The following is a 141743-nucleotide window of genomic DNA, read 5'->3' on the forward strand; positions in this document are numbered from 1 at the left end:
AAACAATCAAGAAACCAAAACAAAAACAAGCAAACAAAATCCCAACACAAAATAAAACCCCCACAAACAGGAGGATGACTGCAACCCAGCCTGCTTACCTTGCCTGTGTACACCACCGTGCCATGCCCCTATTTTCCCACTCCTGGCTGCCACCCTCCCTAGAGCCTTCTTGAAAAGAGGAAGCCCTTTCCTGAGCCTGAGTGGCCAAGGAGAGGGAAAGGGGACCACCTGGTCAGGTCCTTTTTGAAAGCATCTCAGATGGCATGGTTTGGGATGAAATGAGGTGCAGAGAAAGGATAGAACCTTGTAATAATTTTACTCATTGAAATCTCGAAATCAGGGAATGAAGTGAATGAAGTGACAGGGGAAATTGATGAAATGAAATTGTGTTAATGCACCTCTCTGATTGCCAGGGATACATTATACTTACATTAAATCAGGTGACAGATCTGGCCTAGGCCTAGAACTGAAATAGTCCTAGGCCACAGAAAATGGGACCTCAAAGACAAGTAGTTTTGCTAAATTTGGAATAGTGTGTTTAAACAAAACACAGGGAATTTAAGAAAGCTAAATATAGGGAAAGGACAGATCTTTGACGACACATGGGATATTAGAGAAGTATCTGGAAGCAAATTGTTTTGTGCAAATTTGCAGTGTGAGGAAACGGTTGTGATACTTATATCACCGAAGGGGTATTGGGGACAGCCACAGGTGATACAGAGACTCCATCTTCAGAAAGCATGAAAAGACACTTTATTATTAGAAATCTATACTTCTTATAAAAACAATGGTGGACCTAAGACCTGATTGGCCTTTAGGAATCTTCTCTCACACTATTGGTGACCTATGAATAACACATCCTGGAGAACCATATCTATAAACAATGGTTACAGAAAGAGAGATAATAATTGTTTGAATTCTTTTTCTCTAAGTTTCCCACAGCTTCTACACAGCTTCCCAGGATTTTCCTGGGAGAACCATGTCTCTCTCTGTTCAGAGGATATGTAATTACTACATCTCACCCTGTATACTGTTAAAAAAAAAAGAGAAAAACGAAGGGCTGTGTTTCCCAATCTTCTGCAGGGCTCTTTGCAGAAGGAAGAACAAACACAGCTCAAAAGGTTTATCAGTTATCAATCAAAACCTCATTCAGAAGCTGATTTAGAATGGCCAAAGAGACTTTCAACATACACTGTTGAATTCTCTGCAATCTCTCATGCAAGAGGTAATTATTAATTCTAAGAAATCAGTTACTAATTCTAATATAGTAACAAAGCATTGTCAGTCTGATAAAGGACTGGCAGTCCAACTTGTCAAAACCCATTTCCCAGTGTGAGTAGATGCCCACATGGCAGAAAAGAAGGTATTAATAAACACGTGCATGTATTCAAGTCAGCCAAATTTGGCAAGATGAGTAACATCTGTTTGCCACAGCTGCAAAGCCTTTAGGCCTCTGGTATTTATCCCAGACAGTAAGGTGCAGTTGTTCAAGGCTTGGTTGGTGTTATGAATGACCAAACAAAAGCCAAATTATGAAAAATGTGAAAAGATTTCTTTATCTTTTTGTGTGACCAAAATACAGTCCTCAAAACCACCACAGCCAAAGAGACAGTGTCAAGCCCAGGATCAGCGCTGGGTGAACCTGGATCCGACCTCTATCGCATCAAATCCCCCCCCCCCACACCGTTCATGTTCACGCAAGCTGCTGCTAGTGACGAGGTTTTATACAGTTTATTGTGCCCAAGGTGAAAGAGTCCCAATTTCTTTTGTAACTCTTCAAATTCATAGCTGTTTCTTTCAGTGTGCAGAGCTGGACAAAGGCAGTCTCCTGGCTGATAGCCATTGTTGATTGAATTCAGGGAAGCCATGTATTCACATGTATGATCCTGGCATCCCTGGCTATCTTGATTGATGTTATCCGCAGGACGATGAGCACTCTTAGGTGGTTTCCAATGACTCGAGATACCGGTGATCATTGTGGTGGGAGCGTCCGTTCTTACACTAAAGTGTCAATCGTTATCTAGCTGTGTCCGGGAATCTCACAATCTAAAATAGACATCCACTTTTGGGCCGCGTGTGGTCAGATACATGTTCGGATTTCGCAATCTTTGTAAAACACATTCTTTGGTAGCATGAATTATTTCTAACATATATTACAATCCCTCCCCTTTACTTTCAACACATTAATTCATGCTCCCTCTATATCCCAAATTACTAATATCTATTTATTTTCCACTTCTACCCTCCACCTTTAAGGGTCTCCTACAAAGAGAAAAACTTTATTAGATCCTTATTCCATGTTCTCCTTGTGGGCTTCCCTGATAACCAGTATTATTGTCCATATTCGTTTTGACCCATTTTTCAAATTTTGCCAATAATTCGGCAGCATTGCTTGCATACTTTCTCTCTCCCAAAGTCATGATCTTGGATGTGTTGTTTCCGGAAGCCAACTCCGGGTCCATGGGTACTATAGCTATCTGCATACCCTGTACCACAGAATGAATCAGTCTAATAAAACAAGGAATTAGACACGGGAGAAATAGGATTCCTGCTATTGAACACAGCACAAAGAATATTATTTTGTTCCACCAGGACCCATCAAATAATCTGTCCCACTAAGATTTTGTTCCCTCAGTTGGTACAGAGTGACTCAGCACCTGTTGGAGTGCTTGCCTGAAAAGTTTTGGGGAATCAACGAAGCCCTGAGGCAATGATGTCCATCTGAGCTGCTGCTTTCTCTTCCTCTCTGGGTCTTCCCACTGAAACGCAAAGTAATCTCTGCTGTCCTCCGCTAAAGGACACGTCCAGAAAGCATCCTTCAAATCAATCACGCTGTACCACGTGTCCTCAGGAGAGATGGTATTCAGCAGGGTGAAAGGATTCGAGACCGCAGGGAACAGTGTCTTAGTTCTTTGATTCACAGCCCTTAAATCTTGCACTAGCCTGTAGCTACCATCCGTCTTTTTCACTGCCAAAATTGGGGCGTTGTGCCGGGACATGCATAGTTCCAACGTTCCTTTCTTTATTAATTCATCGATCACTGGTTTCAGTCCCTTCCTCCCTTCCATGGGGATGGGGTACTGTTTGACCCAAATGGGGTCCCCTGGCCTTTCAATTTCAACGTGGATTGCCTCTATGTCCAGCCTCCTTGCCTCCCCTTGGACATACCAAACCTTTGGATCAATTTTCTTCTCATCCTGGGTGGTGAGTTTATACAACCTCACCTTGAGCTGGGAATTCTCCACTGCTAAACTGATTTCCAAAGCCACCATCAAGTCCCGTCCCAGCAAGTTAAATTCTGCACCTTTTATTAATAACATATTCCCTATACACTTTTTTTTTTCTGTCTCTATTTCGACACCCTTTATGATTGGAACCTTGAAAGGTTCCCTCTTTGCCCCAATTACCATCATTGTATCATCGCTCAAAGAGCACCCTTGTGGTAACTGTTGCACCGTGGTTCGTTCTGCCCTGGAATCTATGAAAAACCAAATTTCTTGTCTATGGGGCCCCACTCTTAATTTTATCAAGAGCGCTCCCTCAGTGTTCCAGACCGCAAACTGAAAAGTCCCTGACACCCCTAATCCTTCTGGAACATCACTTTATCCTTGACTTTGTTGGGACAACTCCTTTGGATGTGCCCCTTTTGCTTGCAGTAGTAGCACTCGATGTCCTTTTTCTGTTTGTTCAAACCTTTTCCTTGGGAAGGATTTTGCTTCTTTGCCGTTTTTGCCAAGTCTCTGACCTGTTCCTGTTTCTGTGCTTCCCCCACTGCAGCCACCAGTACCTTTGCTTGAATCTTCTGCTTTTTTTCATCTCTCCTCATGTAGACCTTCTGAGCTTCCCGGAGCAAATCCTGCAGGTCCTTGTCCTGCCATCCATCTATCTTTTCTAATTTTTCCTTATGTCTTCCCATGATTTTGCCACAAACTGAGTTTTCAGCAAAACCTCCCCAGCCAGAGAATCGTTGTCCATCCCAGAATACTTCCTCAGGCTCTTTCGGAGGAGCCTTTCCAGCCATTCTGTGGCGGTTTTGTCCTTTCTCTGATATTCCCTGAGTACCTTACTCATATTCTGCCCCTTCGGCACCACCTCTTTGATACCTTGGATTATCACGTTTCTCAAATTTATCATTTTCTGCCTCCCTTCCTCTGTCTGCGCGCTCCAAGACGGCTTTTGGTTTGGCCACCTCTGGTGTCCCCTCTCCCCCTGGGGATTCCTGTTCTCCCAATCCCTGATTGCAGCTTGTCTGATCATTTCTCTCTCCTCATTGTTGAACAGTGACCTCAGGATTGCATTGAGACCCTTGTAAGTGTAGGTGCTGGTTCCTAGAAATTCATCTAGTCTTTCTGCCACCCCCAAAGGATCGTCCATAAACTTCCCCATTTCCTTCTTGAAAGCCCTCAGATCTCCGGTGTCAATCGGTGCATGTACAAAGCCATTAATTCCCGGAGCCGTCGGCACTTCCTGTAAAGGAAAGATACCGGGCTTTTCCTCCTCATCATCACTGTCTCCAGTGGACACCCTCCTCGTTCGCCACGTCGTTTGATGGGCCAGGGGAGAGCTAACTTTCTTGGGGAAAATTAGCTGTTTCTTTTTGGTCTTGGGGAGGGTTGGTGGCTGGGACTGCTTGAATGGAAGCGGGGGCGCCATTGCCTGCCCACATGGGAGAGAAGGCGCTGCAGCCAGCTCCGGTGGGAGCAGCGGTGCTGAGACCTGTCCCTGCGGGATCCATGCCTCGGGAGGCAACGCGGGTACTGGAGGTACCTGGGCTGGCACGGGCTGGGGTGGAGGGACAAGGTAGGGAGGTGGAAGGTTGTCCAGTGGCTCCCACTCCTTGCCCCAGTTTGCCACATGTATGAGAGCTCGGATCGGGTATAAACCTGTACAAGTGTATCTCCACATCTCAGCATATTCAATTTCCTCAAAATCCTGTGCGTGGCAATCGACTACGTGGTGATACAGGGGCTCGCACATCCATGTTTTGAAGGTGCCGAACACTGGCCAAACCACATATTTTGCGATCTCCTTCCCTCCCCACTTTTCCATGCAAAACTGTATCATCTTTTCCTTGGATTTTCCCATTCTCCTGGGGCTGTCATCCCAATGTTCTAACATCCATCCCAATGGGCTCTCCCTTGGGATTTTGGGCGGAACCTTCTCAGGACCTTGGGGAGATTTCTCTTGGGGCTTATTCTGGAAACTACTTTTTCCCAACCCCATTCTTTCAAAACTCCCGCTTGCAAATTTTCTCACCTTGTCTCCTTCGGTTGGGATGCCTGATACAAGTCCCAGGTCTCTGTCTGATGTCAATTTCCTGAGTTTGTGAAACGCTGCCAGTCTTACTCAGCCACACAGAGAACCATTCCGCGGGTCTTTTGACTGGTGTCAAGTTTTCTTACTTGTTTCTCCAGATCAGAAGGCAGACTGGCTCCCAAAATATTCCGGGAACGTCTTTTCCCCTTCCTGACCCAACCGTGACCAATTCCCCGAACTACCTACAAGTCCCGGGTTCCATGTGTGTTAAGAAAAAGCGCTCACTTCCCCTTTGACCGACCACGTCCCTCGCAGGAGAGTGGAAATGCGATTGTGGGGTCCACACTTGTTTCGTGATAGAATCACGTCTCACACACATGCTCGATCACACCCCACTCAACCACGCGATATTTATGGTTCCTTTCCCACGTGGATTCTTCGTGCACATTGATTTCCAAGTGGAAAAAGCACCTTGGTCTTGAGGATCCTTCTTTGGATTGTACCGAGTTTCCGAGAGGTGGGCCCGTTTTTATCCCTCTTTGGCTGTGGTTCTGGTTTAGGTTCGATGTTTTGATTGGTTTCGTGAACTCCCAATCCCATCAGACCACTGAAATCCGCAGGGTGCCTCCTGACTAGGAAGGGGTCCCCGAACCCCAAATTCAAATCACGTTGGGATGTCACCAGAATTGTTATAAATGATCAGTCAAAAGCCAAATTATCAAAAATGCGAAAAGATTTCTTTATCTTTTTGTGCGACCAAAATACGGTCCTCAAAACCACCACAGCCAAAGAGACAGTGTCAAGCCTGGGATCGGCGCTGGGTGAACCTGGATCCAACCTCTATCGCATCAAATCCCCCCCTCCCCCCCCCCCCGTTCATGCAAGCTGCTTCTAGTGACGAGGTTTTATACAGTTTATTGTGCCCAAAGGAGTCCCAATTTCTTTTGTAACTCTTCACATTCATATCTGTTTCTTTCAGTGTGCAGAGCTGTCTCTCAAAGGCAGTCTCCTGGTTGATAGCCAGCGTTGATCGAGTTCGAGTTGTTGATCGAGTTCGAGTTTGGGGAAGTTATGTATTCACATGTATGATCCTGGCGTCCCTGGCTATCTTGATTGATGTTATCCGCAGGATGAGGATCGCTCTTAGGCGATTTCCAACGACTTGAGATACCGGTGATCATTGTGCTGGGAGCATCCGTTCTTACGCTAAAGTGTCAATCATTATCTAGCTGTGTCCGGGAATCTCAGAATCTAAATAGAATCCGCTCTTGGGCTGTGTGTGGTCAGATACATGTTCGGATTTCACAATCTTTACAAAATATATTCTTTGGTAGCATGAATTATTTCTAACATATATTACAATTGGCATTGAAATTGCTTCTCGCAGAGTATGTGCACTTTGATAAAAGAATCATGGAAGGCTTTTTGGCCTATGCAGTCATGTCCTGAATGAACAACTCGAATGATATAAATGAACTCATGTGTGAATTACTTCCCCAAAGTTTTCAAAACAATTGAGTGTGTCTGCTGCATAAGCAGAATTGACCAAATTCAGACACTTAAGAAAAGTGCTGGAAAGCCATGGCAACAGCCTTTAATATGACCAGACCGAGCCTAACTTGTGGTGTTCCAGTGCTCCGAGCCATCTATGAAGACGATGCCTTTTTTTTCTTTCCAGAAAGGCCAGCAGCAGTAGCAGCGGATCTTACGACCCAGCGGAGGTGAGCAGGGAAGTGGATCCGGTCCCAGTGGGCGGGCAAAGGCACCCAAACACAGCTGGCGGGGCAGGGTCTTTTTTCTCACTGCCCGCCCCAACCATGCTGCCGGTGTCTCGTCCAACTCCTCCAGCATTTCGCCCTACCATCACCCCCCACCCCCTGCCGCCAAAATGGGAGGAAGGATTGCAGGAGTGGCTGAACGCCTCCTCCTCCTCCTCCCCCCACTCTCTCCAGGACCATTGGTCCGTGTTGACAAATATGAAGGAAAGGTTTTTCCAGGAATATGAAATTCCATCCTGAATTCGGGATTCTTGGCACCACCCATGTACTGCCCAGGACAAGCAGGTGATCCGCGCTCCCCCCTGTGCCTCTCTCCCCCATGATACAAGTGATTGTTGCCCAGCTCCCTGATTCGACGTCCCACCCCCATTCCCCCCAGGCATGAGACCAGTGGCAGCATTCTCAGAGACCGCCCCTCCCACCCCCGCAGACGCGAGCGGGAGGAGTGAGGCGTCCCGAGCCCTGGTGAGAACCCCACGGAGCAAGGGCACGCCCCCGTCGAAAAGAGAGTTGGTCCGAGAAAAATGTTGAAATGGATAAAGGGCAGGAAGACTTGCTTCTTTTGAATGCCTTTATTGAGTGATCAGCTCTGGGTGGGGGCCCGAGGAGTCGCGCACACCACTGATGCTCCCTTTGGGGATGCAGGGGAGGACAGTTTTGCTCCACAGCAGAACTGGAGCCGACATTCTTAGGGGCATGCCTAGGAAGACAGTTTTTGGCTCGTCGTCTAGAGTCCTCATTCTGACCCATTTCTAGTCAGGTCACGGTGACATCTAAAACCTTGCTGGTGGAGTAGGAGAATTTTTTGCTAGTAGGATCCATCGCTTAGTTCCTCAAATCTTCGACCGGCTCGTTGTTTTTAGGGACTTTCGCTGGATTTTCTTGACTGTCTCTTAGCTTGCATATTTTCCCGGGGACGACGCCATGTTGGGGAGCAGCAGAGGCAGTACCTGACAGATGCAACAAAGTTACTGGTAGGGTACGGGGGATTGACAGTGGGGGTAACTTAAAGGTTCACAATTAACTTGTTAAAATTTCAGATTAACATTAACAGTGGGGGTGACTTAAAGCTTTAACATTTAACAAGAATTTAAATAACACAACTCGTTACCGTTTCAGATTAACACTAACAACCCTAATTGTATTAACTGGTGAACTTGTTCATAATAATGTTGTTCTCCAGAAAATCATTGAGTTTCAAAGTTCTCAGCCTGGCGGCACCAGCAGTCAATTGTCGAGCGGTGCCTCTGCTGCGGAACAGGCTGGTGTCTCCTTTCGCTGTCCAAGACCTCGCCTCAGGGAAGCACGGCTCGGGACAGTCCAAAGAAGGCGGAGGGGAGTCTGGGCTGGTTGCAGGCTCCGAAGCAGGTTGCAAAGCAGAGGACGTAGGCTCTGAAGGCGGTGGGGGGCAGAGCAAAGCAACTGCAAGGGCAGGTTGTGAAGCGGAGGTTGTAGCGTCCACCAGCACAGCGGCAGCAGAAGCCGCAGATTGCAGGAGGTCTTCCCTGGTGGTGTGGTGCACCACCAGTCTCTGCGAAGCGTGTGGCGGCGCAGGGGGGGGCTGGCCCCCGGTGCTGCCATGGCCGGGGCCCAGCTGTGGATTGCAGCTGGAGAGGTAGGGGGGGTCGATCAGCGCGACGGCCACAAGTGCGCGAGAAAGTGCCGCCGCAGTTTCTTTTGGTGCCGGCGGGGGTGGCGCTGGCAGCATCTCTGCCGCTACCGAAGCGGGTCGCGGAGCTGGCAGTGGCAGTCGGCTTGGGGCTGGTCGAAACAAAGAAACACCGGCTGCTCCATCCGGAGCGGAGGTGGGTGCTGTCGGCGGCCTGCAGCGGGGGCAAGCCCACCAGTCCCTGCGGGGCAGGGAATGCCGGAAATGCCAGTGAGTGCAACTGCACACAGCCACCGCCCTCGGTGCGGGGAGAGTTGGAGCCGGTGAAAAGGGAGAAGGACGTTCCGCTGCAGCCGATCGGGACACGGTTCCCGGAGCCATCGCAGGCGAAAAATCCGTTTGCTTTGTCACTTTCCTGTTCCCCGGGGTCTGCGCTGAAGGGCTTTAGAAATGCATCTCTAGGGAATGACCAGTGCAGATGCGGTGGCATCCCCTGCGGTGACGGCAGTTAGCAAACAATCACCAAGGGATTCCCAAGTCTCTGAATTGAATGCAGCGCCCACATCTGCTGTGAACCCATGATCTCTGGCCCAGGCCAGCAGATCGCAGAGGGCTTCCTCAGAGACAGCGAGTCTCAGAGGAATTATCACATTCCTCCATGCAGAGACAATAATTTGTTCATCTCTGGAAATTTGGTTACCCACTTTTAAGGAAAACCCATCCCTCAGCAGGCATCCACTTCAAGAGACAGTCCGCTGTGCTGGAAAAAGCCATCCCCCACTCAGTTCTTGCCCTCGGGATCAGTCCTCTCAGGAAGACATGGGGCAGATCACAGCTATCTCTCTAGGACAGCAGAAGGTGTCTAATCTATTTTGCAGGGAACGCTGGAGGTCAGCCTGAGTTCCTCTGATGAAGAGATCCAGATGGTCTCCAGTTTGTGCCAGACACATGGCTTGGGTCAGTAACAGTCACCCCAGTCTGCCTGTACCCTCAGAGGGGTCAGCAATGTCAGGCTGATGTTCAGACACACTTCAGAGGAGTCATCAAAAAATCTAGGCAGAGTGTTCACCCACATGAGGGGTCAGCAATGTCAGGCTGATGTTCAGACACACTTCAGAGGAGTCATCAAAAAATCTAGGCAGAGTGTTCACCCACATGAGGGGTCACCAATTATCATGCGATCTCCCCCGGGTGTACCCAACATTGGAGGTCACCAATTCTCATGTGACTCCAAAAAGGGGTGATCAATGCAATGCATTTGGGGTCACCAATTATAACTGAAGGGGGACAGCCACAGGTGATACAGAGACTCCATCTTCAGAAGGCATGAAAAGACACTTTATTATTAGAAATCTACAGTTCTTATAAAAACAATGGTGGACCAAAGACCTGATTGGCCTTTAGGAATCTTCTCTCACACTATTGGTGACCTATGAATAACACACCCTGGAGAACCATATCTATAAACAATGTTTACAGAAAGAGAGATAATAATTGTCTGAAGTCTTTTCCTCTAAGTTTCCCACAGCTTCTACACAGCTTCCCAGGATTTTCCTGGGAGAACCATGTCTCTCTCTGTTCGGAGAATATGTAATTACTACAACACTTACGCTCAAAAATAAAACTTATTTTCTTTTTGGTCCTGTTTCTCCCTTTTATAACTGAATAGAAGACACTGGATATTTTAAGTTCTGAATGTTTTCAGGTTTACCCTTAGCTATAAATCATAGGAAAAGACAGTAAGCCTGTAGTAAATCATTTTTCTACGGAGTCTACCACCACAGCACCTCTTTTTATGTCATGACATTAAGAACCAGCATCATGATTTAACCATGCTTACCCCCAGTTCACAGGCCACAAACATCTGTCTGATGTAGACATTTCATTTATAATTCTATTGTTGCAGGTGGGAAGCATCTCAGGTTTTGTAGATCCTGTCAGCTTGGGCCTCCAACTGTTTGCCCATATACCTAAAAGGCTGACATATTTTATACTGACATTACTAAAACAAGGTCTGAAATGATGTGAGAGTTTTGGTGCCAGCTAAGCCAGTCTCAGTTTGTGTAAACTTCAGAAGTGGCTGAAGGAGCAGGTAAGCAGGATTATTATCCTTTCATGGTGTCTTGGTTTGGAAAGACAGGAGTCTGCTAAGGAAGGCAGGAGCCTCCCCTGAAATGGAGAATGTAAACCCTCCCCACCCCTCCAAATTGCTATAAATTTTAAATTAAGGGGCTATCAGGCAAAAATATGGGAGCAGGAAATAACAGTTCTTTAATAGGGAAAAGAAAAAAAAAGAATAAAATAAAACAATGCAGTACACCAGAACAACACTGACAGAGTCAGAACCCAACCTGACACCCAGTGGGGTGTTGGTAGCAGTCCAATTGGAAATGTGGCTGCAGTCCTCCTGAAGTATCAGGTGTGGTTCTGTTGGAGCGAGGGGGATCTGTAGAGAAGGATGTATTCTTCCTCTGAAGATCCCGTGGAAGAAGAAGACAGCTGCTATTTCTCTGGGGAGTCCCATGGAGACAGTCGTGCTGGTGTTCCAGAATCTCAGATTATATCTGGGTAGCAATGCTTGGCTCCTCCCTCTGGGTGCAGCATCTCACAATGGGATGTTATATTTTTTATCAGTCATGCACTGACATTCAATAGTCTGTTATCAGCAGAGGTCCCCTCCTGAGGGAGGTGTGAATGTGGTCACTCAAAAAGAGAGATAAAGCAAACTGCCCACTTGACAAAGGTAATCTGCCATACAGATGGTAACAGAAAACATCTTGCGTGCAATCTTCAATACATGGCTATAATTTTTAAGAACTTTTTTGTTTAATACACAATGTACATTTCAGCATGGAAGCAATGTATTCGCTGCTGCTTGTTGTACAGTCACCTGCTGCTAACAAATGGTCATGAATTTACACAACTGTTTCTTTGCAAAAGTATTTACTAAGTTATAGTTGAAAATCCAACCTATAACTTTTTTTGGGTTGGTGCATTGGCTGATTTGCCACTGAACAATGCTTATACACCATTATTATGACTGTAGACTTGCTTCTGGATTAAATCCTTTTGATCCAGTTTTTAAAAACCTCCAGGCTTCATGTGTATAAATCACAGGACTCTACAATAAAGATGCCAAAACATTCAGCTACTGTGGTTGTTCTCTCTCTCAGAGAGAAAAAAAAACAGGCAAGTTGCTTGTTAATGCAGCTGTATTTTCTGTAGCAGTGTGCTGACACCTTTCAGTGCCTTCTAGCTCACAGGAAGTAATTCAATTCCAAATGATGCAGATGAGCATGTCCTGCATGTTATATTTTGATGAAAAAAGGCACACCTACACAGTCCTCTCATGCTGTTCTGTCACTTGAAAGAAATGATGGAAACAAAGCCAAAAGTTGTCTTCCTGCAAAGGTGCCTCTGTTAAGCACCTTGTCTTATGCAAGTCACGTACAGACAGTGAGCTTGACACCTAGCAGGCACCAGAAGGGATTAGGATGGAGGCGGTAAAGATTTCCTCTCCAATATGCACAGGAAAAAAACCCAAAAATTAGGAACAATTGCTTACAGGATTTTATTGTCTCCTAGATTTATTAGCTTCTTGAAATTAAGCACAGAGAGACCTAATTTTAAGCATGTTACTAATTTCAAGAAAATATTATACTTCATTTATAAAAGATCAGTAAATGCTGTAACAGGTTTTAAAGTTATCTCACATTTTGATAAAGACTGCAAGAGGTTAATAGGCTTTTTATTGCCAGGGTTTATCACCAAATACTGATATGCTCATAACATTTCCAGTGTATCCCACCCCATTTTAAACATGTTAATAAAATACATGAATAGCATGCAATCTTTATAAAGCCCCTTAAAATGCAGCCAGGATATAGTCTTTATTGAAATAAGACCCAAACAGGTGCTCTCTCTTGTATTTAATGGGGTAGATTTAATACAGGGGAAAAAAAGTGCTTTCAGCTAAAACCAGCCCCTTGTGTGTGTTGGTTGTGCAAATGACATTTGCTAGTTGTAATGTACTCAGCCTATGAAATTCTAATAGCCACAGAAGGTTATCTGTGGCGAGTGACTAATACTTTCTAAATTAAGGCCTGTAATTGCATTCCAGTGATTAATGCATTATATTACCCATTTTTTTTGCATGTAGGACACTTAAAAATGTGTATCTTACTGCACCTCTGAGCTCATCTGTAATGTACAACAGGCAGGTGAAATACATGAGCATTTCCTCCAGGCTCCTTTTATACCAGGCTTCCACGCACACAAGATTAACGCTATAATAAGGTCATTATTTCTGGAGATGCACATTCTCAGATCTTGCATAGGTAATGTCATGAAGTTCCTTCACCTTATGAGTCCCAGTTAAAATTATCATAATAAATGCCAAGAATGATTTGATTTTTTCCCATATGGATTTCACAACTAACATTGGAAAAATCTATTATCTCTGTAATAAATCTCTAACTAAAAAAAAAAAAAAGGGACAGGGAAAACACCAGTATTTTGAGAATAATTAAAGTGTTCTAGAAATATTTTTATCAAAGCAGTGAATTCAACAGTTTGTCCACATAATGGAGAGAATAAGAAAAGATGAAATTCTACATGTACAAACCTAATTATTCTCGCTTTATGTATATAAAAGAATCTAAGATGAACTGCAAATTAATTTTTTCCTGGGCTAGGTAGCATTGATTTTGATCTCAGTCTCCTTCTGTGAGCTTTTTTTCTTAGTGAGACTAAAGACACTGGAGAGGCAGATTTTTGCATTTATCTGCCTTAAGAGCCTTGGCTACCACTGACTTCAGCTACAAATATGACTATGTTAATTTCAGCAAAGATAAAAGCAAGTTCAGTAAAGGCTAACTGAGCAAAGCTTGATCAATTGAATAAAGTGCTCTGTTCATCTCACCATAAGGATAATTCAATGTATTACATTTTAGCTTGAAAATGATGGTATTTTCATTCTAGCACACACTGAAACCAAAGTTTCTCTGTTGAAATTAACATGGTCAGGTCTTATCAAAAAGAAACCCTCAGAGTATCAATGCAGGATGACCCCCAGACAGAGAATAACATGCAGTGACTCCATGATTCAGGCTGAACAATTGCTTTGTTAAGCTATATTATATTACACCATACTATACTACTACTATACTATACTAAAGGAAAACCCATGACTCTTTCAGACAGTCACAACACAGCTTTTTCCTAATTGGTCAATCAATCCAAACAACCATCACCAGAGTCCAATAACAAATCCCTTTCAGTAAACAATCTCCATAACACATTCCACATGTGCCAAACAACAGGCGCAGCAAATAGGGATAAGAATTGTTTTCTCTTTTTTCTCTGAGCTTTCTCATGGCCTTCCTCAGGAAAAATCCTGGGAGAGAGAATTATTTCTCTCTCTCCATTCAAAGAATACGTGAATACCACATCAGAGCTGTGCTTACCCTGCTTTAGATTCTTAAACCCAAGTAGAAATATGCAAAAGGATAGTGATGGAGGAACTGGTTCAGCTTGCTCTGTTTCTCTCCTGGATCTGAGTAGGTTGTAGGAGAAAAATGTACTCCTACAGTTTATTATGGATAAAATACGGCCCTGGAGTGTCTGACTTCCACAGCTGTACAGGATAAATCCTTGTTTTGGGTCCTACTATCAGGCCAGCCAGACAGCCAGAGCAGCAGCAGCAGCAGCAGCAGCAGCAGCAGCAGTAGTTGCCCCTCAAGGCCACTTGGAGTAGGAGACTTGTTTGGGCAACATCCACCAGCCAGCTGTTCCCTGTATCCTGCAAAAAAAAGGCTGACTGGAGCTGAAATCTGGTTTTACTCTAACCTAAATACCTTTCAAACACTGGGACTGTAGCAAAATGACTTGTGACAGCTTTCACGTTATTCAGCGGTCTGGCCTTGCGATGTGAGTGTACACGTGAAGTATGTGAGCAAGCTCAGGTTCTGCCATGGAATCACACAGTGCACATGGGGTTGAGAAAGACAGGACAGAGCCTCAAGACATGAGTTTCTGCAGTGTTAACAGAAAGAGGAGATGAAGGTAAAACAAAATCCCCTGGTAACACCAGAAGAAATGTCCCACGAAACTGAAAACTGTACATGCTGACAATATGCCAGGGTTGTGCATGCAGCTGGGATTTAAAAGTCAGCACCTCCACAACAGCCTTGTATACTTGTGGCTCCTGTGGCACTCGAGATGTGTCAGTCAACAACAGCATACTCAGCCAGGATGGCTGGATTGGTCCATGCTGGCCTCTTCTCCAAGTGTAAAAATGACACATGAATTGTGACATGTCATGTTGTGCCACTCAAAAACACAGTGGATGAGGAGAGCGTAAAACAGGCATATCACTCCTTGCACTCCCAGAATGTTATTCTTTTAAAGATCTCCAGAGTGGTTTAGTAGCAGAGCATGTGACATCCTAGAGAAAAAAATCCTTAACTTTTTTTTTTTTCACATGGAAAGATTCCTGCAGGCATTAAAAAAAGAACCTGAAGTCTCAGTACTAGAATACTCAATACCAAGAAGCAGGTAGAAGTAATCTTCTGTTCTAGAGGGAGGACTGCTGGGTGACCACATGAACTCCCAAGCTGGGTGGCAGCCTTTCTGCTGCTGCTGCCTCTGGCTCCTATGTCCAGGGCAGGAGGGGCCCCAGAGTGGTGCAGGCAAGCAGGACCCACCCACCAGAGAGCTGTGCTGGAGGCCGTGCTTCCCAACGGCCACCACAGCCCACTCTGGAGAGATGCCTTTCCACTCCAGCTCGTGCCCCACAGCAGGGAATCACACTGATGGGGTGAATACAGAATAGAATAATACAGCAGTTGTTCTGCAGTTTCTTCCACCTCACCCAGTGTTCGGTTTAGCCAAACTCAGCACTAAGTGGTGCTTTGCACTCCTGATCTTTATGCCAGCCAGGAGTAACTGCAGAAAATGCTTGGAGCGGCATGCCACATCACTTCTGGCTTCATCCACACTTGAAAGTCCAACCTTTCAGGCATGAAATGTATTTCATTTTTGTTTGGCCTCTTCTTGTATTTTTTTCTGCCTGTTTTGACGTGGCAGCAGTTTCTGCTCATTTTGTGCTATCAGCGCAAGCCCAGAAACACTGCTCTTATCTACACCCGTTCCTGCCATGAAATGTTACTGCCTAAAGAAAAGACAGATGCTGCAGATGCCAAGAAGAAGCTCCTGTGACTCACTGCCTGCAAAGCAACCTTCACTTCACAAATCCTATTTTCCTGAAAAGACCATGCTTGCAATTTTCAGTAACACCACCCATTGCTGATATTGTTTTCTTTGTACATTTGAGAGAATTTGGTGCCTGGTCACCTTTGCTCCTGGCTTTTGTGGCCAGTGCACCAGTACTGATTGAGCTGAAATAGCCTTCAGCAGTGAACAGCTGTTGTTTTTAAGAGAGCAGAATCAATTCTCTATGACCATGCCAAGGGGTAAAGCAGTTCCTCAAGTAGAACATTTGCCACTTATCACAAATGTGTGCTTTTGAAGGTTTCTTGCATTTCCTACCTTTTTTAAGTTATATAGAAACAGTTGTGTTTCACATGTGCACATGCAAGTCTATCTACATCTGGAATTTAAAACACATCACAACCTGCTTGGCAGCAGTTTCCCTGTAAGTTTTCAGCATATACTTATGGCTCTCCACAATCATTCTTCATTTCTTTTACTGTGGCTCTTCTAATCAAAGCCTCAGCTCACTTTCTTTTTGAGGTCCAAACTCTCTTCACTCAGTAAAAGAGAAAAATGCTCATCAAATGTCAAAGGTCCTTGAACTGTTGTATTGGTATAATCCCGATGACTGCATAGGACTCTTTCTGACCAGCGGCCTGGGATTTGTGCCTTTCTCATTCAGTAAACAAATCTTTTCCACAGCGCTTAAACATGTAATTGCAGGGCAGAGGCTATTGCTTCCTAGAAAAAGTGCTTATGAACACATCTTGCACTAAGTGTTGAGGTTTCAGTGTAATCATGGGCTAATATTTCTCTGGTTTACAGGCTGTATTTCTTTTCAGGGTCCAAATTATGAACATGAGATTTGGCTTCCCTATTATGAACTTCCCATTCAAGTACATGACTAATCTGGAGAGAAAAATTAATGCCTGAGGATAACATAACAACAAGGCTACTTCTAAGCTAGATTTATTAATTTATTTTTAAAATAATTTGTTTAGTTTTCAATGGTACTCACTCTGGAGCTGATGGGAGTTGAAAATATTCACTGCCTCACAGAGCCAGACCTGACAGACATCCTGATAGAAAGATCTGACAGTGCTGAATACTGCTGAGGCAAAAACCTAAGAGGACTTGCAACCATATCTAATTGGGCCAGCCTTGAGCATGCCATGTCCATCTTTGGAGTCAACAGGAACTAGGTCTGCTAAACATGGAAGAAGCTTCAAGCTTCAAGTTCTCACAGAAGCCACTCCGGTAGTCCTACCAGCTACCAAAACCAGGCAATGCTAAACCAATACACTCCATTCCATTCCATTCCATTCCATTCCATTCCATTCCATTATTTGGAATTTCTTTCAGAATTTTGTATTTTATCAATTAAATTAAATTATGTATTTTATCAATTAAATTAAATTTCCTTCCCTTTCTATCCATTGCGCTTCATTTGTTGATTTCTCATTTCATTTCCTTTAGTGAAAATTCTTCATTTCATGCAAGGAAATGAAATCTCAAGATTTCAATGAGTATCATTTCAGTAAGGTTTGGTTCATTTCACTGCACTTCATTCCATTCCATTTCATTGTTTTCATGTAATTTCACAATTTTTTTTTCAAATTAATTTCAGTCTATTTCCTCTTCTGTCTTTTCATTTCACTTCATTCCTTGGTTTCTCATTTCATTTTCTTTCATGAAATAAAAATTCTTAATTTCCTTTCATGAAATAAAATCTCAATATTTGAATGAGTATAATTTTGTTTCAATTCATTTCACTACACTTCAGTTCATTCCATTCCATTATTTCCCCTCCAGTTCAGTATTTTGTTTTCTATATATATATTCAATTCCACTTTATTCTGTTTCCTTTCCTGCCTTTTCATTTCACGTCATTCCTTGAATTTTCATTTAATTTCTTCTCTTTTTATATATTTCAGAGGAGGCGTATTTGATTTACATCTGCTGTCACCTAATGACATAAAATACTGGTGACACAGCCTCAATGAAGAGACTGAAGGTCAGGGGACAATTAATCATATTGTTGCCCATAATTTAATATGAAGATATGTAGGTGTATTTAGGACACTTAAGATCCAAAGGTGAAGAGAGTGGTATTCTGGATTTCCAAGTATCCAAAGAGGGAAACTGTCTTTTAGTTCACTTGCTTGTCTTTGCCTAGAGCAGCCAAAGGCTGTTGATGATCTGTTGCACAGGCCTCATGTGTTGTAAAGACTCAAATGAATCCACAGTACCACAATGCACCCAGTCTGCCTCGAGTCACTGCAAATGCTGTAATGCAGGTAAAATCAGAAGTCTGGGTAGATTTTCCAGAGTCCAGTTTTACTCTAAAGAAGTGTAATGATAAACCCCACCTTCCCTTGGAAGGCAGCACATGGCCTTTCTTCTCCTTCTGGGAATCAGATGGGGACTCCTGACTGCATGGTCAGAAAGAGTTCGTTGCTGAAAGGGGCCTCAGTTCTCATTCATTTCATTGGAAACTGAGATCAGTGTGTATATCCAGAGCCTTCTGTCTGTAACAGCTCCTAGATTCAGAAATTCAGGGAACAGGAGCCTACCAGACCAGAGAAAACTGATTGAAAAGGCATCATTATCTTTAATGATGCTTCTTCTTGGCAATTTTTCCTCCCACTTTTTCCATAAACCAAAGAGAACACTATCATCTAAGCCTTGTTGTAGGTATGCCTATCCCCAGTAAAATGTATTTGTGATAGAATCAGCCCAGCACCCTAATTGAGAAGCTGGACACTTCACAGCTGTCATGATGTCTTTTTTAATGCCAGGCTTCAGCACTTCTGTAGCTCTGTCTACACTGCACACTGGTGCAATGTCAATGGATATGTAAGAAAACCTGCTAAATTATTGCTAAATTAACCCGCACTTCTCTTCCCAAGTGGTTGCCCAAAATCTAATGAAAACCAAGCAGGAAGTATACAAGCAGATAGTTGGACTAATCCTCATTTTTGCTGCAGCAAAAATAGAGCCAGTAATGGCTCTATCAGTGATAGAGTGCAGACATTTATAGTCTTCATCTACGAACAGGCTAAGTGAAGTTAAAACGTTCTGCTAAACTTTTTAGTAAGTAATTAATCCTGAATTATTAACAACAGGAAGCCCTGGTAATGGTTATGAGAGAAATAACAACTGGTTGCATGGTTATTAGCATGAGAGCAGTGAACAAGGCAGGCGAGCAGCATGTGCTGCCATGGAATTAATAGAAGGGACAAGGGTGGCAAATGTGATCCCCTGCAGGGCAGTGCAGTTCCAGGGGCTCACAGAGCTACTCGAAGACACTTGTTTGGCAAGAGCAGCATGTACTCAGCAGTAGATGGATGGAAGTCAGAAGTGGATGGTAATAAGGAACATTAAAAATAAATCCAGCCTTATTAGATTAAAAAGAAAAAAGAAAATATGTCAACTTGACAGCTCAGAAACTGGCAACTCTTTAGTTCAAGCAGTTATCCAGGGGACAAGAAATTCATACTGGAGCACCAGGAAGCAGGCAGATGAAGTGACCTGCTGTGCACCCTGTGCTCCCTAACTGGACCATATCAGTGCAAATTTCCTGAAGATGTGAGCTCACCAGTTTCAGAAAGGAGGGGGTCTTTTAAAAGGTCTTACCTTAACAACACCCTAAAACATCAGCAAATCCTTAAAACCTTTGGCTATTGCTGTTTTCATAGGAGCATTCACAGGCACCTGTGAATATTGGATGATGAAAGCTGGTGAGCTGACAATCCTGGAACCAAGGCATAGACACAGCACTCATGAAGCAATGTGAGCTCCCCTCAGTGCCCCTCTCAAATCATTTTCATGGACCATTTGCCAGCAGAGTGAGGAGCTCCATGTCCCTTCTTGTCCTGTCTGCGGAGAACTTAAATGAGCAAGGCAAATAAGAGCGACCTCATATATGGGAGGGAAAGTGTCCTGCTGGGTACTGCTCTGCAGGTAAGCAACTTGTTTTGCTTCCCAGCATGACTGGGGTGGCAGAATGAAACTGGAACAACAGTATTAGTTACCAAAAAAAGCTGAGTGAATAGAAGGATAAGCAAAGGAGAAATGAAGGCAAACACAGTAAAATGGAAAAAGTGAATCCAAACCAAAACCAAGGAAAAAGTGAATCCAAACCAAAACCAAGGCCCTTATTGTAAGCAGAACCAGTCTTATGGCAGAAATGCAGAGGTGAAAGAAAAGAGATACTGAAGCCCCAAAAACTTGGAAGTTTGTGCTTACCTCTTGACTTTCTTTTGAAGCAGTTGTATTAAACAAACAGCTCCCTCTGTTCTTACTGGAGAACATGGGGAATTTATCCATGTCCCCTTGACCTAATTAAAATTTAGATGTTGTTCTAGTCTAGGGCAAATTTGGGAGAAAACTTCCAAAAGGGGGCCCCTCCAGTAAGCAAACCCACATGGCCCCTCCCCCCAACCGGTTCGGGAAGGATTCCTCGGAGAGAAGTGGAAAGAACCTGTTTATTTAACAGGCACAGCACCCCCCAGCACACAAAATTAACAATACCAGATGACACCACTCTTTCACCGCTCTGTAAAAAGATGACAAATTCAGAAAGTCTCTCTTGGGGGGTGGTCACTCTGTTCTCAGTCCCTCTGGTGCTGGGGCAGCTGCTGCAGCCACAAGGTGCAAACTCTTGGTGTTTCCCAGGTCCCATCAGGAGCAGGTTCAAGTAGGTCCAAAAAAATGGAAAGGAGAAACAGTCCAGGGAAAAATTTGGACTGCTTAGCTAAACTACCTAATGAGGAGAAGGAAAAAGCAAGAGCAAAGCAGAAGCAAGAGCAAGAGCAAAGAGAAAAAGCCAAGCAAAAAGCAAAAGCGGCACTATGTCCTGCTCCGTCTGTGTATCCCGCCAGCCGTGGGGCAGCGGCTGATAGCAAAACCAAAATAAAACTTTCACTCTTCAGAGCCAGACTTGAAGGCACAGAACATAATATCCAGCATAAACAGAACACACAAATGGGGATACAAGCATCATAACGCCACCCTAGGACAGATGTCTTTTCTTTCTTCTCCTTTCTTCCTTCTTCCTTTCTTTCTTCTCCTTTCTTCCTTCTCTCAGTTTCTGCTTAATATATTTTAGCAGAATGTAATTTTCCTGGGTTTTAAAATGTCCTCACATAGCAGCTGCCCCTGCCCTGCAGGGCAGCCCCTTTGCCTCGCCAAGGAAGGGTGCCTTGCATCCCAGTCAGCCTCATCCATCCAATTTCTTTATGGGGTCTTTGTGAATTATTAAAAGTCTGCTCTTACACCTGGACAGAAGATAATTCAATCTCAGCCCTTTCTGTTGCTCTTAAATAACCTGTCTTCCTATCCTGGAAAAGGTAGTGGCTGTGTGCCACTATATAATAAAAGTGAGGAGAGAAATCTGGATGCATGAAGTAAGTTATGTACATTATATAGGGAGAGAAGGATTTGTCTGCCTATTCTGCCTGCACACCTTGGCCTGGGAGAGTGATAGGCAAAGCAGGGCCCATCTCCCCTCTGCCACGGGGCTTTCCCTCCAGTATAGTACAATTTCTTTGGGAACCATGTTGAAGGGACTGGATGTGTCTTTGACTGGGTTTGGGACAGATGCTTACTTGCTTTGTAATTCTTTCTGCCCCCTAGTCATGCCTGGACATCCACAGGAGAACGAGAACAGGAACTTGAGATGTGCTTCTCTTATCTGTGCTACTCTCCTTCTGACAGCTGACATGCTAAGCTGTGCTGCTATCCACAGCACAGAGCAGGGAGGAACAAACAGCTTTTGGGCATGGGAAACAAGTTTTGCATAAGCATGACAATAGGGTCTGTGCTCCAGTTGCCTGAGCTGCTACTTCTCATTGAGCTCAAAAGGTGTCTTCAGATAATTGCCAAGAGAGGATTTACTTCACCTAATGCCCAGGGAGTATTAGCAGGGCTGCATTCATTTAGCTGCCTAAGATAGACATGAAGACCAGAAAATCCCAAGTTTGGATTTGTCACTATCCTAGGGTGACGTTATGATGCTTGTATCCCCAGTCATCTGTTCCGTTTATGACAAGAAGAAGTACAGAGTTTCGTTATCAGCTGCACTCTCCCCCACAGTCTGCTGGAACACAGAACTCCACTGTTGTTGTCTGGGGACGGATAGGGCAGAACACCACGCTCCTTTTGCTTTTTAGTTAGTTCAGCTAGCTGAGGCGGTCTGAGTTTTCCCTGGACTGTTTTTCTTTCCCTTTTTCTTGGAAGCACTCGAGCCTGCTCCGGAGTGGGACCTGGGGAGCACTGAGAGCTTGCACTTTGTGACCTACGGGGGCCTACTCTGGGCAGCAGCCTTTGCCAGTGCCGAAGGGATTGATAACAGAGCGAGCACCCACAGGAGAGACTTTCTGAATTTGTCATCTCTTCAGAGCGGTGAATGAGTTTTGTCATCTGGTACTGTTCATTTCTTGTGCTGAGGAGCGCCTTCCTGTTAAATAAACAGGTTCTTTCCACTTCTCTCCAAGGAAATTTTTCTGAACCAGTTGGGGAGGAGGAGCTGTGTGGGGCCCCTTTTGGCGGTTTTCTCCCAGATTTGCCCTAAACCAGGATAGTTACAGAACAAAATTCTGAAATCAATGTCACTTCAATGGAACAGGTTTAATTAACAGGATTTTATTGGAGTTCAGCCCATGCTACATGAAAGCTTCAGTTGGTGGAACAGAGAGTATTTCTAGCTGTGGTTTTGATGAGCACTGACTAGTGTGCCCAGTACCATCAGTTTGGAATTAGTCTATGGACAAAACTGGGCATCATCCAAGTTTAGTTCTCACAAGCTGGGAATCATGTAGAGACAGAATGAGAAGGGGCCCAAAACTCACATTGTGCATCTTCCCCAATGTTTTCCTGGCCTCTACTTATTTAAAACAGTCTTAAAAAGTCTCTCAGAGGTTTTTACAGCTTCTTCAGACCATCTCTCTCTCCTAGTAACTATTCCTATGACTAGAATGTTTTTCCTAATATATAACTTAATTCTCTCAAGCCTCAATTAAGTCTATTATTCTTGTCCTACTTATACGGATAAATTCCATCTTCTTTGAAAATATGTTTCTTACAGAAAACTTAATTTCTGTGTTCTCTTTGGTCTTCTGTGGTTCACACTGAATACTATATAATCTGTGAGGACGGGGCAGGTTCTTCCAATTCTCTCTGCTTGATTCTCTCTGCTTGGCTGCTGTCTAGCTGCACCACATTTCCCTTGAAGAGGAAAAAAATTGCTCAACATTTGACACACTGCTCTATTAGAGGCCTTACTAGTGCTGAGTGCAGATGAATGATTGCTTCATGCATTTTTTAAGTTACAGTTCTGTGTAAACACTGTGTTGACATTTAACATTTTCACAACAGCCAGGTTCTGTTGACTCATGCTCAGGTTGTGATTCACTACCTGCAAGGCTCCTGTGAGACCTTGGATCCCCACCATTCACCTAGCACTCTGCAGGTCAAGTCCCTGTTTGTAAGTCCCTGTTTAAGGCTGACATATTGCTCACTTCTGCTCTTCTTTTCTTGTATTTAGAAATATTGGCAGGGTGAAGCCAGTTCTTGTTTTTCTTTCCTGGAGTTCTCAGTACACTACCATTTTCTCTCTGCTGAAGGCACATGGGTTCCATCTTCACTAACCCCTCACCAATAAGAGTTTTCCTGGATCTGTTTTAATTCACATCCAGTTAGCTCAAGGGAAAACAGCTTACGATCTGCATAAGATATGCTCATCCTCCCATCTGGTCTCATTTACACAGTGAACATCCTGCCGTGGTCATAGCAGCCCTCTTGTCTCTTGAGGTCCTGAAAACATCCTGAGGTCTTTGGCCAGGGAGCTGTGGAGTTCTCCAGGGCGTCCAGGTTGCTGGGCAAGCTGGGGGTACCCCCCAGCCCAGGGTGTCACCTTATGGGTGGGGACACAGGTGTGGATCCAGAGGCAGGCAGTCCTCTCATGAGAACTCAAGCCCTATGTGGAAAAAAAATAGCATAAGAAAAAAATCCTCTCTTTCCCCCCAGATATTCAAGCATGCAAAACCCCCAAACTCAACCACACAAATAATCCCCCCCCAAAACAGTCTTTCATGAAGTTTTATCCAACATAAGCAAAACATGGTAAAACTTTCTTTCCTTTAAAAATTGTATTTGGCACAGTCCTATCAAAAGGCTATCAAGCAAAATTAATACATTCATGTTTTTTGGTGTATTTGCAGTTCTGCACTTCTTAAAATAAAAATGTTCTAATAAGTTATAAATTTACATTTCTTCAGTTACCCTGTCTGGCTCCTTTAATAAAATGACTGCAATACAATACACAGAGCAGTGTGACTCTGTAAAACCTCAGAGCTCCAAATATTAATGAAGAAGCTTTCATAGAAATTAATAAATGGAAGCAAAAAAATTTAATAAGGGATGAAAATTTATGAGCTGCTAAAAGACCATCAAAAATGGATTTCCTACTAAGGCATTTAAAGTAAATCCAATACTTTTCAATGGCATTATGAAGCTGAAATCACGTAACTGACTGGAGGCTTGGGGTGTGCTTCAGTTCAGGGTTGGTTTTAGAGCGCTCTTGTCTTGTTTGCTGGAGTGGTAATTCTGAGTGGTCGTGCAAACACCTCTGGAAAGCTTGAGATCATAAAAGAAAGGGGTAGCAAAGAAAGTACAAACATCTGATAGATACATCTGTGGGATAAACCTGAGCATGCAGCTGCAACTGAGACAATTCAGGAGAAGAAAAATGGAAATATTGTATAAGCAAGGATGGAAGATAAAATGGAATATGTCTCATTTTTCAGTACCAATCACTGTGTTTTCATCAATCTTACTGTAGGATAATTGACAGAATTACTTCTGCTCGCCACAGCTTTTGGTCTGCCTTTGCTTCTTGCTGTCATGAACAGTTGCTGACAGGACGCTAATAAACACTTTTCTTGAATGGTTGCAGCACATCTATTATTCCACTAGCCTGGCTCATGAGTTGGGCCACTAAATGCTACCACAATACAAATAAATCATTAAACAATCATGAAAAAATAACAGATCAGCTTGTAGTGATCCTCTATTTATGGCAATAGAGATATTATTAATTTACTTTGTACATAAAATCAGAATTCAGTCATATTTTCCCCTTTGGTCTGGATTAGCCCACATGGTGGCAATCTCTGTCATTAACATACAGTGTTAATTCCTTCAAACACTGCCAGTTTAAGGTGTTTCATCTGCACAATACCAAAAATAAGACAAGAAAATCAGCTTGGATTTCAGTGAGTACATGAAACAGACAGGAATTTTCCTGACAAAGTACAAGTAGCCTGTAACACCACAGAGTGAACCCCTCATACAGGCTTTAGCACAATGCTCTGGCACAGCCTGCAGAGCAGAGAAAATCCTCAATGAAACCCACATTGCATCTGCAGAAGCTGTGCCCCTGCTGCACCCATTCTGTGTGCTCTGTTTAACCAAAACCACTCTCTCAATTTCCAGCCGGATAATGGATGTAAAGCTGAAAATGCCACAGGACAGGTGTTCTGCTACCTCCTACCTTCAGGTACGAGCTGGTGAAAGAAGTGAGGAAGGAAAAAAAAAAAAAGCCAACTACACAATAGTCAGATAAGTCAAAAGAACTGAAACTCAGCTTTATTTTTTTTTTTTTAAGTATTCTACAATAATGGCTCAGAATACTACCACAATGTAAAGGGACAAGGCAGTGCTCTGGGCTATGACTGTAGATTACTCTCATATATATATATATATATATATATATATATATATATATATATATATATTTAAGAGCTTAAGAAAGGTTGAAGCAGAGCAGTTCGACATTTCCTAAGCATGTATTTCATAATTTTAACATCTTTTAGATCTCTCATATTACAGCAGGATTTATCAAATGCAATGTAGTCACAGAAGTCTTGCATAAATACAAATATTGATACTTTACTTTGAATATTGTCTGTGATATAAATTCTGGCCCACCTTTAAAAAAAAAAATCTAGATCATTATGTGACCTGGGAGTCTTTCCTTTTCTCTCTCTTTAAGAGTTTTAAAATATACATATATATATATATATATTCATATATTTCGTATTGTACATCAAAGTATATATGAATCCCATAAGTTCTGTTATATTTTCTGCAGACATGGTCTGAAGCAAAATCACCAACAACTAAATCAAAAACTTCCTGGTTATCATAGGAAAGCCAAAGAGGATCTTTCCTCTTTTTTGTGTGTGTTTCAGTACTGATATTTTTTAAACTTGAAAGGATTCTTCATAAACTAGAGGTCCATAGATCATTTAAAGTAGTCTTTATAAGCAAATTTACATATTTTAACATGCTTTTGTGAGGCAGTTAGTATCAAAATCCAATAGCATTTCTTACAGAGCCATATGACTTTCTGCGATGCAGATATACATTTCACTTCTAAAAAGCCACAGTTATTTTTCTACATCTGCTCTCATCAAATCCCCAGGATTCATTCATAAAACTGCTGCTGTTCGGAATGCTGATGCTGTTATCCCCACATACACCCAACCCGGTGACATCATTGCGTGGAAGATTGGTAAGTAGGAAAACACCCTCCCCAAATTCACAGAGTCTTTTCTATCTCTGAATCCTCATGATTCATGTCACCCAACAGTACAATGTGATGAGGACACGACTCAGTGCAGGCTAAGGGTCTTCTTCCATCAAAGGAATCTCTAGGAGAAACAAAGAAACAGCATTGACTGCTGATTGCAATTTCCCTTTTTGCTTTTGCAAAGTATAATTGTTACCAATTCTACAAAACCAGAAATGGACATTGCAAATATCTGAACAAGACATGGGATATTGCCAATTCTAGACCCACTCAGACCCTAACACCTCTATGAAAATTAGATAACTAAAACTACACAGATTTTATCCAATAAGTTAGGACCACAAAAAACCTAAATGCAAACATCCTTGCTACTACATTAATCACTGAAGCAGCATTTAGAGGTGGAAGGGACTTTAACTGGCAGCCCTGTAATTTCTTCCTCTCCTCCTGGGTCTCCTATTCCCCTTGCAGTACCACTAAAACTATCCCAACTCCTCTGAAGCAGAAGACTTCCTCCACCTAGACCTTCACCCACACTGAATTTAGGACACTGGGCTTCAGCTCAATGACAATGGAGAGTGGGATTTGAGCCTCTCCCTCAAAATGTCTCCAAGGAAAGCCATCCAGTTTCCTTAACATGCTGAGCAGCACCAACCAGAACTCCATGAAATCGTACATGCTCATGCTTGATTTAAAGGTGGGCAATAATACATGGCAAGCTCCCTCCTGGCACATGGACCTGTGGCACGTTCTCCTTATGCTCTGATTTTTGTGTCCATGGCTTCAGGGTCACGTGCCTCAGATGGAAGGAACATTTTGCTGGATGCATAGACATGATGAGTTTGCTAATAAAGGCTGCTAATTTTGGCCCAGTATGAAAATACGATTTATTTCCTTTTTGAGGAGAAAATCCTGTTATTTGCTGTGAAAGCCATGGGAGCTGTGAACATAGGAGTTGAAGAGCAGATGAACAGATCAGCACAGCTAAGATGAGGCTTGGCTTTGCTGCTGTACACAGGTGTTCGCTGACATCCCTGTTGATGGGACTAGGGTCTGGACAGGACCCTTCTGGCCTGGCATTCAAATCACATGCACCACAGTTAGCAAGGACATATCACAGACATGAAATTCTATAACCATGGAGTTTTATGATTTTAAAAAAAGTTTCAAATTAAGGTAGACAAAACCATGGAGAAAGTAGGAGTGAGTCAGCTGGGTGAATTCCTAGAATTGTAGAATTCCTACAAAAAAATTATGTCCCCTGTCCATGGACTCACCTATTGCACCTATGCAAGACTCACCATCTGTGATATCGATCCGGGGGCTTGTGGATACAGCGTCCCCGTCAGTGCTGTGGGATACGTCAGTTCGATCTGAGCTGGGAAGTGCTGCTGTTTGGCATGTCAGGGATGGGTACAAACTTTGGAGCAGTTCAGAGGAACCCGACCTACTGTCACAGGTCTCAAATTCACTGGGCTGCGTGTCTGGAATCCTGGGACCGGGGTAAGCAGGGGGATTCTGATTTTCTGTCTGCAAAATATGCCCCTGGTCTGCAGCAGCTGAGTATCCAGGTGCCAGGGCATTCCAGCCACTGCTGACAGCTTCATCGTAGGAAGGCAGCATGACAGGAACACCATCCACCACCACAAAGTCGGGGTCGCCCATGGAGCCCTCCTGGTTGCCTCTACGTCAAACACAGAAAGGTTATCGCAGAGAGCAGGAGCATGTCAGCAGCACTTCGGAGCAACTGCTGAACTCCAGTAAGCACAGTACTTTCTATTCATGCCAAATGAAGCTACAGGGTCATTAACATTCACAAAAATGTTTGCCAGACTATGCTTGGGTTGACAGGTGGAATCTGTTATAATTGGAAAAAATGAAACTGGTAATGGGAAGAACAGTTCCAAGAAGGGAAGGTAAACAGGTATGTGGAAGAGATAAGGAGCACCATTCGCTGTGCTGTGCACAGTAGGTGTCATGGATATAAGATCACAGATGTAGTTCACCAGGCAAAAGTGTCTGAACCCCTGGCAAAATGTATGCTAGAGCACAAAAGTGTTTACAGCACAAGTAAATGAGTGCTGAGATCACCACTGCTGGATGACAAGGGTTTGGTGGCAAGACTTGTGGCCTCTTTCAGGTCTTGCTTTCAAAGGATGAAGGCTTTTTTAACCAGTATTAAGATGATTTCTTTTTTAAGCAAAGCAATTCTATTAATTGGGAAGGTCCATTAAACCCTAAAGTTTCTGCTTAATAGCCTATTAAACACAGTATAGTCCAGGCAGGAGGTCCTAGGTACCTTTAACACATGAAAACATCTGAAAAGGAGAGGACTAAAAACCATTTTAGTAAGCAAGACAAGTCCAGGCTATAGGCTTTCCTCATGGAGAACACTATGTCAATCAATGACAAATGCTCCCATCTCCAGGATATTTTATAGAAATAAAGGAAGATGCAGGAGATGTTTATGAATCATGATGAAAATAACACTAAAGAAGTTAAAGCAAACCTTTAATATAAATTTGTCCATAGAGAAGAAAAAATTCATTCTTAAAACTTACATTACTAAGTAATGTCTACATAGTTAAAAAATTAATCCCCCCAGCACCTGAAAATGAGTACTCAAAACTATTGTCAGCTATTTTTACAGGCAGAGGCAGCAGCTCTCAATAGAAGACTGATAATTACTCCCAGAGTGAATCTGGCAATTTTTATCTTAGCAGTGTGAAGGACTACTGCAGGTTTTTGGGGGTGCCCTTCCACAGTAGTGGTTCAGGGACTTCTTCTCGGAGCAGAACAAAGTATCTGCAAGGCTCATGAGCTGCTCCATTTCTCCAGAAAGGAGTGCTGAGTGTGAAAACGGAATCAAGGCCCTCAGCCTTCAAAATAAGAAAGAAACCGGTACAAACCGTGGAAGGAAATGCGTCTTAAATTTGGTCTGGAACATCCTGGCTAAAATAACCAGTAGCAGTACTAATAAAACACTGGTAGCAGTAAACGCCACTATTTTCCATGTAGTCAGGAGGGTCTCCTGTGTATTTGGCCAGGTTTGTTCTGTAACAGAAAGACAATACAAGAGTTGTGCTTGTATATTCCCATTGTTATTTTATATTCAACACTACTCAGAAGTGCACATTTTTTATATGTAACTTGTAAAAACACAAATAAGCCCTTTGCCATGTACCAAAAGCAGTCTTAACATAAAGCTGTCACAGAGACTGGATCTTGCTTTTTCCCCTTTACTGGTCTTTTATACATGCAATCGTGACCTTAGCTTGCATACATATAAAATATCCAAATGTTAAAAAACACATTTGAAGAGGTAATGATCAAAATGATTTAGAACCATTCAGAATCTTGGGAATGCATTATATTTACCCTTTTTGAAAATCTTGCAAAATAGTTCGAAAATAGCAGCATCTTAAAATCAGTGTTCATCACTTAACCATGAAACAAAGTTCATCAGGCATTGCCAACCTACAAATTTGCTCTGAAATGAGGAGCTGTAGGAAGACAGGGCTGTTAGGATAGGATAGTCCTTTACCTGTTTTGACACAGTACACTTGGTAGGAGGGGAACCACTCTCCGTACTGGCAAGTGATGTACTTGTAGTCATTGGCGAGGGTGTAACCAGGGTCACAGTAGAACTCCACCACCGTCCCGTGGTTGTAGCGCTCACAAGGCCGTGGGTGGCAGATGTAGTCTCCGTGACTCACCATTGGAGGTAGTGGACAAACTTGGGCAAACAAACAAAGGGAAAAGGAGAAAGACATTAATGCCAGCAGTCCACCACTGGGCAGCTTCAGAGTGTCAAAATGCAGCAGGCACACTTTGGGCTCCCTCTTAGCTCCCTGTGGTTCTGGGTATGTCTCAGTGGCACCAGGCCACTGCCCTGGCAGGCCAGGTGGCCATCCACACCAGTGGAGGGATGCACAGGCCAGGGGTCACTGACGTGGGATCTGGAAAGCTTCCTCCCCGCGGTGGGAAGAGGAGGGTGAGAGGAAGACAACAGGGGACACATTCCCATCAGGTGGCTGCATGAGGATGGAGCAGGGCAGTCAAAATAAGGAGAATCATGCTCTTCACGAAGCATTTATAATTCAGCTGTAACATGCTATTTTTTGTTTCATTAACATAATTAAATGGTTATATGCCTTAAATTCCTTTTAAAAATAAGTTTGCCATCAGCAGTGCTGTAAGAGATGCAAAGAACCTAGTGTTGCTTAAGCATGTGCAGACTGTATCACTGTAATTTTATTAAGTTGAGCTTAAAGTCTGCCGGTGGTATCTGTGTTTTGTTATTTCTGAACAGCCCAACTGATCTCAGTGGGACCACTGGTGGAGTGAGGTCTTAAATATAGCAGAGGCTGAGCCTGTGTTAATTAAGTAGACTGGTTTACTTAGGGTTAGGTAAATAAGAGAGAATTGTAATATAAACCTGTGGGACTTTTCCTGTAGGCCCTGGAATCACAGCCCAGACAGATGAACTCCATGGAGAACTGAGGAAGCACTCTGGAAAACAGCACTGGGGAAAGCAGTTCACAAGCAGTATTTTTACAAGAGAGAAAAATTTTCCACGGTGTAAGTGTTGGTTGATTACTGCTTTCTTAAGTGCTTCTAGCACCAGGCAAAAAAATCCGACAAAGTGTAATGATGTTTCAAATGACTGCATACTGACCCAAAAGGGCTTCAGTTACTGGATGACTACTTTTATTTCTCTTCAGAGGCAGTTCCTGGCTGGCTCAGTGCCCCATCTACACACCCTTCACTTCATGCCTCTCCCATGCAGGCAAGACCTTCTGCATTGATTTGAATAATGAAAATGACATCTCTTGAAAGAAGAATCTTCTCAGAAATTACAATTCAGCTGCTTCTCCCTGTGAATCTTGTTACATGAATAATGCATTTCACAAAAAAATACACAAGATATTAAATGAATCTTCAAGAGAGGCTGATTACAATGTGCAGCTATGTCTATTCCCCATCCTCGAGAGACACGGTTTTGTTTGCATTTTCACTGGCAAGGCTTAATGATAACTTGAAATCAGAGTAAGTCATTCATATAAAAATTCACATCCTCAATGCTCTGCACACTTTCCAAAGTCTCTGGGCCCACAAGAAAGAGGAATACTTTACTGGGAAGTCAACTCAAGATTGAAAACAATTTTCTTAAGATTAGGGTGAAGTTGTCAGACTGAAATAGCAGGAAAGCACCTATTAATAATTCTTGTATATAAAAAGAAAATGACCGGTGAAAGCCATGATCCTGGCCTACCAAGAAACCTGGTATATTTTTATTACCTATGTTTAGAGCATGAGAACAAAGGAAGAGAACAATTTAAACTCCTCTGCAACTGAATTTTGCCAAGCTCTGGCAGTGTGCAAGAGATGTGTAGATGCCCACAACCTTTCTAGCAATGAGCAAGTAGGAAACACCTTATCACAAAGAGCAACACTCAGAAAAACTAATTTTCCCCTCCAGCAATGTAGCTGCTGCATCATCCCTAACCTCTTCATGTCATTGAGAGCCAAAGCAGCCTGCTGAATAGAAAAATCCCTCAAAGCTTGCATCCCAGCAATGTGGGTCAGCTCAGGATTGACACATTTCCAGGCAGATTTAAAGCTATGCACTGTGGAAACAACCCAGATATGGAGCTGTCAGTCTGTTTACAAACAGAGGTCTATTTTATAACACCCAAAAACGAGAATCACTCTTTGTGTAGGACATGTCCCCAGTACTAAAAAGGGTGCCACTCCTTCCAGGGACATATCCATCTTTCAAGGGAAATGCTTGTGTATTGGTGCTGCCTGGAAACTCCTACAAACAATTTTTTATTGTCCTGCCAAGTATTAGTCATGAATTAGTTGAGGTTTACGGAGTCATACCTGCCAACAGCTCCTGCATGAAACACTGGGAACCAAAACATGAAATGCAACAGGTTTGAAACTGAGGGCTTTTAGCTCCGCTGAAAAAGTGCTTCATTCTTATGTCAGCTGGACGGCAGGAGTCAGGGATTCTAACTCACCTGGAGTGTCACTCACCACCTCCGATGAACTTTATGTTCAACCGGTTTCAGGATCCCTTTAACACTTCCACGGGCAAACTGGCCCCCATGTACAGTCTGTAGCACTCAGGTTCAAAGCCTCTTTTCACAAATCAAGTCAAAGGTACGTTGTGGTAATCATATACCCTCTGAACAGAGACAGACATAGCTCTCCCAGGATTTTCCTGGGAAGCTGTGAGAAAGCTCACAGAAAGAATTAAAACAATTATTATCTCAATCCCTGCACCTGGCAGGCAATCTCTGTTTGTCAAAGATGTTTACAAGAAGGAGTTGTCCCTTCTTGACCAGTAGGTGAGAGAAGATTCCTAAAGGCCAATCAGGTCTTAGGTCCACCATTGTTTCTATAAGAACTGTGAATTTCTAATAATAAAGTGCTTTTCATACCTCTGATGATAGAGTCTCTGTATCACTTTTGTATGGTCCCGATACCCGTTTGGTGATAGTACATCACAAACAACCCTCAATGAACTCACTTTGAGCTCTGGGTAGTTAGTAGTACACTCAGTCCTTTTCTCCACTCACTTCATTCCCATGGTCATCCTGATCCAAGATCCTTTAAAGCCAGTGGAAAGACAGCCAGCAAGTAGCCTTGGTTTTGATCATAGAAAAGAAATATTAGGAAAGGCTAGAGGGCTGCTGAACTCTCTTGGCTCTCTTGGACAGAAAATTTTTACTGCAGAGCCGGTTACATTACAGGGTCTGAACACTTATTTATTCCAGATGCCAGTAAATGATAGTGGTTACATGGATTAAAGGAATGTGTCAGATAAAATATGGAGGGAAACTCCAGTGACAAACCTAAGGCCACTGAAGTTTTTTAGGAAAGTTAAAATTCTAGTATTCCCAGTGATGAGCCCTAAAAGTGTTTGGAAATTACAGGCCATGGATTTCAGACAACTGTATCAAACTCACAGAAGTAAAATAGCCATAAACTGATTACAATAAAAGCATATCTGACAAGTACATTTTCACTGCCAAAGCCAATGGCAGTATGCACAATAATCATAGAAACAAGGGAATTCTCCCTCAGAAAGTTCTCACAGATCAAAAAAAGCCCTAAGTGCTGCTCTTAAATACGATACTAACTCTTTACTACCAGTAACTTTCAGCATCTTCACTTTATAAGGCTTTGGAGACTTTAATGCTCTAATTACAGCATCCAGCATGGATAATCTAGTACTATTATCTGGTGACCAGCATTAAAAGACCACATGCCTGTGTCCTTAACTTTGGAGCTTGCAGGTGATCAGCAGGTGATCTCGAGTCTCTGGATCTGTCTTTGTACAGCAGGTGATCTCCAGTCTCTGGATCTGTCTTTGTACAGCAGTTGGCCACACACTGTAAGGGGATTTACCAGAACTTTATAGCTCAGCATTCACAGCTGAAAAGTTGAATCATTCATCAAAAAGAAAGAACAATTGTATTTATATGGTAAACAAATCTCTTGCTGGATATTCAAGAGTCCTGTTACTCAAGGAAGTTGAAGGGAAGAATTCCGGATTTGATTTGGTGGAGTTCCCTGCCTGTTCCTAAGAGCAGCTGGAGCTGAGAGCTCTCCTCTAAGATCAGCTTTCTGCTCTGGCTGATTTTAATGAAGGACTAGCACTACCGAGAAAAGCTTAAAACCTGGGGAGCTGAGTCTTGCGTTACCAGCAGTGTGGCACTGTGGCCTGGAGCAAAGGCAAGGGCTGGTCTGCCCCACAGTGTCCTCTCCATCACAGCCTCCACAGAGCCACATCCCTTGGAGCAGGGCCAGGGGAGGGTGGCACAGGCTCCATTCTTCATTAATTGAAAAATTAATGAGGTTCACCCAGTGATTTTTTCCTACCCATTATGGTCAAGAAGCTTTTTAAACTCTGCCCGGAGGATGCTGCAGTAATTCTGCAATGTTGACACTGGAACTGGAGGACGGAGGGAAGACTTTTTGACATTAGCACATTCTCAGTTAACACCAATGGCACAGAACAAATACATTGCACGACTTTTTAAAAGCCACTGGTAGAGAGATAACAGTGGACTTACAGATATTTATACGGTTCAAAACTCGTTTTTTAGTCAATGTTCAAAGGCTAGTGGTTTTAGTCTGTGGTACAAGTAGACAGGTGGTAATCACTCAAGTTTTGCCCAGCATTTTTTATATGAGCCAAAAATTTAAAACAAAAATGTTTTGAAGTACAGGACACTTATTAAAAAAAGAAGGGGTAGGAACAAGCAAGCTTATTTTCCACCTGTGATAATTTGTCTCAAGCTACTAGTTCACTTTTTATGTAGGACATTAATTTCTTGGTTAGCTGGGTTAGCAGAAAGCCCCAGTGCAAGGCCAACCATTTCTGTTTGACACAGAGATGGAAAGGATTAGAGACATTTGCACCTTGTAGAGAATAACACTTCTTCCAAATACATTGTGAATGCCTGCTCATTATGCAAAGAATGAGAACAGATTAAGATGAAACTTCCAGATGAGAAGACACAGATAAAAACCTTCCAGTTCCACTGTGTAGGAAAATGCCGGTGTATCTCACTCAGAGAATCATCTGGGAGGGGGAGACACTCTCTGCTTTGCTCACAAACTGGAAGAGAACAAGAATTTCTCCTGACCCTCACTTGACATTTTTGTACACATCAGGACACTAATTATCACCAGGAATCTGGACACCTGTCACCTGGCTACAGCACCCCAACCAACGTTTAATTCAAGCTGTTACTTACTCCATGAGAGCACAGCATGGTCTGACCCTTCCCATCAAGGGTGGCCAGGTCCCCACCTGAAACTTTACTGGCTGCTTCTGGGGCCTAAGGAGGGATCCTTTTCCATATATTGCCATCATATAAACACACGCTTAGGGATGTGAGATCTGAAAATTGTATTTTTTACAGGAACATAGATGATGAAGATTATGTTTGTTCCTTTTCCTGCTTCTTTATGAACACTGTGCTAATAAACTTGGTTTCTTGGTTCCCTCAGTGTCATCACCCTTCATAGCTTCAGAATAAAACAAATTATCAACCAAGAAGTTTTTCTTTCATATTCAGAAGGATTCCTGTCCATCTGACAAACCTGTCCATATCCACAGGTATTACTAGCAAATGAATACACCTGCACTGCAAAGTACAGAGCCTGAGGAAATTAATTCTGCACTTTGAATACTAAAAAAGGGATTTTTCTATTCTAAACTTAAAATTCAATTTATAGAAATGTACAAAACCCAATGTATTTTAATTCTAAAAGAGCAAACCAAAAATTTCCATTAAAATGTCCACTATTCTAATTAAGATGGAAGAAAAAACTGCTGGACTTAACCACTCATATCCAATCAAAAGCTTGAAGAAGGAATTTAGAGATTTGTAAAAAGAAGGAAATAGCAAATCCAGTTGCTTTAAAATAAGCCCTGTCAAAACATCTCCTTCTAGGAACAGCTGCTTAATGAGACTTTTTTAAAATTACACTATTCAGGAATGTAAGCAGAACAGGAAGCATTACTGGTGTACATTTTCATTGATTGTGAACATCAGCTTAACAATATCCTAATGAAGCATTCCTACAACAAATTCTGCTGGCTTTGTGAAGAGCGACTTCCAGCTGTACTGGAACAAACTTGGAGGCGATTGAATTTGTGTTCTGAAAGTGATGCCATGCTTTCAAGAACATTTCTGATTACTTGTTCCCACAGCAAAAAAAAACCAGCACCAAGAGTAATAACAGAATAGAAAGTTCAGTGGAAACAACTGAGCACTCATATATAAAGTAAAACCTATTTAAACCTGACTGAAGATGTAAAGTAATGAAGATGCAAGATGCTAACTTTAAACACTCAAGTTGCCAGAGAATTTATTTATTGAAAACCTAGAGCAAGAATTATTAATAATACTGGATTCTCAGCCAATAGTATCCAAATTCTTCTCAATCTTAACCTTTCTTGATTACTTAACCTTCACAATGCGACTTAGATGTTGTCTACTGAAAAGACACCTAACAGGTAAGCAATTTCTTCTCAACCACTCAGCAAGTCAATGTTCAAGCAGCCAGGAACATACCCCAGGCCTCCTGGCTCCAGACTGCTGGCTGTACCCCTAGAAAGTCACCCTGGGGTAATTCTGAAGCAACTTTGACAGTGAGGTAAGCCTTTCAATGTGCACACAGTGAGAAGAACTTCTCACCTTCTACAAGAGTGTGAAATGAATTGAATAATCAAGTTTTTTAAAGAAAAGCTGCTTCTCTGGACTAGCTTTGACAAACACCATCTTAATGAGAATTTCATGAAACAATATAAAACTAATTTCAAACATATTTTAATAATAATTTAATGTTAGCTGATTCCAAAATGGAAACAGACGGTATTTTACAAACACTTATCATACACACTTCCTTCCTGGAACTGCAATTTACACTGCAGGTTTTGCAGTACCAGTCAGTTGAGCTCCTACAGGAGCATTATGCCAAATTCACACTCAACCTCAACAACTCTGCCCTTCCCAGCACTGTGCCCCGTGAAACATTGACATCAATGCTGAAGTCTTTAGTTTCAAATGCATTTCACAACAAATACACAATGAAGCACACCCTAAGTGATATTTTCCTATAAATTATAAACAGAGAACGTTTCATTTAAACCACAAAAAATTGATGACAAGTTTGCAGCTAGAGCAATAGGACTTCTTTTAGTAAATGGCCCGCAATTATATTTAAGGAAATATTTATATTCATTATTAACATGTGAGTGCTTGAAGCACTGTGGTCTCATTTACAGCAGATAATTTTTTTCCAATTTTGTTTCTTCCTTTCCTCATGACTGGATGGCTTTATGATCAGCAATGGTCTTTTCAGGACATTGAGAAGCAGATGCTGGGGACTACACAGACACTTCACAGGAAGGACTTAACTCAAAAATAAATCAAGGCTTGGGTATTTGACAGGCATCCCAGGATAACCTGAGGACTAGAAGAGGTCAAAGTGTTTAGAAGTATAGTGGTGGTAGAGAGGAAAGAGAGAGCAGTCAGGAAGCTTGCTAAGAAAACCAGGCAGCCAAAGGCTACTGTCAGGAATGTCTGAAAAAGCCGGTGCTCACTGAAAGCTGGATGTGTCAGAAAGTTTTTATGTTACTTTAATCCCTCTTTTTTGAACAGCTTTCTCTTCTCTGTTATAAGCAAGAATCCCTTGACTTTGTGTGGGGTTACCTACACCTGTCATCAGGGACTGATGGAGACAAGGAATGATGGAATAGACAAGCTGTAATCCAGGGCTTGGCTGAAGGCTGAGGAAATCAAACTATACCACATAAGGAAGGAAAAAGAACAAGGTCTCATTCCCAATGGAGAGCTACAAGGAAAAAAAAAGAGGGGCAAGGAAAACCAGCAGATGATCTTAGCACTGTAATTTCACAAATCATCTTACAAGACCAGGAAGGCATGGAGGAGTGTTGGTTTCTGTTATGTTCAGTTCCCAAGTGCCTGCCTACACTGATTGGTGAAAGTGCCACCCTTTAAATACTGAGTTTTATCTCTGGAAATGAACAAGTGAGTAGACTTCCTGCTGCACAGAGTCCGTAGCTACAGCTCCCTCCATTTGCGGAAGATGTTCTGTGAGTGCACCATGCGGCCAAATTTAATGAACATGTCCATAAAGCGCAGAGATGTTTGATTTCAAGGTAGGCAATGTGTTATTTTCCCTTCCAAGCAGCCTTGTCAGTTAAAGATGAATATCATAAAGCAACCCTCAGGAAGAATTTTTGTCTGCTTTCCCCCACCTAATCCACAGTATATTCAAAGCACTATGGATAAAACACTACATGCATCTGGCAGCTAATATGGAACTTCAGGGCAGAAATTATGGCTCCATGAACAAATTGGGATGTCTGGCTGATTCTGGAAATGCTAAGAAGTTTCTGAAAGGTACAGCGGTGATAGAGCAGGTGTGAAACAATGATTTACTGTGGAAGTCCTTTGCAACAAGCAATACCAAAGACATGAAAGAAACAGATTACATGTTATTCTGTTGCTTTCTTGAAAAACTATGAACAGTGGAGAAAGCCCAGCCCAAGAAATCAAAGAAGAGCTCTGCAATGCAATAAAGGAGCAGTCACTTAGAAATGTAATGCTATTTGTGTTCTTCAATGTCTTCGACCTGGAGCCTGTTCTCTGAGCCCTCCATCCCTCACAACAAGAGCTGCAAAAAGCCCATTCTGTTATGTACCCTTTCTGTCTTGGGTTTGGACTATTTTTCTTCATGTCTCACTCTGCAATATAGCTGCTGGAGTTACAAAATTGGATGACTATTTAGCAGAATAACTTCTGCTAGATTTCTCTATCTAGCATTTCATGTCTCTGTGCTCCTTTTGAATTCAATTCTTTTTCACACCTCTTCAGCTGGGTAAGTTGAAGAGTAACAGATGAAGTTCAGCATTTTCCAACAGCACAAAAATCCAGATACTCCAGGTTAAAGTGTTCGTCTTCCACACTCATACATGAATGCATATAATTTCTGCACTCCTGGGTGATGAATGAATCAACTGTCTACAGTGCAGAAACAAGCAGAATTATTGAATGACTTTTTCTAAAGAAAAAAATACTCTAACTTCTTCATCACACTTGCTTTCCACAACAAGCACCCCCAGGATAAGACACTGTCAGCCTATTTAGTCCTTTGGGTATCAGGCTAGAGGTGTCACTGACATAAAGGTGTTGCCCTAGTAAAGGTCCTTAGATATACGATTGTCTGCCGCTATTTGAGCATTTACTGCTGGTTGTAGTTTCTGAGTCACACATTTTGCTGTAGGCAGTGAAATACCACTGTAGTCAGAGCTATTAAAAACCAGGCTATCAATGTATCTGTCCTAAGTTAACATTAACTCAGTTAACCTGGATGACCTCTTTGGCAGTTGAGCACTATTTAATTTATTCTCCCTCCTGCCTGCCAGATGAGTGGTTGCAAACCTAAAACAGAATCCTGGTATCTACCTCACTTAATTGCTCAATACCACAGTGTTTCATAACTTGCTTGTATTGCTGCCCTCTGCTCCCTCTACAGGACTTCTGTCTGTTGGAGATGTGCTGCATCAACATTATCATCCCCGAGGATACATGTCAGTCTGTCATGTTGGAATTCATCTAAAGCCTTCTCAAAGTCAGCAGAGAAACACAGAGAGAAATCCATTTGTACCAATGTGTAATGTCTGAGGCTTAGGATTGCTTACTTCCTCCTGTCTCCAGAACATAATTGATAACAGGCTGACTGCTATCCCTTTTTCTCAGACTGTTGCTCTATGTTCCTTCAAGAATTTAAAAGATTTTAAGTGCCTAGTTTATCAGATAGATAGCTCAGCGTCAATCACTGTTCATAGCATTAGGAATTGTTATGGAAGAATGTAGATCTGTGAAGCTTTCCTTCAAACTGTCCTGCACATAGCTGGTAACAAAGTTTCAACTATTTTGTTTTGAACTATTACAAGGCTATGGCACTTCATCTCTAATACCACCCTCTTCTCTTATACCCTTTACTTTCTAGGTTCTAAGTTAGAATTATCAGCCCCTCTCTATGAGTGTCTATCCCCAGGCTTATAAGAAGAAAAATTTTAAAGCTCTGTTCTGTATTCTTACCTGTCTTTCCAGAGTATTTTTTTCCTCTGCGGCATATTTTTTGGTTTGGATTTTCATCTGGCTAACCCTTTTTTATTCTCCAGAAATCTCCTGGTGCCCAAGTAAGGGGGTTGGGTTCCCTTGCACTTCTGGCTTTGTCATAAAATTTCTTAATTCCTTCCTTCTCCTACCTTTATTCCACAGTTTCCATAATTTTCATAACCCTGTCAGTATCTTTATGGTTGCTTAGCTTTGTATCTTTTCATTTACCCTCACAATGAGGTGGTTTTACATTCCAAAATTCAGAAATACCTTCAGGTTTTTTCTGTGTTTTTACTCTCTTCTGTTTAATGAATCTCCCCTTTGAAGTCTATTACTCATGTTTGTTTCATTTTAATTTCAAATCTACCTACAAAAATTGAAATTTTCTGTTTTACATTCTTTCAAATTTAACCTCCGCTAGAGAATCTGGTGGTCCCACAAAGAGAATGAAGTTTTGATATTGCAATATATTTGATTTCTTGCAAGACCAGCTTTTCTGTTCAGCTGGGATGATGCTGAAACAAGACATTCTAGATAACAGGAACATGTTTATTATTTGCAAATTGAATAAACCTGTTTTCCCTTTTACTCTTAAATACAAAGCTGGGAATTGCCAATGACACTATCCATACAGCTGCTTAACTTTCTGGCACTGCAATCAAATTCTCCCAGCCCTTCCTCTCTTTCTCTGCTTGCCACTCCAACACCCAGTTCTTTATAACAACTCTTCTGGAAGATTTCCAGAGGGCATAAAAAATTAAAATACAGACTCCAGATGGCAAGGAATTTAATCATAGGCAGATCATGTTCCCAAAGTACTTATGGCCAAGGGGGGTTTTTTCGGTTCGGTTTGGGGTTTCTTGGGTTTGGGTTTTTTTTGGTTTTTTGGGGTTTTTTTTTGTTTTGTTTTGTTTATGTTTTTGTTTTTTGTTTGGTTGGGGTTTTTTGTTTGTTTGGTTTTGGTTTTTTTTTGTTTTCTTTTTCTTTTTGTGGGTTTTTTGGTTTTTTCTTTTTTTTTTTTCTTTTTTTTCCCCCCTCAAAATACTGTGTAGTATCTTAATTCACTTAAAAGCATCATATCATAAAGATTTCCTGGTTTTAAATGTTTCATTTCTCAGAGTTTCATACAGGTATGTTTTCAATGTTTGTTCTCCTCTGATGTTTTTGGAAGCTGTTTGATTTATTTTACAATTAATATTTATACCCCATGTGGTATTCTTCACTCATTAATTCTGTACCCATATTTTGCAAACCAGATTTAGAGAAGGGAATCACTAACCAGTTTCTACAGATGGATAATTAACCCCAAACTAGTAATTTAAAAATCATATTAAAAAACCCAAAGCCCATTTTCCTTCAGTTTTCTTGGAAGTGTCTCTTGAGTTTCAGTACAGAAGAAGGTTTAAAAAGTTTCTGCATAATTGTGGAATTCCACTAGAAAAAAAGGAAATTAAGAAAGTTAAAGAATAAGAAAATTCAGTGTGAAGATGATTCATTTGATCCTCTAAATGACTGCAAAATTTTCTAGAACTGCTAAAATAACACTGTTTTCTTCACTGACCTTCTCTGATATCGCTCAACCATTTCAGCTGAAGCCGCCCAAATGATTCAGCTTGAGGCTGACACTCAAAAGTCAATCCAAATGTTTTAAATCTGGCAAAGGTACCAGCATTTAAGAAAAGGATCTCATATCAGTAGACACTTGGCAATCTGAGCTAGAGGCATCCTTTTTTGCCAGAGCCATAACCAGTGCCTCGGCCAGATGCAAACAGCTGTTTCTGAGCAGTGGCTGCTCAGCTCTGCACTGTTAGCTGCACTTCAGTGCCAGGTGACACAGTCTCATGCTCTGCTCTGACTAGAGCAGCACTGATTACACTTATCAGAAAAAAAAACTTCCTTCACTAACAGCAAAGTTAATGTCTCACCCAAGCTGGTGGGAGCTCTGTGCTCACCAAAATTGAGGGTAAAGCTAAGAATCATTAGAAAGCCTGATGTGCAATAGGAGCTGCATGGTCTCTGGTGTGATCCTCTGTTTAAATAGAGCTACAAACCCTTCTTTCAGAATTTATTTGCCCTAACAAAGAAGAAAAAATTCACCAGATTGATGCATAGTATTTTTGTGACTACACACCAATTTAGGAAATCCCTTCTGTGGAGGCTTCAATAAGAACATACCTCTAAATGAGGAAGCTGTAAGCAGCATTGTTTATAGGAAAATAAAAGTTCTCAAATGGTTTGCTGTAGCTTCCTAGCAGTCATCTGTTTTTAATCATTACCATATTAAAATACTGAGCAGGAAATGTCATTACAATACATTTTAAATTGAATATGGAAAGAAATAAATTGAATTAATTCTTATTTGCAGATTTCCTCAGTGAAAAATACTGCTCGGTGAGATTACACTGCACACATAAAAGGAACACTGAAAAATTAGCTTGACCCTGGAATGCAAGGTGGAGAATAAAAAAATATCCAGGAAAGGAATTTTGTTCACTAACTAAGAGTAGTGGGTTGTAACAAGATTCCTGGAGACTGGCACTCCTTGCATAAATCTCTTGAACAAGCACTTTCAAACAAGGGCATCTCGAGTTGATTTACCCTGTCTGGATTCATTTTGGATCACTGCACACCTGCTGAAGCAGCCCTACAGCAGAGTTCACAAGGGGAGCTGTCAGGAGTGACCTTTCAGTGCTGCTGGAAGCTCTCTTCTCCCCCAAAGCTGAGCAGAACCAGCTCTTGCAAGTGTTTTGCTCCCGATTTGGTCTCCTGTGGTTCACTGAATGAATGCACTGATGGGATGCCCACATGAAACCACCATGGCAAGTTTTGGCATTTAAAGAGTGCAGTAAGAAAGTGATTCCAAGGGAGGCTGAATCGAAATCAGAACTCAGGAGGCCTCCCCAATGACCTTGGCACACACCGATCCCTCCATCACAGATCATTGTAGCGGAGAGGGGATTATAATTTTTGACACGTAACTTAAAATATAGAACTGTCAGGGCAGGAGTTCCTGCCTCATGTTTTAAATTATCAAGAAAAAGACCTCTCTATGATTTCATCATACAAGCAAGAAACAATGAGCACATGAGATTTCTTGGGTATTTTGATAGCAGCTGGGATGCTCACCTGTGTTAAGTGACAATAAGACACAATTTTTCCTGCTTCACATACTTGAGTTTCATGCTCTTATCTTTCTAACTGAAGAACAGTAATTTTTCTCAAATCAGTTATATTGTTTGGATTAAGCCTAACAGGGCCCTTCTGATTTTTTAATGTGTTTTCCATGCTATAAACAACAACAAACAAACCTTCCAAAAATGGCTTACATACAGCTGATTGAGGATTAATCTTTCATGGCAAGCTAAATAAACAAAAAAAAAAAATCATCTTGTTTTGTCATTCCAAAATTGTAAAGGCATTTTTGAATTTTGGAACTTGAATTGTCAGCTAAAAATAAGGACAATTAAATTATTTTTGTGCAGTTTGTCACTTTGTTGATGCTTTTGGCAAATTTTTGCACTTCCAGAATGCTTAGCATTTAGTTCAGTGACATAAGCATCACGTATGAATTCCTATAATTGCTTTTAGCTAATTTCTACATATAGAGAGCTTCCTTACAGGCTTGAAATAGAACAAAAATGTGGGTTTTTTAAGGGAATGAAATGCAGAGGATGTATCTGGACTCTCAAGACTTCCTAGGATGTTTCATTCACGATGTGAAGATGGAGGAGGGTAGTTTATGCAGTTTTGGCAATGTATGGAACAATCCATCCAGTATCGCTGTTTTAAATGTCTGGGTTGCAAAGATAAACACACTACAACACCCTCCATCCCAACTCTAGTCACAGAGCCTTTTGGCTCGGTAGGATCTAGCTGCTTCACAATGAATGGTTTTTATGCTCCTCATCAATAAACTAGCTCAGTTGTTTTTCAGTTGTCAATCCTTCTTTAAGTAGGGGAGACAGTGAATACCCAAGTGTGCAGCACCGTGTGGCGCTGAGTAATGACTGCAGCTAGCACAGCCCAAACCAAGGGTTTCTGTGGGTATTTTTTAGCTGATCATGGAAATCTATCCATATGTGTAGGAGCTTTGACCACCTGCACAGGAAGGTGAGTTATGTAACTTCCTCAGTGTTTTAATCAGAAAGGCAGCAGAGAGTTTTCATTTTAAAGGCAAAGCAATCATTAGGAGCTTTCCCTCTTGCACTGGGACACTGTGAGAGCAAACACTACTTGGGAACACCACGAGCTGAGGGTGCAGTGAAGCACAGCAGGAACACATCAGAACCCACACAGGCTCTGCACAGCCAGTGGGAATATCACTGAGAATGGAACGGTGGCTACAGTTAAAACCACAGAGAGCATGCAGGTCTTGCAAACCAGAAAGAGAAACAAACAGTAAGGCATTTACCTTCCACATCAAGGCACTTAGGTGGGCTATCTGACCAGATAAGGTTATACATGCACTCAAGGATCTCTGCCCCTTCTAGTTTATATCCAGGAAAGCACTGATAATACACCACTGTTCCTATGGGGAAGGAGGCCTCGAACTCAGAAACGTTAATGTAACTATGAGGAAGAACCAATGGCCTCAGGCAACCTGCAAATTAAGAAGAGGGAGGTTTCTTTTATTATCAAGTGCTTATCTCAGTCATCTTCACACATCTCAGTTACTGTTTTTAAATTGAGGAGTGTGATTTTTCATCCTCTCCACTATGAATGGCATGTCTGCATGATCTCCCTCAGACAGATCTGCCTCATTATCCTGTTTCAAACTCTTTTGTTGTTTAGCCCACATGCTTTGCTAGCGTGGGCTTCACTCCCAACAAATCCAGGAAAGGTTTTCCAAAACTGGCAGTATTTTGTTTAACAAACATTTACCATTTCAGCAGATACCTCTTTTTGAGGTAGAATCTTTAATAAATAAAGATTTTCATTTATATAAATGGTGAGTTTTATTCCTCCTCCTAAAAAATGACAGGTATGTAAACCCTCTTACATATTGAAACCGCTTCTGTGACAAAGTGTACGCAACTGTAAAAGATTTGCAGGCAGAATTCATGACTTTGAAATTCTAGTCTGAGAAAGTCTAAAGGGACATGACTTCCTAGTAGCAGTCCCATGATAAACATTGAGCAAGGTCTTAGACTAGGTTATCAAAAATTTAAGGTATCTGTTATCATCATAAATTGTAAATGTAGTCAGAATCAGAGACTATGTTCCAGTGCTACTTCTGGAATTACTCCTGAGGGATTTGTATCATGGCTGGTACTGAGCAGTGACAGTTAAATGGTCACCAACCAAAATTTGGGGCAACAAAGAGCAGTGAATTTAACAGATAGCATGTCTTTATAACATGTCATTCCTCATGACCCTAGAAATGACCCTCTGGGTAATGCTTGATACTGTTTAATTTTTTAATTTGCAATAATGTGGAGAAAAGATAACTAGTAATCATGGAATGACAATTAGTATTTTAGAATTATGTGACTAATGGAAGATGCATTATGGCTGTCCATAAATGAGTCTGTCGCCACTACTAGGAATTTGTGAAGGATGTTCATAGGACTCCCATAATTTTAAGCTAGAGGGGGGAAACAAAAATCAGTCTGAGAACTGCTTGTAAGGTACTGGCATTTAAAACAAAAAGCCTAAGCAGCATTTCAAGCAGCCATTTCCTTGCAACAGTCTTTTGAGGGAGAGGAACAAACCCAAAAGAAAATAAAAGAAAAAGCTTGAAAGCTTTTTGCAGCATGCGGTACCACCAGAGCAACGATTTCAATAGCTGTTGAAGCAGCTGGTCATGTCCCTCTCAAATAAAGCTTCAGGCATCCTATCTGCTGGCTGCTGCTTCTACCCTGATCAAGAATGCCCCACACACACCACACTACTTCCTGCAAACTGAGCAGCACATCGAGCAGGACGACATAAGCAGCCCCCAGTGGGACAGAAAGAGCACAGACTGCCCAAGCAAGACCAAGCTTACTCTTCTCTGAGCTGTATCAGGGAAAATTTGGTCCTGCTTGCTCAGAATTTTAATGCTTTTTATGTTCCTGGTCATGCAGGACAGAGATTTATTTGAATTTGTATGACAGCCAAGCATTTGTGAAAATTCCTAGGTCTCCAAACACTGCTTGAAAAACTAAATTTTGACATTATTTTGCTAAGTAACATCATTCCAGACCAGTAATTAATATTATTATCTCATGGCAAAAATAGAGGTTAGATTCTTATATAGTCCACAATCCTTCCCCACTGCTGTGGCAGGGAAAAAAGGCATCTTAGTGTCATAAGACTCCCCTGCCTTCTGTAATGAAAGGGCCATAGAAATGTAACTAACAGCCTACCTAGAGCAAGAAGACAAGTGATTTTGATCTTACCAGTGCCTGACATGTCAAAAAGAAAATTCTGGAATTCTGCAGTAACTTTATGGAATTTGGCAAAATATGGCAGAGTCTTGAATCTGAATTGCCTATTCTCTGCCTACCTGGTAATCACAGCACATGGGTCTTGTGAAATTGATTTCTTAACTTTTATTAGCACTGCTTATATTTTGAAAAGAAGATAATATTGACTATTAAGTAGGAGTAATTGATTGTGTTTCACAGTATAAACACAGCAACAGAAGTAACAAGCCAAGGGGTATTTGGGGTACTGCTACTAACTCAGTAAATATTACCTGTCAAAAAGTTTGCCCCTGGATCTTTGGAAAATACAGCATCTGCAAATCAATCTTTTAAGCATTCATCTCCCCCTGCTGCAAAATTTTTAATCGACCTAAGTTAGATGTGAGGTGCACCCCTACAGAAAGGGGCTGTACACTTCATACTGCCACACGTGATGCTATTGCTGATAAGACACCCCAAAACTGGCACCTGCTTTGCTATGGTTTTGCAAAATCTCCCCTGTGTGGATCTACAATGCTGAGCTAGCCTGGTAATATGTCTAAGTTTCTGCCCCAGTGGAGGGCAGGATCTTGGGCGACAGTCTGATGTGCTCCTGCTCCTGAGAAGTGTCCCAGCTCCTCTGCCTGCCTGCCCTGACTCTGCAAATTGGTGTGACAGTGTAATTAAGTGCCTACAGAGAAGTGATATCTCTATGAGAGGACAGATGGCTTTGAGGAAAGTTGGGACTAACCCAGTCTGCTCCTCAGTTAAAATCTCTTGCTGCTGTTCAGTGGGCCAAGCTTGTTACCAAGATGTGACTTGGTTAAAACAGAGTCAGTGGTACTCAGATATGCTTATTAGAAATATGAAGGGAAAGGGAGCCCAGAGTTACTGAATTTCCATTCACTAAAGCTGGCTTACCCCCAGCCATTTCTCACAGTCTAAGTTGAGCTGGGATCCCATGCTGTTGATATTTCTAGATCTACGGCTAATGGCTTTTCTGGCCAAAATCATCCCTGTGCACACCCTGAATTTTCAGTCAATACATAAAGGTTTAATGGACTGTGAATCTAATCAACAGCTCTGCTGAAAACTCTGACAGGAGAACAGGTTCCAGTTTCTCTCCTCTACTCTTGCCTTCTACACGAGGTAAAGGAACATAAAGTGCAGTTAGAAGCTTAAATATTTCCACAAATTAATTGGTGAAAAAATGCAAGACACCCATCAGAAATTCTGACAGATTATCTTGATTGTTTTTTACTTTTTGATGCAGTGTATCTGTGTCAGATTTGAGATTTGCAAACAAAAAAGCAGTATTTAAAGTAGTATTATAAGCATGGGAATGTTCAGGAAGTGACATCTTTCCTGCAGAGAGCAAAGGGGAAGAGAAATCAAAAAATCTTAGCAGCAGCACTACTCAAACACTGCACTGTGGAGCTTATCAGATCACTTACATTCTTACAACTGTAGGAAAAAATATTAGCAAACTATGACAAGATGTATGAGCTATAAAACGGGACGTGCTGGAGTACTAAACCTTGACATATGGGTAGATTATCCCATGTTCCATCATCTTGGCATATGGAAACCATGTTGTCTAAGTCAGGGTAACGGATCTGGAATCCTTCATGACAGCTGATTATTAACTTATCGCCAGTCCTGTATGTCTTGTTATGAACCTCTGCATCTTCAACATGTGGAACAAGGCAATCTGTGACTTCATGAGAAAAAGAAACAGTAACTTAATTAAAAAAACATAGCTAACTGTTTAGTAATCAAGCTCTTAAAAAGAAGTAAGCATTTAATATAAGTGCTCCGCTTAAACTGTTTGGAAAATACATGCATTTCAGTAAAAGGGCCTTTTTCCTAGTGAACCATCATTTTACCAAGTCTATAGCACGGTAGGAGAAGCTGAGGTGCTACAATAATGGATCGTTCCCCCAGCCTTTTAAAAACTAACAAAATTAGGAGCCTTTAGGAAGGCTGTGGTTGATTTTGGCCCTCCATTCATCATGTGTGCAATTACACCCCAAAGTCTGACTATCCCAAGGTTCCATGCAAAGGCAGACTCTGACAGCACTAAGGACAGGATGAAAGAAAAGATAAAATACAGATATGGCATGAGGAACACAGAAAAGCTGCAGTTTTAGCAGACAGATGAAAATCAGGTACATTTACAAGGGTTTATCCAGCTCCATTCCAGAGTTTATTATGAGAACGCCTTCACTTTAATTTCCTTGATTATGTTTTAAACCAGATAGTTTTGTGTGGCTGCATTCATATGGCTTTAGAGGACATGATTTTTAGGGTCCTAAGCAGCATCTCAAGTGCTTGTAAAATACTCTCAAGAAGGGACTGCAAACCTGAAGCGATATACAGGTATGGGCCCTAGTGCCTGTCTGTGACACATGCATCAGACAGTCACAGATTTCACTCTAGGTACTAGTGCCAAAGACACCAAAATACAGAATGAATATCAGAACACTTAAAAATGTACAAAGTGGAAAGAGGAAGCAGGGGGAAAATCCCCTAGTAATACTGAATAATTGAGAAAAAAGCCATGAGGGTCTGAGGGAATAATCTGGGTGACTCAAAGTTCATCCTCATCACAAAGGCAAAGTGAGATGAAATGAGATGAAACAGAAGACAGGGAAAGATTAAATATTGGGAGAAAATTTTTGTTTGTCTGCCAGCAGTCAATCCATGACAGAGATGGTAATAAAAGTTTCCAGGCATCAAAACCCAAGAAGTATTTCAAACACAAGAAAGACAGAAAAATATTATAAGCCTGTGTTACTCTGTTTTATACCCCCAACACCTCTAATGAGAGACAATTATAATAATTTAGGAATACTGTATTTATTAAGGAAAAAAATCCCTTGAGACTTGCATAGAAGAGAAAGTTTCTGCCATTTTCATGGGTAATTCTTGCTAAAGAGGAAGAGGCAAAGCTAAATTTGTATTTAGCACCTAATTGTTAGTATGCACTAAGCAAAGTGATAGTGACAGCTTGTTTGTTTCAAAGCACAAGAAGAAGGAAGATAAACTGTCATTTAGCAGAGGACTCACAAACTACTAAGAGCAAATGTATTTCATAATGTTTTTATTTAGTTAGGCAAACTGAGATTCCATCACTAAATTTTACTAACCTGAAGGAGGACAGTGTTCCTCCCCCAAAGTACAAAAATACTTTGTACCTTCCCATCACAGGGATGTTTCTAAAATACATTGTACTTAGCTGGTTTTTTTGTATGGGGCCTGAGCACATTATTAGTTAACAATTCTTCCATTTCTCTTATTACTTTTTAGCTTCTTGGAAGCTGCTGTAGGTGCCTCCTGCTGCTGGTAGCAGGAAGGGCTGGCAGCCTGCCAGGCAGGGTGAGAAAGTGCAGCAAGAAGTTTTCTTGGAATTTATTTATTTATAAATGCACAAGTCTGGGAGGATCCATGCCCTAACTGGAGGTTGTAAAATACACTGGCGAGGGTACACACATTACTTTCAAAGATGGAACCGTTTTCTCTCTCACTATAAAGTTAATCAGCAGAGAAGACAGCAGAGGATGCCTCAGAAGAAATGCCTTGTGCTAAGCCATAAATGCTGTCATGAAGAGGCTGTCCTGGGCACTCCACAAGGATGGGATGAAATAGATGGAGTACCTGCTTGGCAACCACGCAGTAGGAGACTGGAGATGGATGCCAGAAGATAACGTCAGTGAACAGCTCCCTCTCTTTCTGACATTAAGACATTAAATAAATGTCTTTCTGTTGCTATACAAATAAAGATGGTGTGTGTACACACAGCACAGTAAAACATGAGATTTCCCTTTCAAAGTGGGGGAAATGGATTCTGTAACAATAATCTATCACAGCAACTCCATTCCTATTATTCCAAGGAACAGCTGTAGATGAGATCACTTTAATAGGGTAGATGTTGGCAGAGAACGGAGATAAGTTGCTCACTGCACTGTCCTCCACCTGCCACATCCTGGCTGACTTTGATAACAGGCTTATTACAAGCCCCAGCTAAACACCAGACCAATAGACCACAATATTACAGCTCTTTTTCCTGATGCCTTGCAAGCAAATGTTTTCCCATTGGCTGAATTCATATTTAGCACTTAGGCATAAACTGCAGTAGCCACCTCTCCACAAACAACTGGATTAGCTGGCATAAATTCTGCTTGGAAAAGCTAGAAGGAAGTGACTGAATTTTAAAATGTCCTGTCCTGAAAATAAACTACTTTATTCTAAGTCCTTCTCAGCAAATCTGTGGAAGCTGCTAAACCATTTAAGGGAATATACAGTCTTTAACCAGCATCGAGCAGCAAAGGCTATGACTTACACTCCTTTCTGGCAGTTTTACATCATCTGCTTAAATCTACTGTGTGAGTATTAAAATGGGCCAGACAAAAGGACAGATTTCTTATCTTGCAGGGGCAGAAAGAGGTGGGGTAGAGCCAGCAGGCTCAACAGCCTGACAGGCACAAGAGCTCACCTTGCCCTAAATTTCATGAAGATTTGTACGTTAGGAACTCTTGGCTTTAGCAAACCAAGTGTGTCCCCCATCACAGAAGATTGGTCTGAAGAATAAAATTTGTTAAACAATATAGTTAGAGTGTTTTGCTCAGGTGCAAACCATGCAGAACCTCTCAGAACTGTTCCTTCCACCCCATGGGAAAGAAAGATCACCCTACCTCCTCCCAAGAGCACTTGGACCACAATAGCAACTGAGAAGGAAGGTGTGACCTAGACAGCATGGAGATAGCCACACCATCCATGGGTACCAGCTGGCCTGGGATGGCTTGTATCTATTGCAGGTGAGCCCTTACCATCCAAAAATTATCCCTGGTCCATGCTAACCCAAGAAGATGCTTGTAGGATTTACTTGGGAATACTGCCCTAATGGATGCTGGTCCAAACCACATCAAGGACCTTTACAACACTGTAAGAGTGTGTACAATTGAAGAACTGCCCAATCCCTGCTCTGGCACTGTTTTGTTTGCTACCTGTATGTAAATTCAAATGCAGAGGTCTGGTGCTCCTGTGTATCTTACTGTTGACAAATTTCTGAATTAGCCTTGACTACATCAAGTCACACCACTGTCAGGCTGGAACAGAAAGAAACAGGAGGAAGGATGAAAGGAATATCATGAAGAATTGGTTTGATGCAGGGACAGCTCATCTACATTCTGTTCTCTTCAAAGTAAGCATTTAAGAGCAATATTGTCCCTTGTTTTTTTTTACTAATGTTAAATCGATAGTACTGTGTTATTAGGATTGTTCTGTGGATGGCAAACACAGTGTTTTAGTGCATATTAAATAACCATTTTTTCTATTGTCTTTGCTGGTATTTCAACAATGCAGAGAGATTTCACCTAAGATCTGTGGCCATTGAGCTGTGGCCTGGTTACAAATGTCACAGAGTGCTCATAATCAGGGTTAAGAATCAGCAAACACTGGGCAAGACAGATAAGAGATGGAAAAATAAAAATACTTCCGTCATCTCATAGACTCAGGGACAAAGGCAAAGCAAATGGAGGGCTAAATGTCCTACAGGAAAGCTGTAGCCAAACCATGTACTAGTCTTCTACTTTCAATACAGGTTTATCATCCATGTCAGTGGGAGAATGAGGCACTGAGAACATCTCCAAGGTGTTTGCCTGCAGAAGCACAGGGAGAGGAGGACACAGCTCTTTGCTTTGTTGCCATCTTCATGCAGACTGTAAATTTAGATTCAATCTCACAGGAAAGAGCTAGCATTTGTTCCAAGTAGGGCAACAGCCTCAGCAGCCACATTATCACAGTGGGAGAAAATTAGATTAAAGTGTGAACAACATGACATACTGCTCTTAAACAGTAAATACAAAATTCCTACCTCAGAGGTTTGGTATTTATGTGCATAACTGTATTAGAGCTGATGAAAGGTACAGTCACACCATGCTGTAGATCAACATAAGAACGTAACTCTAAGCATACAGATTTTTGACAGGGCATTTATTGGGCACCAAGTCATGCAACTTCATTCTCGTCCTCACACTTAGAACCTCCCACCTCTTAACAAGACATGACAGATATAAAATAAAATCAAATCAATTGGGTGAAGAGCTCTAGGCAAACATATTAGATCTAAAATCAATTACATTCTGAAACAGGTTGCTTTGCTTCCTTTGGTAAATAGCAATCCATTTGTGATTAGAAATTGTGCTAGTAAACACATAACAACAATTAAATGTACATAACATATAGACATAAAATTATCTTTCTCTGAATCGAAACTCCTGTAAATGAACTCCAAAGTACAGTGTTTTCAGTGTTCAAGCTCAGCTGGCACTGAGCTTGACTAACATTTAAATATGCTGGGATGAGAGGCGTGTAGAGCATACCATAGCCCATGGAGCAGCCAGCCCCTGCCATAAATGGTAAGTGCAGCATAAAGTTTATTTCACCTTGTGATAGGTAACGATGCATGGGAAAACATCAACTTCTCCCTTCTCCAGCAGTTGCTAGAAATTTCAAATTTCTTTCTATATATCATTAAAGAACTTCTGCAATGAAAACTTTTATGTATGTCATTAGACAGCTGAGAATCACAAACCCTGTTGTAATTCTCTCTTAACTCATATCCAGATGTGCCATGTTCCTACACTGTCCGCCTCTCTACCATGGCCCTCTCTCAATATTCTGCTCCCAGTGTGCAAAAGGATCAGTCTAAAAATCACTTAAGCCAGTGCCTAGGCCTCATGGACTGCCACTGAGCCTTTGCTTAGTATTTCTTCTGAATCAGTGCTGCTATTGTGCAATGGAAAGAAGAATTAATGCTGTAATCTAATACCTGAGGTATTATAATAATGTTAATCAGGGAAGTACTTAAGCACTTGATTCACTAAATCCTAAATCAGGGTCCTAATCTTTGGTCCAAGTAATAAGAAGCATTTTTGCATCTGCCTATTTTGAGCAAAGAACTTTTACAAGACTAATCACATAATTACAGTTATGCTCCAGCTTAAGTGCTTTGCTTGATCAGAGCATTGGCTAGCAATCTTTTTTAAGTGTTCTGTGCTGGAAAGTAATTATTATCTCTAAAGCAACTGTTGCCACATCATCCATCATATTCTCATCTTCCAATTTCTTTCTTTTTTGAAAACACCTGGTTCGAGTGTTGATCACACTGACATTAGTGGCAGTTCTGTTGCTGACGGCATTGTGATCAGAAACTTCCTCCACAGATTTCCACTGGGATGGAGGGAAGAGGTTTGAATATTTAATAAAGAACATTAATGCTTGTTTTAACAACTGCAGTGGATGATACAGGCAACATTTCAAAGATGCACATCAACCTTCCTAGCTTCCTGCTGTGCTTAAGGAAACAGAATTTCCAAGCATTAAAGCTTTTTCTGGTAGTTCCAATAGCCAATTTAGACATAGGCTGCTGTCACGCTATATGTATTTTTTCTTAAATAACCATGAGATGAGAGACAAGGTCATTTATGAAAAGTGGCTGTCACAGAAAAGGGCACGATTTTCATACGTAGTTATTTTTAAAGGCATCAGGTTATTTCTTTGAAGCTGACCCATGTGGCCATATGATGAGGTGCTGTTGGCACCCCTTTGCCTTTATTTCTAGACATCAGCTGTCACCTGATGAGACAGCTCACAACTGCGTCCCTCATGGCTCTGTAGCCCATGGCCTCAGACTTGTCCAGGAGAACATATTTAACCAAAATTTCTCCTGCCAACAGGCCAGCTGCCTGAAAGCCCATGCACTCCTTACCAGCTGCCTCTGGCTACTCTCTCCATTATCTCATGCATCACTTTCACACTGGCCACTGTTTAGGGTTGTTCCCTTCACATGCACCTCCTGAGTGTGGTCTTCCCAGGCTGTGCTTGTCCCTGTCATGTCACATCCCTGTCCTGGCACAGGATTCTCACACCTACCCCCCAGGATCACAAACAAGTACCTGCAGATTTTATAAAGGCTAAGTGATGCATGATCCTTTGCAGTAAGTTGTTTGTGAGCCACATAAATCTTCAACTACCTCCGAATAAAGTCCACGTATTTATTTTAAATGGTGAAAGGTAATCTGAAGTAGAATTTATCTTGCTCCAACATGAAGACAATGAGGCAATGACCAATGTCTTCAGTGGAGAAGTCACAACACTAAAATGTAAACACTTTATTTAACCAACACTTTTCATGTCTGTTGACTTTAATAGCTCTGTTGACCAAAAATAAATCAACAACAAGGACAGGTTATATCTTTAATATACTTGGTGAAATAAATAATTTGCGCTGCTTGGGTGTACTTTGGCCAAAATTTACATTTATAAAATTCAAATCAATCCTGCCTCTAAGACCTAGAAGAAGAAAGCAATGAAACATCCTAAGTATTTAAAACCAAATACAATTTCAAATATACAATAAAAATAAATTGGTTATGCCATAATTGTCTGAATTACCTCAGAGTAAACTTCTACCCTGGCTTTAAACTTTTGCAGTCTCTGTGTATTCGATTTTGCTACTTGACTCATGCATACATCACCAAATACTATTATTTAAAATTCCTAATTAGCAGGAGCAGTAGCATTGGAAATTGATTGTATTTTTCTAGTAAAATATTGCAGAAAGGAATATTAAGTGGGCAGCTTTAATAAATAGTTACAGTGAATTTACAATGGAGGTTGTTTTTCCTCTCTGCATCTATTTGTAGCTAGTTAAAAAGGGAGATTAAATTCTATTTTCACATTTCTTTATGTTCCTTTCAATATACACAGCTTCTCGTGGTACAAATTTAACTGACAAAGGAGGATTATGGATGGAAAATTAAAGTGTGTATCCAACAAGACACAGTGAAATGGACTCCAGCCTGTTGTGTTTTGTCCAGAGATAGACAGACATGGTACATGGACAAGTGAGAAGAACTGATGTGGCGAACAGCTTGAAGAAAACTAACTTACCTTCTTGTAGGCACACAGGTTTATCACTGGGTTTCCAGCTCAGGGAGCCATTAAAGTGTCTCACACAAAGTTTTTTGGAAGTACCATTGAGCCTATATCCTTCTTGGCAATGGAACCGGACCACCACACTTTCAAAGAAAACACCTGCACTGGGCATCTTGTAGCCATGTTCAGGAGCCCCAGGATCAGCACATGCTTGTAGGTCATCAAACCCTGTGTCAGACAAAGATACAATCCAGCTGTGCTCATTTACTTCTCATGCTTTTTCTATCTTTATCCATTATCTTCACAAGGACCTTGTACCTTCCATATTGACCACTAGCAACCCTGCTTGGGTACCAGGGTACTCCAGGGTTGGAGACGACCCACCCCCAGCTGAAATGCTCAGGTGACAGAAGTACTCCTGTCTTTTCATGCAGCAAGTAGCTGCATGAAGCAAAAGTCAACAACATTCCTTGGTAGCTGCCCTGGATAAAAATAAAGCACTTGACCCAGCCTACCAGTGGGGATTGCTCAGTAATGTGTCTGTAATTACTTCTGGGGACTATGGGAATTTGGAGGCCTCATGCAGTCACTGGTAAGAATAATAATGTGTCAGAACCAGAGAGGAAGAGGAAATAAGGAGGCATGAAACTTAACTGCCATCCAAAGACACAGTAATTGAAATAGGAGAATTGCTAAGTACAGTGAGATTTCAAGATGGGAGAGAGATCTGCCACAGGGGAAAGGGACACTGTGACGTTAGATGAATGTGACCCTCTTATCTCTTTGGCTTGGTGGCCCTACCACACTTTCCACACACTGTCATGGGAGTGCTGTTTTACTCCACTGACACCAGAAGGGAATTTGTAAAGTCCTTTACCTCTACAAAATTAACTGTAAAATAACAAACTAAACCCCAACAGTTGCAATCAATAAATGTGACTGTTTAGCACTTTCTCAAACTCATTTCAATGCCATTTGCATAAGTGGAAGCTTTTTTTACTGCAAAGCAGTAAAGGTTTAGTGCAGCAGTGAACAAGGGCTGCATACAGAAAGAGCAAATAGCTTTGGAACAGGAACAGCAGGGGGGCAATTAATGCTGACAGGAGGGATGCCTGGAAAATGTGAAAATCATTGGATGGTAATTTTAATGTTTTGATTTTAAAAGAATTGTATCAGACATCCTCAGCTACTTCCTGCATAATAAGAATCAGATGCCTCCACGGTGCAGTCAGAGAGAAGGAAGATATTACAGTAAAGGACTTTTTGAAATAAATCTCCATTTCCCGAAGCTAAATCATTCCCTCTGCGAAGGGCTCATTGTGACGCTGTGGCAGCCAAATGGAGAGCACTAAAAGTGATGAAGGGCTCTTGCATTTGAGCACTGAATGTCTCTGCTCAGTCCCCTAGCTGACAGCTGCTAGTGAAGAAGCAGGAGGCCTACATCAAGCCACTTGTGTCCTATGTCCCGTCACCTGTTCCTGTGAGCAGAGACAGGACACACTGTGGAGTCACCAGGGTGGATTGCACATTCCTGGATTTCTAGATCCTGTGCTGAACTCCCCAACTAGGCTACAATTCCCAGGAGGTGATGTGATGGACAGAACCCAGCCCAAATTCCATGACCAACAGCCACCCTGCACCCCTCTGCAGTGCTCCAACACCCATGGATCTCCCTCTCCACTTCCCCAGCATCCCCTCTCCTGGCTGAAACAGCACAAGAGCAGCAAAGCAGCTGCTCTTGAGCAGCTTCACTCCTCCTCCAGTGCAGTTCATCCTGGGAATTGAAGCATCAGTGCAGCGACCAAGTAAAACACATCCCTGAATTCCACCCACGCCTGCTCATCTGCCTCAGCTCAAGTCCTCCAGTGTAAATCACCCCAGGCTCTGTCATTTGCCAATGGGATGAACAAGGAGAAGCACAGTCATTATGATCATGGAATTACACGCTGTAGGCAATACTTATTAACAGAGAAAGGCTGTCCATTTTTACTGGAGATTAAAAAGAAGCTTCTTATGCTCCAGACAGCAAGCTCACATCCTTTAATAATGTCAGTGAAGATCTTAATTATTTCTCATTAAACCAAGGGATAACATGACATTTAGATCAATTTTGTTACTTCACTAATCTCGGAATTTGCAGTCAGGTGAGGAATACTGTAACTCACCTTGAGATATATGTCCTTTCTCACTAGCTGCATCAGGGAAAAGTACACTGCTGCCTACTACTTTGCCTCTGCAACAACACAGGAAAAGGAAAAGTGCTGAGGTCACACACAATTTGCCTGGTAAAAAAAATGAGCCAAGCTCATTTCTCAGTTTTCATAAAGTCAAATATGCAAAGTTAGAGATTTTTAAGCTTGTCAGCACAAAACCAAACATGGAAGGCAAGAATGTTTTCTTCCCTAGAGCAGGCTAATTCTGTGACCCTACTGCCACTTTTCTGGTGACCCTTCACAAGCAAAGATTTCTATTCTTCCTTGGAACCCTTTTGCAGTATGTGGGTCTCTCAGGTTCTTTTTGTTGAGTGCGGTTAGCAAGCAGACAAATCTATCCCCAAGGGGAATTCCCAAGTAGAAACTGGAACACGAATGGGAAAATTGAATTATGCACCCTCTGGTTTCTACAGAGCCAGTAGCCAGCTGTTACTCAGTTACTGCATAAGAGATGACACACGGACTCAGCAGAGGATCGCCACTTCCTGGCTTGTTCCTGAAACAAGGAAGAAGGAAAAAGTCTCAGGGAAGAGCCAATTAGGCAGATGGCACACACAATACAGTAGCATCTCATGGTAAAGCCATGAAGGCAAAGCAAATAAATCCCTAAGCCCATCTTAGCTCCATAGATAGGAACAGTAGATGTGGCTCAAATCAAAGTCCTGCTGGAAACAGTGGAAGGCACCTGGATGTCAAGCTTCAATATGAAAGTGTAGATGATCCAGGCACAAAGCAGAGAAGGTAGGGCTGTGCTGGGGCTGGGAAGAAGGAGGTATGAGGAAGGTATGGGAAGGCTGCCCCTGTGCTGAGGATCTCCCAGCACACAACAGGCACTGCAGGTGTTCCAAAGGGGCAATTGCCACCATCCAGAGAATCCAGGAACTGCTCTGATTTTCACCAGGCCTGCTCCTCTCTTGCACAAGAGCTGTGGTGAAGTTTCAACAGCTTATTTAGCAGACAACTAAGTCCATCAGTCTTTTCCAATTTAAGTATAAACTTTCTGGTACAGTATGCAAGAACAATAATGCTCAAACATCCCTGAGAATTGCCATCTTCCATTTCTTCCTAATAATAGCAGAATTAGACCCTTTACATAATAATCCTATCCATACAATCTCATCTAGTTAAGCTCCACCCTATCAAAAAATTTTAAATATATGTCTTCAATGAGATACAGATACAGCTTGGTAATTTTTTTTTCTCACAATCTTTTTTTTCTTTTCTTTTTCCAAACTATGCATTTAAGAGCAGCTACTCCCAAGTTGTGACACAGTAACTTTCTAATGGTAGGAGTAATCCTACATTTTAGATGAGATGCTATAGCCATCTTATGCTCTAATCCCTTTAGAACCTGATGAAAAAAGCCAAAAGTCTTCTCAGCCAGAGCCATCATATAGGTCTTTGGAAGAGAAAGCCAATCTTTTGGCTATAATAAAAAGCTGCTATCCATCAGGTAAAAGATATATCAGATAAGATAGAAAGTAACTCAGAACTACAATGGATTCTTTCTTGACAAACCCTTCAATGAGTCTTTGGGGAAAAGAAGATTACTGGGCTTTTTCTCATGGTTAAAAGGAGGGAAGGGGAAATCATCATCACTACCTACTAGTAAAAATTATACAACACACTTCTTAAATAAAGAATTAAACTTTCATGTTGTCTATATAGTAAAAATTTAGTAAGGCCAGCAGCCATCATAATCAATACTACATCATTAGCAGCAACTTTATGGAATGCTATTGCATGGCTTTAAATCCCTAAAGTAAACACTACACAATTACTGCTGGAACTGACTATTTCAGTAATCAAAATAGGTTAATATTTGGTCCAAGTCGCAGACTTTCTGTATCACAGTACCTTTAAGGGATATTGTGTAAAATATCATGGACAATAATGTTTTCTTGGCAAGGTTAATGAGCACATAAGGTCATCATCATCAACAAAGCATGCAGTTGATACAGAATATATTTTGGGTTTGGTATTTACCAATTTACCACATTTCTACTCTTGGACCAACCAGAAAATAGCAATGCTCTTGATTTGGATAACCCTCAAGCAGATTATATGGTGCTTACTTTACCTAAATTTCTTGGTATTGTCAGTCAGGTAAAATAATGTAAAATTAATGAGAAGACTGAAAAATAGCAACGTCCTCCTTGGGGTATAAAAGGAACCATTGTAAATAACTTGATCAAATTGCTCCTAGAATTCTGCATTGTACATTCTCAAACTTAAAATTATTCATCTCATCCCCAATGAAAAGCCTGAAAAGTTGGAATCCAGGGGAACATTACATATGTGTGATGACAAGAAATCGTGACAGCCACAACTGAGCTTCAGACATGCTTAAAAAAAGGCAGGAGGAAGAGCCCCTCAGTTCAACCCATAAATCTATTTTTCTCTTTTTCTTTTTCTCAGTTTCGTGTTTTGTTTTCCTTGTTTCACCTCTTCTCTCACCTCTGTATCTTACAGCTCCTTGTAAATTCATGGTGCTGGCAAGGTGATTTCTAATCTAGATTTGATGGACTTCTTTGCCTCTAAAGCTGCTATAAAACATTTCACTTACACACTGATGATCCATGTGAGCTCAGAACTGGCTTCACTCATTCTTAAACAGAGGCATCACTCTCGTTCCATTTTGTTATATACACCCAGTGAATGAAAAGTGACGTATAATGTGCAATAATATTCAAGACAGAGAGTATTTTCAGTGTTTGTCTTCAGCAGGATGGAGAATGGGCTTCTTGTACATCAACACCTGCATTTGGGTTCACTAAATCTGTCTCAACTAGAAGCAGGGGGAAGCAGAGGCTTCACAGACTCTGGCAGGACCAGACTGCCTGCACACACATTTTAGGACTCTGTAAACACTGCAGGAGCAGGTTATCTTAGGCCAGCTCTCAGTAAAAAGCCATTCTGGGACTAAAACAGAAGAGCCACAAGTGCAAACATGCCAAGGGCTTGCTTGTCTTGTACAAAGGAAAAGTTGTTTTCATCCCTTCAGGAGTTTCTGCCCTGTTTCTGTGAAAGCCATGCAGTCACAGCACTGTGTGCCTCTGGCTGTTTATGCTTCCTTGCTGCTGCTGATGTTAATTGAGCTATCCATGTACCCTAGGAACAAGAAAAGGAAGGATGTGCTTCGATTAGCATCTAGACTTGGAAGTGAAATTTAATTATAAAGCTATGATTTCATTAGTGAAATGCCTGCTAAAATCTAAACTCTCCTTAATCCCTGAAAGGTCAGTAATGCTTAAGCTTCCCTGAGACTTCAGCAGCTTTGCAAAACCCTGCCCTGTTCAGGATGTGAATCACAGCCTCCCTTGCTACCCTTGCAGAACACGCTCCCAGCTCCCAGCATGGCTCCATATCCCTCCTCACTGGGCTAAGCCTTACCCAGGGCAGACTAACAAGCCACTGGAAGAGACAGAGAAGCTCAGATCACTTTGTAGGAGAAACAGAACAGCAAAAAAGACCTCCAAGTACAGGTATTTTGCTTAAGTCACAAGCTGATCTATCAAATCAAGAACACCATTAAGCTACTTACAACACAACATCCTTCTTATAACACACGAGCATCATAGCAGAAAAAAAGAAAATCAGTGTGTAATGCAGCTCCTGAGCACCAAATTGACCCATCTGCAGTAAAAAATGAACATGCAAGCCCTGCATGAAGGGCAGCAGACTCCAAGAGAGGCAATTGGTCATTCAAAAGGCTGAAAGGTTCACTCATTTGCAGTTCTTCATTTTTCTGATCTTTCATCTTCTCCCACAACCCCGGCCTCCCACCTGTGTTCTCCATCCTCCTTCACCACAACCCACTGTCAGCCAACACCCGACCTGCCCTTGCACTCTCCTAGAAGACCACTGTGATCCCAAATCTTGCCCACCACTACGCCCACCACCTCTCTCTCTCCTCTTCTCAATGGGGCCTTGGAAAGGAATAGACAAAGATGCTCATAAGGGCAATGATCAGTTCAACCTTAAAATCCCTACTCAAGTATGACAAGTCCCTGGGCATTTTTGTGCTAAAACAAACTGATATCTCCCTAGAAAGCCCAAGAATTGTTGCTCCCTCCAGAGAGGGTACAGGGAATGGAATGTGAGGAGCCACAAGCAGGACAAAATGGATCTTCTAGGAGCCACCCAGGAACTGCTTCTGCCTGGGAATATCACCAGGGAGAAAGAAGCACAAGCTGGAATGTCAGCAGGGCAGGTTCATAGGCCCTGCATAGATGACTGCAGATGTAATAACAGCATCTTTCTTTCAGGGGTCATGCCACCAATTAGTTACTCCAATTACCATTCAACACTCACAGCTGACAGCACATTCCAGCTGGTGCCTGACCAGTGTCAGGCAGCAGGGAACAAGCTGAATTTCCTACCCATAGAAACCCTCACCAGTTTGAATTTTGGATGTGAACCTTGATGCAGGATTCTTTTATTGACTGGACATTAGGCTAATACACACGGAAAAACCATTTAAAATTGCTAGAAAAAGAAGGTGGTTCAGAATACAACCAGCAAAGCACTTCAGTAAACCCACAGCAAACTAAAAAAAAAGCATTTGTTTCTTTTGGAAAAAGAGTTTCTTCTAATTAATATGTTAAACAGTACAGGCTTATCCCTTTAATCACAACTTCTCACACTTAATATAGTTGTGCTATCTTTGTAAATAAGCCATTTCATTTATAATGCAAGAAGCACTTGTTGGATTACAAAAGCCTGGGAGTAACAAGTCTGACTGCATAATTTATGAACCCTTATGAAATGTCATACGCTGCTCTGTGATCCTCTGAACTTGCCATCACTTAAATGAAAAACAAGAGGCAGAAAGCAAATGTACTGCTGGTTCTGCTGACAGAGCTCACATCTTCTGTGTTTTTGTTACAGAAAGTTACCATGGCTATTGTGGGATATGATTCAGGGTGAATAAAAAAACCCATTTACCACACAATAAATCCCACAACCTTCTCCCAGCTCCTAAACTCTTAAACTGGATATTTATTTTTCCAACAAAGCCATTGAAAATTATTAAACTGGTACTCTGAGGCCTAGATTGGGGTGAGCTCAAATCAAGTATTAGGCAGAAATAATTAAAAACCTGAAGGCAAAGTTTGGTCAGCTTTCTGCAAATATAGAGTGAATATTTTCTGAATCTCCATTTATCCAGTTAATTCAGTTTAATGACTAGTTTTATTCAAGCTGCAAACTCCACAAGAAATGAAAAAAGGTATAAAACCAGAGAAGTTTTTTCCTATTCTGTAAAAAAGAAGCATGTGAGAATAAATGACTTCTTCAATTTCCAATAATATTTCATGTTTCTAAGTTAATTTCAAATAAAAAATGTGCTTAAATAAGCTTATCTGTGTGCATATTTATTATCCTTAAGGTAATTTAAACTACTTTAAAGTGGTTCTTCTTGGAAATGGTAGTTCCACATTTCTTATCAGAACCTTGAATATCTATGAATTCTAATTTCTATCTATTTTATTTATTCTAGTTTCTATTTCATTTACTTATTCTAATTTCTATCTATAAAAATTGTAAACATGGTTTGAAAAGGATGACAAATTTTTTAAACAATTCAGTTTTAAAAAACAATCAAACACCACCTTTTACCATAAGAAAAAACAAGAATGTAGTAAAGGCTCTCTATATGCTTCAGTAAATGGGCAAATACCTAACACATCCTCCTCTTCATTTTGCTGATAAGGCACTGTAATAAAGATGATATTTGCCAATGTGTGCTTTTGGATGGTGACCCATAAGCATCATCATAAGGAATTAAATATGTACAAATCCAGACTATAAAATATTAATACATCACTTATGCCAAGATTTTCTTTTTACTAATTTAAATGAAAAAGTAAGCTCATTACTTGGATTTAAACCAACCAACCCCATTTCTGTTTTCATCCTCAGATGTAACATTTTATATATTAGATGTCATAGGATTTCATTAGAGTTGCAATACTGTTAATGTGGGAATCCAGCCTTAGGTCACTAAACTGGATCAATAACAGCATAGAAAGCTACTAATAAAAATGTGACAAATAAAACAATATACCCATAATTTCAAGCATGTTATGGGCCTGCTGTGTTTTTCAAAAAGCAGTATCAAAGTATTGGTGTTTATCTGTCCTATATACTTAGCACTCTGGAAAAAATTAATTACCATGAGTTAGTTTAAACAATCAGTCTAGACAGGCAACCCTTAGGAAATATACAAAAAAAAAAACCCATAAAAAATGAATCATGAGCTAGTAACTATAGTAATACTTCTTCTAGACCAATAGCATATAATATTATTCATCACAGCAAATCCAAAGTGATGAAATGTCACACTGTTCTGCAGAGATCCTTGTTTCTCTAAGATGCAGGAATCAAATACTCAAGGGTATGAGTTGGGGTGTTGATATTTATGCTTTCAACAGCTACAGGCTTCCCTAGATAACACTATATTTTTACTGTATACCACAGTATGGTAATCCAACAATTTTTTTGCTTTTCAGCTGTGCTGTATAAATCAATTTTATACTTTCCCAAGACCAGGCCGAGCTGGATATGGGGACAATCAGGATTAATGTGTGAATATTGTAATATTAAACTTTTAAATGAAGTGCACACTAGAGAAGACTGAGACAGGGGATTTAGAAAACTGGTACATACTAAAACAGGAGAGCTGACAGACACTGTTTCCAGCTTTTGCACTGATTCCTTATCACTATCCTCTTATGCTTCTGGGTACTCTGACAGCTCTTATGCCCTACAGTGATTTTTCTCTATATGTACCTACCCATGAAACCATGGCCTTTGCTCTTAAATGGGGACCTCATCACAGCCATCCATTTTTTATTAATCTTTTCCTCTGCATATGTTTTACTTGCTGATACTTATTCACTTAGCCTTGCACAGTTGGGATATTATTTACCTACAGGTCTAGGAGATGTAAAAGAAGACGAGGTGGCTTAGTGGGTTCACCAGGTATTTTCCACATGAGAACTGGCATTGCACTCCAACAATTGCTTCAGATCACCCTGCAAAGCATTTCTATTTTATTCTAAGTAAAGCTTTTAGAAAGTAAGTAGATAATATCCATTGCAAAAAAAAATAATACCCTTATTGATTTTGGTCCTAATCTGAACCTCAGGAGAACTGATTTTCTTCTATATTGAAAAGTTCCTGTATGTCTTCTGTGCTCTGCTAGTACTGTTAGCATAAACCACAGGTTTTACTCCATTTCTCTTCATGAGAATGCATTTTCTGAAGAAAAATGGAACATAATCATCTTGCTCTTTTCCAAGTATGTGATAAATCCCAAAATTGTACGGAAGGGTAGCAGGAGTCTGGTTGGGCACTAGCAATGAAGTAATGTCATCACATCCAAACACTTTTAACTTAAAATACTCATTTATAAGTGCTCTGTCCTTGAGTTGTTCTGTCCACCCTGAGAAGACTGGAAAAATCAGTGGGAGGTTAAGATAATGCAGATGCATTTTTCTTCTCTTTTTTTTTGATTCATAATGGTGTTATACTTAACCCTCATGTGCCCATTTTCCTCATGAAGTCCTTCCAAGGAACTCCCAGCTGATAGAAGGTAATGGGAGGCTGCTCACAGAATCAGAACAAGCAACTCAGAGCAAAGTCACAGAAGAGCCAGTGAACCAGATGGAAACATTTATAATTAAAATGCTGTGCAGCTCCACAGGCACCATGTTAAACCCCCTAAAAAATTCCAGAAAAATGTCAATGACAAATTCCACTGGCACACTCAATTTTTGTGGCACCACCAAAAAATCACTGGTGTACAAAGTCTCCTCTGGTCCATCACTTCCCCTTTCAATGCAATCTGTTTACCCTCTGGTGAGTTTTCTATCAATTCCCCAATTCTTCTGTGAACCCAAATCTTCACAAATACTTTCCCTAGTAGCAGTTTACAAAAGCCAAGGTGGACAATATCTGCTAAATTTTTCATCCTTGGGAAACCAGCTGTTTTCTCAGGAGAGTAACAGATTATTCTGACACAAGCTTTCTTTTAATACAGCTATGCTTTATTTTATATCATACCTCCAATATTTTTAACCTCACTGCCTTAAAACAACTCTAAAATCACAAATTTCTGAAGTGAGAGAACCAAGTCCCCAATTGCCAGATCCTGTGGTTTTCCTTTTTTTTTTTTCCTTTAATCTGTGAATATTACAGATAGTGTCTTAGGGAGATACTGGAAGTTGCTTCATTTCAGTTCTCTGGCAGTGAACTTAGGCAGAAGAGGAGGAAGCTGAGGACAGAAGTGAAACCAAAGGAACTGGATCAGGAACAGCAGGAGATACTTGGCAAAGGTACAAAACTGGGATGTAGGGACACATAAAAATATGTTAGCCTGGAAGATGACTGACAGCTTTTGGACAGTTTGGATGGTAATACTACTAGCAGGTCAGACAGAACGAGATGGGAACACAAGAAGCAGCCCAATAGGGTTCCTAGAAAGTTAAAACATGGAACTGGAGAGGGACAAGAGGGAAGAAAGGGAGAGAGCCTCAGTTACAGGCAACAGAGATGGGCAGTGTCTCACAGGACAACTTTGGAGGCTGGTGACACATTGTGAGAGCCTCCTCAAAGGTTAATGGCCTACCCTTTCGTATCACAAAAAACTGATTTTTTTTTATTTTATTTTCTGATGACACCTCCAAAACATACAGACTCTGTAAGGTACTCAGCCTTGACAACATTTGACACTGTTGAGTCAGGGGCAGAAATACTCCAGTCTTCAGGTGGATCAGAAGGCAAAAGAATAATATTTTTTTTTATTTAGCAAGAAGTTGCAAACTTTATAGTCTCACTCGCTAAGTGGGACCTGATTGGTCTCAAAGTAGAAACATCTCACAATATTGGTGACTATGAATAGCACACTGTGGAGAACCAAAACTTTAAACAATGGTTACAGAAAGAGAGATGATAATTGTTTGAATTCTTTCATCTAAGATTCCCAGGCTCAGCCTGGGAGAAATTGTCTCTGTTCTTTCTTCAACTGAACTGAGAATATCCACAAACACTGAAGTCGAGATGGTCAGATCAAGTCTTGTACAATTTATGTAATGTATACACATCATTATTAGTCAGCTAAAAGATTGAGAGTTAGGGTATTCTTGTGTATGGGTAATAGGTATTGCTAAACTACCTGATGCTTAAAATATTTTCATAAAAGCCAATCTGAAAATCACATATGCTAGTTAAATGTAAAGATTATGGTCTTTTGTTCTTCAGAAAGCATTTATGTCCCTACTTTTCATGAAAATAGGTTCTCATCATTTTGAAGAAACAGAGGAAGAATAAGCTGTTATGAAATTGTTATAGTACTGTAAGTTGATTAACTGGGGACTAGGAAAAAATCTAGAGCTAGTGAAGGGATAGTGCTTTGTTCTTATTCAAAGGACAGGAGTTTTAACCATATACACAAGAAATTTATTTGAGACTTATTTTTCTTAATAGATATTCATTCGAGGATTTCTGCAGCCTCTCTTTTCCCAGACTGTTAGATAGTTCTTTTCAGAACAACAGCTGCAGCAAACCTAGTTAAAATAAAGAGCAGGCAGCACACAGATCCATACATATGCTTTGATGCTTTGTGAGAAACAGGCAGCATATCCAGATTTATATGTGTGCCAGTCTCCTAGGACATCATAATTGTGTTTGTTCTTTTAATAACTTTAGGCTCCAGTGATCAGAATAAAAATTCTATGCTGAAGCTAATGCTTCATCCTTAGTTCACCTCACTACCCTAAATTATATAGTAAGCAGACTTAAATACATGCTGGAGTCTGGCTCCTTCCTTACAGCAGACTCCAGCCACACATAATATGTTGCCTGATTTAATTCAGGGTCTCTCTCTTCAAATCTTACTTTGTTTTTACAAAACATTTGGCTCAGCCATTTCTTTCCGTGCACAGCTTTTCTGAGCCCGCCTTCCAGCATGTGGGGAATTGCAGTCTCCCTGACAGGAGCAGCACATCAAACTTCCTGACTTGCAAGAGCAGTTGGGTTATTTAGACAATCTTATTCTTCCTAATTATTATATCTACACTTTACATTTACAACCTCTTCCTATAAACGTACCCCAAATAACTGAGTTAATTGAGCAGCTTATTAAGCAGGCATGGCCTTCCAGCAGCTATTGTGACTACAGCATGCCAGTCGTAATCTAATGATTACATATGATTTTTTAATTCCTAGAACCAGACTGTAATGAAAACAGACTTATAGATTACCAGTATCTATGAGGGGCATTGAGACAGAGGTCATAAACAGCACAGGCTAATGGGACAGTGGTGGGCAGAAAGCCAAACCCCACTCAGTCAGTGCTTAGTCAGTGTGTCATACAACATAATGGCTAAAAGTAAGCTGAATATGCTGAAATATACTTCCACTTTCAGTTTCTGACCACCTTGAAAGATTTTTATTTTACATGATCTGACATTATCTTGAATCTTGTTTGAGACCAGAGATAACTGCTTTAGGTAGGTCAGAAATTATAGAATCATAAAATGGTTTGGGTTGGAAGGAATTTTAAAAACAATTTAGTTCTAGCCTCTGTACTATGGGCAGGGACACCCTTCCACTAGAGCAGGTTGTTTAGAGCCCCCTCCAACCAGGCCTTCAATACTTCCAGAGATGGGGCATCTTTGGGAAACCTGTGCCAGTGCCTCACCACCCAATTCTTACAAAATTCTTGGAGGCCTTGCTGGATTAGGCAAGGCTACTTGTCTCTGCTACACATGAAATACATAGCTATTTTTTTGCCTTCAAAAACTCAAAACCAGTTTCACAATAAAATTCTGAGCTTGGTTGTTGATAATGCTGGTGGAAAAAGAATATTGATATGGTCCTTGCACCAATTCCCTGACCATCACCTTATGATGATCCTTTTCTCTTTATCACTACCCATCTTACTGTCCTCCTAAGGAGAATAATGCCCCTTTGTTTCTCTATGTCCTCTATCCTTACTCAGCTTTCTTCTGTGGCACTGCTGGGTGCTACCTTCCAAACACCTCTATTTAAATATTTTCCTTTCTTCCTTTCCATTCTGATTGATGGGAGTCACCCAACATGATTGGATCCAGTGCCAAAACTGCCTTTCTAAAACTGCCTTAAATCCCATGTCTCTGATATTCTCAGTAAGGTCTCTGCCATTATTCCCAGTAATAATGGTATTAGCTGTATTAAAATCAGCTGTATTAAAAGAAAGGTTGTGCCCTCCCTGAGGGCACTGACTGGCCCCACCTGGAAGCCCTACTCACATCCTCTGCCCATGGCCAGGAGTTCCAGGTAGCTCAGCTTTGGGCTCCCAGACCATGTCTGGGCTATGCTGCAGCTCTGCCTGTCTCCAGTCCCATCTTCTGGGTGAACCTTGAACCAATGCTGGACTCATCAGCATATTCCGCTGCTCTTACTGGGTTCATCTCCTGTCTGCTTCTGGGGCTGTTCCTGGACCCCATCACCAGTCCCCAGCTCTGCTGAAGCCCTGTGGGACTGTGCCCTGGTCAGTGAGAACATAGCCCCAGCTCCCTTCACTGTTTTCCTTTCTTTTCCTTCTAAAAATCAAGCCCCTCAGCCTGTCCTCCCTCAACATATGTCCCTATTCTCCATTTTTTCTGTGTCCTAATTTTCTTCCACATTCTACCCAGGATATAGTTTTGGTGGCTTTGTTTTTTTCTCAAGCTTGAATTTATCTTTTTATGACACCTTCCTATTTCCCCATTTTTCCCCTTTCAAGTCCAGTTGTCTTTTAAATCCCACCTCAAAAGTCCATTTAATTCATTTATTCTTGCCAGACCAAGCTGCTTTCCCCTTTGAGGATTGTTCTCCATGAGGTCTTTTGAGTTTTGGCAATAAAATCCACAGACAAGAAAGCATGTTTCCACACTTGGTGGTCTCAGACATAGTCTGCCCTAACCTTGGACTGAAAATGTTGATCTTTTAACTATTTGCTTCTGGAAAAACCACCTTTCTCACATGTCATTAATCTTCTGTGAATATGTTGCTGTACCTATAAACAGAGAGCCTTCCAGTGATCTGACCGGGCTTATTGTTAAGAAATACTTGTTCCTGGGATGAAACGAAGTCTCTCTGCTCCTGATTTCTGACTCAAGCCACTTGGTAACCCACATGCTGCTCACCAAAGACAGATCAATCATCATACATCAGGCAGGAGTGACCTCCACAGGTACTTGCAAGTTCCTTCACTGAGATATCATGTATGTCGTCACCTAAAGTTCTCTCCCACTCACAAAGCAGCCCTGTCCTCCAAGCATTTACACCTTCTGCTCTCATAAAATGCAGCATCTTGTGCCTGATCAGCAACCTGCTGAAACTAGGCATGGATATGGGAATGATAACTCTGTATTGGTTTAATTTTTCACTATCTTAATGGAGAGCCTGTATATATATATATGTCATTGTGCGTTTTAAAATTCGGTGTATTTCTATGACATAGTCACAATTTTACACAGTACACCACATACATACGTCTAACTGGAAACTGAGTGAAGACTGAGGTAAAATAACAGTATCCCATGGAAAAATTGAGGAAACTGCTACTTCTCAAAGTTTCTGTACACAATTCTGGCTGAAACATCTCATCTTTCTCTCAGGAGGCAAGGGATGCCCTCTCAGCGTTATCAGCTGTTCTACATGGTATGGAAAAAATACAAGAACAGATACTCCAAATTGGGATGAGTTCAGCATTTTTTTTTGCAATTCATTTAATCAGTAATCACGTAAACTTGTGGTGCCAAAAACCCACACGGTTACACTTACTTTTGAAACCCAGTGTACCCAAATGAAGGAGGAAATTGCTTTTGTGTGATTTACAATGGCAATGAAGAGTTATATTATTTTTGGTAATGACATTGTGTGATGCATTTTCTCTTTGGGGAGAAAGGTTCTGGAGTGTTTTTAAGCTGTCTCATCTACCATTACAAACTCCAGCAAAACTGTGAAATCCTCACAGGAATCACGACTGCATAAAAATCCAGTTATAACTCACAAACTTCTCTGTACTTTAGTTGTGGTTTTTTGTTGTAGATTCTTTTATGGAAAATTTGACAGTTTTATAACCCATTGGGCCCTTTAAAGGGTTTTGGTTGTGCATTATGGCTGCTATGTTTGTGGGCGGCTTTTAGAGTGAAAGGGGAGAGGCAGAACACCACGAAGAGGGAGTGCAGCTTGCTCATGACCTAGAGAAAATTAATGAACTGGACAGCACAAACTCCCAGTGTACAAATGGGAAGGGCACTACTTAAAATCAGCTGGGAGGGTCAGTGCCACTTCTAGGGCTGGCAGAGGCTGCCTAGAGCTGGTGTCTGTTCCATCCCCTTTGCACAGGTAGCATGTGGAACTGAGCTGCAGCAACAGCCACTGCACTCTCTTTGCCCATAAGACAAAATGCTTCGGCTTAAACTTCCTGCAGCCACACTATTTACCAGATGGATTCCTAATAAACAGCACAACCCAACTGTTGAATTATTTTACATATGCTTGAAAGGCCTGGGAGGAAAATAAACATAAAACAAATTACTAATGGGAATTAAGTGATGCATTTTTGAGAGCAACAGATCCCATCATTATTTCAAAAAAACCTCTATGCATTACAATTCTATTAAAAATAAGTAAAAAATCCAAGTAGTTTCCCACTCTGAGATAATGGGTCTAATTTCCACACAGTAAAAATATGAATCCCATTCCCACCTGAGCACCCGTTCATTAGCAATGGTGTATGAATGTGTTAAAGCTCATATGTTGCTGCAAATATGCTTCAGCTTTGCCTGCAAGAAATTCCCTTTTCACTCTTCACTAGGAATCTACATTGCTGCTTCTGTACAACAGCTATTATTATTATTATTATTATTATTATTATTATTATTATTATTATTATTATTACTACTACTTTTTCTTTTGGTTTGGGCTTTCAATATTAGGAAGTGCTCTGCTTTTTTCAGCTTTTTTTTTTTTAAAAAACAAAATCCAAATGAAATTAATGCAGCCATGAGAGGGAGCCTCTGATGTCTTTGTAGAGAAGGAAAAGCTATTGACAGTGACAGAGAAATTAATGAAAATAATTATAGCTGAGAAATTGAATTCCAAGAAGCAGTGACTTTGCCTTAAGACCAAATTCTATTTCAGTGTAAGGTTCTGTGAAAAGATATAATTTATGGCGTAACTGCCTCCTTTCAATATGCAAAGTATTGAGAGGAAGGACAAAAATCTGACTGGGATGAGAACAACCTTGATTAACAATTGCTTAAGGTAAAAATGCAGCAGCTCTTCAGCCACGGTGAGTGGGAGAAGCAATTCAGGCTACTCAAGAGAGCCAGCCTTTTGCAAGCAGATATTAATATATAAATACAGAAGGGCAGTAGAATAGTACTAAATTTTCATTATCTAGACACAAACTTTTTAAATGGATTTTGCAAAAGAAACATGCAGCTTCTTTCCTCTGTGTGAAGTCTGTGTGAATACAGGTTTTATATATGTCACAGTTGCCTTGGCGAGAAGGGGGATGAAACCAGAGCTCTCCAGAAAAGACAGCAGAGCTTTCTCAGACCTCTCAACATCTTGCATAACCCTATCATATTCCCTAGACAGCTGACCTTCAAAATGTCATAAAAATAGCTAATATTAAAAGTACACTTCTACAGTGTAGCATCTGGGCTTTATATCCTATTCTTGCCATGGCTCTTCAGAAGAAATCTGCCTTAAAGCATATTTTGCTTAAAGGATAAAAAAAAGGATACAGTATGTTTGTAACCAGTATCTTCAACGGTACATTTAGTGAAATATTAATCACTTTTTCTAGTCCCTGAACTACTCATTAATTGCTTATGTCATTTTTTAGAAGATACCACATAAAGATTTTTTATGTTGGTATTTCTTAACTATCATCCTTCTAACCAAGAAATTTTGCCAGAGGGGCTTTACTTCACAGTTAGAGAAACTCACATTTTAGTTTACTTGGTCTGGAACAGTGACACTTCCCTTTCTCTTCCTACTAATGGAGGGAAATACCAGACTGATTTCTTTGAGGTATGGTACTTACCATACCCCCTCAAAATGCTTCTTGTACATGCTAGGGGACTCAGTACTGGCCTTTTCTTTCCCATAACTGACACAAATATACTACTGGAACCCACACCAGTAGCACTCATCAGTTGAAGCTTTCATTCTCATATCCAAAATAACTCTGCACAGGCAAGCCAAGGAGGAACACATTGGGCACAATTAGGTATTTAAAAAATCTAATATTTCCTGGAATCTGAAGCTATTAATCCAGAGATAAAACAAGAATGGAAAATTTCATTTAAATGCTTGTAACAAAGTTACAAGGCACCAAAACCAAGGATTCCAACTGAAGCAGCTTTAGCTACAAGCCTCCCTGCCAACTCCACCTTCCCCAACAGAGCACAACCCCTCCCCCTCGACTACACATCTGTTCATCACACCTAATATAATCTCAGTTATATAAGCAGCTCCAGCACAAGACACTTGATATAAATGTTGATGTCATGGTGATTTTTAAAAACAACATTTCTATTAACATTCTGTCTTCAGCCTTCCCAGCTGGCTATCTGCAGACCATTGTCCAAGATGTTCAGTTCTTCCCTGCAGAGCTTTCTCATGTATCTAATAATAATTCATAACATTTCTATTGCACCTTTTACTTTAATTCCCACTGACACATTCAGCTGTGACTTTCAGAGCAGCAGTAATACTGTTGTACCTGTGATTGCCTCCAGGATACATCAAGGCAACATTTGTCAGGAAAAGAAATATATTTTACTAGATCAATTATATCAACTAAGATAATTATAAAAAACAGATGATCTCGCAGTCACACGAGGCCTTCCTCACAAAGTTTGCTGTATTGTCTCACCTGCAGTTATGAACTAGAAAATGCCTGCTTAATGGTGTGCTGGCCAGAAGATTGAATTGATTGGGAATATAACCTAACCTTGTTACAGGAGTTATAAATTTGCAAAGATTTTATAGTTTGAACCAGGACCAAATATAGTCAAACTAGAAACATATTTTTAAAAGCACTTTTCCTCTCCTTCTCATCATTACACTCTTCACTGACCTCTTTCACCTTTTCATATACATGTGGATCAGTGAGTAACTATTTACATTTTATGCTGAAAATTAAGAGGCCAAGAAATGCATGCTAGAACAAAGAAGAGAATGTAAATCAATCTAATGCTAAAGCAATCAAGGAGAAAGTGAGGTAAAATCACTTTGCAGATCTGTTCCTAGCATTTTCCCTCCCCAGTTTCAGGAATGAGTACAACAAGCAATCACATGCCACCACAAATTAGCCTACCACTAATAGCATACACACAAGGCCAAAAAACAGTGAGCAAATATCAGTGAATATAATCTAAAAAGCAAAAAAATTATTTTCCTTTTGGCATGGATGTAAGATGTTACGAAGTAGAATAACAGAACCCTTAGTAGAGGGTGATTGCAAATTTCTCCTGTTGCCCCAGTAACACGCTCTGATCCCAAGGAGTTAAAGTCTACAACAAAGCACAGTTCAATTTCCACAATCTCATCCAAAACTGGCACCTCTGGTGAGATCATGAAAGGTCATGAGGAGACCATGAGGGACACAGACATCTGAGCAACCGGGAAATCCATTTTACATGTGTGAGTTCATTTAATTGTCTACTTAGATGGCAGGAATCTCTTGTCACTGTTGAACTAAGGTCACTGAATCATGAGCTTAAAATATTCTTCATCCCTCTGTCCAGATTCAAAGTTTCAAGGCCATTGTGGCTTTTATGTAAGCAACTATGAGATGCTGCCAACAGATCAGTTATTTCTATACAACGAAATTGTTCAGAATCAGATATGGGAAGAAATGCCTCAAAATGCACATATGGCTGTGAAATCAGTCACTTTGCAACTTCTAAAAATCTTTATTTCTGTGTGGTATGCACTTGCCATATTTGAGAGATGCTTGATATAATCTGTGCAATGGAGAATTACATCTAGGCCTGATTTCTAGACAACACCTAGCTGTAATAGCCAGCATTTTCCAATGACAGCCAGTTCATTTGACCTTCTGCATCTTGTTTTACCCAAGCTGGGAACACTCCTGCTATGCCATCTGTTCCTACCATGGAAGCAGCAACACAAGGACACAGAAGAAGACGAGCTGTGCTTTGGTAGTTTGGTCCTGCTTGAGCCAAGGCAGCATATGGTTATGTTGTGTGTTCATCAAGACACCAGTGCAATGAACTTCCTAATTTCCATTGAGGATGGTAGCCAGGCTATGCTAAAAACAACTTTGTCACTCATAACAGCTATAACAAGGATGGTAACAGTAACAGCAAATCACAAGAGCACTGCCGTGCCTAATGTCTTTATAGTTTTAATTTTCTGTCATTTCCTTCACTTATATTGCACTATTGATCTTTATATTGAAAGGGTTGCTAAATTGTTGTATCCTGAGCAGGTGGTCTGGACTACAGCTAGAAGAGATATAAAAGGGGAAAAGGGTAGTTACATGCGACCAAAATTAAGTAGTTCTTAGGCCACATTTCCAGACTGGAATTAGCCAGGTTCTGGAACATGAGCAAAAATGTCTTTATCTGTGTACACAAACTTTGCTGGATGCCCTTAAAATTCCAAATAGCAGTCTGAGATCTTCATCTGCTTCTTTATGTTTTGAGTACACCACAGCCTTGCCACATAAGACCATGTACTTTGGACACAACCTGCACATTACATTGAGTCATACCATAACTTTACAATGTCTGTATAACGGAGTGTGTCTCCTACACTTCCCATTTACCTGACAGGACTAATGGACAAGTCTAACAGGGAGGTTTCCTCTGATGTGTGTCGATATGTGGTATATCACAGAACAGTAGAACTGCTGAGGCTGGAAGGGAGGGGCCTTTTGATCATCTAGTCCACAGCCCCAGCTCAAGCAGAAGCAGCTAGAGCGGGCTCCCCAGGACTGTGTCCAGTAAGGCTTTAAAAATCTCCTCAGCTGGAGACTCCACCACCTCTCTGGGAAACCAGTGCTTGGTCACCCCCACAATGAAAAACTATTTCTAGATGTTCAGAGGAAACCTCCTGTATTTCAGTTTGTGCCTTTTACCTCCTGTGCTGCCACTGGGCACCACTAAAAGCCTGGCTCTGTCTTCCTTGTCCTCGCCATTTAGGTTAGTTTTACACATCAGTAAGAGCTTCCCTGAGCTTTCTCTCCTCCAGGCTGGACAGTCTCAGCTCTCCTGGCCTCTCCTCACAGGAAAAAAGCTCCAGTGCTTCTCTCTTCCCAGTACAGCCCAGGATGCTGTTAGCTGCCTTTGCTGCAAGGGCACACTGCTGGTTCATGGTCACCTTCTTGTCCACCAGGACCCCAAGCTCCCTCTCTCCCAAGCTGCTTTCTATCTGGTCAGCCCCAGACTGACTAATAAGATTTGTAAGTGTCTGAAAATGAACTCTCCTGTAAAATGTGTGCCTGCATAACACCAGACTTGGATGTTGATGCACAAATGGCAAAGAAAAAAGAGATCCTTTAGACTAGACCAGGCAGTGGAATTTCTTACAGCCAGCTGTGAAGCGTTGATGAGTCAAACATGGGACTTAAAGTGGAGTGCTCAGCTTGCAGCTACCCTGACTTAAAACATTCCTCTCAGACATTCACACAGGACCAGAACAGGAAGTCATAGTCTTCTGCTTTGAAAACATCTCTCTGGTGTAGTTTGATAAGTTTCCACTCTCTCCTGCACAACAAAAGAAGATAAACATGCGTGAACACCAGTCTTATGCCTCCTATGAAACACAACTCATCTTCAACCTTCTACATCCGTCATTTCAAATACAAAGATGAAACTTTCACTGGGCTATCTCAACTCCCAGGTCTTTCCAAGGGAAAAGAGAATCCTTGAAAAAGAAAATATTCTGCAGAATTTATTACATTGTGGAGTGTTGCAGTGTGATGCCATTTCCTGTTTCACCTATCCCAACCCCCCAGGTGTACCAACCTCTCCCTTCCCCTTTGCCTTCCTGCTAAGAGCTGTCTATCAATCTTAACATTCCAGCAAGGGCATAGTGTGGTTGGCAGAAGTTCAAAAGATGCCCCTCAGGTCCGGGTTCATTGGCCTATCCAAGTGTCTTTGTCCCTTGAGCCTTCCCCTTCTCCCACCTGGTTGGTCCCTCACCTGTCCCTTCCCCTCCCCCTGTCCCCGGGGCTTAAAAGGAGATGAGACCATGCAGTCTAGATTCTGTTGGGAGCTGTTACAAGATTCAGGGATCTATCATCCTGGAATAAAACTCTGGATTAAAACTCTATGATAGAATCCTCTCCTGTTTCTCTTCACCGTCACCTGAACCTTTTCCACCAGAGGTAAACTTTCTACTTTGCCTGGATTTGTTCCAAGTGCCCAGCTGCAGCATCCAGCCGGCCAAAGGTATCTCTGAGGTGAAACACCACAGCTGCCGCCTTTGGCCCAGCAGCAAGGTCAGACGAGGCCAGGCACGTCCCACCCGGAAATATTGGAATTAATATTCTAAAGTGGAGATTGCCTCCAATCAAAGGCAAGTGATCAGTAGCCTGTTACAGTCTGAAGCATCTTCTGGATTCCTAATTCAATATCCACATGGCTTCTGTAACTATAAAACCTCTTTCCACAGTTAAAGGCTTCTTCCATGACCTGAAGACATGGCCAAAGCACACTACATCTTCCTCTGGATCAACTCCGGATCTTCTGGATCAACTACCCTATCCCACTGTACATGACGGCAGATGGAAGCTACAGAGTTCATAACTAAGGGAAGGAAGAACACATTCCCAATGACCCAGTCAGGAGCCAAAATCAAACTGGTCTTCCAAATCACACAGTGAGAAGGTTGCACCCTCTCCTGGTGCAACCAGGATCAAGATTCCAAAGACAAGACCTGCAGTACAACAGATGCAGTGACAAAGGGTGGCAGAATTCCACCTCTTCTGCTGAGATCTCACCTATGGAATATGATTGTGATCTCAAAACTTACTCTTACCAGAATGAAACAAAAGGCTCAGGTCACAATAACTCACAATTCTCTAAGATTTTTTTCAATGAGAATAAATGGAAAAAGCATCAATAAAAAAATAAAAATTTTGCCACGTTGCACTCTTGGCTCAATGCACTGCAGAGGAAAGGGGGAGTATATATGGTCAATGTTTCCTTTTCTGACCTTTTTTTTTCACAGAAAGCTTTAGTCTTAGACATCTGAACACATTAGACAGATGCACAAGGGTTAACGGGTTAAAAATGTGAAAGCCTAAGTGCATGGTTCACAATACTTCTGCAGTTCTCTCTCAAGGCAAAATTCTACTCAATATCAGTCAGATTAATTCTTTTGTTGAAAAATGAATGCAGGATTGATTACCTATGACCTCTGCATCTCAAAGGATTGTACCTAGTACAAGGAGGACAAACTGTAAGCTACAAGTGAGCACACCCTCCTTCCAGGAGATTGAGAAGACAGGGATTTAGAAAGTCTTCAAGAAGCATTCAAAACAAGAATCTTGAATCTTCAGTTTTGAGGATGATTCTAAAGAAATATATTATTTATTTAACATATTTCACAATTTAAATCTTTATAACTCTAGACCCATTATACAAGTCAGAACTTCCCAGAGTCTGAAACAGAGAAATCAGAAAGCATGTGTGCATGATTGCTTATAAAACCAAAATGTTGTATAAAACACATACAGGGCATTAAGAAAATGAAACCAGCTCCACTAATTTCTTCAGCCTGCACAGACATATGACCAAAGGATAAAACTATCATCTTCTAGATATTATATCTATTTTTCACCATTTTAATTTCTAAGTAGTCAAATCTTTTGCCCAAGGAGTCTTCTCACTTGGCACCACTAACACATCCCTGAAAAGAATCATCTATTCATTTCAAAATTGAATAGGAACACAATTTACTAACAATTACTTCAGCTACTTATTCCTCCAGATTTCAAATATGAAGCCACAGCTTTGCACCCCTAAAACAAACTCATCGTGTGGGGCAGGATATGGGTTGGATTCTCACCACTGTGTCCCAGTGCACCAAGGTGCACAGGGACATCTCAGCTGCTCCTGCATGACAAGTCCCACACACAGTCGGATCGCAGTGGATCAGCCCTTTTGGGGCAGACCAGGGACAGGCATTGCCTTCCTTTCACACAGCAGCTGTTTGTCCTGGCCGTACAAACTTAAGAACAAGACAAATCTAACAGCATGGCAACTGGTTCCAAGGGTACCTGGAGGCACAAGCAGTCCCTGGTGAATTCCCATGGTGAGGCCAAAGCAGGGGCAGCATCTCTGAGCAGAAGTGGCGACCACTTCAGAATAGAATGAATGTCCTCCTGCACATGCAGAAGACATATTCATGAATAAGGAGAGGTGTTCATTCTGAATAATCAATCTTAGGAACTGTCACCTGCAAGGGTGGAGTGGATAGGAGATTCACACTTAAATAAATATAACCTGTTTGATTTAAAAAACCACTGCCTCCAGCAAACACTTGAGTATATATTTACATGAAGAATAGAAGAATGAGTAGGCAGAATACAATATTCCACTCCATTCCAGAAGCACATTGCATAAAAATCCCACAAATACAAGCTGGAGCAATGTCAAGATTATTTCACTGCTAACTAAAAACCTGCAATTTTGCTGTTAAGCTTGATGTTTGGAGCAAGATTCATTAATGGTCTAACAAGAGGCAAAACCACTCACAGAACACAATCAGTTTTGGTAGCAAGGGACACATGACCTCATCTAGAGGCCATAAGAGAAATTCTCAATGCAGAGTCAGATGCTGGATTGAAAAGCAGGGAGACAACACTAAGAGCCACTGCTGTTAACAGGGCAAGATGATGCAGACACTGCCCTTGTTAAGCAGGCCCCAGGTCTGTGAACAGTTTTGCAGACAGAGTAAAGCAGAACTGAACAGAGTGGCCTGAAGGAGTCCTCTCATGGGCTTGGCTAAGGGGATCAGACTGTGTAGTTCCAGTTCTTAATATTTATCCATTTAGAAACCTTTTCAGCTTAGGTCGTTCAAGTCACAGCATGTACAGCATTATCTGTTGACAAATAACCTTTATAACATTTAAGCACAAGAGCACAGCTCCTAAAAAATCATCAGATTTAATATTTTCCTGCTTGCAGCTGACTCATAATGTGACTTGAACTTTATATTTAAATCCCATGTGTGTGTGCATAGTGTGTCTCTTGGTATTTGCTTTGGTTTTTCAAATATGTTGTTAAGTGAAAAATGTTCTGCTGTACAAGACAAAGATGCTGAACATAGTAAGCTACTGTCAGTCTTAAAATACATGCTAACTTTTCAACTGCTACATTGCATAAATAGGTATTTAGAGGCTGTTTAATGTGACGGTGTTCAGAGGGGTTTTCAGATGAGAGAAGAGATGAAGATTTGATTCTCTATTTCAGAAAGCTTGATTTATTATTTTATTATATATATTACATTAAAACTACACTAAAAGAATAGAAGAAAAAGTTTCTCAGAAAGCTAGCTAAACTAAGAAAAGAATGAATAACAGGACAAAGAGCCGAGCTAACTAAGCTGTGATTGGCCATTAATTATAAACATCTAAGATGGGCCAATCACAGATGCACTTGTTGCATTCTACAACAGCAGATAACCATTGTTTACATTTTGTTCTTGAAGGTTCTCAGCTTCTCAAGAAAAAAAATCCTAAAGAAAAGATTTTCATGAAAAGATATCTGCGACAGTTTAAAAGCAGATTATTTATGTAACAGTTCATAACAAATCCTCTAGCAACAGTACAATTTTCATGCAAATTTGAACTGAACGCCTTTTAAAAATATATTTCTTTTGACTAATATACTTATTACAAAGGTAAAGCAGTTCAGAAAACAAAGTGTTACTGAGCTGTGAAGTTTTCAATATATTACATCAACTTCAATTTTGTAAACATATTGGGTCAGATTCAGCTGTGTCAAAAGTCCAGAGATGTCAGAACATTCTGTAATTAGTATTTGCTGCCTTTGCATAACACTGGGCAGATGGTCACATTTTAAAGAGATTTCAGTACAGTGGCCATAAGTCCTTCCTCACTAATGGTGCTGTATGATTGATGTGTCTTAGGTCAGGATCTGCTTTCAAAAAACGGTAAAAAATCACAACTTCCATGGACTTTTACTAGAAATTTGGGATAAATCACATCTGAAAATAAATCCTTAAATTAAATAAGTGATCTCCAGTGCTTTTTTTTTTTTACATTAATAACATTTGATCTTGAAATGCCACTTCATGTGTCAGGGCTCAGCCCCAGGCAAAGATTTTTCATTAAATGGGAAAATAAATGCTTAGAGGACAAACTCTGGAACAAAAAAGAAATTCAAGCCATCAGTTGTGCAAATAAACTGGAGTCATAATCTAGTCTTCAGAGAGACCCAGGGACTCCCTTGCTCAGTTTCATAAGTCACAGACAGGATCAAGGAGGGCAGAAAAGTTCTGCTGTGTAGGCACTAGCCTGCTACAACTGAAGTCTATTGAACAAAATAACAATTTCTAAATTGGCACTAAGTTAAAGAAAAATGAAAAGTGAGCTGAATTTTATATTTTTAAATGCTTTCAAATGCTTAGTGCATCTCCAAAAGTATGATCCTAAATGGATTATCCATGAGACAATCTGTGCAGAGCCAGGAGCTGGACTTCCATGATCCTTGTGGGCCCCTTCCAAATCAGAATGTTCTACAATAAGAAATTGTTCTATGAAAATCTGGAAACTGAATTTCTCTACTTAATTGTGACATTTTACTTCTGATGCAGAACTTCTGTGGTCTTCACTGAACCAGGCAACACTCAGAAAACACACAGGGGAGGCCACAGCAGCCTTGTATCAAAACTGGTGCTAAATGTAAAATTTCCAGGGACAGCAGAACAATTCCCTCTCTTCGCTGACTCAGTACCAGCTTTTCCTTCAACACTGACAGCAATTACTGGGAATTAGTGTCAAGTGGCCTAGGGCTGTGGGACAGACAGGTATCCTACAAGAGTATGGTAAGAGAAGGCCTCCAGGTGAAAGGAGCTTCAGATTTGGAGCCAACAAGTGCTGACCTACTGAAGGAAGATGAATCAAGTACAAATCCCTGTCGTGCTCAGCCCTCTTGAATATACAACCATTCAATATTAATTTTCCATTTTTTTTTACAAGCTGACATTTCAACCCCCTGCTCCTATTTCTGGCTGCATAACTTTGCATCCTGCATTCCCCATGTATAAAGAACAGGATTCTTGTGTACAAGTATATTTTTTCCTCCAGCAATGCATAAAGGAGTGGGTGTTCACACATATGTAAAGCATATGTGTGAGCATTCACCCACATTAACATTTTTGAGTTGTCAGTGGCTAGGTCTGTGTGCAAGTAACCATAAGACAGGTTGAGACACAACAGGTAATCATAAGACAGGTTGAGTCCCATCTGCAAAACTGAATCAATCATGTGCTGTCAGCAGAGATTTAGCTCACAATATAGTATTGACTTAAAGGCCATGCTGGTAAAGCAAATGGTATAAATTAAGCCATTTCTCACCAGAGCATTATATCCTTTAAATGTCTAACAGAGGAGCAAGCAAACAAAAAACATGGCTGTCCAAAATTACAGGTCTGTAATTCAGTCACCACTGGTAAACCAAGGGGACTGGGATTCTTCGAGCAACTCACACACCACAGGGATACTATCTGGAGTTTTTTTACCTGCCAGCTCAGAGTTTTTTGCATCCAAATAGTGTATTGTAGTTGACATAATTTCTTATCTCTGAATTGCAGAGAGAAAAGAAGTCTTCTGAGTTGTGCTTCTCTGTCTGCTCAGGAGATCTGAGGAAGCAGGGAGAACAGATGGGCAAAGTAGCATGTGCAAAAGCATCTCTGAACACAGCAAGTCACTCAACAGAAGATCTAGAAGGACCCTTCAGCTGTCACTTTCCCAGAGGTATCACATAACATTTTTGGGCCAGGGTTTTTATTATGGTTTTTTTGGTTTTTTGTTTTTTGGTTTTTTTTATAACAGGCATTTTAATATATTAAGCTGAAAATTATGGTATCTGTGGGAGTTTTGGCATTGACAGCATTCAGTTAGTGCAAGAAACCAGCAAGATCTGTCCACTGGGCCACAAATCCAGGAAAGGGCTATGACTTCAGAACAGCCCAATTCTGTTATACAGAAATCACTACAACAAGCATGGGGAGGGTACAGCTGAGTTCTGTTCTCACCATGGCATTTTATTTCCTGAATCTGGGTAGCTCCTCACAAAAAATGGGAATTACACCCTAGCATCATTTACCACCCACAGACCCTGACAGATTTAGCAGGTGGTATGGTGATTCAGTACACAGAGGGTAGATTAAAAATAGCGACGGTGTGGCTAAGTTGCCTCCACTGTGTCTCTAAACACTGACAGCCTCAGAGCAGCCACTTACAACACTTGAAAACTAGCTGTGCTATTGGAATAGTGTGTCCACATACCAAGGTCATGAAATTTCTCATGGACGTGAAGGCAATGAGGCCAGAAAAAAGACAATCTGGCCAAAAATCCTGACTGCACGGTTACTGAACAAAACCACTACTTCCTACTCCATGCATTTCAGCTTTAAAAACAGATGAGTCAAGAAAGTGAGTGGAGAGAGCAGCACAGCACAAACTCAGTAGCATCACTACGCCCCTGGGTAGAGAAAAGCTCAAATATACAGACAGTTCTACTTCCACTGTCTGCAATCAGTATGTTTGTTCTGGGATAAAACAAACACCCATAATCAAATACTGAAGGAATGCTGGACTGCATCTCATATACTCGAGCAACTGATCAAGAAATAATTTATCCCTGTGCAAGTCTGGCCCTTGTAAGTCTGCCAAGGTCAGTGTCACTTTAGGTTATCAGCTGTTGGAAGTGCTGGCTAAGTTAAACTGCCTAGAACAAGCTTTAAACTTACATACCCGACTTCTTGGACAAAATGTGTGTCTTACTTTATCTGAATTTGCAATCCCCTGATAATGTAAGGCACATTCTTCCTCTGTGCTCCTTATTCTCTGCCCTTATTTCCCTTTTTGGCTCAGGTAAGTCTTCCATATGCAGCAGACCAAGACCTCACTACAGAGAATATACAAGCATCATTCAGCTGACATTCACCATCATATGTCCCTCTTAAGAGATAATTCAAATTAGATTTAAATCCTAGTAAGGTGGGTTTTTTCCATTAAAAGGTTGCTGCATGTGCAGTCTCCTAAAGTGATTTAAAAATTACTTTTTTCTTCAACTCACCTCACCATAAAACCAGTAATCTCCTTATCAAGTATGCTGCACCACCATTATGAGCTACAGACTAGGACCTAAATCCCACTATTCAGTAATCTGAATGCAGGTTTTTGCTCTGGTCACAGTCTTAGCAAGTGTCCCAAAGGCAGTAGCACCTCTCTGGTCTGCCCTGCACCTTCACATCAGCTCAGGCCCTTTGTTTAATTGAAAGTTTAGGGACTTTAGGATTATTTCAGTGCTAAAACTAATTCTAAAGGAGTTCTTAAATTCCAAAGTCATGTCACTGCTTTTTTAGGATGTAAACATGTTTTTTTATTCAAATCTGACAGTATCACCACTCACTTTTACTTAGAAATTCAATGTTAAAAACTGGAACTGCTTGGATGCAACAGAGGATTTTAATGACCAGTTATTCCCCAGGTAAACCTGTGTCCTGGTTTGAAAAGGAAGTGAGTTTTTTGGGATGCTGTGGTCAAACCAATAGGTGCTCAGATTTGAATATTGGCACCTGGTGTGGCCACTGAGGACATGGATACGCCTCTGAGAACACAGAGGGTTAAAAGCAGAGAACTCCCAGGGGGAAGCTCTCTTGGGTTCTGTCAGTGAAAGAGATCAGAGCTCCCGTGCCCGGCTGTGGGCTGGGTGGGGGAGGGGAAGCCATGCAGCTGGGTGAGGTAGGCCGGGGCTTGGACAGAGAAGGGGGGTGAAGGCCCCTGCGGGATGGAAGGGTGGAGGAGCACCGAGACCCATTGGGCAGAGAGAGAGAGAGAGAGAGAGAGAGAGAGAGAGAGAGAGAGAGAGAGATGGTGCTTGTGCCACCTTGAAATTTGGTGCCCAGCAGGGCAGCCGTGGGAGTTCTGGACAGGCAGAGCCTGAGATTTTTAACCCTTTTCTTGGATGATGGAAACCTTACAAATGCTGATCCTCCTGGAGTTGAATGAGAAGAGAGATAGAGATGAGATAAGAGGAAATGGGCCACGAGAGAAGTTGAGAAGAATCTTAGGTGAGAGGTGGTGATGGAGTGGCCTTTGGCTGGACTTTTCTTGTATAGCCATGGACAGAACCATTTTTTCCTGTGACACAGAGACTGCATTTAGGGGGAGGCAATGGCTTGGCGCAAAGCATCCTTAAAAGGGGAACCCTAGAAGCAGCTCTGGTCCATGCGCAGTGGTAAAAGCACCGGGCATGGAAGGAAGATGTCACCATGGCAAATGATCTCCAAGCAGTGCCACATGTGACAAGAGGTTTCAACTGTGTTTCCAGGGGAAGCCTATGGTACAAGAGGGACTCCTCTCTCATTGATGAACTGAGAATTGATTATCTGAAGGGTGGTGATGGACTGAGAGTTGATGATCTGCGGGGTGGATGTATTGGAAATTTGGTGGAAGAGGAGGAATGTTTTTGGAAGGTTTTCATTCTGAGTTCTGTGTGTGTTTCTTTTTATATATAGGTGCAGGTTAATAAAGTTTTTCTTCTTTATTTCTAAGTTGGAGCCTGCTTTGCTCTATTCCTGGTCACATCTCACAGCAGACACCAGGGAGCATATATTTTCATGGGGACACTGGCATTGCGCCAGCATCAAACCATGACAACCTGGCAGGAGCAGAGCCCATGCAGCCTGGTAGGCTTTGCAGCACTCCATGAGATGAGGAACAAAAGCTTTTGGAAATCACTTTTCCAAACTGAATCTGGATCAGTTATTCCACGGGAAAATGTGATTTTTCCTTTATTATTCTGTACTAACAAATGTCTAACCTCTGAAAATCATTCTTTAAACGTAAAATAATTAGCACTCTGAAGGAAAATTGAGAAAATATTTCTACTTGAAATAGCACAAACCAAATCCACAGACTTCTGTGTTGCTATTTCAGTTAAATCAATCACATTTTCTACTTTGGCTGTTTCCAGCAACAATTCAGATTGCAAAGTCTCTGTCCTGTGCAAGGGCCTGTACAGTACCACAAGAGCAGAGAACCATTCTCTCAAGGAATGAGCCTATTATGAATAGAAGCCAAACAGATGCATGGCATCTTACAGAACCTGGTTAAAAAAAAGGAAGGATGAACATTAAACCTCTCAGCAAGATCAGATTGTTCAACAAAAGGCACAGTTGGTATGGAAGATGAACCTTTGCTCCACTGTCTCCTCTTCAGAGCTAAAAATATAGTGAGTCATAGCAGTTTTGCTATTTAGCTTTACAAATTCAAGTCATTAGGCTTGGATGTACAGAATCATTCCCTTCCTACCACAGATCATATGAACTGATACTAAGGAACACTCAGGACTGGACACTGACCAGCCCTTGCTTTCAAATCTCACTAAGATAACCCATAACAAACCAAATGAATACAGTCAAGTTCAATAAGAGAGGCAAGAGTGAAACTACCATTACAACTAGGAAAAAAAAGGAAGTCTTACATAAAGCTCTGAATAATATATCCCTTGATATTTTCCCCATCTAGCACATCCCCATCTTGTTTTTTCTGACTTTTATTTTGTATTTCTGATCAAGGCAAATGGTTTAAAAGTGCGCATGAAGACATTTTTTAAAAGCTAGTTGATCTAGACAGCAGACAGACCAGATGATCTGGAGAAGGCTGAATGGGAGCCAAATTACAAAAAGAGACATATTAAACATTTTTTAATTGCCTTGTAGCGTCTCCCAGAGAATCTCCCAGAAAAGGCACTAGTCCACCTGTTCATTTTATTTTCAGGTAAGTACTTTTAAAAATAAGCCAGAGGAAGAGATAAGTATAAGTATAGACTGACAAGGATGTAAGAGAGAAAGAATGAGTGATCTTCAGACACTGAAAGGAGAGGCTGTACATCCAACCAGAAGGACCAGCATCATCTTGTGTTGTAGAAAAAAACCCAGATTTTCCTCATCCCTGCATGTACATTGAGGGGGGGCATCATTTTAGAACTGTTTCATGAGGTCAAATCTCTTCATCTCATACAAACTCTTCTCACCCCTACCTCCTCCATTCATTATGTCAAGTGTAGGAGGTAATACAGAAGATCCAGATTTGCTCTTGTAGAAAATTTGGCTGTGGTGCTGGTGACCAGAGTCCCCATAGTCTGAATTTCCTGCCTAGGAAATTCACAGGAGAAATGGAAAGCTGATGAACAGGAAAATCCCTATGTCATCCAATTTCCAAACACGTTCAGATCAGGGAAAAACTAGCAAATGGACTTCGAAGCGAACAAACAGCAACCTCGTGTTAACATTCACAGTAAGCTGCCAGTCCCACTGGCTCCTGAAACCCTGCTGCAGCTTCCTGCACTGCCTGGGGTTTGTACTTCAGAGGAGATTATATGATAACAGAATCACTTGACAGAAAGGACAGAAAACCTCAGCATATGGAAAATATTTTTTCTAACACTATAAGTATATATGCACTACCAAAGGACTTTTCCCTCTCCAATAAAACAACCAAAGAATTAAACTGAGATTTAGTATGGCAAAAAGGGATCATAAACAGCAAATGCTAAGATGACTACAGAGCTGCAGCTGGGAGCTGCTACATTGTTCCTTTGGAAAAAAATAATTATCAGATCAGATGTATAAAATATATTAAAAAAATCAGATCAGATTTATAACTGTTTTCCCTGAAAGTCTGCATTCTTAAATCACAGCTTCAAACTGGCCAAGATGGCAAAAGTCATGAATCATTTACCTGTGATACTAATGCACTGCAGCAAACCCTCCAGTTGACATAATTCTGAGCTGATTCTGAGTGCCCCCTTACATTTATTAATATTCTAATAGATGTTGGCATGCAAAAAAAAAAGTTCAAAATACTCTTTTTTTCAGTTCTGTAACCTTGGCTTGGCTGACATACAGACTTCCTGAGCAGCACAGATCTACCTGCTCAAAGTAAAAGGTTTCTGAGACAGCCTTTTGGAAGGACCAAGAAAACTCTTTCATATACAGAACCCAGGGTTAAAAAATACACCTATTAGTAGCATCCAGGAAACACACCTCCTAGTACATCAAGGCTACTGCAGAAAGGCATCTTTCATCTTGGTTTTGACAAAATTCCTCTCCCTCCAGTGAACGCAATTTATCTGATGGATTTCTCTTTAAAATGAGGAATGAAGTACGTCTCTGTAACTTTACTGAATATGAAATAAAAATGAAATAGAATCTAAGTATACCAAACACTTTCCTGCTCTCCATCCCTCACATGAATCCAGTATCACTCTTGTGTCTAAACAGAAGCATTAGAGGCAGCACTCATCCATTTTTCAGTGTAAAAAGCAACCTTGTAAATGATAAGAACCAGCATAAGAACCTTGTAAAGACTGTCAATGAGTGTAGGGTATTTTTTGCTGTTTCATTCCTGGGTTGTGAGGTTTTTTTCCTTAGTTTCTTACTCTTATTCAGCATATATGCATACATCCCACTACTAATCTTCCTCCCTACCCATCCACCTATCCAGAAGATTAATAAGGGGCATGCTAAATGTGTTAGTGCATGGCTGCATACCAAGACATATATGTATCCCTCCTTTATAACCAGATGCCCCTTCCTGCAATTTCTTCCACTGGCATCTCTTACAGCCACTGTGCAGAGGCATGTCCTATCTTGACCTAATTTCCAAGAGATCATAGGCATAATGGAGTTGGGCTTCATCTACACACATTGTGCAATCATTTATATATATATTTTTTACTGGGATTTTCCCCTTGAACTAATATATCCTAGCCTCTACAGACCAGCCTAGTCTTGACAAAATCAGTCCTAGACTGTACCTTCCTTGTGCTGGTCTCTTAAGACAGATGCAATGGATCAGGGCAACAGTGACAGATAATGCACAGGCTACCAGCAGCAGGGAAGAACTCTGCTAGACTTGAAAGCTGGATTCTTCCATCTGGGCAAACATTTCTGAGTGTCAAAAGAGAAGAGGCAAGGCCTGAAACAACAGCCTCTCATGTTGGGACACCAATCCCACAGGACAGAGTGAGGGGGAGTTTTAAAACGTGGGTACTGTGCTGTCACAGCCATGTCACACCCTCCAGCTCACCCATGTAACTCCAGATCGTATTAACCTGGAATTATGTCCGAAGATAAGAGACTGTATCCTCCATATTTCTTCCCTGGCCCCACAGAAGAACCCCAGGCCTTGGAGAAGAGAACAAGGAGTGAAGAGAAAAGAGCATGTGATGTTATGAGTCCACAATGGAAAGAACTACCCAGGATGATTATCTCTAAACCCAAGGAGGGATAGAGCAGGACCCAGGACTGTGGCTGCAGCAGCTTGGTGCTCCTCCAGAATGGTTGCGACTGTACTTTTGGGAGGAGTCATGGTCCCCCTTCAGAGGAGAGAAGAATGTTCTGCACTTCTACAAGATCAACACAAATGTCTGTGTATTTTCATTTTTACTATTGCTCATGATAACATCATTTTATCTTAATTCCTTCAAGATTACTGCAAAGCTGGTAATTGCAATCAAGCTATTTTATGAGTCCAATTTACAGGAGACCAAATTATTTATTATTTATTTTCAGTTGTAAGTGGATCATTTGTGTCCTCTCAGAGTAAGATGATGTGTACAAAATATGCCTAAAAATGTCAACTAAGTGGAGAGATACAGAAAAATGCCTCTCTCTCATAAGTGCCCATTGCTTTCAGAATACAAATCATTATCACACAAACACAGCAATAGCATGGTAGGTTTCCACTGAGTATTAGAAATACATAAAAAAACCCCTCCACTCTATGCCATGAAGTTCTTACAGCTAATAGATTTACCCAAGCAAGTAGGGCTGTTGACTTCCATCCCCACACCATTGCAGATCACCTCTTGCTAATTCACCTCTTAGTGCTGCTCTAAATCTTACTTCCAAATTAGCCTTACCAAGCAACTCCTCCCCACGCACTCTCAAATATCCCTCACCTCCCCGCTGCCATTCCTGAATGACACAATCTTTCTGGATACCCACAATTACCAACCATTTCACTGGAAATGGGAATGCAGGCACTAGGGGTGACAGCTGTCAAGCAGCTGTTTATCAAAATTCCAGTTAAAATTGTTTATTTGCAAACACACACGGAAGTCTTAAGCTATTGACTGGCTTTTGTGTGGATTTAATCTATTACCACAGGGCTGTTCAGTATAAACAACCTCACTCAGTCTGCAGAAGTAAAACACAAATTCACTTGGGTCCAATTTACTGTGGCAATAACCATACTGTTTACATCATGATCAAGTACAAAGAGTAGGTCTAATACCCCCAAGGAGAACAGACTGTGTAAATAAGCATATTTTATGGGAGGGCTCTGAGATTTATTCCTGATGCTTTCCAATTGTGACTTTGGAAAATGCTTGCAAGCCCTTCAGAACAAGCAAGGTAAAGCTGACCTTTTTGATAGCTGCTAGTAAAATATCTGATCTTGTGTTAAGCACAAACTTAGCTGTGACCTTCACTAAACCAGAAAAATGGAAGTTCCACCATCAAGAATCACAACAGCTCCTTCTGTGCTGGAGCAACACACGAACATTGGGGCAGGTCCAGCTAAACTTCAGGTCCCAGGATGTTAAATAATCCATAACTTTTGAAAGACTCGTTGCTGGGGCAGTCTTCATTCTTCCAGCCTGACCCAGGAAAGTGACAGCAGCAGTCAGGATGGCCCAAGACACAGCACTGATGGATTTCTACTGACAAGCAGCACAGGAGGAAGTAACACTTGGGAATCCCACACTAGAGATGGAAATCCTCAGAGTCCTATGTTACAGCAATGACAATTCGAGTTAGACTTGACAAAAACATTTATAAAGGTTTGAGAATGAAGCATTTGGTTAGATGGTACAGTTTCCAACCTAAAGTCTCAAATGGTAAGATGCCTGAGGTAAATGTGTGACTCCCATGCTCTAGGCAGGAAGAGAAACTACAGGCACTTCTGAGCTCTTTTCCAGTCCTATTTCTGTGACTCTGCTCTCAAGTGTGTTGTCCCATGTCTTGAATGTCGCAGGCATCTTTTTGTGAAAATCCTTTCTTAGGATTTTTTCTTCCTGAGAAGCTGAGAGGCTCCAGGAACAAAATGTAAACAATGGTTATCTGCTGCTGTGGAATGCAGCAGGTGGATCCATGATTGGTCTCGTGTGGATGTTTGGATTTAGTGATCAGTCACGGCAGAGCTGGCTCTTTCTCTCTGTCCGAGCCAGCTACCTTTGTTATCATTCTTTTCTATTCTATTCTTAGCTTAGCTAGCCTTCTGAGATGAAACTTTTCCTTCTATTCTTTAGTATAGTTTTAATGTAATATATATAATAAAATAATAAAATTCTGACCTTCTGAAATATGGAGTCAGATCTACATCTCTTCCCTCATCCTGAAAACCCCTGTGACCACTGTCACATTGAAAGATGTAAATTAAATTTTTAAATTTCTGTTCCATAGTTTTCTACTGCACAGACTTGCTGGTAGTAATGACAGAAGTGAGAACAGGACTCCATGTTTACAAGCTTCTTTTTCTGAGCATCTTCTCCTCCCTCCCAGCATGTATGACAGCTTTTCTCTTGAATCTGTATGGTGTTCTCCAGCCTCCTGATACATAAACAGCTATGAGTTCTGCTGCCTTTCTGCAGTACTAAAAAAGATCTGAAGGCTTTGCATTTTCAAAGACAACCTCTTCTTTTTAGTGTTTTCTCTCGGTCTCCGGAATGGGAGTCCAGTGATATAACGATTCCTCTGATTCATATACATGCCATATCTCATTTTTTCTTTAGCAGTGTACAAGAGAGTGTATTTTTAGGATATTATCTCATGATACCCTTGATAACCCAACTTCTACATAATCTAACCCCTAGTAACATAACCTATTTTCTTCCTCAGGCTATTGTAAGCTATTTCCTCTTTTCAGTTTGTAAATTTTTCTAGTTAAAGAATCTCAACACAGAAACTCTGCTGCACCCTTACCTGTGCTTCACCATGTGCAGAAAGGATCAAGGAAGCAGACCTGTTTCATCCTTCTGTGTCCTCTGCATTACATCATATGCTTCCATGAGCAAACATTTGTAAGCTGAATCCATATTTTTATGGGAACACATTACACATCCACTGATTTCTAAAGAGGGACAGGCATTATAAGGCAATGGCACTCAAACCACAGCCTGCATGGACCTGCCTGTCATGCAATGATTTTCTCCTCTCTAACTGTTCAAGTATGTTTCAATTAATTTAAAACACATGCAGAACTTCTCTAATGTTGCTCTTCTGTGTAAACTGTGATCATGAACCAAATGACTGAGCAAGGCAGAAATACCCTTCTTCTTAATATGGACTTAACACCATTAGAAACCTGCATAATACCACTTTTCAGGGCTCTACCCTAACTCATGACTCTTTTTTTTTGTTGTTGTTATTCTGAAGATGTTTTTGGTGTCAGGAAAAATGCAATGTGATATCTCAGACATAAAGGAGTGACACAAATAAATCACACTGGAAAAACTCTCTGTGATTTGCTTAAGTAGCAATTCAAGTGAATAGGAAATCAGTTGCTCATCTCAATTAGAAGACAGTCACAGCCAAAAAATCCTATTATAGAGACCATATTATAAAAATGTGGATTAGGAATTCCCCTAAATTCTATTTACAGAAGAAAGTTACAGATGAAGATCCAAAGGATCTCTTCCCTGTATATGGCAACATCTGTTTCTTACATAAAATGCGTCTTCAAGACATTTAATCTTTCTACAGTCATTTCTCCATCTACAAAGGAGCATAATAATACTTACATTCCTTTATAAAGTGCTTTAAACTCCATGGATGAGAAGAACTATATAAAAAAATAAGTCACATTTTTATTACTGTTGTTACTATTAAGCTACCACAGTCAAGAATATTTGTCAAATTATGGGTTTAATGAGATACGTTTATCAAAAGTAAGCAGGGGTGCTGGCAGAAAAGCCCCTATACTCCTTTCTGAAGTTGGTCATCAGTGACAAAATCAATTAATACAGAAATGTTCCTGATAAATTCTAGACTCTCCCTAGCTAAAAAAATGCTTGACAACAAGCAGAAGAGCAACCCAGGATGGACACTACTTAATTTAAAAGAATCAAAGGTCACAAATGTGGAAACACATTTGCCCCACAGGATCTCAGTGAGCACAGATGGCACCACCAACCACTTCCACTGTTTACAGTACGAAAAGAAAGAAACATCCTGACTCAGATGAATCCCATCAGCAGTCCAGCTGTTCAGGAAAAGCCATTGGGAGCCCCCTCTGAAAAGCAAGAGTTCAAGCTTGGTGCCAACAAAAGCAATAGTGCAGTCAGATAGATGGTGAGTGTGGACACCAAAAACTGCTGTTATAAACCACTGTGAGAATTAATAAATGTACAGCCCATAATTGGTTTCATAATGCTCTGCTTGTGCCACCTCAAAAGAAGTAGCTGAGGAGACATAAAACCAAGTGAGGAGATGCCAGTTTCACAGTTAAATTGCTGAATTTGTTAGGATCCTTGTATCTTCAGTCCCTTAATATGTTAGCAAAGCAAATTTTTCCACTTAGTGAATCAAACTGTACACACTACACCACTTTATCCCTCAAGCTTATTTTTTGACTAAGCAATGCTCACCAGTAAGTGTAGCCCAGCCTTCATTCATATTTTCACCAGCACACAGCAAATATGAATTCAGGCTATATTTTGTGGTCTTTTTCCTGCCTAAAACCTCATGAAAATGCACAGCACAAGTGCAAGGTTTCCTGCTTCTAATACTGTGTATTTTGTTATAAAAGTAAATGAACTGCAATCAGAGTTCAAACAATATTTGAAAAAAAAAAGGTTGAGTACATGATCAATCCTGTAGAAAAAAATCTGTAAGAATCTATAAAAGTAAAAAAATATAGCATTTTCCCAATTCTGGTAAGAATATTCAATTATTAAACCCCACAAATAGCAACAACAAAAATAATGAATAGTAAAGAACCTTGTACTTTGATAAAGCTCAGTTTATGCTTTGCTAAAATTTCTATTTCTCATTCTGGTAACATTTTCTTTGGGAGGTTCTCAAACTCCCTCATAACACGCCCACAAAATACATCGCTTATCTACTTTATAGATGAGAAAATCAAGCAAAGCATAATTAATTCTCCCAAAGTTGTAATCATCCCTAATACAGAGATCAAAGATACTCTATTGCAATCCTGGGAGTAAGGAAGCAAAGCAGCGAAGCAAGAGTTAACCTCGGTCTCCAAATGACACAGCACATCAGTGATAAAGCTCCTTCTAGCACAGTGCTAAGAAACTGATTTAAGATTAATCTATCAAATATGCCCACTTCTCTCAAGGCTGTAGGCAGATGGACGTGCCACTAAGACAACTGATGAACTGTCATCCTCTGATGTCACCGGCCTTACCACTTGCAATCAGAGCAGCACCAAAATAGTGATTAACTGCTGAGAACAGAGGTTGCATGAGGTACATATGGGATTAAGATCCTGTCACTGTGGGAAAAATCTTTTCCTTTCAAAGCATTGAGCTTCTCCAATAAGCTGGAGGTTAAGAAAAATCCTACACAATAACTGATGATTTCATCAAATGTACAAGGAACTCAAGGCTGAAACGTCTATTTTGCTTGACAAGAAAAGCAGACGCACTGAGAGGGAGACAGTAAAATACATTAGCTGCAGACTTAGTGAGAGGGTATCAAAAAACATTTAGAGTTTTCAGAAAACCTTCTTTATAATCCCAAAATCACATGGAAGGTGCTTATGGCAAATCTCTGGCTAGCTTTTCTTGCCAGAAACAACTGCAGGTTACCAAAAGTCAGCCCTCTCAAAGATCTGCATCATCATCATCACATATCAAAAACTTGTATTACCCCAGGGAAAAAAGTCCACTACCCTCAGAAACCTGAGGGATGTGGTTTTGATGGCCACTACATCCAAAGTCAATGGTTAGTTACCATAACCATGGCATAACCAAAATTTCAATCAAATGTAATACAATCACAGAGCAGCAACAATTCAGCCTTAGTCTAGAGAAAGAATCTCACCACTATTCTTCATGGAATCACTAATACTCAGTTTTTTTGACAGTTTCACAATATGCCAGATTTCTTTGCAATTGTGCATGATGTGCTTCCAGCTTAAAAGCACTACTGATGCAGAGGGATGTCGCCTGCAGAACATGCAACCAGGGAAACACCACAAATTGATTACTGTAAGTGCAATACAACAGATTACAATGCCAAAAAGAGAGCATTTTCTGCCCTGAGAGCTACAGGGAACCAGAAGCTGAATATAATGCAGCATCATCCTATAATGACAACAAAGGAACCCAAGATGTCTGAGCAGGAGGAGAGCTCCAAGGCATAGGATATTCCTCAGCTCTGTTCAATGCCAGTGAGGCACATTCCACAGAGAAGTGGTTCCATGAGAGCAAGCTCATGAATGACCAGCAATCCAGAAAGTACAACAAAAACTTAGGAAAAGTTCAGAAAAACTGGAGCCATCCAGGCTTTGGAGGAACTGGAGTGTGCATTTCTGCAGCAGAATGTCAAAGAGATGAAACAGACCGTGAAATACAGCCAAAATGCTAACACTGCTCGAGGCCAGGAGGCAAAACAAGGTCATGGCCCTATCCAAGCCTGTGGTGATGTGTGCTGCAGCCCTGAGACTCCCCACTGGGCCCTGCAGAAGAACAGAGCTTACCCAACTGACCCATGACAACAAAGCAGACACATGCCCAAGTGACATCTGGGTACAAGACAACACAACAAATCTCGAAACCAGAATCTTATTGAATTTTTTTTTCTCCCTCTCCTTTGAGATTTCATCATCCTCCACTATTTTAATATAGTTACAGGAATTTGAAATATATTTAAAAATTCATCATTACACCTATTTTCTCCATACTAGTTTCACAGTGAACTCAATACCTTAAAACTCCAGGGTAAATTGTCATCAGCTTCATCCACTAACATTTCATTTCTCCTAATACCAGACTTCTCAGCCTGCTCCTGCTTTGTCTCTTTTTTTGTACCTCCTGATGAGGAGCAGCTGAGGGAGCTGGGGAGGTTCAGCCTGGAGAAAATGAGGCTGAAGGGAAGACCTTATCACTCTCTACAACCACCTGAAAGGAGGGTGCAGCCACATGGGGGATGGCCTCCTCTCCCAGGTAACAAGGCCTCAAGTTGCACTAGAGAAGGTTTAAACTGGATATCAGAAACAATTTCTTCACCAAAAGGGAAGTCAAGCATTGGAACAGGTTGCCCAGGGAAGTGGTTGAACCAGCCACCCCTGGGGCATTTAAAAGATGTGTAAATGTGGCACTTGGGGCCAGCTTTAGTGGTGGCCTCAGCCGTGCCACGTTAACACTTAGGCTCCATGATCTTAAAGGTCTTTTCCAACCTAAATAATTCTGTAAACAGAAATGACTAGATGAAAGGCACAGGCTAAGTATGAGAGATACACTTTATCCTCAGTAGCAACAGAGTTTTTAATACATCAGGGATGAATGAGGGATATTGATAGCTGAAAGGTTTGCTCATTTGAATTCACTTCTACAGCAAATTTTTTCGCTAGATTCACTTTTGCAAAAGTCAAAGTGTAACAAACAAAGTTATTCTCTGTATGGTTATTGACAAGAAAGAAAGAGTTATAAGTAGTATTGATTTGGGGTGAAATCGTAGAACATGACAATCAATAGAGCTTAGTCAGATATAAGATAGACAAAGACACACAAGTCGTAACAGGATTATTACAGGAGACAAATCCTGGTATCACCCAAGGAAGGGAAGAAGCTGTAAATGGGATCCAAAATACAAGCTGTAGATTGCTTTTTAGAAAAAATAACCCTAAATTATTCATTTTAATGTTTTAATATGTGAGGCAGTTTTTATTTCAGCATATTGTCAGTGCTGTTTTTCTAAAGCTTTTGAAACTAATTCTTTCCACCTCCATAGTATTTTCATTAAATGTCATCAAAACTCTTTTCTAATCTCTGAGAGAAGTATGATTATCCTCATTTAACAGATAATGAGAAGATAGAAGGAGACTGGAGCTACATTTTCCAAACTAGTCAGTAATGCCATGTGCCTTGTGTCTAAATACACAGATCCATAAAATGAGAGTCCTACAGAAATGAAATTTTCAAAGGTACCAGAAAATCACAACTTTGGTCAACAGCTGCTTACAGAGTTCCCAAACTCTGGGTCACAGGCTGGGGAGCCAAAAGCTGAGCCCCCACAGCAAACACAGCAAGCTACATAAGTACAGTGAGCCTGCTCACAGATACAACGGAGCCTAAAATAGGAGGGATGCTAATTCACAGTCCTCTGCTCTAATTACATAGCTTATTATTTTTACCACTCAAATGACTCAGGGTGAAGGAAACCCAACAACTGTATATTCTACCACATGAAAGGACTGTACCTTTGCTGGGATTTATACAGTGCCTACCTTCTGAGCACAACCACACTGGAAACTAATAGCAATAATCAGAACAGCAATGAATGTTTTTCACTAGTGATTATGGCCATGCACAATTGTTCAGTGCATTGCCTTTCCCTAGACTCTGTCCAAAAATACCCCCAAATTATTGAAAGATACTGAAGTGATTTACAAATGAAATTTGATACAGAATTAGTTACACCACTGAGGTGAAAGGCAGCGGCATTAGTAACGATCAGCATCGCACAACAATTTATTGCAGGCTAGGATGAAAACTATTCAATTTGAGGGAGATATAAACCATATTTTGAAGAACCTTTTGCACTAATTGGCCAAATAAGTGCTGACAATCAAACTGTGGGATATGCAGAGCCTCAGGGAGGAGGGGGCCTTGGAGCAGCTTCATTTTTATGAATGGAGCCATAAGAAGGTTAGAGAAGGACAGAAGCACGCACAACTCCAATCCCAAGAAAGGCACAGGACAGGCTGAATAGCATCACCACACTGAAACATCAACTGCCCAGGAAACCAAGGTTGCACAGTTGTAATAAAATAAATTTTAAAAATAAAAAGGCATTGATTTCTAAAGAGGGGTACGTAGTGACTGCAATGGTTTAAAAGCTTTTTTAGCTGGAATCACAGTTGCAGTCACGGGATTTCTATTGGAAAATGGCATTATTGTCTCCAGAGAGAAAAATAGGACTGAATCAGGAGGAGGATGGACAAGATGACCTTTTGAAGCTCTCTTTAGCCATACTCCTGTAAGTCCATATTGAGTGACAGAAAACACATCTGGACTAGAGCTGTTGGGCTTAGGCATTCAAGTTAGAAAATTTTGGCATAAATCTTTGGCACGAGAAGAAGAAGCTCAAGCAATTTTTATATCGGGCTCTGCCTGCCATTAGTGATGCAATTCAATCATAAAAATGGCTTATTCCCCCAACACAAATATATAATACCATGCTGGAGTAGGAATGTGAAGCTGCTCTCATATCACAGCTAAGTTCATTTTGCAGCAAAGCAGTTTACTTTAAGATTTTTCCAGTAATCCAAGTCTAATTATGAAATCAATTTAAAACAATTTTGTAATTAAAAGTACCTCCTGAAATATCTCACAGGCTCAATAATTTAAATGATAGTGTTAAAAAGGTAATTAAAATTAAAAAGGTCAAATAAGGCTGGGTCGCTCCTCCACTAGGAGAGTGCTGAAGGACGTTGTTGCATTTACAAACCCGAATCGCCAGCTTCCTCCCCAAATTCCTGCTTTCCCCAGCTGCACGGGGATTTTGCACTGAGAGTCATCCAAGAGATATCGGAGCGGACCGCGGCGAGGCAAGGCGCTTTTTTTTTTTTTCCGCTTTAGATTCAAAAAAATTACGCTGTTTCAAAATGAAGCTGTACTTACAGAGAGCCAGTGCTCCCTCCTACCGGCGGTCCCCACACAGGGTGCCAAAAGCTGCGCGTCCCCGCGGCGGGCACGGGAGGGGGTGGGGGGCGCAGAGGGGGGAACTTTCCTGCTCTCCCCGGGTCGGGGCTGCGGGGTCGGCTGGGGATGGGGTGGCGCGGGCCGGGGCCGGGCGGAGGAGGGGACCGGGGACGGGGCCAGGGCGCCTCGCTCACTCACCGCCCGCCGCCAGCCCCGGGCCGAGGCTCAGCGCCAACTGCAGCCACAGCGCCGCGGCCAGCGCCCGCCGCCGCGCCGCCAGGAGGGCACCGCCGCCGCTCGGCTGCTTCCCATGACACATCTTCTGCCCGCCAAAGGCATCCGGTTCGCCGCCACCTGCAACGAGAGAGCCGCTCCGCCTCGCCGCTGCCCGGGGCTCCGCGCCGGTTCCGCGCCGGTTCCGCGGGTAGCCCCCGCGCCGCCCCCTGCCCGCTCAGCCGCCCTCCCGGCCCCGCGGCTCCCCGGCCGTGACCCCTGCCGCCGCTACCTGCTGGCCCACCCCCCGCCAGAGCCAGCGGTACCTCCGCGGCTGCTGCCGCCGCCTCCGCCGCTGCGGCTCGGCAGCCTGCCGGGGCCGGGCGGAGCGCACACGCACACTCACACACGTTCACACGCCACACAGGCGCACAGGGACTCCTGCGCACCCCGCAGCCGGCCGGCCCTACCTGCCAGCGGGGCAGGCAGCGGCAGCCGCAGCGCGCACCGGCCCGGCCCAGCCGCTGTGGAGCGGAGGCGCGGGGAACCGCAAGCGGCGGGAGCGCGGGCAGCCCCGGCGCTCCAAGCACGCATGGCAGCCGCGGGCACGGCCGAGCCGCCGCTCCCGCTGTGCCGCCCGGGCAGCCCGGCCCTCAGGGGCACTCCCTGTCCCGGGCCGGGAGGCACCCCAAAACTGCCAAGGGTAGGGGAAGGGGAAGTTAAGGCTTCGCTCCCGGTCGTTTCTGCTCGTTTTCACCTCAAACGGGGTTTCGCGGTGCACAGCACTGACGGAGCCTCTTTGGAGTGTCCTGTGCTTTGTCACGTAGACAGAGCGTTAGATACGAGACACGGTTTAGCAGCGCTGGTGCCAGTGCCTCATCTTTCACCATTTTTGGGAGTGGAGAGGTGTATTCCTGAGCACTCTCGCCCATCAGCTGCCTCTGGGGAAAGGCAGGACGCCTGGGCCTGCCGGCTGGAGCAATTTACTGTTACGAATCAGCATCCAGCTATATTTAGTGAATCTGTGAAATTCACAGCCACAAATCACTGAATCAGAGACTCGTCTCGTGGCTCCAGCAGCTGCGGTAGCTCTGTGTTTCCTGGTGCCATTCCACAGCTGGGCATTGCACCTCTTCCCTTGCTCAGAGGTAGAGAGGGTGTCCTCTAGCTGAAAAGGACTCTGCTAAGCAGATTAAGGTGTTTGGCACACTCCTGAGACACAGCAAGGTGAACAAAACCAGGGACAAGAGAATACACATTTACAATGAAGCATGCCTATGCTTAGTACAAACACGGACCCAAAGGCACATGGGGTAATATTAACAGCATGTGGACATAGCACATCCTGATGCTTCAAAGTTAATAATAAATACTGGTAACATTGAAGTTCTTTTCATGTGTCTCAGCTATCTGATGCTCATTCCTCCAAGTTAAAACTTAAGGCTCTTCAGGATAGATTTTAGTTCAAATCATCTATCAGTTCAAAGGCCAGTGTAAGAAGCATAGTACTTTATCTCCCCTGGAGAAAATGGGCATCTCACAGTGAAATGTAGGTATTCTGCTAAGAATAGGGAAGTGTTGGCCAATTTTCAGCTAAGAGAATTTTGCTGCTCCCCTTAAACAGGAAAATTTGGAAACTATAGAGCATTTTCATCAAGCATCATTTCCTGATCAGGTCAATTTTCATGTCCCCAGCCAGCCCAAAGAGGGAGTTCAGAGCAGTAATAGCTCTCATATGCCATGCAAACACAGACAGGCACAGTTACATGACAGAGATGTTCTTCAGGGGCAATAAGCCATGAACTACTACAAGTGGTAGGACAGACCAATAATGCAGCAATTCCTGTTATCTGTAATAAGAGGATCTTTATGGTACTGACTTGATAGCTTTCATTTTTGAAATCAAAATAGCAAAAGATAATGTCCTGAGCAATCTGACACTATTCATGTTCTCCATCAATTGAAATGCAAAGTGGTGGATATAATGTCTACCTTCAGTGTGGATGGAGCACACAGACACTTCTGAGGAGGAAGAGGCAACTCATCTGTCAGTGTTGATAGGTATTACTTAACCTTTGTTTCTGCCTTCTTTCTATCCTCAAGTGTGCAGCTGCACCTCTGACACCATTCAGCTTGAGGAAGGACAACTGAGTGTTTCAGACACCTGTCCGCCACCCCACGTGAGTGGGAGCACCCCTGCTCCAAACAGCACCAAGAAATCAAGGTTTTCTTGTGCAGCAGCTCTTCTTCAAAATCTTAATGAAAATTCTCCTCTTGCTGAGCAGGGCATGTGTGTGCAAGGTGGCAACAGTGGCTGAAGGTTTGGGCCTCCAGTGGCTGAAGGAGTTTAGCAGGAATCCATGTCAGCCAGGAGCAGGGAAGGACTCCTGCAGCCCGGGAAAGCCTAAACTGAGGGAGGAGCAGCAAAAGGTGGAGGAGGATGAAGCCTGAAGCAACCCCAGCCACAGAGAGGCAGAGGGGAAGGAGCTACTTTGCTTTGGCTTGGACTTTGTTTCTGGAAGGGGTAGATGGATTGCCTGAAGGGCTACAACCACTCTGTGACCAAATCTGACATCTGTAATCAATTTTACTGCATCCTCCTGAGCTGAAGTGGGGCCAGAGCAGTGATCAGTGGGCTGGACCTGAAGCTCTGAGCTGCTGTTACATAGCACAGACTGTAAAATACAGGAGGATTTGTCCCCTGGTTATCCCACCCAGATGTCATGATTTCTGTGCCTTCATACATTTGGCTGCCCCTCCACCATTTTTTTTTAAGCAAGTTACAGATGAGCCTCACACCTGTGGGGACTAACTCTGAATTGCCTCTGGTGGGGAGAAACCCTCCCTGGTGCTGGTACAGACAGGCTGCAAACAGGACCAAAAGATTATGTGACTTTTTTTTTTTTTTTTTTTTTTGCTTCATATGTACTCACAAAGCTGCTTCCATCTCCCTGCACTGCTTCTGCAGCTAAAAATGCCACCTCTCAGAATGAAGATGAATAGTGCCAGTGCTCATCTGCACTGTCCAGACTCAGGTTCCTGTTGTTTGAGCCCAGGAGCATCAAGGTGGTGGTGGGAGCAGGGGGAGATCAAGTGTTCCTTGTGGCAGGTTGTGGGTGCTGCCATGTGGTGAGAGGTGTTCCTGGCCAGCTTCACTCTACTTGGAGGAAGAGGCTTCAGCTCTGCTCCAGCTGGTGCATACAGTCAGCTCCTGGCTGTTTCTAGCAAGTGCAGGGTGAGCATCCCAGCCAGATTATGGCTGGCTGTGGGCTTACAGCTCATCTTCTCCTGGGGTTTTGTAATCACCTTGAGAATAAACAATTGTGTGTATAACTCCTGTAGTTGCAGGATTTTAGTTTTGTCTTGCCATACACATTGATCTGCTTCATTCTCTTATTTTTATCTTCTCACATGCCCTCCTTTAGTTGATTATCTTATTCTGAAGTCTGTACTGGATAAAAAGCTAGATTGGAAAATTCAGTTAAATGCATCCAACCCAAAAATTGGCCCCTCACTCCAAGCCAAGTGACAAAAGCAGCAACACTGACTCTGCCCAGGACTAGGAGTATGAAGGCATGCCCACCCTACACAGCATTTGGCCTTGAGTCCTGGATACAATATAATAATTTTCTCTCTGTGTCAAGAAGTAGGGACTATCTTTCAAAGCATCCAAGGCAATGTCTTTGATGTCTGTGGCATCACCAGACCAAGTGGTGACCTTGTAACATGAACCTGTGTTGCACAGTTGCTGCCATGGCACATGAAAGTATTTGAGAATGCTAAAAAACGAGGACCAAAATGGGAACAGGAGCTGCCAAATCTGCTGTAGTCTCATTCACACTCACACTGCTCAGTGGGAAGGTATCTGGACTAAACTATTTCCAGAACTGCTGACAGGTATTGTTTCAAAGGGAAAAAATTCATTCACTCAAAAAGAAAAAAAAAAAAAAAAAAAAAAAAAAAAAAAAAAAAACCAAAACAAAAAAAACAACTACGGAATGAATGAGCTCACCCAGTCCTCCATCATCCTATCATCCTGACAGGAATGGGAGGAGAACTGGAGAAAAAAGATAAGAAACTCATGGGTTGAGAACAGAACACGAGTTCTGAGTTTAATAATTGAGATAAGAACAGTTTAATAATTGAAACAAAGTAAAATATAGTAAGGATAATAATGCTAAGAATAATTAGACTGAAAAAGATGGACAGAGAGAGAGGAATAAGCCCCAAGAGAAACAAGTGATTCATAACACAGTTGCTCACCACCCTCTGAATGATGCCCAGCAGTGATTGGTCCCTCCTGGCCAATTTCCCCCAGTTTATGTCCTGAGCATGACTCTTTATGGTGTGGAATATCCCTTTGGCTAGTTCAGGTCAGCTGTCTTGGCCATGCTCCCTCATGGCTTCTTGTGCAGCTCCTTGCTGGTAGAGTATAGGAAACAGAAAAGTCTTGATTTAGAGTAAGCACCACTCAGCAACAACTAAAACATCAGTGTATTGTCAACACTGTTCTCATACTAAACTCAAAATGCAGCATATACCACCCACTAAGGAGAAAATCAGCTCTATCCCATCCAAAAGCAGGGCACTGTGGTAAGAGTCAGCTGGAAAGGAGGTTTTGTCCAAATTCTTGGGTACCTAACACTCTGGTTGGCCTCATTGCATGCATGAGTGGCCATGGGCATCTTTAATTTGCTAGCAAAATGTAACCCAAAATATTGGGTATTAGATTAAGTGTTTGGGGGTTTTAATTATCACATTAAGATATTCCTTCTCCATGTTTTACCTGCTGAAAAGCAAGGCCAGAAGGAATAGTCCTGGTGATGTGGCTGTTTGGTAGGTAAGTTTCATCCTTAAACTGGACTCCAGGAAGGAGTGAAAAGGAAGTGGTGAAGCTTGTAGCTGAGGGTAAAGAGAGAATTTATATTTGACAGTGTGAGACTTTAAAAAAAAAGACCCCAGGGCATGTTAGTGGCAGCTGTATGAGCAAAGGGGTGGTCAGTCCCTGGGGAAAAGAACAGCCTAACACAGAAGTCTGCAATCAATTATTTTAAAATATAAAATAGCAATGACTGGCATTGAGATTTGGCTGCAGAACATCAATCCAGACTGTAAGTACATATTGTTGCAAAACATCCTCCAGACCTTCTGGCCACAGACCAGCTTCCCATTTTATTGGCCAGAAGGAAGAGTTACTGCCTCAAGCTCACATGTATTTACTGGTGTAAATACAATTCTGCACACAAAATTAGGAAAAAGAGCTCAAGCATCATCTTCCAAAATGCAGGGAGTTGCTAAAGAGAGTTCCAAATGCCTTGGAAGGTGCAAAACTATTCAGGGCTAAGATTCATAATGACCGTGTTGTGTCCTTATGAAAGATGGACAGCCTTAGATATGCTGTACTACTTGTAGTCTAAACAGGCTCAAGATTTCAAGCATTTTCAAGAAAAACTCATTTGTTGAACTCCCTTATATATCAGATAAGGCATTCAGTCACTTCCTTCATACCTGGAGTACACCGTATTTCCCTTTTAACTTAGAAATATTAATGAGCTGATATTTCACCATAAAAAAAGGTTTGCATAGGTGATTCTGGGGAGGTGCCCCTTATTAAACCATGTAAGAACAAATAGATGCTTTGCCAAGAAAGATTTTGTCTTCTTAGATGTTAGTGGTGATGTCTTACAGTTAATATTCAAGAATTAATGAGTTCTTAAGTGCTTTCCAATCTATTCCCAAGTGTGCCCAGAAGAATACTCCTAGAGACCCTCCTCTTCACCATGACATTGCCTTTGCTTGATTCTGCAGGAGACTGACCCCCTACACATCTCTGGGTAGATTTGCACTGGAAACCTTGATTTCATCATTTTCCTCCATTAATGGCTAAAAAGGCCAGCTCTCTCACCTACCTCAGCCTGAAGAGGGTGATTGCTGGACACACAGTAATTGCAGGGATTGCAGGAAAGCAATTATTCTAAACAGAATTCTTTAAGGTGACTGCTTATAAGAGAGGCTTCCCTCATAAATGTGCTTTAAAAAACAGGTAAGCCATTAGGAGGATAATTATTTTGATGAATTCTGAACCACTAACAGTTATGATGGCTCAAGAAAAGCAGTCATAAAAGCGCAGAGTCCTGATTCTGCAGATGTTAAATAGTGCTGGCTCCTTTCAACTCCTACCAAATTGAAAGGAGAGCTGAAGGCATTAATTTTCTCACACAGTCAGGATTTAAAAACCTTTCTCTTCCCTAAACATAATCACTTTTGTTTGAAGAGAGCAGGGAACACCCTGAAGAAAATGATAGGAATATGAAAGGAGAATTCTCTTTCCTTCACTGAGCCATTAGTACTGACAGCCATAAACTCACATCTGGGACCAATACACAAACATTAATAACCAGCCATCAGTGTAGTTTTACCAATTAGTGCTAAATACATTTCATTAGAAAAACTGGCAATGTAAGGAGGATGGAGTTTGAACTACTTTTTTGTTCCCTACTGACCTACATAAGTAATGAAAAATTTTAGTTAACAGAAAACCACGCTTTATTTTTATTTCCATCAACATAGTTTAGAGGACATCACAGAAATAAATGATACCTGGCTAATTGGAGAACTGGACCAAATCACACTGTAAGACCAATTCTTCAGCTGAATGCGTGGAGATTTTTGTACTCTTCTGATTACAGCCAAATTGAACTTGCCACTAGTTCTGTGACTACATTTGGCCCTTGCTTTCCAGTAAACAGTAATTTCCAGCAAAAGGATATAAAACAAACAACTCCAGGAGCTCAAACAATTTAAATTGGTTATAAGTGCTTTTCATTTCATCCCTCCAGACCAGAAGAGACTTGAAAATACAAAATACAATATGTAGTGTTTGATTTGCAACACCATTCTAAGCCCTGAATGGTATTCATCACCCTTAAGTATAAACTCATGAAGAATTTCCCTATGCCCACAGTACACTTGGCACAGTCCATTTCCTTTGCACTATGGTACCTAAAGTTCTGCATAAGAGGACCCCAGTGTCTTTCACCTCCAGCTTACAGGTTCATTACTCACTGGTCTGTTTAAATTAAGGTACTCAGCCCCATCCATTTACTCCCTGGAAAAGTTCCCAAATCCCACTTTCTGACCTTTTCATCAGTCTGGCAGATGCAGACGTGAGTGCCATGGTGCCTTTGGCGTAGGCAGCACAGGGACAGCAAGACACAAATTCCTTCCCATCACTGCCTGATCTTACAGCTACAAGCAAGTCTCTCAGACTCAGCTCCCCCAAAAGGTACCTACATTCAAAATTGCAGCCTCCAGACCCCAGCTCAGCTGCAGTTTAAGTCAAAGGAACTTCACTATCTCTTAGCAAAAAATCCCAAGAGTTTGCAGTCGTGTTTCAGGCTGTGAGCTCAGCCCTGGCAGCAGGGATCTTATGGCTTGGTTGGTAGGGTTGTACCTCTGGATGCTGGATTCACAGAAGCTTTCACAATGCTTCTGATAAGCAAAATGTCTTTCAAATCAGAAGGCATGTGCCTTCCTTTGTCCAAACAGAGAAGCTAAGCTTCCCACTCAGGTGCAGAAGAAATCGGCCTCCATGGCCCTTGGATTGTTGCCCTTGCATCTCATTTCTCTGCAGAGTTGATTTAGACAGAGTGTGTTTGCCTAGAAGCATTTAACTAAGCCATGTAGAAAAGTAAAAAATTGCACACTACCTTTTTCCTTGCATGGAGATCAGCTTTATGTATTCCTTGAGGACACAAGGAGAGAAGAATAAGGAATTGCAGCAGAGTCTGCATGAGAGAAGAGAATGAGAGAGCTGAAGCAGATGTGTTCAAACATATTCTTTGAAAAGCTGTGACAAAAAATAGAGCACCTGGTTGAGAACCCTTCCAGTGCAAATATCTATACCTTTACCATCCTAAATGTAAAATAAGAGAAGAAGTTAAAATGTCACAATTTTATAGCACTGCATCATAACTTCCTAAGATGTTGAGATTTTTTTTTATATTGAGTCCTAATTAAATGCCATGCAAAACCCTAGCTTCATAACATATGGTCAAATCTGAATTCAGAGAATTAAGAATTAATTTACATGCATCTTAGGCATTCCATGTCTACACATTTTTTATATTTCTTGGTGGGCATAGAGCAATTTGCATTAACTTAATTTCATAGCAAAACCATAGAAAAGCTGCAAGAGGATAGTTCTGTCAGTGTTACACTACAATTTTTGTAACTTCCTCTGTCATCTGTTCTGATGCACATACTAAGAACCACAGTATTGGGCTCCAAAACTGTTCACAAAAGCCCATGTGAAGCAACAGCCATATAGTGTGAATTAGTGCAGCCAGAAGAAAGGGAGCAGAAATATCCTAGACATAGTTTGATATGAGCAGACCTTGAAGATGCAGAGATTTGGATTTGAGCTGTTCTCGTCTTTAATTTCCATGTTTATTTTCTACCTTTTTCACAGACACAAAAATAACTCTCTTCTGCTGTAGCCACATTACCACTGAGTTGTGCCAATTTTATCAGCTGTTCATCTGGCTCTCAGTACAGGCAACAGTTCAGGTTTGTTCAGGTTTCTCCCTGCATGTGATCCTTTTCTTCCTTTTTGCTAATGCATTTTTGTAGTTTTATATCTATCAGCTCTTATCAGTTGAGATAATAACAAATCTAAAGCTGTCAGGAAAATACATGATCACCATTCCTGCTTGCTGTTTCCACCCTGAAATTCATAGCAACAAGAGGATTAGCTTGAATTGAAGACTAAACTAGATTAGGTTTGATTAGCTATTCTCCTTTAGCAAAATAAACTCTAAACAAAACAAAACCCCAAACAAACAAAAATTAAAAAATTATGTCAGCAGTTCCGGAAAGGAGAGGTGCAAGAAGGTCAGGACAGGTCCAGCCAGCCCTGAAGGTTATGCATCAGGCTGTGACTGGTGGCTGTCCCTGCCCTCTCTGGTCCATAGAGGCAAAGCTGTGGGTGGAAATCAACAGAAGGTGGGAGAAGAGAGTGAGGAAAAAGGAAATAATTGGAACTGGTGTGAGTTACCCTGTGGTAATCTTTTTGGTAACAGAAAACACGGGATTGAGAGCAAGCCCTACACAGTCTGGAGAAGGAGAGGGCAGCAGGAACATTTTGTTGCAAGTGGCAACAGCATGATTGGAAAGATCTCTGAAATGGTGATGCTTTCCTCTTTTCTTCATGTCCCTGCCTTTTCTGCACAAGGTCTACTGCATCCTCCAGGGAAAACAGCTCCCCAGAGCAATGGCTGAAACCTAGCTTAGCTGTACAGAGAAAGGAATTCTGTTTTTTTTTTTTTGTCATTTATAAGATGACTTTCAGATATTTAGATCCCCATGGGAGTCATCTAATTCTTCATGCTTGCTAATGAAAAGCAAATCCAGCCAGGTTTAGTCTTCCTCAACAGATTAATTGTCATAATATTAATTATTCCTTTCTATGAAGTATAGGGCCATTTAAAGCTTTGTCCTTCTCTGTACTTAGGTGTTAAGGTTATATTATTTATATGTGATTGTTCTGTTTAAACTGTAAAACACAAACTGAAACATAAACTAACTCTTTTTGGTATAGCAATGCCAATACATTTTAGGTACAATAAAGCATCAGGTATTAAATGCAAGGATGGGACAATGTGTGGTGGTGAGATGGCAAGAGCTTCACATGACAGGTTTTCAAAATCTAATGCTAATTACTTCTTCATCAGCTCAGAACTTCCATGTGTCCCTGACCTCTCTATTTCTCTCAGTGGGCCTAATATATTTTATATGCTGAAGCTCTTTAGTGTCTGGTTAAACCAAAGTTTCCAGGACATCCAGTTTACTTATGTTAGTTGTTCAAACACTTGGTTACTTTCCATGTGAAAATAAGATTTCCAACTCTCCAAATTGAAGTTGTCAACTTCAGCTGACAAACAATGATTTCTCAGAGGTTTTTTCACTTGGATTTCCCCTTACCCTCATTTGGGTTCCCTTCATAACTACTTTTTTTCATGAAAATACCTCAATAACACATTTGAAGCACTTCTCAAGATTCTTTAAGGCAAGGGCAAGGTCTTCAAATGTCTTACACTGAGAGTATTAAAAAGGAGCTTGTTTGAGCAGCTCCAGGGCCACCTGGCATGGAGAAGGCTGAGCAGGGGCAGGACCCCTAGATTGTCTAGATGATCATCCTCTGATCCTATGATTCTATTCTGTCACAGGGGCATGCCTGAGCTGGTGGCCTGTGTGATCTGAACCTGCTCAAGCCACCTCTGTGCTCATCACTGCTGTGGCACTAAAGGTAAAGCACTGCTGGGCAGAGAAGGCCTTGGCTGAGCTTGCTCCTGCATCAAGCAGCAAGGAGAGGAGGGTTTTGAGCCCCCATCTTTGCCAGCCATTGCCAGCAGCTTGGCTCTGCTGAGCTCCTGTGCAGGGAGGGAGAAGCCTGTGCCAGGGTGGAAAAGGCTTTGCTCAATCCTACACAGGAAAGGGCAGGAAGAAACAAATATTCCTCTCTTAAGAGGTGGTTCCTTCTCTTCTTTGGAGCTGCAAACTTCAGGCTTGGTTTCACTGTTGAGAAGTTCATAGTCAAATAGTCCCTTTTTCAAAGGGATTTCTCCATGCTGATGAGGGCAGCCACCAGCCTGAATGGTGGGCTGTCTTGCCCTTAAAGAAAAGCCCAAACTCCCTTGTGCACAGCCTGAAAGGTGAGACAGAGTGGAAATTTTCCAGAGTAGAAATCCATTTTGATTTAGGTGAAATGTACATCTTATAGTTAAGTCTGTAAGCTTGCAAACATAGCTGTTTAGTCTGACTGCCTGTTCTCACAAAAAGCCTATGCTCAGAGAAACTGCTTCAGCTGAAGGACAAGAGATAGGGGGGCAGACAGAGAGACTGTCACGAGAGAGGGCAGCCTGACTCAGGAATTCTTCCTGATAAGGAAGAATTAGCAGCAAATGTCATGCAAAATCAGTAGAATGAATATGTATGAACCTATTGTGAAATTGCATGCATATGTATTTGATAGAGAGATCTGGAGTTCCCAGAGGTATGCATGGCTTTTAAGGGGAGCAGTGAGCACATGTGTCCAGCGCTGTAAAAAACATACTGGCTTTACAACTTTCACCAAAGTTGTGGAGTTTGTTTGCTTCCGCAAATCAAAGGAACAGAAAGATTTCACTGTCACGTCTTTTTGTCCCTCCTCCATTCCCCATACTTCATAAATTCTCATCTATAATTGATCGTTATATGTTGCCCTTATTTATTGATTGTATATCACTATATATTCCTAATTACTGCTTTAATTTTTTCCCCCAAAATTTGGCTTTCAGGCAATGCTGTCATCTTTCTTAGCACTGGAATCACAGCTTTTTGGCTGTTTAATGAGCTCTTCTTGAAAGAGCTCAGCATTCTCCATCACATTTGCTCCTTCTGGGTTTTTTTCTCAATCTCACTCTCTTCATCTGTGGGAAACCAGTCCTTCTGAAACACTAAAAATGTATAAAAGTCTGTTTTATTTTTGTCCATTGTGATTACCATTCCATGGCTGACCACTTAGCTTCACCTGTAACAGAAGGGTCCAGACTGGATTTGTTTGGGATGAGTGTTCAAGATTAAAAAGTTATACTTGTAACTTTTAGAAAAAAAATGCCTTCAGAATAGTCTTGAAGGATATTGCAGCTCTTCTCTTAAACAAAGATTATGAAGAAAATTTTGTGAAATTTTTGAAAAACTGTGAAATTTTCTTGTAACTTATTTGAATGCAGGAGTTCTTGTTCAGTCCATCATAGTCAAGTCAGAAATTATTTTTCTAACACTTGAGACTGATAGGGTAGCAGGTTGTATTTCAGCAGATGATTTATTTATAAATATGAGCAAAATTATTATTTATGACTGCAAATGCAGGATAAATTGTGAAATTTTACCTATAACCAGAGTTACAAAACTTCAGCATGTATTTTATTCACAAAAATTCAGCATATATTTTATTCACAACCTTTCTTCTTTATACATTATTTAGCAAACATAACATGATCTCATTATATGTGGTCTTTGCCCCAAAGAGTTTGCAGTCTCATTCAGGCACCAAAGATTTTTTTAGCAGAGGAAAGCATAATGAAGTAATTAGTTTTGAAATAAACAGACATCATTGCAGATTAGAGAGGATGTACATTAATTAAGGCATCATCCAGAACTGTTCTCTTGCAAGGCACGTGTTCTGCACCAATCATGGCTAAAGATGTTACAGAAAGGACTTCACTGAAAGCAGAGACATTTCCCTTTGGATTATGACTGTGAAGTCATTTTATCCACACCAAGATCTGAAGTCCATCCATAAAACTGAAAGGAAAGTGATTTCAAAAGCCATACATTATGTTCAGCCCTCCTTATACTCAGAGCACTTCCCCGTGGTTTGTCTTGCTGGGAGCTGAAACCATTGAGGTGCTCAGTCCTCAGGCAGAGTTACAGCACCAGAAATTATTCCACCACAGTTCAGTGCCATTTACCGCACCTCATCATACAGACAGCCTCTGAATGCAAATGGGAAGAATAATTTCATAAAATCATTTCTGGAACTGCATTATTTTAGTAATTAAAACCTTTACTTATACCTATTCAGGAATGAGCAGAATATTATATTAATGCACTGCACTTATTAAATTTTTGAGGCTGACTGGTAAATTTAGGGGTGATGCAAGACACCGTTAAACACCTTTGAGGAAAAAAATGGTCAGTGTTCTGATTAGTACAAATATGTGGGAATTGTCTCCTCAAATTTAGTTTGGTGGGAACAGATGGGCTTTTCCACATACCTGATTCTATGGCTATTTTGCTGTGCTTCAGATGTTTCTGAGGCACAGGTGTTTCTAGGCAACATTTACAGAATTCTCAGAGGAAAAATATCTGCATAGGAAAAGCAAAGCTAAAAGCTGCCTGACCCAGCCCCTGTACTGAGTTAGCATGTTGTCTACTTCTTCAGTCATTCAAGGCTGAATAAATATGCTTATTTATTTCTTTGGCCTTTGTGTCAAGCTTTCAGGTTATGATTTGCAAAAACAGTGGGAAACCCAAACAGAGTGAGAGGAAGGGCAGGTTTGCCTTTAGAAACAAGCTGTGGTCTACTGGTAGATAAAACTAGCACTAAGAGTTAAAAGAAACAATGGGAAGGATTCCACTGATTGATGAATGGAAAAAGATATATGCTTTTACAAATAAGGTTCAGGGTTGCTGATAAATTAAATTGGACATTGAAAGATGAAAGAAACAATGGGGAAAACCCTAAATTCCATAGGAATTAAAAATGAAAAGGGAGGGTTATACTTTAAAGGGAAATCTTTGGTATCAGGCATATAGGGAAGTCTGTACCTCTCAAGTACCTCAGCCAATAGGGAAAGAGAGAAGGGAAATGTGGCCGGGAAATTAGGATAAAAGGGAGGCTGCGTCCTCCAAAAATTTGAGACACCCCAGGGGAATGCCCCATGGCCTCTCCCTTTGTTGTTCTTCTATTATTTCCAGAGTCCCATATTGTTGTTATTAGATTTCTAAAGTCCATACCTCTTGGGTGCACTCTCATGGCTGCAGATCTTCACTGACTCCTTCTGCTGCATGCTGTTCTCTCTCAGGTCAGGGCTCCTCCAAGGCTCTCCCTGACTGGCTTACCCGCCCTCTTTTATCCCGGTCATCTTCATCAGTTACAGCTGCAGCCCAATTAAGGACATCGCAGCTGCAGGCCATCGAGGGCAACCGGGACCTCTGGGGCAAAGCCTCTATACACATATTCAAATACATTTCCTCTACTATATTTCCCCCTTTGCTTTTACTAAAGTTAACAGTTATACAGATGGTCAATTACAATACATACATTTCTCCATGACTCACAGGTCATGCATAACACTCACATTTCCCCATGACTCGCAGGCCATGTACAACCCACATAGCTCCTTGCTCAAAGGCCATACTCTTTCACAGCTCCCTGACCCAAAGGCTATGTTCTGTCGCAGCTCTTGGCCGCCACAGCTCTCGGCTGTCTTATCTTCTGCTAGCAACCACGTCGCAGCTCTTGGCTGTTCTGTCGCAGCTCTTGGCCGCCACAGCTCTCGGCTGTCTTATTGTCGCAGCTCTTGGCCACCACAGCTCTCGGCTGTCTTAGGTTCTGCTAACTATCACGTCGGGGTCACCACTTGTTGTTCTTCTATTATTTCCAGAGTCCCATATTGTTGTTATTAGATTTCTAAAGTCCATACCTCTTGGGTGCACTCTCATGGCTGCAGATCTTCACTGACTCCTTCTGCTGCATGCTGTTCTCTCTCAGGTCAGGGCTCCTCCAAGGCTCTCCCTGACTGGCTTACCCGCCCTCTTTTATCCCGGTCATCTTCATCAGTTACAGCTGCAGCCCAATTAAGGACATCGCAGCTGCAGGCCATCGAGGGCAACCGGGACCTCTGGGGCAAAGCCTCTATACACATATTCAAATACATTTCCTCTACTATATCCCTTTATTCGAATAAAGTAAAAGAACTCCTCTGTCTCCTTTTTGGACATAAACCTCTGATGTTTGTGGATTAATTTTCCTATCAAGAGCAAACCCCAAGAGATATGTAAGGGAGTGCTGAAATGAAGACATTCATCAAATACTGATAATCATTCTGTTATCTCCCTAAGCATGGACAGGACACAGAAAACAAATGCAACAAAGCACATGCAGTACATTAAAATCCTAATTTCATCTATATTTTATTCTGCCAAAAAAACCCTGGATATTTCACAAACACACAAAAAATACGTATACAAAACTACACACAATACAAAAAAAAAGGGAGCAAGGCTCATTACTCAATAGAGTTTTAGTTACAATGTCTGATCCCAGGTTAAAGGAAAATGAGAAGAAATCATCTCACTTTTCATAATTCATTAGAGAAATGTAAGACACTGTAATTGATTCAGATGAGTACATGACACTTTTTTCATTGCCTCTTTTCTATTTCTCTGCCAGAAATCTCTTGTATCTCAGCTTCTTACTTAAGATTGTTAAATGACTAGTCAGAAGAACAAACCTTTCAAAAGATTTAGAGGTTCTACCTTCGGGACTATATATCATAGTAATTTAATGGTAACAAGCTGCAGTGCTGACTAAGTCGCTTTGATTCATAAGAATTTATGAGCTATTCAGAATATATCCAAAAACATGATTACAATTATCTGATGTGAGAAACAACTGCTCACTATGAAAATTTAAAAAGGTTTACTAAACCTTGACAAAAACACAACAAAAGGATGATATAAGGAAAATTTCACAGTGCTGGGAATTGCCCTCATGGATACCCCATGACCAGTTCATCTTCAAGATGGATGCTCAGTCTTTTATACCCCTGGGGTTGCATCAGCCAGCCCTGGCTCCGCCCAAAGTCTGTCAGTCAGCTCTTCTTTGCCATTTATCGGTGGAGACTGCTTTCTTGTAACTTGATTGGAGATCAGGTGTTGCCATGCTGCACCCCCTAAGCAAGAAGCTTTTCCATTCCCAACTGCCCCATGCAAGGGGCACATGTGCGCACCTTCTTTTTACCTGTCCTAGACAACCCCGGCTGTCTGATGGTCACAGTATAGGGGAAAAAGGGAACTATGGGGAGAACAGAGGACATCTAAACTGCAATAATATAACTATACATCACTAAAGGTTTTCTTAATATTCACACAATAATGAGATGATTGGCTCTTGCAATTAAATTATCCCTTGAGAGAGAAAATAATCTCATTATCCATCTGTAACATCTGAAAAATTGTTCTGTGAGGAGGGGGACTGATGTTGCATCCATGTCCTCTTCCCATCCCAGGCATCTCAACTCTGCTTCCTTCACCAGCCCTTGGCTGTGGCTGGAGCAGAGCTGCAAACATCCCACCCATTGCTTCTGGGGCCAGACAAAACCTGCAGTGTTTTGATTCTACACCTAGAACCAGCGTGCACAATAGAAGGAAGAACTGTTTAATAATCCTGGTAGAAAGAGACTTTCTTTTCCTGGTCCCTTCATAAGTCTGTTTATTCTCACTGCTATCCAAGCAAAGGCAGGATTGCCACAACCGCTTTGGGCACTTGCTGGAAACTGAGATCACAAGTTCTTTGTAATTCATGGGGATTTGCCTTTGGCCCCAGCAGTTAGAGGATCATTATTGAAATCTTTCATCACTCTGTTTGCTCCTCTTTTACTAGCACGGGTTATTGACTGTACCTCCTATGCTTGATCACATTCCAGCTTTACAAACAGAAAAGTCCTTGGGAATACACAATTCTGAGAATATACAATTTACCATTTCACCTTATGTGCTGTGACTGCAAGGTAAAAAATCACAAAGAAAAAGACACAACAACAAAAGAGTATAGTGGGGTGAAATTCTGTTTTCTCACTCTAGAATCACTCCCAGGAGCTATGCAGCTGAAGTAGATTTACATTCAAGTAGATTAGAGCAGATTTAGTTCCTAGATTGTCACTTATATCAGCCTCTTATCATTGTCGTGCTTGCACTATACGTTGAAACTATTGAGGAACTGATGCCTTCATTTAACATTGAATCTGTAATTCCAACTGTATGACAATGAGGTTTAGCTGCTGCTGAATTGGGCTTCTACTTCTGTTCTTTTAGGAAAAGAAGATGTTCAGAGCCCTAACATTTTCCCTGACAATCATCCAAAGTACTTCTGACTCGTATCAGCATTACTTTCACTTCAACTCTGACCAAGCAACATCTTGGATGGCTTTGGAAAAGGAGAAATGCAAAGTGGCTTCTGTTCTTTCTAGCAGCAGAGCAAATGAGCATCCTAGGACTTGTGATCTGAGCCACTTTCTTTTCAGCCTCTGCAATATCTTTATCACCTCTGGCTGTTATATTCCGTATCCATCTGTGATAATCATTCTGGAGTAATTTCAAGCTCCTATTCTTGATGTTGGTGCAACCTGCACTTGGTGTTCAGATGCAATTGTTGTCAATAATTCTAAAATAGAAGAGTTCCTGCATTCTGAGAAGCTAAACTGTTTAATGCTCTGAGACTAAGTCTCCCCTGGCTGAATTCTCTTGGTGCTTAGACTGGCCCTGCCAGCTCCCCAAAAGTTTACTGCCAGCTTTGTTTATCAGAAGCTGCAAAAATTAATTTCCTATTATTTTCCTGTGATGATGGATTAACCTTTTCAAGGATCTGAGGGAAGACTCCAGCTGTGAAAAGCACAACCATGGTGGGCATTGCCATTGCAGGTACCAAGGGAGTCTGAGAGCCTGCTGCCTGCTGCCTGCTCAGAGAATCCCCAAGTAAGCATTTCCATGTAAAGTGCTTCACACCATGCTCAATTGCCTAGAATTACAGATTGGAAATTTAAAGGCTGTGCATTGACATCAGTAAAATAAAAGGTTTTTATGCACAACAGAAGAAATACTTGACCAGTCTACAGTCTTTGTAGAAGACATAATCTTCAATCTCATTCTAACTGCAGAAGGAGGAAATCTGTTAAAACCAAATCAGATTAAAGTGTTTATGCTTATGTCTTGCATAAATTTCTTTCTCTCTATAAAGTTTGACTCTGATGAGAAGGAAAGCTGTGTTAGGAATAATTATGTACTTATTTCTGAAGAAAACAACAGAAAAACATGCTTGAAAGATACCAGCTCTAACATCACATTACCACACTCATTTTCTTCTACGAATACCAAAGTCTTGAAAAAATCTGAAAGTTCTTTATTCTCTTAGACAAAAATGAGCATACTCAATTGTAAAATGGTAAGTTTCATAAAGAAAACTCAAAAGCAATGGAAAAAACATCCTTTTGTGGCAATATTTGGGTTTATGTTTTGTTTAGGGTGCAGTCACTGAAGAATTTAATCTATCACAGCAAAGTGGATATATCACCATCTACAAAGCAATTAGATATGCATTCATTTTGAGACAGAAGCCAGCAAGCTGCTGGTTCTCTCTCTTTATGTCTTCCCACAGGCTAAAACACATAATAGCAAAAAACCCCAAGCCAAGCCTCTAAACTAAAAGAAACAGCAGCGTAGTTCTGCATTTGATTTAAATAAGCATTTGTTTGAAACCTTGCAAGACTTTGTATCCAGCAGCACTAAAAAGCCTGAAGGAGGTAACACATAAAAAAGCAATCGTAACTCACATCCAGGTACAAAAGGATGCTGCTCTCCTTGTGCAGTTCACTAAGCCTTATTCAAATAACCTCTGAAAACACTTCCCCATATTCTACTGCTAATCCCAGAACAAAGAGTAAAAAGGTTACTTCATATACACCTCAACAATCTTATCTAGTTGGGCTTGAAGGGAATAAGGTGTTTTCTAGGCATCTTGAATATCCAAATTTTAAATCCAAAGAGGGTCATTAGGCATCATGAAAAATTTTAACATTTTTCCTCTTCATCTTTAGTAGTCTGTTTGCATTAAATAATGAAGTTCTCATACTCCCTAGTGCCAAGATTTTGGCTTTCTAGATAATGTCCTGCAGAGTTGCTGGACAGAGAGAAAAGTGAAACAAGCAATTTCTAGTGGGGTGTATCATTGCTTCCATTGCTGTGAGGATGCTCAGTGTAAACATAAATGGTTTTCTGTGTTATAGGGTGGGAATTTGAATATCTCAGTACTCATTTATTGATTTTCAAAATCTGTATGGCTGAATAATATGGCACAAAATAAATCTTTTATATTTAAATAGAGCAAACAGGGAATGACAGAGTGATATGAATTTTTTTTTTTTTAATAACAGGAACATTGCTGCAACCATTGCAATAGAAAGATAACTGGGTGAACTTGCACCTTATTAGTTCCTTTTCATTGTGGAACAACCTAGTGATAATGTATTTTACTTTGCCTTTCTAAAATGAGCTTGAGATTTCTTTAGTTGAATCCCTAAACATCAGGGGAACTGTTCAGCTGAACTGGTCATGCTGAGTCATAACAATTCAGAAGTTGAGCAGACAGAAATCTAATTATCCCCCAATCCTTACCACAGATCGAGTCTCTCTGGGAGAAGGTTGGTGAGTATGACTAAATGACAGTGGAAATCTTATCCATTCAGCTTCTTCAAGCTAGTTATTGCACTAGGGATCAAGTAACAGTCCTAAACTCCAGTTTTCACACCTGCCTCCTGCAATTTCAAAGTAGCTGGATGTAATATGAACATAGAGATGTATCTGCATCCTTTTTAGATGGCATTGTGCAAATTATGTCTGCTTTATCCAGAAAAATTGCAGCCAAGAGGATTCATGTACTTAATACTGTCAATGTCATGTGGCTGCCTCTTCAAGAGAGGTGTAGCTAACAGGCAAGGCAGGTTACACCAGCAGAGCAGTTCCCTGCTAGTCGAACACTTCAAAGTGCTACTGCCTCCCTGTGGCTGTCCTGCAGATGGGATCAGGCTCCTTTGCAGAAATCCTCTCCTCTTCCTTGGATGTTGATCGCCAGACCTGGCGTGCAACACAGCAGTTGGAGTAACACTGATGTACTCTCAATGCTTTCCTGATGGTCTCAACACTTCTGTAGGCAAAACCCTAAGAAAAAGAATCCCTGACCTCAAGAATCCCTGACCTCAAGAATCTCTGACCCTTCAGACCCTGTGGCTGGCATATCTGGAAGATGTGGATTAAGAGGCACATTTGAGTAGAGTGAGGGAATAGAATGAAGCAAAGCACCCCCTGAACCTACTCAAGAAGACACACTTAGTGGGTTAACTCCTCATGGATGTCCTGGGACAAGTAAAGCTAGAGGATGGATTTGGATAATGATAAAGCTATATTGGGGGACCACCCAATCATCCTGTTGTGGTCTGCTGAAGGTCTGAGAAGGTGTTAAAATCCTTGAGAGAAAAGCAGATAAACAACATTTCTAACCTGAATTAGATTGCTGAAATCTTATTAGAAAAATGTCCTGCTCAAAAAAAAAAAAAAAAAATTTCATAATTTCAGCAATTTCCTAGGATATCTGTGATGTCTTGCACAGCACATAGACCACTATGTCTCACTCCTAAAGGTCATTGACCGTTAATTAAAATTTCAGTGTACATCCATCTTTCAAAGGATGTCTCCTCATCTTGCCATCTGGAAGGTTAATAACACACAGATTCGCAGGCTGTGCTGCAATGCTTGGATCCAAAGATGGACTTCAGATACTACTGATTGTAGCAGCTGCTCAGAACTGCATTTTGGGTTCTTCACACAGGAAGGGCCCTTCTGAAGGTTTGGGTTCAGTGTCAAGGCTTTCACAGGGTTCCATTCCTTGAAGATGCCAATGTTGACTACTTGAGTGCTGGGCATGTAAATAATCAGAAAGAGTCATGTGGAAAGATAACAAGGGATTCTCTGTGGCCATCTGGGTGGAGAGAGCAACTGAGTCACCACCTAGGATTACTTTGACAAGCAAACAGCTTCAGCCAGTTTTGGTGCCACCTCCCCTTACATGACATTGAGCCTCTGGAATTCAGCTAGAATTCAGAGGCAAGTAATAACATAGACAGATTTAATCTTCTCTTTTAACACCAGAAAGAGAAAGATTAGCAAAAGCTTTCTGAACACTGGACTTCAATAGCTTCTCTGTGAGTCTTTAGAGTGGTTTTGTGGAATTCCTGATGATAGACTCGCAGCTGTGACACTGGAAATGCAAACCCCCTGGGATGGCATTCCTAAGCATGTTTAACCCAAACTCCTTCAATGGTCTCAGCTCTCTCTTTTCCAAAGAACATCCCACTTCATTCTGTCTTTCAGCATTAAATAACTGATGTTTTTTGTGCTTGCCATTTGTAAAGGTCTCCAAAGCAACAAATCCTGAACTTTAATATTGGTGTGTGGCTTTGTCTTCCTCCCACAGCCTCAACTAATTGACCCATTCTTTGCATCCAAACCCTTGTCTAACAGGTGCAGAGAAGCACAGTGATATGTAACCCAGGAATGCTGTTTATGCTTGGAAAATGGTGTTGCACACCTCACCCTATAACCCAAGTAGGGCTGCAGTCTTTTACCACACATGGATCATAAGCCACAGAAGGTCAAAGATGCTTGATCAAGATGAACTGTCCCTGTGCACAGAGTCTTGTTTCCTGGGGTAACATGTTACAACCCATATAATAGAAAAACAGCATCCAGAACTGTAGGCAGCATTCCCCAGAGAGGAAAAATTTGCAGCTAAAGAAAAGGCTGCCATTGGGTACATTATTTTGGCACTGCTCAACATTTTGTTCTATTTTTGCTTGAGAAGACAGCTCATGACGAAGAATGTCTCACCTTATCAGCAATGGACAGTAGCTGCTGCACGGGGATGGGAGGTCTTTAGGTGATCAGCTGTGCTGGGAATAATTTGAAGAGATGAGAGTTAATTAGTCCAGGATAAAGCAAGAAGGGATCTGATTAGCCAGAGTACTAAAAGCCAATTACTTCCAGAACACAGCTAAATGGCTTTACAAAGCTAAAAAGACAGCATCTGATAGCTTTTCCAACACATGAGCTCTGAGGACATGAAAATGAAATGAAAAAATGAATGACCCATTCTTGTCCTCCCCCAGAAAATTTAGTTCTGGATGAGGGAGAAAGTTTGCTGCTTTTTTTTTTTTTTTTTTTAAAGTAACTTCTACAAGGGTTTGTAAGATACCCAGCTACTCTTGAACAGGCTTTAATGTGCAGAAAAACTCTTCACAACAAAGCATGATTTTTTTGGAAATCACTGCTGAGAGCAAATTGATGTCTTTTATTAAGTCAAGTTGTTCCTTCTTTAAGTGGAGTTGGCACTCAGGCAAGTTGGCACTCAGGCAAGTTGGCCCCCCTGGGAACTGCATCAGGTCAGCCTCCTAACAGCTGATCCCCTCTTCTCTGGCAAGAGCATGTCCTGTATGTAAATAATGACTTGATTGTTTTCTTCCCATGGACTGCACAATTAAATATCTACAAACTCTATTTGTGGCTGAGACATTAAGTGCATTTCTGGACATTCAAGCATACTCAGTATCTTGATTAATGTATATAAAAACAAAAGGATGCTCAAGGTAGGCAAAGCTGAAAATGTGAGGAAGAATTGGACCATCTGTGGGCTGCTCTGTGGCTGTCTCTGTGGCTGCTAGCATTTAAGTCCAGCTGGACTGCCTGATCCTTCCTTGTAAGCATACTGTCAATGTAAATTGACAGGAATCCCGGGGCTCCAGTTTTGGAATGTATTCCCTTATGCAGTGCTAAGTAGCACAGATCTGGCAGGAGTAGATGTTTGACTAATTGCATATAAAATTGCACCCAAGCCAAAAAGCAGCCTGAAAGAGGCCGTGTGCAATTTCAGATAGGGCAAAACAGGATCCCATGAATGCATGAACTCAGCCACTCAGGTTCCGCTTAAATTCTCCCTGTAAATACCCAGCAGGATTTGCAGAGGAAAGCTGCTGCTCTGCATGAATGTGAATTGCATCCCTAGCATGTCTAAACTGCGCCTTGGATAATTCATGAGAATCTCCACAGAGGATCATGCCAAAGCTTCATCTAGCTCAACAGCCAGTCTCTGAGGCTGAACAGTGAAAGGTGTGTAGGAAAAAAACATGACAAATGGGATAAGCATAGCATGCTTGTTCCCCTGGCAGGCTCTCTATCTGCTGACAGTCACTAGTTCAGTCTTCTGGAGGCTGTTCCTGCTTCCCAGAGTTTAATGGCCCATAAGAGACCTTTCTTACTGATTCTGTCTACTTGCTTCTTCTGCCCATTCTTGCTTCCATCCAGAACATCCTGTGGCAAGAAGGTGTACAGTTTAATTATACATTGTGTGCAGATGTTCTTAGTTTCATTTATTGTGATTAATAATTTCATCGGTTTCTCACTAATTCCTGAGTTATAATAGAGAGTGAACAATCTTTTCTTATTCATTTTTGCAATTTGCTGTTCCTCCCATAGATTGCTTTGTAATATTTGGAGAAAATTAAACCTTCAAGTCTCTCATTTCAAATATTAAACTGGTAAGGGATCACACCTATTTGTTAACTTCCAGCTGTGAATAGCAGACCTGTTCTGAATTTCAGGTGCTAGAAATGGTCTCTCTTTAATGGTCAGGCTTTGAATACAATTTACAGCATGAACCTGCCTCCAGCATTATTATCCACTGGACTACTGGGATTTAAAAACTCTTTGTATCTTGTGTGGTTACTATGGCCATTCTCAAAGTCTGCTATGTCTGTGCTTTGTATCAGAGCTCTAAGTATAAGGCTGCTTAAAAAGTGAAGCATTTCAGAGAAAATCTCTCAATGTTCAGACACAGAGGTTTCAGTAGGCCCCCAGATGGTAAGACCAAAAAGAATCCAGAAACCTAAGATCTAAAAGAAAAACAGTCCTGTTTCTCTTCCCCCTCATCTCCACATGTAATATTGTGCAAAATGCTCCTATGAAGTTCTCCCTCTGCAACTGCTCCACCCACCATTGGCTTCTGCATCTTATTCAAAGTCTCAGTCACAGATATCCTGTCTCACTTTGTGCAGTGTACCTGTCTCCTAATACTGCACCGGATGTATCTTCCTGGCTGCTTGCTATTGGCAACAGTAATTTTTCATTTCTCAAGGGAAAGCCATATTCACACATCAATTCTTCACCTTCATGCTTCTTGATTTCAAAGCCCCTCATACAAAATGCACAAGGGGTAAGAAATGACAGAAAATCACAGCATCTGTATTTTGTATTCCTCCAGCACTGGCTTGAGTGGCTGCACAAAAATACAAGCCTGGAGTTTTGAGGTCCCCAGCTCTCATCACCCTCATATCTCTGCTTCTGTTAAAGACTTTATTACCTTCTGGCCTGTCTGAATTGGAGTCAAAGGCAGGAAAAATTTATATTTACTGTTCTCCTCAATATCAGTGGCTGGGAATATTAACAAGTTAGTGCACCCTGACAATGGTTCATTTCAAGTGTGGAGCATTACCATTCTCATCAAGGGCGAAGAACCTAACACAGTTCACAAGAGCTCAGGTGCTTTAAGCTCCTTTCTAAAATTACATTTCTGCAGACAGCAGACCATTTAGTTGAGTCATTCTGTGCAAACTGAATGAAATCTTCCAGTTGCAATTCTGTGTGATAAATAGCGGGTGCATCATTCAAGGGGGATATTTTAAACCATCCCAGGTAGAAGTTTATCTCTGGCAGCCTGGGCAGTGTCTGGGCTCCACCACAGAGGAAAAGGCCAGGGCAGCCCCTTTCTCCTCCTCCTGCTGCTGATCCCTCCCACTCCAAAAGAAAGGAGAGCAAGACCCCATCAGTGGAGACAACCAGGCAGTGCTCCCAGCTCTGCCCTGCCCAGGGCTGCACCATGCAGCAGGATGGGCAGGGAGCCAGCAGCTGGAAGCATGGCTGTGGCCTGGAGGCTCCTGAGAGCTGGCACATGACAGGACAGCCTGGTCCAGCCTTTGCCTGCTGTGTGTCCCCACAGAACCACTTCCAGTGGATGCCCTCGCTGCTCCAGGTGTCCTCCATCTGTCCACCTCTGCATGACAGCACTCAGGGGACAAGTGAACACAGCTCCTCCCTGCTTTAGCTGGGGAGCAGGGACCCATCTGCCCAGTTCTGAGGACAGAGCTGAAGCAGGCAGAACCTGGAGTGCTCAACAGTCTTGAAGGATCCCAAGGATTTCTCTCTCTCCTGCTGCAGCATGATGGGCACCGACTTCCTCTGGGCGAAAGGCAGGAGCCCTCAGTCACACTGCCTTACCTATTGCCCCAGAGTCCTTCACTGGAATATGATTTTGAAACACCCCAAAAAGCCAAGGGCAAGTGAAACAGACATTTTAGATCAACTTTTCATCAAAGCTGTTTTGAAATCTGAATTCACCTTGCCTTTGCAAGCTTATTTCCTTGAGCTATGCTCACAGCACCCACTATGAAAATGTACTTCCAGGGAATTTTTTCCTTGCAGGCTTGCTGTACTATCACTCACATTTTATAGAAAGAGAACAGAGATACAGGGGGAGACTTACTCAAGGTCAGAATGGGCAGATGTTGTAGAAATGGAAAAAGCACAGAAACAATGCGGAAAAGATGATCATCTATACAGGAGGGACTTGAATGACAGTGATTTAGACAAGTATTTATACCAAGAAATGAAAACACAGTGTCAAGACATTTACATTATCACTTCTTTTTATTCTTAATAAAGGCAATGATTTGGCTTGAAAAATAAAATTGCTCTGACCTTAAACATTGACTTGATATTTTCCTCAGGGATTTTTAACTTCTGATTATTATTCCTTACACTTTCTCATCTCATCTTTCCCCCTCTCAAATTAACTGTCATTTATTTATGACACTATCCATGTCTAAGCTGCTAGGATGTCTCCTGTGAGCAATCCTCCCAAAGTATTTTCCACAGAGGCTTAGGAGCAGGCCTCTTCCTCAGTCTAGCCATAAAAGCCTCCCTCTGCTACAAGAAGATCCAAATATAGTCACTATTTTCAGGGAAGTTCATGAACCAAGGGATTGCATGCAGCATTCTGTAGAAAACCATTACAATAGCCCTGTTGTTTAGTTTGAGGGTAGGTTGAAGTCAGTCCCGTGCACAAGGTGACACCACAGCTCCCTCCAGCTGAACAGGACTTCCCCAGGAGCACCTGGGGCCAGCCAGCACCAGTGCAGTGTAACAGTCTAGTACCTAGTGTGGAAAAAAACCCCATTTTGCTGAAAAGAACCAGAGACACAGGCATCAACTGTGATGTGCTCAGAGTCCCCCAAGAGGCACCATATTATGCCACCAGTAACAGTCCAGAGCAGGAGTGATGCACATCTTGCCCTCAAAGTCTTAAGATCACAGGGATTTGAATACAGAGTCCAAATTCAAGCTGCAAGAATAAAACTCTCTCTTGTTCCTTGGGTAGATCTGTCTCAGCTACAAATGATATGACAAGAATCCTATACTGAAAAAAAAAAAAGCACATCAAAATTATGTGGCCCAGAGAGGAGAATAATGAGAAAGACCCTCTGTGATGCTACAGACAAGACCACTGTGCCTGTGTGGAGCAGATGAGTAAAAACATAAGTTTTAAATTAGTCCCCCGGCAAATGTATGGGTCATGTTCATCTTACTACACAGGACATAAAGCATCTGCCTAGACCCTGGGTTCCTCAGTACACTCTGTAGAGGAGCCAAGTTGTCAAGTGGTCCCTAACCTATGTCAGCAGCTAGAGAGGAGGCAAAGCTGAGGGTCACAATGTCTCCCTCCTTCAGTTCTATCCCTGATGCAGAAAGACAGCGGGATCACACGAGTTGGAACACATTAATGCTGCTCCAAGCACCATTCTGGTTCCCAGTTTGTGCTGTCCAGGCCTCCCATGAACTCAAAACTCAATATGATAAAAGTGTGGAGAGTGTGTTGAACTGCATGAGTTTGGTTTTGGTTATACTGCCGTCTTGGGCAGAATGAGAGCTTCAGCTAAATTTTATTAGAGAAGTCCTTCTGTTGAGTCCTGAGGGACAGAAAGAGCCCCCTTGCTCTCTAAACTCCTTTCTAGAGAGGAGTCCAGGTGCTGCTGGATCCAATCTTAGCCCCAGATTTGTCAATGATTTATGTCTAAAGGATTACATAGCTGTAATTGAACCTTCATACAATTTTGTCCCACAAGGTAAAGGATGGGGAACCAAATATATTTATATAAAAATAAATAATTTCATCACTACACTAGACTAAAAGATCTTAATCAAAATTATTTACTGCACAGTAGAGGAAGCTATAACTATTAGTATTGAAGCAATATTGAAGCAATTATATTGCAGCAAGCAAAACCAGTTATTAAGTAGAGATTGATGTTACTCACCTGTGCCAAAGACTGCAGGCAAGTCTCTTTCACTCAGCCTCAAGGAGTAACCTTGAGGGGTGTCCCCACTTCAGGGAGGAATCTCCAAACACACTCCAAGAAGGAGTATGTTAGAAGGTGTGATCCCTGGCACAGGATGCCCAGAGAAACTGTCGATGCCCCATCCCTGGAAATGTTCAAGGCCAGGTTGGGTGGGGCTTTGAGCAACCTGGTCTAGTGGAAGGTGGCCCTGCCCCTGTCAGGAGGGTTGGAACTGGATGATCTTTAAGGTTCCTTTCAACTCAAACCATTCTGCAGTTCTATGAAGACCCTGCTGTTAAAAAGTGGGACTGGATTTTTATATATAAAGCGATTTTCTGTCCATCATATGTCTCCAGGCTAGCCATGCCAGCTCAGCATCTTTAGATAAGTTATCAGCAGTATCACTTGATTGTCCCTTTATATCAGGTACATTATCCAGTCTGCCACATCTTCAGCTCACTATCAGGATGTTTATCTTTGGGAATGATGAGTCAGGCTGTTTTCAGCATCATTCAACATCAAAAGCAGTGTGCCAGCCCTTTTCTCATTTCACTGCTGATAGCTTTGCAAAACCAGTATTGTTCGAGTTGTTCTCTCCCCACTCCCGGCATCAACTGCTACATCCTGCTACAACTGCCCTTCTGAGCGCTCACTAGGAACTATATTTACTTTGACTAGAACCTCAAGTATATTATTCACTCCTGCTGCCACCAACCTTGAAGTTAGATCTTTTTGTAATAGCATTTCCAGATGAAGTCATTAGGCCCAGTTATCTTTAATAGAGGTAACTGTTACTGGAAAAACTATAAACAGCTGTTGAGAGAGGTGATCTCTTATACTAAAAGTGATAAAATACGGCTAATTGGGCAATGCTTCATTTTCCTAGGGTGAAAATATGACTGCTGGGAGGATACTAATTGGTCTGATTCTTGCAGCGCCTTCTGAACTCCTGACTCTTGACCTTTGCCACTCTCTCTCTCTTCAAAGAAAAACACCTAGAAAAGGGGGGAACGTTAGTTAACCTTGTGCTTCTCTTGGAGCTCATCAGCAGTGATTAATGGTTTGAAGGGAGAAAATCCTTCTTGCATGAGCTCAAAGAGTGACCTGAAGGATTGCTGTAATGTAGGGTCTCCTATGCAGTTTGTGATAGCAGTTACTTGCTATTTTTTCCAAAATTGAAATTTGTGTTCAGTTTGTAGCATGCCAGGCCAGGTGGGGAATATTTTACTGGCCTAAGAGACTTACCATTACTTTGAATATCCTTGCTTCTCCTTTATTGTTTAAAAGGCAAAACCCTGAGGGTTTTTTGCTTGAAGATTATATTAAAACCATACCAATGTTTTGATTTCAAACCTTTACATTTCCTGTAAATTAAAATTTTGAGGAAAAAGAAATTGCATCAATTCATTGATATTCCCATCCTGCTTCAGCTGTCTTCTGAGACTAAAAATGCAGTAAGCCTGATTGTTTCAACACAGAGGCACTTTCTGACAAAAACGGCATTTTGAAGGGTCATTTCTCAGGTAGCCGTTACAGAGGCAGGCTGAGAGTTTTCCAACATCTCCCTCTGCTCACTCTGGTACTTCACCATTGCCAAAACTTGTCAGTGCCATTCATATAATTGGAATATCAAAATAAAGGGTCTGCTTTGTCATCCAACAGACTCCGGGCTTACCAAAATGGTTGAGGGAGCTGCTTTGGACCATAGCTGCATATGGGAGAGCTGAGTCACAAACTGCAGGTTTGCATTTGAGGTGAACCTTGAGATAACCTCAGTGGGGGATGTGTGCAGCTGTGGGATGGCATCAGGCAGCACTAAATGAAAAGGGGAAAATTCCCTGGCTTTCCCTGCATGGTGAGACTTGTACATCAGGACTTCAGGAGGTCAGGGAGGTGCAGGCAGTGACACAGAGAGACAGTCAGCATCAGCTGCTGCTGAAGCACTCCCAGGTTTATCTACAAAATTAATATATTCAGTGCTGATAAAGTAATCCAAGATAAGATAGGAGACAATCAGAGCTGGTCTTATTAGGATGTGATATAATTAATTTAAAATTACTTATTTGTGAAACTGTGATGATCAGTGTTGTGTTTTCTCTCCAAATGACAGGATTATTAGTTAGCTTCAGGCTGCCTGGAGGTATGAAGCAGGCAGGAATGTAGTTAAATAGCAAGCATGTACATGCCACACTTATTATCTTAATACTCCTCCCCTTTTTTCTCCCCATCATGCCCCCTGGCCATATCTCCTTGGTCTTTTACTTGCTTGACCTCTGGCAATGTCCTAAGTTGACTATAAGATGCTTTTATCCCCAATCATCTTGTTCTGTTTATGCTGAATAATAAATATTGCACCTTTAAGACTTGTTGCAGGGAGTGAAGGCGGGAGAGAAGCGTGCAGTTTGTTTTCAGACACTGCACTCACTCCTCCACATTCCTGCTCCTGGACTGTGTTTTCTGTGGATGAACAGACAGGGGGACAGAGCTCTCCCTTGCTTTTAGTTAGTTTTAGCTAGCTGAGACAAAGAAGTTCCCTAGACTGTGTTTTTTTCCTTTTTCCCTTTTCTTTGGACCTGTTTAAGCCTGCTGTGGACTGAACACCCAGCAGAGCACCAGCAGCTGCACCTGTGGCCCACCGGGCCGGGCATGGCCTGCGACATTTCCAGTGCTGGAGGAACTGATAAGAGACTGAGTGAGCTGAACTGCAATCCAGGGAGGGGACTTTCTCAGTTTGTCATCTCTTTTGGAGCAGCAAGGGGTTTTATTGATTAATATTGTTTAGGTTTTATTGTTTAATAAACAGGTTTTTTTCCACTTCTTTCCAAGGAGTATTTTGTCCGGAACCTGTTGGGGGGAGGGGTCGATTGAATCTGCTTTCCTAGAGGAGCCCCTTTGGGGGTTCTCTCCCAAATTTGCCCTGAACCAGGATAGGCATGTATTAAAAAAACACTGACAATCAAAGTACAGTCACTTACTACTGCTTTTGAACAATATTAATCTGAATTTAATTTCAGCTGCTGCAACACAGTGTGAAATAGAAGCACTTTCTTTAAACACCTGATGAATTTTCTCTCCAAGCCTCCAAGATTTCATTAGAATTACCCAACTGAGCTTTATCTTGCAGTGTTCAGCTCACATTCACAAAATGTTTAACAAACAAGAAAAAGAAATTCTGTGATTCTGTGAGGAGAGGACACAGAGAGTCAGTCCTTGATTCCTTTCCCCCATGCCAGGGCTCACCCAAAGCTTGTCCCTTGGTACAGGTTTGCATCAAAGTAGTTGATGTGAGCTGGAATTGGGCTCATGCTTGGAATCCATCCTGTGCTAACAGTTTGATTCTGCACTCATCTCTGTAAGGCAGCTCCAGCACTGGTGGAAGTCCCTGGCAGTATAGCTGTATTGAATATAAAGTATGGGGCATCCCTTCCTAGCTGGAAATAAAGGATGCAGCCACCTGGAAAGCCAGGGGCAATGCTTTATTCTAATTGACTTTTCAGATATCATGGAGCCTTCTGTCACATTCCAAATTTTTTTCCTTAAAGAAAAAATGATATGTAATTCTATAAAATCCAAATAAGGATTATGTTACATTTTAAATGGTTCCTACCAATTTTAGTGTGTTTCCATGGAATTCTTTTTAAAACAAATTCACAACATTCTTTATACCTGCTCAGAAATCAGCTCAAATTTAAAGTTTAGTGTCAACAGAATCAATACCTAGGAGCTTTTGCAATCTGTCCATGCCTCTTTAAAGACAGAAGGTGTTACATACAGGATAGAAATTGATATAATATATTCCACACATTTAAAAAAAAAAAAAAAAAAGAAAGGAAAAGGTGTTAACTGGAATTTCAGCAATCAAAGTGAGACCATTACAGCAAGGTTAGCTCAGACTCTGTCACTCAAGCCCCTCTGGGACAGGAGATGCTTGCAACACCTCTTCATCATTTATATATCTTTGGTTCATTCTGGCCATGTTTCTTAAGCAGATTTCTCAGTAGAGAACCTTTAAAATAGGGTGGACATCCCTGTGAGGGTCTTTCCCCTTCATTCTCCTCTGACAGAGCTTGTTCTGAACACCCAGGCAGACCCTATCCCACCAGCAGCATCACGCCTCAGCCAACCAGAGCACATTCCTGCAGAGCCCAAGGGGAGCTGGAGCTTTCCTCTGCTTGGGAGCAGCTGAGCTGGAAAGAAGGTCCTAAAAAAGCTCTGCTTAAAAATATCCAGGATCTGCCAAAAGGAGCTGGCATGTTGTCATTTCACCAGTCTTGCCACACACAAGTACTCACTGGGTCTTGGAGTTACACAGTTCTAGCCTTGAAAATGCTTTTGGAAACAAGCAATACTAACTCCTTCCTCTGAGCAGGAACTGGTGACATCCCCTTGACTCTGTCCTCTATTGAGTCGTGAACCTCATAGTCAAAAATTCACGTCCAAAATGAAAATGAATCATATTTATTATTTTTAGAGCTTGCCATTGGCACTGGCATATGTGAGTATATTCAACAAGGTTGTTTTGAGGATTAGAGCACACTACTAATCTGAACTGGAAAGAATGAACTGTTTTATTATCTTATCTGACCTTTGCTTGTATTAGAGTCAAGCTTGTCACTTCAATGATAACTAATGTTTTACTGTCTTTGTATTCCTGTTACTCCTATAAACCCTGAAAAGTGTGGTCCAGATTTTATTTCCATTCTTTATCACCAGGGAAATAATGAACTGAGTTCCCAAACAGTTATACACTGCAAATTCACTTGAAGCAAAGATGCCACTCAGGGTCCAGGCTGGAAAAAGGTATCAGGGCCTATTTTGTTTGGTGGAACCTCTATTGAACACAATGGTCTGGGACATATGCCCAGATTGATTGGAGGCAATGAGAAAGTTAAAAACTTTTTCACTTGGAAACTGAGCATATAGTTTTAAATGGATATTGTGGGTGACAGCCTGCATGCAGAAGAACTTTTCCTTTTTGAAAGAGGACTCTCTTCTAAAACTCAACACCAAGATGAATGGTGTTGCAATTCCAGCAGAGCAGACTGTCACATACCAAGACAGATCCCAAAGCAATAAGATGCGTCTAGAGGCTCAGGCAGACCTTGCTGCTGTTTTATACTGATTTTAATCAGGCTGTGCTGAAAGGCAATTTTTGGATTTCATTGTTTGTGCAGTGCTCTTGGATGCGGCACCTGGTACACGTCTTATCCAATTTGAAAGCAGATCTGTCTCACAGATCTTGGTTATAGGAATGAATGACAGGGAAAATCTTGGGCCAAAGCCTTGTGTTGCTGGGAGTGAGTTAAAAGGGCTAGATTAAAAGGAAGCATTACAGCTTAGATATAATCACCATTGAGAAGCATGTTTGCAGACAGATATATTTGTCCCTTTGGGCACCCAGATGCTTCTCCTCTGGGGACTGATCCCTGTCAGGATAGCTTTTTAAATTCTAGTGGTTTTTTATTCCATCCCACAAGTAATTTTCTAGAGCTGTTAGAAAACAGGAGTTAGGAAGGGATGCTTTCAGGAGATCTGGGTTGTCATCAGATCTGAAAATCAGAGCCATGGGTTGTCCCCATGTTGTGCTTCTCGAGGGAGATCCAGGGAGGTTTTTCTCAATTGGCAGAGACCAGGATTATATGAAATGATTTTAGTATATGTCTTAGTGCCTTTAAGTAATCTTAAAAAAAAAAAACCAATTATGCTTTTCTAGGTTCTCTTGTGCTTTAGAGTTATTGTTACTAATCAAAAATACTTCAGCAAACTCAATAATTGACCAGAATAGGGCTTTGGAAGTACCATTCACAGTTTCATTGCCTTATAAATCTATAAGTAAAGAATAAACATATGACTTACACTCTGTAGCAATTATTTAGGATGGAGTAAAAGCAGCAAAGGAAGGAGGAGGAGGAAAAGTGAAATCTTTCTGAGAGGGCGCAAGTTCCTTCTGCTCTGTGGCATGTCAGTTCCTCTCTGCTCAGCAAAGCAGAAGCTGACGGGAGGCTTCTTGCAACCCAGAGGGGTGAAATTCAAGGCACTGGTGGTACCTGCACAGCAGATGGGGACAAGTCTATTTGAGGTAACGTAGAGCAAGGACCAGTCTCCTGGGAGTGATCTCTGGTCAATCCAGTGGACCATCCTGTCTCAAAGTGTCAAAGATCGGGTGTTTAGAGTAGCCACACAGATGGAGGGTTATTTTAAACTTCACGGCAGGTTTGCTCTCAATCTCTAAGATTAGTGGTCATCTCAAAGCCTGAAATGATGAAGTTTCTTAATTTTTCAAAAGGTGGTTTAGCAATAAAGATTAAAACAAAACCACTGATTGCCCTTTTGTCCATACCAATGTCTGATCCCTCTTCTCATCTTGCCAAATACTGTAGACCAACAACATCCAGTTACAACAAGTTTTGCGTTTTAGTTTGAATTTGTAAAATCTATTTCCTTTGATCAGGTCTAAGTGTGTTACATCAATATTATATTGAACATCTTCTTCTTGTGCACTACAGCAGATGTTTTCTTGAGAGAGCTCCTGGCAAACCCATTGGCTAAGAAGTTAGGTTCTACAAGATTTGAAAACAAGGGAAGAAAAAAGATACAAAATCTACCAAATATTGCTATGAAATTCTTGGCTGGTTTCAGCAAAATATGGGGATAGTGCCAAAAGCATCCAGACTCCAGCTACTTGCCTGGAGTGGTGGAAACCCAGATGGACCAATGCTGTGTTAAAGCACACTGGTGCAGTTGAAAGATGTGGAATAAACTTCAGGTATTTAACTTCAGTCTGAGTGAAAGGGAAAGTGCACCACTACCTGGCAGATGTATTTGGCAGCACTATGATGAGCATGCTCCCTGGCAACCAGACTCCTCAAACTGGGATTTTTGGTTACCTGGCTTTTTATTGCTGGTGGCAATTACTCTTGCATGGTTTTATTGCATGCCTGCCTGCACCCCTGTGTATTCCAGTTACAATGGTGGGATAAATGGAGGTGTCTGGAGGGGGAGATTCCTTCTGTCTGTCAGGTCATTGGGGGGTAATTGTGCTCCTTGTTTCAGGAGCATGCCATCTACTGATAAAGACCTAGTTATTCCCCAAATTAGATGGTACTGAAGAACACACAGCCCAGCTCCTGGGTATTGTAGGACCAACAAAACTGGATAAGTACTGCCAAAGGCTTCCTCTGGCTCTTGTTCACAGGAGATCTTAACAACACCCTTCTATCATGCAGTAAGTGTCTCCACAACGGCCCCATGACTGCAGTGGCCCTACTCAGACAGGGACCCTGTGTGAGTGAGGGCATTCATCTAGGCCTGGGAGATGTCACTGCAGCAGCTGAGGGCTCTGCCAAGCACTCCCCAAGCAGTCTGTGCAGGCTAGCACAAAATGAGGCTGGGGACTGTGCTGATACAACCACAGCCAGAAAAATCTGAGCAATAGATAAAGAACCAGGAGTGATTCCCCAGTGTAATTAGGAAAAGCACTGTTATGCAATTAAGAAAATTAATTAGATGTAGATGTAGGGAGTACAGGTTGAAGGCATATTGCAGCATCGGCTTGTCTAGCTCTGTGGTACTTTTGAGATCTGCTGGTGGTATAATTTGTTTTACAGTGTCTCTGAATGAGCTGTATTCCCAGATTTCTCTATTGACCACTCCTATGTCATGGAGCATAATTTACTACAAACAGCAGAAAACTCCAGCCTATCAGAACCGATACCAAAATATGCTGAGCACCTTGTGCTCAATGCAGTGAACCTCATTAGTCTAGCCAGAATCACTCTTCCTCTAGCTGAGTTCTGATTTAGCTGTCTCCCTAAATGAAATTTAGCTGTCATCCCTCCATGAAATGATCTTGTACTTTGGGATGGAAACATCAAGTATCCTTAAGCCAGCTATCACTGTATTACCAGCTCCTTTTAAATGAAATGAGTGAGACCTGGCCAACAGCATTTGACTTACCTTTATCTCCCAGGAATCCCAAAAAGAAGAGGTCATTCAGAGGAAAAGAAAGTTGAAGTAAAAAATCGTTCTCCTGGTAGCTGAGGAAATCTCATCTGTTGTATGTGTAGGAATCCAGAGAAGCAATACCATGGTTTGACAAACACGTGATTATTCAAGACATGCTCATATATATGTTATTCACAAAATGCACCTTGTGCTAAAAGAAATGTACATCCCTAGTGACAGTAGGACATCACCATTACATAGCTCCATTATATCACAGAATGATGATAGGACATCAGGTGCTTAGGGGAGATATCCTTTAAACTAGAATAATATTTGCATCCTATGGAGAGGGGGAGGGGGGTCAAGGATTTTTATGAGGACAGGCAAAATTAAATCTGCCAGGGCAACATATAATAATAACCCACATAATTTTAAAAATAATGATTTTTTTTCTTCTTACTAACATTACTGGTAGAGTGCAAGGTTAAGTTCTGAAATTAATTATATTTTCTCTCTCCATAAAGCTTGCTCATTGTTTGTGCTCTAGTCAACTTTGGACACTAAAATTTGGTTAGATAATTTCTCATTCAAGCTTTCATGCACCAGACCAGCATGCCTGCAATTCAAACATTATCAGCATGTATAAAAGCACACACACACACACACACACACACGCACATGCACACGCACATGCACACACACACATACACATACATGTTGGATCGGCGGAAGAAATGCGGCACTCAATATGAGTGATCAGCAAGTCTCAAACTTTATGGCTAGTTCACACATATTTTATATTGGTGTTAATGAAGCTTATACATATTGCAAAGCTGAGCTCATTATTGGTTAATTACTTATCGGTCAACCACGCCTACTTCTATATTCTTATGGTTATTTTGTTACTACTTCTACATTCTTGTGGTTATTCTGCCAAAACTATCCTCATATTTTTGGCAAAAGATCCTCTCCTCTATCTAGTTGTTGCACCAAGGGCACAATGTCCTTGTCAGTGGTTGGACACTGACTGCTGAATCCTAGACTTGCCTCCTTCTAACTTAACCAATGGTATTATGTCGACATGACCTTTCTCAACTAGCCAACTGTCCACAAAGCTCTCCACACTTTCCCTGTTTTTCTGTTGAACAAGCATGGTCTGATTAAATGCAGCAGATATCATCTTTTGCACCATGTTCTGTAGGCATATGCAAAAGCACGGCAAAATTAATACTACTAACAAAGCTATAATGCCCACTATAATGCTAACCTTAACAATAAAGCGTAACCATGATCCCAGGCCTAATGATTTGAGCCATCCATCAGTACCAAAGCCCGATTCTACCTGTAAGTTTCCAGTTAACCTCCGCAACTCAGAGAGTTGGGAGTGAATGGACTGTGAATGATCAGAAAGATCCATGCAACACATGCCCTCAAATTCTTCACAACCATGGCCTTGTGCAAGTAAAAGAAAATCAATTGCAGCTCTATTTTGAAGCGTTGCATGGCGAATAGAATCAACATCAAGCAAAAGGCTAGAAAGTGCAAAAGAGGTGGCATTGGTTTGCTTAGCAAGCCAACATCCCAACTTATTTAAAATAGCATGAGCACCTGCTGCTGATACCCCTGGAGTCAAGAAAGATGCTGCAACTATGGCCTCTGGGGACCAGAATTTTACATCGTCCCTGCAGTCTGCAGCAAAGGCATGAGCCATTTGTTTATTTTGATGATGGCGGCGGCTCGTGTTTAGTATCATGGGCATGTTGAGTGTAAGTAGAGACAGCCGTCCAATAGTACATGGTCCCCCATGCAGCATTGATGGGATACCGGGCCAAGCACGGTCCCCACATATTAGGAAGTATCCTGCTGGCAATTGAATAGGGTCATTTGATGAGATTGACACTTTGTGGTATAATTGCACCAAGCTGTTGCATTACGGTAGATAGCCATGCTGGAAGTTACAATATTGGAATGGTTCTTGGTTGGCAGCTATGGTTGAAATTAAGACATGCATCTGCCATTGCTGAACCTAACATCTCCAATTCTTGGGGTTCTTGTGGTGCTATGGGAAAAAAGGAAACCCATTGGTCCCAATTATCTACACTTGCCCTAGCATTGTTAGTCCTACAGGTGGGTACATGTGAGGGGCATGGCCAGGGATCTGCTGGTAACCCAATCAAACAGGTTGTAAATGGATTACCGGGAGAAGATAATGACAGGCAAATAGCGTCCTGGTTAGTTAAGTTTGCCAGGGTGACCCAGATGTTAGTTTTGGGCTGAAGTGGGGCCCATACTTGATGGGCTTCCACTCCTCCAGCAACGTCTCTACTGTCTATTAAGAGGGTGAAAATTAGTAAAACAGCAGCATAAGTTCGCCACATCACCCTGATCTTCCCAGGCACTGCTTTTAATAACAAAGATAGGGGTATTCCATGGACTTGTTGACAACTCACATACACAAAGAATCCCAGCCAAAAACTGAAATGAGTTCAAATTAAATTAACACATAGAAAGCTGGCATTCTCTGCTGGAATCAGTTTCATTATGATTAAGTTTACTACTGCTGTTTCAGATAGCTCCTTCTCTCAGGGTTCTCTCAGGCTAAAAGTGCTTTACAAATTAGAGGTCAGGCTGGTACTTTATAATTTTCTCATTTTTCCTTTAATCTCCTTTTTTTATGTTTAATTAATTCTATGGTTATTCTTTCTGAAACTGAAAACATTTTCCTAGTTCCCTGTATTCACAGTTGCCATCTGCCAGGCAAAACTTCCCCAGCAAAGATTCTTTCATTCAAACCATATGGGAGCATCCTTCATATGACACAACCTGCACACTGGAATATCCCTTGGGAATGCTGCTGCATCCCAACACAGAGACCCTGTGGGATGCCCCACTGCCTGCCATACCACCAATCACTACCAGTTATCAATCGCATGTTTGACAAGCACTGCATTTCCTGAGCTCCAACTCCATGCAAATTAATAAGCAAATATGATGATCTTTTAAAACATTGCAAAACACAATTTGAAATAAAATGTATTGGTCACAAAGCTCCTTAGACTCTCAAGAGATCATACCTGCTGTGGTATGTGTACTGGGTAAATTTGCACTGTGGTCTAAGAGTATGATTACAGCTTGGGAAAACACACAGTTTTGCAAACACAGTTTCAAGCTGGCTGGCTTAGTTACTGTGCCAGATATCTTATTAATATCAATTACCAAATAAAGCTCTTTAAATAAGAAGAAATATTTTTTTCCTGATCAAGCCTACATGGATGACATCAAAGACAGGTAACCTTGAAGTCCTGGTGTCCAGAGAGCTATGCCCAAGAAATGGCCTAGGGGTGCTGGCTAATCAAGTAAGGTGTGTTGAGAAACTAAGACAGAGAAATGAGATATCTCTGGAAATGCCAAATCCTGTGCTATCTGTAGCTAAGCTGTGGCAAACGGATGCCCATCATTACTAAAGAGAGCACTTATGATTTTACATTAAAGCAATGTCACACTGCCTTGGCCTATCCTCCTTCTTCTTTGAAAGCTTCATCAGACAAACAAGTAGCCTGACTCCTTTCAAAGGTGTTAAAGGCAATGTGAGCTACTGGTTTAGTAATAAACCGGTTTCTGTGTGTAAACACAGGCCCTCAATGGCAAAGAGGTTGGCTGTTATTTTCTCTTCATAGTCTGTGATGCCACTGCCAGGGCAGTGACATTTGTGGTGGGAAGTTCAGTGGTGCCCCTGTGGAGGCGCAGGGCTGAGTAAAGACATAGAGAAAACGCCCACTTACATGGAAATGTGGTTACTGTACCCATGTATCTATGATGCAATGAAGACATGTCTTTGGGAAGATTTGTGGTGCTTTCTACATGAACAGACTGAAAGTTTTCTTGGGTATTCTGTGGGGACTCTGTGCCCCATGTACCTGGGCTCTGAGAGCTCTTTTGAAGTGGCCTCAGCAGAGCACCTGGGTGATGTTTCCCAGTGATTGTAGCTATTCCTGCTGCTCCACCTCAGCAACTGGTGGTGGTGTGGCAAGTCTGGAGCACAGTAGAGACCCTGTGATCTGGGTATGGTTTGTGTCTTCACTGGCAGGGAGTGAACAACTAAGGAGGGTGATGAAAGTTCCCCTTCAAAACCAGCCTCAGTGGTGTTTTATGTATAACAAAGGAACACTGAAACATTTCACTGTATCAGCTGAAAAGAAGCATACAGCAGAGATAAAAATGTGACAGTCTGTGCATTTTGGAGAATAAGAGAGAGACTATCAAAAAGGATATGGGAATTTAGGGAAGCCTGAAATGCTTTAAGACATTGGAAGAGGGCCCTCACTGTTATGATCTCTGTAAGAATGAGATCAAGCTACACTGTTCAAACTAGCCTAGGAAAACCTAATTTGGTGAGGGATCACATTGAGGAGCACACCAGTTTGAACTTGAAGAAAATACCTTTCAATTTGGAGGTTTGAGGGTTTTTTGAATGAATAAAAGGTGGGTTAGAAGAAATATCTTAATCACTCCTTGGGCTGACTATGTAGTTTTTACATGTTTAGAGGTGAATGAATAGACAAAACTACCAATGGTTTACAGAGTTTTCCAAATAGCAAAAGAGCTTTTTTTTTCTAAGTCAGCCATGTGTATTCTGAAGGGAATATACATGTCTTCCTTCCTAAAACTTGCAGGGCCACAGAAGAACCCATTTTCTCCAGTTCCTGACATTGTTCAGCTACTGAATAGACAAAAAGCTGCTTCATTCACCTTCTTCCTGGCTGTTATTCCAGTTTTTTGTTATTCTGGTTGTTATTCCTGGTTGTTTGTCCAGGTACTTCTTGAGTCCATCCCTCAGATACATTCCTCTGGATTATTTTCTGTTCTTCATCTTTGCACACAACCCTCCCCAAGCACCTCCTGTCCACACAGTGCAAGTCAGGTGACAGCTGCATTGAAGATTTCAAAGAATGAGGAAGGAGTTAATGAGTGGCCAACAGTTACAAGTGAAGTGATTTGCTCTACTAAAGAAAGAGAGGTTTTTATGCTGTATGTGCCAGTTATACAGTGGGAGACAGACACCATGGCAACAAGCTTGTCAGGCAGGAGCAGATGAACTATCATTGGGGACATCATTAGTGGTGGAGAAACTTCAAAAGCTTTGGAATTTGGGTTCCTTTAGCACCCAGAATCTCATCTGCTGTTATGGAATTTGAATCTCCAGTCTATAAGCTTAGCCTGGGATAACAATAGCAGGCTGGGATGTTGGATGCATCCTGAATAACATGGAAAAGAAGAATGTGCCTACAGTATCTCAGAGCTTCCAGGCCTGCCTGGTTGTTGGAACCGTATGGAAAGGAAGAATGAAAACATACCATTGAGTCAGGTTCAGCAGGATTGTCTAAAATAAAGATTGAAAGGGAATTTGTAAAGGACTGTTCCTTCTGTGCTTACTCATAAGCCATGGATCTAATCAGTAGCCTGCACTGATGGATTAATCCCCCTGTAAATCTCCCATTCTGGGAGGGTGGACAGATAATTGCACATAAGAGGTTGATTCTTTTTATTCTCCTAGCTCGTAGGCAGAATCCCAAATACCTGTGGTTGTCCTGTCCACAATGCAGACACTTACTCTGATGCAAAGCTGGAGTCAGATGGTGATAAGGTAGGATTTATACCCACGGGAAGTTCCTCTGTAGGCAACCACAAAGCAATTAGTGCACAAGGCATGTGTGACTCTGAATGTGGTCTAATGTGAAACTCATTTTACCAGAGCAACGTACCGAGTTCAAGTTTCCGGTTCACCTGCCTGCAGTGCAGAGGAAAACATTTCTATGGGCAAGTGGAGAGAGAAAGGAAAGATCTGAAGACCTGTGGCAGAGTTTCTGTGGGAGTCTCTTTAGCCCTGCCATATCTACAAAGTGCTGAGAATGCCACACAGCAAAGTTTTCACTGTAACAGGGAACGGATCACAAATTCATGAACCTTTGTGACTTGCCTGGATTATAATTCCCCATGACTGAGCTACTTAAATCTAAGGTGAGCTGCAGCCCTTCACAGCTCCAAAAATGAAGCACAACCAACATGCAGAGTGTAAGAGTGCAGAGAGTCCAGGTGCCCAAGCTGTGGCTCAGCTCACCATGCCCCACTGCTTTCACAGGAGCCGCTGCAGGCATTTTAGTCAAAAGCTATTTTAGCCCCATCAGGACTAACTGGGAGAACTGATGAGCACAGACATTTGCCCGGCTTGCAGCATAGGGAAGGAAAATCAGGTGGACATTAATCATTTTTTTTGCAGACACATCAAGTAAAAAGGAGAAGCATTCAACCCCTTGAAAAGGCTTATTTTTGAGCAGTTGTTCTCTAGGACCTGATAGCCAAGTGCTGTACTCAAAGAACAAATGAAAGAAGACGTGGCTCCTCTAGCACTGCCTGCTTTCCAAAGATAAAGGAAGATGGAGTGCAGCACTCTGCTCACCCTGTACAGGAGGGTGAGAGCCATTGAGATAACTGTGAGAATTATTGTGATGGAGGCATCTGGCTTGCACTAAAAGGAGAAGAAGTGGGAGAATGCAATGGATTTCTGCATACGTTTGAGTTTTCCCAGTCCTGTGGAGAGAGGCCTCTCTGACCATAATTGGAACAAACTCCTGAATAGCGTGTGTGAGCAGAAAGCAAATCTGAAGCTGCAGGAGCCAGCTCACCCTGCTGCATCATTAACAAGGAGATGTGTTGCATGTGTAAGATGTAGGGCAGGGAAGGACATGCTCATCCTACTGAAAAGGCAGAGCATTCACCAGAATTTTCTGGTAGTTTTGGAGAGCTCATCTTGTCCCAGGTAGCTTTTCCTTCCAGGCAAGTGGAGGTACACAGATATGTGTTTTTGGTCAGCAGGCAAAAATCTGCCAGGAGAAACTGGTGGCAACTTAGTGACATCTGCACACACAGGTCATGGCTAGTGATAGGTTCAGAGGGACAGCAGGGGAAAGCCTGTGGTTCCTACTCTGGCTGCTTTTATCCTGCAACCCAAACTAAATATTTATTTCTCTTTTACTGGAAGAGGACATCAATTAGAAAGGCAGAGTTGTGCACTGACACAGGTTATGCATCCCTTTTAGTCACATAAGGCCAGCAGCAGGAAGAAATGCGGTGAGATGTGAGGTGTGGGGTTTGTCACCAGGCATTCTGTGTCCAGAGATGGGAACCAAACAACAAACAGCTTTCTTCCTGCTCAAAGGAAGAGCTTAGGAACCAGCAGGCATGCAGAAAGGCTTCTCTCAAACACAGCACTGAATAGAAAGAGGGGAACAGAGTCATGGCCCCACATCTGCCTTGAGGACACAGATGTCAGCCTGCACTCCTGCTCCTGGGGAGAAGTGTCCAACATGTCGCTGACCATGACATGCATGGTCTTGTCAGATCATTACTGCAAGTTCCAGAAATATCTTCTGATTGCTAATACAGAGTGCTAGATTATCTTGCCTGCATTGCTATGATATTACTCTTTGGAATACCATGAAATTTAATGTAGAGAGGAGCTTTTTTAAAGAAGATAAATGTTTACAAGGTCTTAGAAAAGTGTAGAACTGTGATTTAGTGCAAAGTTTAGGACAATTGAAGCCAGCTAGCTTCAGTTTCTTCTTTAAGTCACAATCGATTTTAACACATCCCCCACATTCTCAGGCTCTGAGACCCCCTACATGTGCATTTTTTGTTTTTTGCCTTCATGAGATTCTGAGCTCCAGTCACTCATTAAACTAAAGCTCCAAATCCCATCTTTTGGCATGCATATGGACAAGCATTCACAGGACAAGATCTCAGCTGAAATAACTGCAGAAAATTACATCTGACCTTCCATCCTCTCTCCTCCTCCTGGAGGACTGAGCCGAGACTTGTGGAGGAGTGCCATCATATTTTCCTGATTCCCAGTTAATCCCTGGG

At 41.6% G+C, this 141743-nt stretch overlaps 1 protein-coding gene across 12 annotated transcripts; it reads right to left on the reverse strand.

The window, feature by feature from the left end:
- Positions 1-26308: 26308 nt before the first annotated feature.
- Positions 26309-99840, reverse strand: SUSD4 (sushi domain containing 4). 12 transcript variants are annotated; one of them, XM_077175954.1, is made up of 9 exons: positions 99531-99672; positions 99046-99201; positions 55470-55682; positions 48052-48231; positions 44540-44728; positions 29994-30185; positions 29359-29503; positions 27751-28133; positions 26309-26570 (listed from the first exon to the last, which is right to left on the reverse strand). In XM_077175954.1, exons 1-9 carry the CDS (start codon positions 99652-99654, stop codon positions 26542-26544), a joined length of 1611 nt encoding a protein of 536 aa, XP_077032069.1. In that variant the 5' UTR covers positions 99655-99672; the 3' UTR covers positions 26309-26541. The 12 variants fall into 12 exon arrangements, with proteins under 12 accessions (XP_077032069.1, XP_077032068.1, XP_077032073.1 ...); XM_077175953.1 differs by having other exon boundaries at positions 27727-28133; XM_077175958.1 differs by lacking the exons at positions 26309-26570; positions 99531-99672 and adding an exon at positions 99818-99840 and having other exon boundaries at positions 26579-28133.
- Between the last annotated feature and the right edge of the window lie 41903 nt (positions 99841-141743).

The sequence above is a fragment of the Agelaius phoeniceus genome, chromosome 3 (genome assembly GCF_051311805.1).
Source record: "Agelaius phoeniceus isolate bAgePho1 chromosome 3, bAgePho1.hap1, whole genome shotgun sequence".
Classification (NCBI taxonomy): domain Eukaryota; kingdom Metazoa; phylum Chordata; class Aves; order Passeriformes; family Icteridae; genus Agelaius; species Agelaius phoeniceus.

Bases quoted from the DNA above. Each gene is read 5' to 3' on its own strand.
- SUSD4 (XM_077175952.1), bottom strand. From the start codon at position 99,654: ATGCGTGCTTGGAGCGCCGGGGCTGCCCGCGCTCCCGCCGCTTGCGGT. The intron at 99,202-99,530 runs GTAGGGCCGGCC...CTCTCGTTGCAG, and splicing joins GCTGCCTGCCCCGCTGGCAG to GTGGCGGCGAACCGGATGCC. The intron at 28,134-29,358 runs GTTTGTACCGGT...TGTTTGACGTAG, and splicing joins AAGACGCATTTCCTTCCACG to AGGCAACCAGGAGGGCTCCA.